We start from the raw sequence: 144,179 nt of genomic DNA, 5'->3' as shown, positions 1-144,179 counted from the left end.
GTGTCTGCCTCTGATATCAGCGATGCCATTTGTAACCTGTGCCAAAAGAAACTGAGTCGTGGGAAGTCCAACACCCACCTAGGTACAACTGCTTTGCGAAGGCACATGATCTCACATCACAAACGCCTATGGGATCAACACATGAGTAAAAGCAGCACACAAACTGAAAGCCACCATCCTCCTCCTGGTCCAGCATCTTCAGCCACGTCAACCACTGCTGTCCTCCATGCCCCCTATCAACAACCCGCCCCTCCGCCTCTCACCTTCAGCAGTTCCTGCTCGTCACCTGCCCACAGTCAGGTGTCTGTGAAGGAAATGTTTGAGCGTAAAAAGCCAATCTCGCAGAGTCACCCCCTTGCCCGGCGTCTGACAGCTGGCTTGTCGGAACTCTTAGCCCGCCAGCTTTTACCATACAAGCTGGTGGAGTCTGAGGCCTTCAAAAAATTTGTCGCTATTGGGACACCGCAGTGGAAGGTACCCGGCCGAAATTATTTTTCACAAAAGGCAATCCCCAACCTGTACTCTATTGTGGAAAAGGAAATCATGTCACGTCTGGCACACAGTGTTGGGGCAAGGGTCCATCTGACCACTGATAGCTGGTCTGCAAAGCACGGTCAGGGCAGGTATATAACGTACACTGCGCATTGGGTAAACCTGCTGGCGGCTGCCAAGCATGGAATGCGTGGCTCTGCTGCAGAGGAGTTGGTGACACCACCACGACTTGCAGGCAGGCCTGCTGCCACCTCCTCTACTCCTCCTACTCCATCCTCTTTGCTAACCTCCTCGGCTGAGTCCTCTTCTGCTGTTGCGTCTTGCTCCACACCAACTGCACCCCCCCAGCTCCCCAGGGGCTATTCCACATGCCGGATACGACAGTGTCACGCTGTCTTGGGGTTGACTTGCCTGAAAGCAGAGAGTCACACCGGACCAGCACTACTGTCCGCCCTGAATGCACAGGTGGATCAGTGGCTGACCCCGCACCAACTGGAGATCGGCAAAGTGGTGTGTGACAACGGGAGCAATTTGTTGGCGGCATTGAATTTGGGCAAGTTGACACATGTGCCGTGCATGGCACATGTGTTGAATCTGATTGTGCAACGTTTTGTGCAGAAGTACCCAGGCTTACAGGACGTCCTCAAGCAGGCCAGGAAGGTGTGTGGCCATTTCAGGCGTTCCTACACGGCCATGGCGCACTTTGCAGATATTCAGCGGCGAAACAACATGCCAGTGAGGCGCTTGATTTGCGACAGCCCGACACGTTGGAATTCAACACTGCTAATGTTCGACCGCCTGCTCCAACAAGAAAAAGCGGTCAACGAGTATTTGTATGACCGGGGTGCTAGGACAGCCTCTGCGGAGCTGGGTATTTTTTTGCCACGCTACTGGACGCTCATGCGCAATGCCTGTAGGCTCATGCGTCCTTTTGAGGAGGTGACAAACCTAGTGAGTCGCACTGAAGGCACCATCAGCGACATCATCCCATATGTTTTTTTCCTGGAGCGTGCCCTGTGAAGAGTGCTGGATCAGGCCGTAGATGAGCGTGAAGAGGAAGAGGAAGAGTTGTGGTCACCATCACCACCACCAGAAACAGCCTTACCATCGATTGCTGGACCTGCGGCAACACTGGAAGAGGAGTGTGAGGAAGAGGAGTCAGAGGAGGAATGTGGCTTTGAGGAGGAGGAACACCAACCACAGCAGGCATCCCAGGGTGCTCGTTGTCACCTATCTGGTACCCGTGGTGTTGTACGTGGCTGGGGGGAAGAACACACCTTCAATGACATCAGTGAGGACGAGGAATTGGACATGAGTAGCTCGGCATCCAACCTTGTGCAAATGGGGTCTTTCATGCTGTCATGCCTGTTGAGAGGGTGGCCACGCTACTAGACCCCCGGTATAAGCAGAAAGTCTGTGATATGGTACCCAATTACCGGCAGTCGCAAAGGATGCAGCAGCTACAAAATAAGTTAAAGTGGAGTTCCACCCTATTTTTATACTTACCTCCATCTTCTCGCTCCGGGTCACCTGAAAAAGAAATGGATAATCGCATATTTTTTTTTTTTTTACTTACCTCGTAGCGAAGAAAATATACTTACCTTACTTCCTTCTTCCTCCTTCCTCGGCCGCGGCCCGTCGTCACTTCCTGGCTCTGCAATGATTCCTGGGAGCTGGACGTCATAGCTCCCAGGAATCATTGCGCCTGCACCGGCCCCGACGTCAGTTCCGGGTCGCGCGCGTCATCCCCTTCTAAACAGCTTCTGGGCATGCCCAGAAGCTGTGGAGGGGTGACGCGCGCGACCCGGAAGTGACGTCGGGGCCGGCGCAGAGCATCGTGGGACCACAGAAGGCGGAAGAAGACGCCGAAGAGGACGCGCTGGCTTCAAGCTGCCCACATCTGAGATGGCAGCGCTGGACAAGACGTTTGCAAGGTAAGTATTTCGTCTTGCAGGTAAGTGCAACCCGGGACAGATCAGAGGCTAGCCATTGTGGAATGCACTAGCCCTGACTGTCCCGGGGGTATTAAAAAAAAAAAAAACAAATCCTGGGTGGAACTCCGCTTTAAAAACTATGCTTTACACAGCGTATAAGGGTGATGTCACAGCACAACGGGAATCCAACAGGGGAAGAGGTGAAAGTAATCCTCCTCCTACCACCACAACCACGCCGGCAAGGACAGGACGCTTTACAGACGTCTTGTTGATGGAGGACATGCGGAGCTTTTTTAGTCCTATCCATCGCCACAGCCCTTCGGGGTCCACCCTCAGAGAACGACTCGACCGACAGGTAGCAGACTACCTTGCCTTAACTGCAGATATCGACACTCTGAGGAGCGATGAACCCCTTGACTACTGGGTGTGCAGGCTTGACCTGTGGCCTGAGCTATCCCAGTTTGCCATTGAACTTCTGGCCTGCCCCGCTTCAAGTGTGCTGTCAGAAAGGACCTTCAGCGCAGCAGGAGGTATTGTCACTGAGAAGAGAAGTCGCCTAGGTCAAAAAAGTCTTGATTACCTCACGTTTATTAAGATGAATGAGGCATGGATCCCGAAGGGACTGACAGTGGGGGATGCATTTGACTAAAAAAGGCCTGGTGATGACTGAGATGCCTTGGCCTAAAAATGGTCCACACGCTGCTGTATATAATCATTCTCTGCATGCCGGATGACTTACGTGACGTCTCCGCCACCAACTACGGTTCAAGCCGCAATGTTTTAGTGCACTTTCTGCCTTAAAACCTCAATTTTTCAGGCCGCTGCTACAGCAGCGGCTGCAACAATACCTACTTTTTCATGCATGTGTACATGCCTAATTTTTCTGGCCTCTGGTGCTACACTGTGGCTGCAAAAAAACAAAAAACAAAAAAAAAGGCACATACATGTGTCAATTCCCCTTCGTGATCGTTACCTTGTCGTGGTGAAGGGGCTTGCGTATCACAATGAAGCGATCACCTCTAGGATTGTGTTGGCACACCCCAGATGATAAGGTCGTTGCTTCATTTTGTACAGACCAAAAGCGATCCGCAGGATAATTTTTCATAAAAAAAAACATTCATTTTCTTTCATTCTTTCTGCGGAGCTGGGTATTTTTTGGCCGCGTTACTGAATGCTCATGAACAATGGCTGTAGGCTCATGCGTCCTTTTGCGGAGATGACAACCCTGGTGGTCAGTCGAACCCAAGGCAACATCATCGACCTCATCCCATATGCGTTTTTTCTGGAGCGTGCCCTGCGAAGAGTACTGGATCAGGCTGTAGATGAGCATGAAGAGGAAGAGTTGTGGTCCTCATCACCACCAGAAGCAGCCTTGTCGTTGTCAATTGCTGGACCTGTGGCAACGCAGAGAGAGGAGTCTGAAGAAGAGAAGTCAGAGGAGGAAGGTGGCTTTGAGGAGGTGGAATACCAGCCACAGCAGGCGTCCCAGGGGGCTTGTTCTCACCTTTCGGGGACCCTTGGTGTTGTATGTGGCTGGGTGGAGGAAGAGACCTTCAATGATGTCAGTGAGGACAAGGAACGGGACATGGCTAGCTTGGTATCCAACCTTGTGCAAATTGGGAGTTTGCGGTTGTGCAAATGGACTGACTGACTGTTAAACGGGGAGTTTGGTCTGTCAGAGTTTGGTCTGTCACTGTGAAGCGGGCGACGGGCGTAACCCTTACACTACTTGACCGATAAAACATCATACCTGATCGTATTCACACACTGGATGTTTTAGTGCTGGTTTACACTGCCGCTACCACTAAAGTAGCGTCGCTTCCAGTGCGACTTTGGCGCGACTTAGCGCGACTTTGGCGCGACCTCATCGCGAGGTGACTTTTTATTTGGCCAATCACAATATCATGTTTTGTGACCGTCACCTAATTTCCTTTTCCTGTTTTTTGTTTTACATATTTCCCCATGTGTGCAGTGTTGTCTGTGTCATAGCTCAACTGATAGGCATGTTTGCCTTGGCATATCATATTTCAGCTTGCCAGAAAGAAAAAAAGACAGCTGGAAAGACACTGCATTAGTTTTCTACTAAAAATCATAAGAAAAATGCTGTTTTTTTTGGGTTGTGGACATACTACAGAGCTGAAACTTGACAGGTACACTTTTTAGACCCCCCAGACACTAAATACAAAAAATGACATGCCTGCCTAAAAAAATGCCCGATAAATGCCTGCAAGAGAAAAAGCCAGCCGCAGAGAAGCCGTATTCCTGAAAATATAAGAAAAATGCTGTTTTTTAGGGGTTCTGGACATGCTACAGAGCTGAAACTTGACAGGTACACTTTTTAGACCCCCCAGACACTAAATACAAAAAATGACATGCCTGCCTAAAAAAATGCCCGATAAATGCCTGCAAGAGAAAAAGCCAGCCGCAGAGAAGCCGTATTACTGAAAATATAAGAAAAATGCTGTTTTTTAGGGGTTCTGGACATGCTACAGAGCTGAAACTTGACAGGTACACTTTTTAGACCCCCCAGACACTAACTACAAAAAATGACATGCCTGCCTAAAAAAATGCCCGATAAATGCCTGCAAGAGAAAAAGACAGCCGCAGAGAAGCCGTATTACTGAAAATATAAGAAAAATGCTGTTTTTTAGGGGTTCTGGACATGCTACAGAGCTGAAACTTGACAGGTACACTTTTTAGACCCCCCAGACACTAAATACAAAAAATGACATGCCTGCCTAAAAAAATGCCCGATAAATGCCTGCAAGAGAAAAAGACAGCCGCAGAGAAGCCGTATTACTGAAAATATAAGAAAAATGCTGTTTTTTAGGGGTTCTGGACATGCTACAGAGCTGAAACTTGACAGGTACACTTTTTAGACCCCCCAGACACTAAATACAAAAAATGACATGCCTGCCTAAAAAAATGCCCGCTAAATGCCTGCAAGAGAAAAAGCCAGCCGCAGAGAAGCCGTATTCCTGAAAATATAAGAAAAATGCTGTTTTTTAGGGGTTCTGGACATGCTACAGAGCTGAAAATTGACAGGTACACTTTTTAGACCCCCCAGACACTAAATACAAAAAATGACATGCCTGCCTAAAAAAATGCCCGATAAATGCCTGCAAGAGAAAAAGCCAGCCGCAGAGAAGCCGTATTACTGAAAATATAATAAAAATGCTGTTTTTTAGGGGTTCTGGACATGCTACAGAGCTGAAACTTGACAGGTACACTTTTTAGACCCCCCAGACACTAAATACAAAAAATGACATGCCTGCCTAAAAAAATGCCCGCTAAATGCCTGCAAGAGAAAAAGCCAGCCGCAGAGAAGCCGTATTCCTGAAAATATAAGAAAAATGCTGTTTTTTAGGGGTTCTGGACATGCTACAGAGCTGAAAATTGACAGGTACACTTTTTAGACCCCCCAGACACTAAATACAAAAAATGACATGCCTGCCTAAAAAAATGCCCGCTAAATGCCTGCAAGAGAAAAAGCCAGCCGCAGAGAAGCCATATTCCTGAAAATATAAGACAAATGCTGTTTTTTAGGGGTTCTGGACATGCTACAGAGCTGAAACTTGACAGGTACACTTTTTAGACCCCCCAGACACTAAATACAAAAAATGACATGCCTGCCTAAAAAAATGCCCGCTAAATGCCTGCAAGAGAAAAAGCCAGCCGCAGAGAAGCCGTATTACTGAAAATATAAGAAAAATGCTGTTTTTTAGGGGTTCTGGACATGCTACAGAGCTGAAACTTGACAGGTACACTTTTTAGACCCCCCAGACACTAAATACAAAAAATGACATGCCTGCCTAAAAAAATGCCCGATAAATGCCTGCAAGAGAAAAAGCCAGCCGCAGAGAAGCCATATTCCTGAAAATATAAGACAAATGCTGTTTTTTAGGGGTTCTGGACATGCTACAGAGCTGAAACTTCACAGGTACACTTTTTAGACCCCCCAGATGCTAAATCCAAAGAAATTTTTTATTTTTATTTTTTTTTTAATTTTTCCAATAATTGGCTCTCTATCAAAAAATTATAATTTTTAAGAACTTTTTTTTGCGTGATGCCACAGTCCAGGTGTTAGTCCCCTTGAAACAACTTTTCCATCACTATTGTGGCCAGAAAGAGTCCCTGTGTGTTTTAAAATTCGCCTGCCTATTGAAGTCTATGGCGGTTCGCCCGGTTCGCCGGTTCGCGAACATTTGCAGATGTTCGCGTTCGCCGTTCGCGAACGGCGAATTTTAGGTTTGCGACATCACTACATGGGAGATGCACGCCAGCCTATGAGCGGCAAATGCCGCCTTAGTGTTTGACGTTCTTTCCTCCCTCCTTAGTCATGCCCACGTGACGATGGGTGGGACCCGTTGACCACGCCGCACATATTTAATCCCCTCACTTGGTGTGCTTCAGTTTTGATGGCAGCACTTTCTCTGTATTCTACATATTTGGACCTTCTATTTGTCCACATAGCTATACCAAGTAAGCAAGTCTGTCTGGACACCTTTGGACTGTCTCTCACTGCACACTTAGGGCCTGATTCATAGTACGGAGAATTGGCGTTTCGGCGGAATTTTGCGAACCGGTGAATTTTTAAGTCTGAAATTGGTATTCAAAGAACGGCGGGCGGAAAATAACGCCAACTGTGAGATTCATTAAGATCAACTAATGTCAGGACTGGACTTAAAAACAGTCCAGCTAAAAGGTGGACTAATTTTTTCAAAATCACAAAATATGGCAGGAAAAAAATAAAAAATGTGTGGGAAAGATGTGTTATATGATTTTGAGCTAAACTGCTTTTAAACTGTGTGAAAATGTTAAGTAGAAAAAAAGATATTAATAAAAGTGTAAAATGCAAATATAGCTCCAGAGTCAATTTCTGGCAGATAGCCCATGTGAGCATGCTCCAAACCAAAAACAAGGCTAAAAATAACGTTTTTGAAAACGTTAGTGGGAGTTTTATTGAATTTGCGGCAAATACCGCCGCAAATTCGCGGTAAAACGGCGCTATTCCGGCGCTAATACATTTTTTTATTTTTTTTTTTTTTTTTTTTTTTGCACATATCTATGTATGTCTATATATATATATATATATATATATATGAATCACAAAAAAATATATATCTATACATAAATATATATATATATATATATATATATATATATGTGTGTGTGTGTGTGTATATATATATATATATATATATAAACACACACACATATATATGTATATATGTATGTATATATATATATATATATATATATATATATATATGTTTTATTTATTGATTTGCCTATGTGTATATATATATATATATATATATATATATATATATATATATATATATATATATGCAAAAAACTATATATTATTGTTACTTCCTATATCTAACCAACCCCAAAAATATATTAATTTCACACATATACAATGTTTCATTTTTGGGGAGAAGCTGTATTAGTGTTGCTTGTCATATATAACAACATACAGTTGTAGGTAGTTCAGGGATTTGAACACCCAAATACACTGTTGCAAGGCAGCGGTGCTAACCACTTAACTACCTAAAGCTAATGACATTTTTTTCAAAATATAAATATATATATTTAGACCCAATTCAAGCTCAAATAATTTTTATTTATTAAAATTTTTTGATGGACTAATTGAATCAAACTATATTAATTTTTAGAGCCCATTCACATTAGTGCGACTTGTCAGGCGACTTGTCAGCCTGACATGTCGCGGTATGTCGCGGTCCATTGAGTAGTACAGGACCCGTTCTAATAGGAGCGACACAAGTCACTCCGACTTAGAAAAAGGGTCCTGTACCACTTTGGGGCGACCTCGGAGCGACTTGCATAGACTTCCAGTATGTGAAGTCTCTGCAAGTCGCGGTGCACAGTGGTGCACGCGACTTCACAGGTCGCCCCCCGAAGTCGTGTCGCCTCAATGTGAATGGGCTCTTAAAGCGGAGTTCCACCCTGGATTTTTTTTTTTTTTTTTAATACCCCCGGGACAGTCAGGGCTAGTGCATTCCACAATGGCTAGCCTCTGATCTGTCCCGGGTTGCACTTACCTGTTAGGACAAATACTTACCTTGCAAACTTCTTGTCCAGCGCTGCCATCTCAGATGTGGGCAGCTTGAAGCCAGCGAGATCCCCTTCGGCGTCTTCTTCCGCCTTCTTTGGTCCCATGATGCTCTGCGCCGGCCCCGACATCACTTCTGGGTCGCGCGCGTCATCCCTCTACAGCTTCTGGGCATGCCCAGAAGCTGTTTAGAAGGGGATGACGCGCGCGACCCGGAACTGACGTCGGGTCGGTGCAGGCGCAATGATTCCTGGGAGCTATGACGTTCAGCTCCCAGGAATCATTGCAGAGCCAGGAAGTGACGACGGGCCGCGGCCGAGGAAGGAGGAAGAAGGAAGTAAGGTAAGTATTTTTTCTTCGCTACGAGGTAAGTAAAAAAAAAAAAATATGCGATTATCCATTTCTTTTTCAGGTGACCCGGAGCGAGAAGATGGAGGTAAGTATAAAAATAGGGTGGAACTCCACTTTAAGGTGCCAGTGCATGTATGCTTGGTATAAAGATAACAAGAAACAACAAAAAAAAACCTCAGAGACCACAATTCCCAAATAACTAACCTAGTTTAGTGAAACTGTATAAAATCAACAAATTTTTAAAAATAATCCTGCATGCTGGAAATTATATATAGGTGTTTAAAACATTTATTTCTGTGAAAAATTTGTATTTTAAATATAAATTGATAGGCTAAGAAACTATCAGTGACATATATTATGAAATAAATGTAACAAAGTGATTATGTTTGTGTAAATTGTGTTTTGCAAAAATGTTGCAAATATGTATTGAGCTTGAGCTTGATTAAATAAACTGACCAAAATATCCAAGTGGTTAGCACAGCTGCCTTGCAACAATGTATTTGGGTGTTCAAATCCCTGAACTACCTACAACTGTCTGTTGTTATATATGACAAGCAACACCCCAAAAATAAAACATTGTATATGTGTGAAATTATTATATTTGTTGAGTGGGGAGCCATATTAGTTTTGCTTCCTATATAGAGCCACATTACACTCTGAAAAATAGCAGTGTTTGAGCTTGCGAATCTGAGAATTTGCAAATTGATTGAACATATGCAGTGCAACCCCAGAACTCAGAATTCAACAACCCAAAAAAAAAAAAAAAAAAGATATATATATATATATAAAACATTACTACATCAAGTCAACACACATAGGAAATGCTTTCAATAATCTCAGAATGAGCACAAAGTGGCTTTTTCATTTAGACTAATGGGCCATACACACTAAGACACACTAGCCGACATCGCATTTTCGGCCGAACAGAATCTGTCGTGCAGGCATTAAAATTTTTGTTGGCCAACACCAGAACGGCCGATTGTTCGCCAGTCAGTACAGAATTCGGCCGACAATCAGCAGATTTGCAAGACTGAGCATGCTCAGAAAAGAAAAAACACACGGAAAGTTAACCATCACATGACATCACTTCTGCAGTCGTCTGTTGTTGGCCGACAAAATTCGTGTGCAGTCTTTTGCAGTTTTCAACAGACAGGACAGCCCTGGACAAAAGACGGCCGATCGGTCGGCCGACGATCGGTACGTGTGTACGAGGCATTATGCCCCATACACACGTGCAGATTATCTGCAGACTTTTGTCTGCAGACTTACCAAAACCATATAATATGAGGTCAAACCTAAACACTTTCAATTTGTATGGAATCCGGCAGGCCCTTGCACTACATAGAAAAGGTAAATCTGAAGACAAAAGTCTTCAGATAATCTGCACGTGTGTACGGGGCATAAGTCTAAGGCTCCTTTCACACGGCCGCTCCGTGTGAAAGGTCCGCTGCGGGACTTTTTTTTTTTTTTACCACGGAGCGGATGACATTTCTGTCATCCGCTCCGTGTGCCCGCATATCATCCCATCCGTTTGCGGATGATATGCGGACATAATGTAAGTATATGGCACTGCGGATGTCAGCGGATGACACCGCTGACATCCGATTTTCCTTCCTTTCCGTGTTTTACACGGAAGAAAAAATGGGTTCTGTTCCATTTGTAAAAACGGAACAGAACTGAATGGAGGAAAATCGGGTGTCAGTGGATGGTATTCCGCTGACACCCGCAGTGCCATTCACTTACATTATGTCCGCAAATCATCCGCAAACGGATTGGATGATTTGCGGACACACGGAGCGGCCGTGTGAAAGGACCCTTGATGAAAAAGCCACTTTGTGCTCATGCTGAGATTATTGAAAGCATTTCTTATGTGTGTTGACTTGTAAGAAACTTGGATCATGGATGGCCAGCCAAACACTCATTTATTAGTGAACTGGTGATTTTGGTTTAGGAACCAACAGACCCAATTAATTACTTTGCTGGGCGTTTCCTATACTGGGTGGGTGTAGTTTAACCAAGGTTATATAAAGGGATGTATGAGATCATATCATTTGGCCTGTGGAAGGGCCACATGTCTTTATGGCTTGCTTCTGTTAGGAATTACGCTGCCTGAAAGGAGTGGAGTTGATACCAGGAGAAGATGGAGCGAGAAGGAATACAGAACACCCTTCGTTTTCAGGTTCTGCCTGGTTATATTCGTAAAGTGAGCTTGGAATTTCTGGTGCAGGACTTACTGCAGAAGTCGGTTGGAGTGGAGTTGCGACATATTTTTTGTATTCAGGATCATGCAGCACCCAGGTATTATGATGTTTCCTTTGTGCACAGTTCCCTTTGCATGGATGTTTTTGAAAAGTGCAGGGAATTGGAAAAAGCAAATAATGAATCAATAAGACCTTTTATTGTGGAACCCCTGTATGCCATGGAGGAGAAGCCACTGGTTGTTCATCTTTTCAATCCTTTCACGGATATTGCTTTAGTTGTTGCTTTTTTGAGAAGGTACTGCTCTTCAGTGAAGGGGGGCTTCAGGCTGACTAACCGTTTAGGGATCTTTAATAGCAAATTAAAGTTCTTTGTTAAACTGAAGGTGGAACCAGGAGGGATTGGTGGGGTGTGTCACCCACCGGCCAACTTTTCAATAGCGGGTAACAGAGGCTTTCTCTTTTATCCTGGTCAGCCTGCATATTGCAGGAAGTGTTTTTCATTTGGGCACACCAGGGAAGACTGTAATGTAGAAAAGCGTTGCCGGAACTGCGGTGAAGAGGGGCATGAAGCCGGGGCTTGTCTGGTAAAGCGTGCTTGTGATGTTTGTGGTCAGCGTGACCACACAGTGAAAAATTGCTCAAAGGTCAGGAGGGCCTTTGTCTCATATGCTGAGGCTGTTAAGCGCACCTCTGAGAGTGGACGACCAGTGTCCACACAGGTGCTGTCTGACTCCCCGGAAAGACAGGAAGAGGAAGTGGAGATTGAAGATAAGGAAAGTGGGCACCTGGAAGTGGAAGAGAGGGCAGAAGAGCCAACTACTAGCGCTGAGCCAGTACTTGTGGAGGATGGGGTGGAGGTGGAGAGGGAGGTGGAAGGGCCCATGGAAAACCTAACCGCAGCTTTGCAGTGGGAACCGGAGGTAAAGGATGCACAAGAGGTGGAGGAGATGGAAACAATGGGGGCTAAGACAAAGGTGGACTCTTTGGACAGCCCCAAGCAGAAGAAGGCAAAAAAATTTAAGGTAGAGACACCTGGGTTTGAAATAAGTAACCCTTTTGAGGTCCTGGCAGTGTTGGGTGCTGAAGTAGAGAAGGAGTCATCACCCTTGAGTCCTGGGTCACTTGATTCTTTCCAGCCAGCCATGTTGTCACCTAGCCTGGATTTTTTGGATGATGAAAGTGTTGTCGCTTTGAACAATGTATGTCATTTTTCTGGCACAGGTGATGAGACTGGGGGTAAATAACGCACATTATGTGAATGAGCATTAAGTTTGTGTCCCTCAATGTGAGGGGTTTTGGGTCTCCTGCTAGGCAAGCAGTTATTCTTGAAGATCTGAAAGTTAATGGAGGAGACATTTATTGCCTGCAGGAATGTTTCTTTAATCGGCCGCCCAAACTTCCGGACTGGGTAGTGGATTATATCTGGTCGCCAGTTGGGGACAATAGGAATGCTGGGGTGGGTATTATCATCGCAAATAGGAACATTCACATCATATCACACGTTGTGTTAGTGCCTGGAAGACTACTTATGGCAGATTTAGTTTTGTTTAATCAGAAATTTTGATTATTTCATTTATATGCTCCCGCGAATAGACGGGACCATCCTGAAGTATTTGAGGTGTTGAAATTGCATGCAGTGGGGAGGAGGCCTTGTGTGATTATGGGCGACTTTAATACAATCCGATTTTTGAAAGATCGAGTGGGAACAGTGGATGCTAAGCTGAATGCTAATAGCGCGATTTTGAATAGCATAATTCAGGATTTACATCTTAATGATGCACATATCGTTCTGGATTTGGTGGACCCCTACTTCACTTTTTTTTCTGAGAGTGGGCGAGCCAAGTCCAGAATTGATTTATGTTTGTTTTCAGAGGCTTTAAAATGCTCTGATGTCAGGCATAGACCGGTAGTTTTTTCTGACCATGTTGCAGTATATGTTGATTTGTGTGTGAGGGGTGACATTAACTTAGGGTCGGGAATATGGAAATTAAATAGCTTACTGTTGCAGGATGAGCATGTTAAAGCCCAATTTAATAAATTGTATAATAGATGGGTCCATAGGAAAAAGGACTTTAATGATATTTTGGGGTGGTGGGATTGGATTAAAAAGAAAATTAAGGTTTTTTTTCAAAAAAAAAGTAGGGATAAAAATATCAGTGAAAAGAGGAGATATATTAGTTTGCAAGCCAGGTTGGCTACATTATATTCATTTAGGAATATGGGTTTTGACATGGCAGAGGAAATTGAGCATGTTAGGGGAAGAATTAAGGAAGTACTAACCAGAAGGGGAAAACAAATTATTTTTCAAGCAAAAGTTAAATATTTGGAGCAGGATGAAAAATGCTCTAGGTTTTTCTTTAAGAAGGCTTGTGGTGAGAAAGGGGTGTTTGAGGCAGTGTATGATGAGGAAGGGAATGAATGTAAAGGGGATGATGTGTTGGATTGTGTGACTGATTTTTATGAAAGGCTTTATAAAGGAGTGTGTGTAGATGAGTCTGATTCAAGAGTGTTTGATATGTTGGAAGATAATCTAGATGAGGATGAAGTTTGGGAAGCAGTTGCAAGTATGGCGGCAAATAAAACCCCAGGGGGTGATGGCTTACCCAGTGAGTTCTTTAAAATGTATTGGGATATTGTTAAGGGGGAAGTAGTAGAGGTGTTTAGGTGTATAATGGGCAAAGGTACCTTGTCTGAATCTATGAAAATGGGGGTGGTGGTCTTAATTTACAAAAAGGGAGATAGAAAAGATGTTCGGAATTGGAGGCCTATTTCTTTATTAAATTCTGACTATAAAGTTTTTGCAAAAATGATTGCCAGACGATTGTCTAGAGTAATTAGTAAGATGGTAAGTGTGACGCAGACTTGTGCTGTGCCAGGTCGAAGAAGCTCAGAAAATCTAATCTTAATTAGGGATATCATTAATTTTTGTAAAGACAGGAATAGCTCGATTATCCTGACGTCTTTTGATTTAGAAAAGGCTTTCGATAAAGCCAATCATGGCTTTTTGTGGGAGGTTTTAAAACGGATGGGTGTGCCACAGCATCTGGTTAAAGTATTGAAGGGTCTGTATTGGGGAATTAGTAGTCGGGTTTTAGTTAATGGAAGGTTGGGGCGGGCTTTTTTTATTAAATCAGGGGTGAGACAAAGGTGTCCCTTGTCCCCTATTCTTTTCATTTGTTTTATTGACCCACTGTTGAGGATGATCCAGAGAGATAAGGTTGTGAGGGGCTTTTTGGTGCCTGGTAGTGGAGGGGGGACGGTGAAATGTTTGGGTTATATGGATGATGTGGTGGTAGTATGTCAGTCGGTAGTTGGTGTAAAGAGGGTGAAGCTACTTTTGTCTATTTTTTGTATATGCGCAGGAATGAGTGTGAATTGGAGTAAGTGTAGCATGGGTGTGTATGGGAGACATGTGGAAAGTGTGGATGATCAGATTGGGAGAGCGGAGGATGGAGTAAGGATTCTTGGTATTGTTTTTGATCAAAGAATGAAGGGGGAAGTGTGTTGGAATGAAGTAGGAGAAAAGGTGGCTAAGAAGTTGAGGTTTTGGTGTCTGCGAAAGCTATCAGTTTATGGGAAAGTATTAGTTATTAAGGCTGTAATCTTACCTTTGATTTTATATACAAGTAATATTTTTCCTCCTGGGGAGATAAGAGTAAGGAAAATTAATAAATTATTGTTTACCTTTCTGTGGGGGTCCAAAATAGAAAGAGTGAAGAGGGAGTATGTGTGTAGGCGGGAATGTAATGGTGGTTTAAGTTTTCCGAATGTGAGAGTATTTTTGTTATTGCAGTATTGGTTTTGTGTGGTGAGGATTTTGGAGAATGGTGGGTTGTGTGCTGGGATGGTTGCATTTATGGGGGGTTGGTTGTTTAGGAGGTGGGGGTGGTTGGAAAGGGACTCAAGGTTGCCGGTTGCCTTTGTAGTGGCACGTGACTACTGGATATTAGAAAGGTTTAGGGTGGAATTTAGGTTGGCTGAATTAGGAGAAAAGGAAAGAGATAAAGTGAGGGTGAAAAAATGGTTGTTTGAGAGGGAGAATGTATGTAACCTTAAAGAAGTGAATGCATCAGTGGCTGGTGAAGTATGGAAGAAAATGAATGTGTATGGTGTGACTAATGTGCAGAGAGAGATAGTTTGGATGAGTCTGCATGAATGCTTAGCTACAAGGTGGTTTATGAGGGGAAGGGATTTGTGTGTGTCTGATATATGTCCAAGAGAGAATTGTGGGGGTGTAGAAGATTGTGAACATGTGTTTTGGGGGTGTGAATTTGCGAAAGAGGTGATTAATAGGAGTCAGGACCTGGTGAAGGAAATAATAGGGGTGAGGGTGAGTGGATGGAAAATGATGATGTATGGGTTGGGGACTCTAGGAAAAGGTAAACAGAAGCTACTGTGGCTACTGTTATGTGCCCTAAAGGAGGTATTGTGGGAGGCACGTAATTTGTATGCGTATAAATATGTTTCACTAAGTAGCAAACAATGTATAGGTTTATGGCTAAGTAAGCTGTATTTCTTTTATATGCTGGATAAAAAGAGGAGATGGATGCCGAGGGCATCTGGAAGTTTAAGAAATGGAGAGTACTAATTAAAAGCTAAGTCTATACCACGATGATGTATGACATTGTTGGAGATATTTAATGAGCACCAAGCTGAATAGTCTCTGGATGGAAATTACTGAAGTGGTATAAAAAAAAAGAAAAAAAAAAAAAAAAAATTTGCTTTTGGGGGTGGGGGTTTGCTGCCATGCCTAAAGATCCATATTGCAGTAAGTGTATTCTGTTGGATGAATACTTTTCATGCTCTAACTGTTTGGTATAGTTTTTGCAAAGTGTGTCTTTATGTACTCTATACATGTTTTTTTTTTTTATTTTCATGCCTCTGTGTAGCCGTATGTTCTACTGATTTGATGGTATTTAAATGAAAAGGCATGCTCATGCAAACAATTAACATAAAAGTATGTTGGGTATGTTCTATGCTTAATACTAAGGTGTCTACAACTTATTTTGCTTGACTTTTGGATATTGTAAGCTCTATCTATCCATCATATGTTGTATCTTTGCACTGTAATTTGAATAAAAATTGCTTGTTTTGGGGGGGGGGGGGGGCATTTCACATGCTTGCTTGAGTGATTACTGATGTTTTATACATGTTCAATAAAACTTATTCATTTGTACACGGCTCCTGGTTTTTTGTTTTCTTTTCTTCATATTTGTCTAGATGTAATTCAGATATCTTGTGTCTATTGAATGTAATCCATTTCTTGTATTTTTTGTGTGCGCAATGGCAGTACAGTATGAACATGGGTAGGGTTTCTTCCTTTACTCCAGCGAAGTGTGTATGGGTGTGCGTGTGGGGGGGGGGGGGGAGGTGTGTGTGTGTGTGTGGGGGGGGGGGGGGAGGTGTGTGTGGGGGGAGGTGTGTGTGGGGGGAGGTGTGTGTGTGTGGGGGGAGGTGTGTGTGTGTGGGGGGAGGTGTGTGTGTGTGGGGGGAGGTGTGTGTGTGTGGGGGGAGGTGTGTGTGTGTGGGGGGTGGTGTGTGTGTGTGGGGGGTGGTGTGTGTGTGTGGGGGGTGGTGTGTGTGTGTGTGGGGGGGGGTGTGTGTGTGGGGGGTGTGCGTGTGTGTGGGCTAAATTGTAAGAAAATATGCAAGTGTTTATGTATATATTTAGCTAAAAATATATAAATTAAGGAATAATACAAAATACAAAATTTCCATTCAGCCACTGTGGATGAATGTAACCAAAACATTTAATAAAAAAAATCACTAAAAATTATTACTAAATAAAAGATTGCTACAGCGCTCACTCACCTTTTTAGTTGGCTTAGGTCAGTGATGCAAGTGGTCACAATCAACTGGCTAATCATGGTGAGGGCCACTTTCAGCTGTGAAGAAATGGCATTCATATGCAAAGTAAGTGTGTGTGTGTGGGGGGCGGGGGGGGGGGGGTCTGTTCTTGTAATCAGAGCATTGATTACCAGTGCAGACCCTTGGGGGATGCCACTAGAGCCACCAGGGATGCCCACCCATGCCACCATTGATGCCAATCAGTGCTCAGGGAACCTGTTAGTGCCCTCCTCATCAGTGCTGCCCATCATTACCATCTTTCAGTGCTGCCCACCAGTGCCAATCATTGCCCATCAGTGCCACCTATCAATGCTGCATATCAGTGCCACCTATCTGTCTATCAGTTCTGCATATTAGTGTCTCATCAGTGCCTGCCAGCGCAGCCTCATCAATGCTCGTCAGTGCAACAAAAAACATATTGATTTACCAAATTTTATTACATAAACAAAAACACATTTTTTTAGGGGTCAAACATTTAGGTCTTCTTTTTGCCAATAGAAAAAAACCTTGCAGTGATCAAATACCACCAAAAGAAAGCACTATTTTTTTATGAAAATACTGTCATACATTTGTGTTAGGTACAGGGTTGTTTGACCGCGCAATTGTCATTCAAAATGCAACAGTATAAAAAGCTAAAAATAGGCCTGGGCAGGAAGTGGTGTAACTGCCCTGTAAGGAAGTGGTTAACTATTGAAACATGGGAATAAATATTCCAGTGGTAATCATGCTCAGCTCAATGGTTTAGTGGCCAGTGTTCCTGGCTATAAACACTGAGAGCATGAGTTCAAATCCCAAGTGTGCCATCACCTTCTTAAATTTTAGACAGCTATAAATAAATACTGAAACTTGGCAAATGCATAATTGCACCCTGCAGATATGCATGTTTGTTTCTTGAATATACATGGCCATTGACATGCAATTTTAGGTGATGTAGCCAATGTATTACTATGTGGCCAAAAAAAATTATGGCACACAGGGTGTTATCATGGTCTGGCCTTGAACTCATGACCTAGCAATCATTGGCTGTGAGCTTAGCCCACTACACCAAAGTGCTGAATACAATCAGAGATGCCTGAAAGTTTCAGATGAATAAAGAATGAAGACTGCTAATTAGACAGCTGTGTAGTCTGCTATTAGAAAATCTAAAGGTTAAAACACATAAGATGCATAACTATACCTTAAAATTAAAATAAACCATATTAGATGACATTGCTGTGTAATAGTGATTCAGAATAGACAAATTTCCTTTTATGAAAAACACAAAGGGAATTTGGTTAACTCCAAACTCAAATTCAGCCTAATTTAACTCCAAACCCGAATTCAGTCTAAGTTAACTCCAACTCTGAATTCATTAAAGCATCTAGTTGATGGTTTAACTCCAGCCACTTACCTAATTAGGATGCAATGAGTTTAGGCTGGAGTTATTTCTGGAGAAGTGAGCAGCTCTACTCCAAACTTATACTGAATTAGGCCCTTATGCTCTATTCCTATCTCTATTCAATGAACATACACTGTCACTGGGTTATCTTTGGACCATTTCTTCCTGCATACCTATACCTTATCCCTCCCCTTATGCAGGTATCTGCACTGGTAATGGGATTTCACCTTGTCCACCACCATTATTATTATTATTATCATTATCATTTACCTAGTCGCATTGTTTACTTTCAGCAAGGAAATCCATTGAACCTTCTCACTTCATCCCTTTTCTCTTGGGGATTCACTATGTGTGTTTCTGGCTTTGACCGGTCCCCATACCACAGTTCCCGGCAAGGCGTCTAAATGGATAGCAGCATGCGGTCCCCAAGTCTCTTTAGGGTTTGGGTTTTCTTCCCTCTCCCTTTTTCTTTCCCCCTCTGGCCTACTTACCCCTTCTGATATATTATTTATATTATCGGTAGAATAATTATTTACTGTACATATTTATGCATTGTTTTATAGATTTGGATGCATCTGCCCCTGAGGAAGAGTTTTTTTAACCACGAAACGCGTTGGACATATTTGGAGGCACCAGTACAGTTCTATACAATCCAATTACTCTTGTTTTTACTTTTTACCCTTAATTTTTATGATGATTTCTTTTCAACATGAATCATTGTTTTACCATCATCGGAAGTAATGCGCTATGCTGGTGTGCAGCCTGCTGGCATCTGTGTGCTAACATGTTATATATATTTATATTATTTTTGATTCCTATATGGACCAGTGTGAATTTGTTATTTATTGACTTTATATGATGGATGGACACACTGTTCAAATGCAATTTTCATATTAGCTATTTATCAATATCAATTTGTTTGTACTGATTTGACTATTTTCTATGTCAATAAACGGTTCTAATGTCCTTTTTCTCCTGACTCATTACTTGGCCATGCTGAGCATACCTTATCTAAAGTCCCAAACCCCCCCCCCCCCTCCTTTTTGCAACTGTACAGGGATGGAGACATATACAATTATAGGTTTCATTTAAAGTCCCACCTTTCTTTTTCTCCTTAGCTCAAATGTAACCACAATAGCTGACCTTGCTCTGTAATATTGATTCAGAATAGAGGAATTTCCGTTTATGAAAAACGCAACCGCAAATTGGTATACTCTAATTGGAATTCACTGTTGCATCTAGTTGTAATTTTACATTTGCAGGGTCACCTAGTTGAGGTGTTAATTACTCTAGCTGGGAGTAATTTAATGGGAAGTGAGCAGTTCTACTCCTTTCTTTTAGTGAATTAGGCTCCCCGTGTCTCCAGTAAGCAGCCACCCACTTTTCTTTGCTCACATTGGGGTTGCATGCAGCACTTGGAAGAAGCATCTTTGGCGAAACGTTTTATTTCATTTTCATCCAAGAGATAGTTTGTTGGACATTCTTTTTCGTTCAGCCATAATGTTATGTTTATGGGAATTTAATAAGTGAATTTTTTTCTATTTTTTATTTCATTTTTTTCACCATTGGTATCTTCACGTTTGTGCATGTTGTGTATGTCACTTCACATTATTTTCATATGGAACATAGTAATGCACTTGTGTAGATTTTTCACATTTTTTTTGTATGTTTTTTTCACAGTGTTTATATTCATCATTTTTATTGTCATATCATTGGTTCAGATAGTGCACTGTTTTTTTTTCACATCTAGTGGGAATAGAAGGTTTCTGTGACCCAGGTGGAGATTAAACTTCTGTCAGCTGTATTTACCAGACTGCAGTGTGTAGGGTGGTAAACCAAACACCTGTGAGACACCCAGGTAACAGATAATAGAAACAATTAGGGCTAATGCAGGGCCGAAACGGGGGGGGGGGGCATCTGCCCCGGGCACCACATTGAGAGGGGTGCTGCTGACAGGAGCAGTGACAGCGGTATCACTGTCAGCCCAGCTCTGAGAGTGAGGAGGAGAGAGCTAGAAGCGGTGAGGACCGTGTTCTCTCTCCCTCCACTAATCCCCGCCGGATGCCACCCGTGAAGCAGTTTTGGGTCTGCTCTAAACTTGTAGCCAGAGGCAGACTTGGAGCACTGCCTGGCGGGAGGGTTAGGGGAGCACAGGATAGGGGCGGAGAAGGCCATCAGGGGGGGTAGGGGGTTTGGACAGCGGGGGGAATCAGTGGGGCAGGGAGGCGCAAATGCAGAAGGATGCCCTGTACTGGTCTCACTCTCTCCCAAAGGGTCGGTTCCGGTTCCATGATTGCCCTATGTACCTGAGTGTCCACATCTTGGTTCGGTATTCGGTCTGTCAAATGCATGCAATTTTAATGCCCTGTATGTGTATTTGTGTTTTTCACAATATTGTGTTTTCATGATTTGTCCCTTTGTATTAATAAAATTATTTTTTATATAGTATACAGTGTCCAGCGGCATTTATAGTCCCATACCATTAAGGGGAATTCTTTTTGTACGTTCAATGACATAGCTGCACCGGAAGTGACGAGTGTATGGAATTTTCACGGGTATGGTTTTTTCACGGAACACCAGATCTAGAGGTGTGTTAAGATTTCAGTTGTGCCCCCCCATTCAGCTGTTCCTTGGATGCTATGCCCGAGTGGCCGCTGATCTCTCCCCACCTGCACTCAGAGCAGGGACAAGGGAGTGGCATCCTGGGTCAGTGAGAGAAGTGTCAGAGTGGATAGAGCGCTGTGTCGTGCTCTCCAGGCTTTCCCTCCTGTCAAAACAGACCTCGTCCCAGCATGAGACAGGATCCTTCTTAGATGACATTGCATAGGATTGAAGTGCACACACACAGCTTGATTACCACCCCCTATCTCCTCCAAGGAGGGCTGTAATCAAATGGTGTGTTGTGGATGTACAGTCCAATGCAAGAGCGATCCTGTCTCATGTGCTGGAGGAGCGCTGTTCTGACAATAGATGGTGGGGGGGGGGGGGGTGTTTTGAGCATATAGTGACATTCCTTGTGTACAGTGCAGGGTGGATAATGTGTTTGAATGTTTGTGGAAGGGAGGGGGATGAGCAGTTATCTGTGCAATGAGGATTTTTTTTTTTTTGGGGGGGGGGGGGGGGTGGTATTTACTGGAAGGAGGGTTAGCAGGATTGGAGCCAGGAGGGGGGGGGGGAGGTGTTTGTGCCAGGAGGAGAATTTGTGCAAAGAGTGGAGCACTGGGGGAACTTGTGCTGGGTAAAGAGATTGGGGATAGTGGAGAGATTTGTGCTAGAATGATAAGGGGGGACATATTAGGGCCCACACACATGGGACAGTGGATGCCGAGGTCTAGTTAATTTAATTAAAGATTGTTACCCCTATTATGAGGGACATAGCTTTTTACATAGATTTTGAATACTTTAATTAATGGGTTGTGGCCCCTTTAAGAGCTCCGCTACCTGCTCAGGTGTATAGTAGTGGGAAAAGCAGGTGTTACACGTGACTTTCTGGTAGCTTCTAACCCCCTCTATATAAGGGGGGGGGGTCTTAGTCAAGGGTCCCCTCGGTCTGAGTGGAACTGTTAGCGAGCTCCCCTCCCGCCACAGGCACTCTGTGGTTTGTCACACTTGGATTAAGGGGGGGGGGGGATTTGATGGTGATTATTATTTGAATTATTTATTTTGCTTGAGTCCTTTGACTAAGAAATTTCAGATCAATATAATTCAGTTGATGTTATTTGGATTATTAAAGTTTGGCAATTTCAAGTTTAAACCAATAAAGTGCCGAGGCCATTTCTATGCAAATTTAAGATTGTGTCCATGTTCTCTTTATTCGGTAAGTATGTATAACTTTGAAAATGCATCCTTCTGTCCCATGAAAAATTGAAGTAGAAAGGAGGATGAGTCTCCTCAGCAGGAGGGAACAGAAAGCCTGGGAGGGCAGAATCCCCGGAACATGCAAAAGCCCTCCTACTCCAGACTGCCCCACACCTGCCACTGACTCATAGGTGCCGGCTAGGGCTGTGTTTAGTGACTGTGCACTGCTTAGTCACTTACAGGATGGCAGGTGATGACGATTCCTCAGGCTGCAGTGTCCTCTCCTCCACTTTTTCTCTTTTAGCTGTGGGATCAGCCTGAGGGAAGGAGTCTGTAGGTGGAGTGCAGGAGGCAGCCACATCCCAATCCTACCCACCAACTCCAGCTGCCATGGGAGGTAGTGAACATCCAACGGACTGCCAAAATTGATTAGCTGATGGGGGGATTGTTAGACAGCCTCCCACACTGCTTGGCTCTCTGCTGACCCAAATCAACTTTACAAGGCTGCAAAAACAGGAAAGAACAGGGGCCCCACAAGCACCTGGGCCCCTGAGCAGTGCCCTTTTCAAGATAGCCCTGCTTGAAACCCCCCTCCCCAATGTGTGGCACCTAGGGCAGACCGCTCCCCATTGGTACACCACTGAAGCAATTGCAGATGGCTAAAACTAAAATGGCATTTTAATCAAAAAAGACTGACTGATTTAAAACTAAATTGAAATTTTCTGCCAAGACTAAGGGCTCTTTCACACGGCCGCTCCGTGTGAGAGCTCCGCTGCAGTCTTTTTTTTTTCCACGGAGCGGACGACATTTGTGTCATCCGCGCCGTATGCCCGCATATCATCCCATCCGTTTGCGGATGATATGCGGACATAATGTAAGTCTATGGGGTTAGCGGATGACACCACTGACATCCGATTTTCCTTCCTTTCCGTTTTTTGGACAGAACAAAAATAGGGTTTTGTTCAGTTCCAAAAAACGGAACAGAACTGACAGGAAGAAAATCGGATGTCAGCGGATGGTATTCCGCTGACATCCGCAGTGCCATAGACTTACATTATGTCCGCAAAAAAAAAAAAAAAAATATAGGATGATTTGCGGACATACGGAGTGCCCGTGTGAAAGAGCCCTAACACTGGTGGCTGTGTGGACAGAGCCCTACACAGCTGTGCTGTGAAAGCAGGGGCATGGAATGCATTCCCCACCTGCTATCACACACAATGCCTACGGGCAATTGGATGGAAAACAGACCACCCGTCCCAATTCCATCTGATCAATTGTTGGAGAAAGAGGGCCACCATCCCTCTGCCTTTTGGCAGACAGGATCAGATGGACTGGTGTCAGACATCCCGCTTCATAGAAAAGACTGGAGGGTCCAATCAGGTCTGCCTGAAAAACCCAATTGGATTGCCCCTGTGAAAGGGGCCATAGGCAGGCAGGAATTAGATACCCAACATGTCATGCTTCAAAAATCCGCATGCTTGCGGAATGGCGACAAACTTGGTACATGAAGTCCCCATAGGCTACTAGCTTAGAGTTACAGGAGGTCTAGGGCTCAAATTATTGCGGTGATAATTCACATGTTTTGTTTGAACACTGTTTACATATGTGGGTGGGATTTGCATATGTGCTCGCTTCTGCGCGAGCCAACGGGGGCAGGGAGCTTTATTTTTTCCTATTTATTATTTTTACAAGAAAAAAAAAGGCCCTTTAAGCCCGTCTGACGTCACTCCAGGCCTCCAAGAGGATAGTCGAGTGAGACCCATCTTGCCCTCACTCGACTTCCTGTCTCAGAGGGGAAAAACAGCCGGGGGGGGGGTGACCTCTTCCGCTGCACCCTGATCTCACAGTGAATCCGCTGCTGGGACCACCCTTACCTGAAAGCCGATCGCCCGCTGTTTTTAAAAACACCAGGGTTATGGCTTCTAGCTGCTTCCGTAACCCCAGTATTTAGCGTCAAAGGACTGACGTAAAACTGCGACGGGTGGTCAGTAAGTGGTTAACTGTGCTAAATTTCACACCAGTTTGTTTTCTCAGTTTGTGCTAATAAAGGTCAACCCCCTCTTCACTAGAACCACATTAAAAGACACTTTACAGTTTAAATGCAGCGGTGTTGTGGAATTCTTTAAATTAAAAGTAGGACACATGAAATGCATTTTAAAGCATATTTATTAATCAAAATTAGGGTACAGATGTCACCACTCTCATACTGCCAATGTTTTCATTTTAAAGTGAACCATGGCATTGCTCATACCAGGCAAAGTAACAGGATTTCTTAAGACAGGACTTGGAAGTAGATTGCACTTGCTACCCCTGATCTCCTACTAGGGGTACCAGTACATGTAGCTGGGAAGTTCTGGTTAGTTAGGATTGTACAAAAACAATCCTCTTCATATGGCTGCAGAGCATTGATCACAGGGAAAGGAAGTACAGCCTGCCCAGAGTCTTCTGTGAGAGCCTTACATTGCCCAGTATGAGAGATAGTACAGGTTCACTTTAAGGTTACTGTGCTAATAGAAGTGAATGAAGCCTCAACATCTGAAATCCAGAACCAATTTCATGCATGTGGCAGGGGGTTATCAGTAGGTGGAGTAGGGTTGTCAAGGATTCTCATATCCCGGCAATGTAGCACAGGCTCTTTTCCCAAGCCCATCTGGTAGACATAGATGTAGACTTTTTGTTGGGGCTTCACAGTGAGTGTTATTGTCTCTTCAACTTCAGTGACCTCATTCCAATTCTCCCTCTCTGTGTTTGTACTGGATCCACCATATTCAGTTGAAAGTGAAAACTGGGCCTTTGCAATCAAAGCACCCAATCCTCCTGTCTCAGTCGAGACAGTTGCTGACACTTTCCAGTTGTGCTCTATACTGGACATCTTCTCCTTCTCATATCCAACCTTCTTGGTGACCTGATTCTTCCATTCAATGGGGGTGTGGGAGTCATTGTCAATGGTCTTGATGCACACCCACTCACCAAAAGAGGGGCCCTTGGCAATAGCCAGACCTCCGGGCAGAAAGCTATAGATGCTGGGATGGAACGAGAAGGTTTCAACGCCCTCATTTTTGTTTAGGTTGGTACATTTTGTGTACTTAATCCCTCCAAACTGGTCCTCTGGATTCACAAAATAGTAGTAATCTTTCACACCAAAATAGTAAAGCCCATTTCTGCATTCCGGGTGTAGCGTGAATTCTTCAGCCTCTTCATCTTTGTTCATGTTCTTTGTCCGGCGATAGACTCCTCGGTCCTGAAAAATGATATAGAAGTACCCAAAAGCTGAACAATAGTGACTGCCCCCTTGACAGTTGGGGTGTAGGGAATAAACAACTGCACTTTCATCTTTGTTCAGGTTTGTAACCCGACGGTAATGGTCCGACTTGATGATGTAGAAGTGGTCATCCTCGTAGGCCAAGTAGTGATCTCCATTCCTGCAGGATGGGTGCAAGCTGAAGATCTCCAGATCTTCTCCATGATTAAAGTTTGTTGATCTCATGTAACAATTCAGGTCTGGCCTGATGATATAGTAATACTTGTCCACGCCACAAAAATCTGCTTTGCTTTTGCTCTTAGGGACAATCATAGCTGAAGAGTCTGGAAGGAAGAACACATGAAATTATGAAACAAGAGATGCACTCATTAACCTATATAGCATTAACAGAGGCTCCATCTTAACAGAAATTAAGAGAAAAAGTTCTGACTACAACTCTAGTTACAGGGGAGGACTGGAGTGGAAGGGTGGTTTGACATATAGTCCCCAGGCCATTACTGTAGGTTGGTGGCCCAAGTAGTAATACCCCACCCCACCACCCCCCCCCCCATTTCCTCAGAGTGATTCCCCATTCCCTAATGCCCCATACACGCGTGCAGACTTACCAAAACCATATAATCTGAGGTCAAACCTAAACACTTTCAATTTGTATGCAATCCGGCAGGCCCTTGCACTACATAGAAAAGGTAAATCTGAAGACAAAAGTCTTCAGATAATCTGCACGTGTGTATGGGGCATCAGAGTGAGACCCCAGGCAGTGACACCTGCTGAGCATTATATAGCTATAGGTTCCTTGCTCAGACCCATCACAGCACTGGGCAGAGGAAGTCTTCCAGCACTAACTTCATTTGCAGTTTTAAAGGGTCATGGACTTGAATGAGAGCCACAGAAGTAAATGAAAACCTGAATTCTCCCCCCTTCACAATTTTTTTTTTTTTTTATGATGCTACAAAATGGTTTAGGAGCCCAGCCCCCCCACCCCATATCTGTAGTACTCTTTCAGCTCCTAGCACTGCAGTTACATTGTATTCCTTAAATCCCTTTAGCATGACAATTAAAGGTGTGTTACAGTAAACCATTTGTGCAATAATTAATGGAACACACAACATGAGCAATGGCAAAGGCGTGTCCTTGACATACAACATTTTGCCAAGAGGTGGCCCTGAAAGAAATAGATATTCACGCCACAATCCCCATAGCCAGTGTGTTTTTTGCATGCAAGTGCACATGTTTTACGCTGGGCTTGAAGTGTGCATGGTGCTGTGTTTAGATGCATTCAAGGCAAAAACACCTAAAATCATGGTGTGGTTAGATCGCAGACACTACCATTAGGCTCCGTTTCCACTATTGTGACTTGTTGTGCGACTTGACACATGTCAAGTCGCACAGCAAGTCAAAAGCCATTCATTTCAATTTGGCCCATTCTAACTGCTGCGGCTTGAAAAATAGTTTTTGCACTACTTTTGGGCCGACTTCAGTGCAACTTCCTTCTATAATGAGGGACAAGTCGCACTGAAGTCCCCAGAAGTAGCCGCAAACAAGTCACACTACAAAGTCGCACGACTTTGTAGCCGCAATAGTGGAAACGGAGCCTTAAGAATTAAATGGGCAGTGCATCCCATCACTAGGCAGGGAGAAATAAATAAAAAAAACCTGAAAAGCAGCTGTTCTGAGAAAGCTACTGGTCCCACCAATTACTGGCTTTTTCAATGCAGGTTGCTAGGCTGTCATACTGATTTAATCCCTTCTGTTCTCTACGTACCTCATCGAGAGCAAGCATAAAGTATACAAATCATGGGGAGATCTGACGTATTGACTTTACTTATCTGCTGGCTGTTCTCAGTCAGTGGCACAGAGTACAGACACCAGAAAGTGCCAGGCAGCAAGCATTAGAAGAAAGTCAGCACTGGCAGCCTAAACATTATACCCATGGCAGGCTCTTTGTTCTTGCTTACAGATGCAATGTGAAGTCACTTTGCTAAAGTCAGACCAGTGCAAGATAAAATTCTGATTGGCTGCTACATGCAATTGGCAATAAGTGGAGGACTGTGGGAATGCCTTGGTCCCAAACTCTACATAAGGCTTATACTAGATTCCTGAAAAGCGAAAATGATTAATGGGACCACAAAGCTTTGTACCCCTTAACCTCCCTGGCAGTATTATTATGTCAGGAATTATGTACCAAAAGCTGTACAATTTTTTGCATGGAAATTTGGAGTTATGTATTATAGGCCTACAATTCTTAGTAATTACTGACTTAAACCTGACCAACACAAGACTCTAGTAGACATGTGATAAATTTGAAACAAACGCATGAATTATAATCGAATCAATAATATATATATATATATATATATATAATAAAATTAGATTATAATTCATGCATTACACACAAATAATAATAATAAGGTTGTGTTTTGTGCAACGTTTGAATTTCCCTCCCAGTTCCACTCCCATGCAGCATTGCTGCTGCAGGGAACGGAACCAGGAAGTCATCAGACCGACGGACGAGCAGCAGGGATCTCGGCTGGCGATCATCGCTGGATCACCAGGAGAAGGTAAGGGACAGCACTGCAAGCTCTGCACATCCACCCTGAGCGTGACTTGGGGATACCAATCCTAGCCTAAAAAAAATCCACCCAGAGTCACGCTCGGGGATACCGCTAAGGTGGTTAAATATCATGGGTGGCCTCATGGTGCGTGTAGGACCAGAGCAGACGAAGGATGAATATCCTAGTGAAAATAGCTATGTGTAGGTTAGGTTGTCGCAGGTTCTCTGTAAAGAAACAGAAGCCACTGGTTTCCTGCAGTAATATAGCAATAGTGGTTCCTACTCTTGGGCCGGAGTATGCAAGGCCTGTTTCACAAAGGCTTCAGCTTGAACAGTAAGCATTGACAAAGCATTTGCAGAGCTTTTCTCAAGGTTTGTTGAAGCTTTAACATTTTAACATTCAGTACAGTGTGTAAATGTTGAACACAGATCCTTATAGGAATGCTGATTGCCACTTTAAACACACTGCTAGCAGGCTTTCAACAAGTGCTGAGTGCTTTGGCAAAGCTTGCCGTTCACACTGCTCTTATACAAGCTGAAACCCATGTGAAACAAGAAGTCAGCCATACAGACAGTAGCCAGGATTCACTTATCCAATCAAGGACAAACCAATAAAAAGAGGGAAGGAGACCCAAAATTAGAAAAAAAAAAAAAAAAAAATCTGTACTTCTACTATACGAGGGTGAACATTAACATCACATAAAACACCAAAAACTAAATAGATGTTAATGTCCAACCAACTTACATTCTTCAGTTTAAAAAATGACACTATAAAAGGTTAGAGAAGGATTCTTCCATATCCTTACAATGTAAAGCCTCAGTGCAGAGCTGAATAAAGATCGGTGGTGATCAGTACATGTGAGCCCAACAATCTGAGCTCCTTCTTATATATGGAGATCACCCAACACACTGATCTCTGATTGGGAGGGTTCACCTTCATTATAATCACCTGATACAATCTCAGGGTAACTTTATCAAGAAAATTAGCCACACAATTGCCATTCTCACTGCTTCTCATTTAGCAAAGTATGGGCTCTTTCACACGGGCGTTCCTTTTTTTTTGCCCGATCAGGTCCTTTTTTTTTTTTTTTGTAAGGGCTCTTTCACACGGGTGGTCCGATCAGATCCGCCTGTCAGTTTTTTAGGCGGATCTGATCGGATCCTCCATGCAGCTCTATGGGGCAGCGGGTGTCAGCGGAGACACCTCTGCTGACACCCGCTGCCATCCGCATCCGATCCTGTGCTTGAAATCTGGACGGATGGAAACCCTATTTTTCCATCCGTTCAGTAATCGGAGCGGATCGGATCTGATGAGAGCGGACAAGCGGTCCGCTCTCATCCGATCCCCCATAGAGGGCAGCGGGGGCTGAGACACCTCCCTCTCCGCTCTGCAAGCGTAGACGGAGCTGTCCTCCGCCCGGCTTAGCGGGGATCGCGGATCGATCCCCGCTGAGCAACACGGATCCGCCTACGGAGCGGACCGTGTGAAAGAGCCCTAACGGACACGGATGACACTTGTGTCATCCGGTCCGTATGTCCGTTTTTCATCCCATCCGTTTGCGGATGAAAAACTGACATAATGCATGTCTATGTAAATACGGATGTCTGCGGATGACACCACTGACATCCGTTTTTGCTTCAGTTCCGTTTTTTGAAAGGATGAAAAAATAGGGTTCTCCTCCGTTCAAAAAAACTGAACTGAACTGACAAAAAACGGATGTCAGAGGATGATCATCCGATGACATCCGTATTTACATAGAGATACATTATGTCCGTTTTTCATCCGCAAACGGATGGGATGAAAAACGGACATACGGAACGCCCGTGTGAAAGAGCCCTTAATGTGAGAATTTTGCCTCCTCTGCTGCCTCTTCCAGCAAGTAGTAGAAGGAGAGTAGAGAGGAGACGTTGCTGGAAGAGGCAGCAGAGGAGGCACCAGAGGGGACATACCCAGATCTAGGTACCAAGGAAGGGAGACCATCCATCCTCGGGAGAGTGTGTGATTAGCCCCAATCCAAGAGTTGTCTGGTAAGAGGCACATCCTCTCCTTTGAGTGTGGCTTTATAGCTGGGATCCATTGTGGTTATCTTTCATCTGGATCTGTGTTATCTATACGCCCTTACACTTCCATTTCTTCGGTAAGGAGCCAATCCAGATATGGTGGTGGCATCACCTGCACCCTAATTGCTGTGGATTTGTCACTGAGGAGTCACTTAATTCACAACACACATGAACTTTTGTTTGGATTGGACTTTATTTACTTTGCTCTTATTATTATTATTATCAGTGTGTTTTGATTCACAACACGTCTGTTCAGTTTTTGTACTGTGGCACGTTAAGTTTGGTTGTAATTAACATTTATGTTATATGCAATATCACTTGGTTTATTAAGATTTAAATCACGAATTGGTTTATTCCCATTCCAGGGATAACCCTGTATAAGTTTAGCGCACCTGTTTTCCCCCACTGTCACAATATATATATTTTTTAGGTTTGCAGCTTTACTATACTGTATCCAGCGCACTTTTCATATAACACTGAATGTACAGCACAGTGTACAGAGTGAAGTGACTTCAGACACTGGACATACAGCACAGGATACAGAGTACAGTGACTCAAGGCACTGGATGTACAGCACAGCGTACAGAGCTCGGTTACATTAGGCACTGGACATACAACACAGTGTACAGAGCTCAGTAACTCGAGGCAATGGATGGACAGCACCAGAGGCGGCACTACCTATAGGCAAGGTAGGTCCTGGCCTAGAGCGCACATCAGTCAGGGTGCCGTGCAGGAGCTCTTTTCCCCTGTCGGTTCTCAGGCAGCGGACACAGGGGAAAGGCGAGCTGCGGGCTGTCAGAGTGTTTCCCCCATTCGCTCCCTCCCTTTTTCCTGTCAGCAGTGCAGGAGAAGAGAGAGCGGCTCGCACCAGCTTCCCTCCCGCTCTTTATCCCTCCCTATTGGCCACAGCAGAGGGCCAATCAGGAAAGACTAGGGGAGCCACATGATCAGGGTGCGGGGTATCTAAAAGTCCCTGGGTTAGGGGGCACAAATTACTTGCCTTGCCCCAGGCACTGAAAACCCACGCTACGCCACTGACAGAGAGAGAGCCACTCTACCCAGCACCACCAGAGAGAGAGCCAGGCTGGCCAACGCCACCAGAGAGAGAGCTACGCTGGCCAGCACAACCAGAGAAAGAGCCACGCTGGCCAGCACCGTCAGAGAGAGAGAGCCACGCTGGTCAGCACCACCAGAGAGAGAGCCATGCTGGCCAGCACCACCAGGGAGAGCCACACTGGCCAGCACCACCAGAGGGAAAGCCACGCTGGCCAGCACCACCAGGGAGAGAGCCACATTGTCCAGCACCACCAGAGAGAGCCACGCTGGCCAGCACCACCAGAGAGAGAACCATGCTGGCCAGCACCACCAGGGAAAGATCCACACTGGCCAGCACTACCAGAGAGAGAGCCACGCTGGCCAGCACCACCAGGGAGAGAGCCACACTGGCCAACACCACCAGAGAGAGAGCCACACTGGCCAGAACAACCGGAGATAGAGCCACGCTGGCCAGCACCACCAGAGAGAGAAAGCCACACTGGCCAGAACCACAGGAAAGAAAGAGACATGCTGGCCAGCACCCCCAGAGAGAGAAAGCCATGCTGGCCAGCCCCACCAGAGAGAGAGAGCAAAGCTGGCCAGAACCACATTAGAGAGAGAGAGCAACGCAGACAAGCACCACTAGAGAGAGAGATCCACGCTCGCCAGTACCACCATAGAAAGAGCCACGCTGGCCAGCACCACCAGAGAGGCCAATCAGGAAAGACTAGGGGAGCCACATGATCAGGGTGCGGGGTATCTAAAAGTCCCTGGGTTAGGGGACACAACTTTCTTGACTTGCCCTGGGCACTGAAAACCCACGCTACGCCACTGACAGAGAGAGAGCCACTCTACCCAGCACCACCAGAGAGAGAGCCACGCTGGCCAGCACCACCAGAGAGACTGTCACGCTAACCAACATCACCAGAGAGAGAGCCACGCTGGCCAGCACCACCAGAGAAAGAGCCATGCTGGCCAGCACCATCAGAGAGAGAGAGCCACGCTGGCCAGCACCACCAGAGAGAGCCATGCTGGCCAGCACCACCAAGGAGAGAGCCACGCTGGCCAGCACCACCAGAGAGAGAGCCATGCTGGCCAGCTCTACCAGAGAGAAAGCCACACTGGCCAGCACCACCAGAGAGAGCCACGCTGGCCAGCACCACCAGAGAGAGAGCCACACTTGCCAGAACCACCTGAGAAAGAGCCACACTGGCCGGCACCACCAGAGAGAGAGCCACACTGGCCAGCACCACCAGAGAGAGAGCCACACTGGCCAGCACCACCAGGGAGAGAGCCACACTGGCCAACACCACCATAGAGAGCCATGCTGGCCAGCACCACCATAGAGAGCCATGCTGGCCAGCACCACCAGAGAGAGAGACATGCTGGCCAGCAGAGAGAGAGCCATGCTGGCCAGCACCACCAGAGAGAGAAAGCCACACTGGCCTTTACCACAAGAAAGAGAGAGAGGCACGCTGGCCAGCACCCCCAGAGAGAGAGCCAAGCTGGCCAGCACCACAATAGAGAAAGAGCAACGCAGACAAGCACCACTAGAGAGAGAGAGAGATCCATGCTTGCCAGCACCACCATAGAAAGAGCCACACTGGCCAGCACCACCAGAGAGAGAGAGCCTCGCTGGCCGGTGACTAACTCCACCCCTAAAATGGTAGCAGTCTTTAAAAAGGTGGGGTATACATGGGCAGGGCAAAAGGGGTGGAGTAAGGGGCGCAACCAAGGGGTGGCAAAATTAGTTTTCGCCTAGGGGGTCAAAAATCCTTGCACCAGCCTTGAACAGCACAGTGTACAGACCTCAGTGACTTGAGGCAATGGATGTACAGCACAGTGTACAATAGCAGTGACTTGAGACATTGGACAGACAGCACAGTGTACAGAGCTCAGTGACTTGAGGCAATAGATCTACAGCACAGTGTACAGAGTTCAGTGATTTGAGGCAATAGATGTGCAGCACAGAGTACAGAGCCCAGTGACTTAAGGTAATAGATATACAGCACAGTGTACAGAGCTCAGTGAATTAAAGCAATAGATGTACAGCACAGTGTACAATAGCAGTGGCTTGAGGCGCTGGTTGTACAGCACAGTGTACAGAGCTCCAAGTCTTGAGGCACTGGACCAAGGAAGGGCTGGAAACCTTTAGCCTGAGAAGCAAGAACAAGAAATGTGCACTTAATTTGGGTCCGAATACAAATTCAGATACATTTTTGGTTATGCAGAGATTCGGATGTATTGGAATCTTCGAATGAAATAGTAATGCTAGTGATCAATTTCTTTGAAATTTGTTAAAATGTGTTTAGTTTATTTATTTTCGAATGAATTCCAAATTTTTTGAACGATTACAATTCGGATTGGTCGAAAAATGTTTGACCGATTCAAATTGTGTGTGAAGAATAGCTGGTTGTTAAGCAGCGGGAACCTGGCTGTTGTGTCTTTAACAACCGGGCTTCCCCGCTGACAGCTGAAATGTAAACAAAATTACAAAATGTTAAAAAAATGGTCTCGGTTCCCCCCTAATCCATACCAGGACGGCAGATCAGGAAAGGGCCAACCAGGCCAAATGCCCTCAACAGGGGGGGTGCTTTGGTACGGGGGGCTGTGATGGGGACAAGGGTCTCTTAACCACAACCATGGGCTGTGGTTTTAGGGGTCTGCGGGCGGGGGGGCTTATCGTAATCTGAAAGCCCCCTTTAACAAGGGCACCCTGAGATTACAGCCCCCCATGTGAATGAGTAGGGGCACCCCCTACTTATTTACCAAAAAAGTGTCAAAAATAAATAAAACAGTACAGAGGTTTGTGACAATTCCTTTATTAAAAAAAAAACAAAAAAATGCCCCCTGCCCGCGGTTTGACAGTTCCTAAATAAGTAAGGGGCGTGCCCACCGGGTGACCTCACCTGGTGGCCCCGCCCTCCTTGTGACATCACTGACTGCTGCATGCTGAGTCGGTCATGTCACAAAGGGGGGTAAAAACCAGGTGATATCGCTAGGCGGCTCCACCCCTTACCTATATAAGAACTGTCCAGTGGCAGAGCCTGCAGTAGGCAGTCAGCCTTCTTCCCGGGCAGAGCATTTTTTTTTTTTCAGGTCTGGCAGCAGCGGTGTGATTGACGATAAATCAGGAGACATTGTTTTCTTTTATTTTTTTAATAAAGGACTTCATCAACATGTGCACAAGGGGGTTTGGGATGGGGGGTGCAGAGCCCTCCCTGCCCCAAAGCACCCATCCCCCCCATGTTGGTTCAGAAAGGGGGAGCACTTCCTCATTACACCCCTTCCTGGCCTGCGTGCTTGGATAAGGGTCTGGTAGGGATTCTGGGAGACCCTGCGTCGTTTTTAAAAAACATGTTGGCGTTTTTTTTTCTTTTTTAATAGCCCAAACTGGCAATTGCAACTGTGACTGCGCCACTTTACAGGCAGACTAAGAGGACCCCCAGGCACTATATTTAAAGGAATTTTTCATTTTCATTGTTTCACTTAAAATGGGAACCCCACTGGATGGCCGAGAACACAGCCGGGAGACTAGGAAAGGGGGGACGAATGAGCATGTGGCCTGGTATGGTTAAGGAGGGGGGGCTTTCTGGCCACCCCCCCCCTTTTCCTGACCTGCTGGGCTGCATGCATGGATAAGGGTCTGGTATGAATTTTGAGGGAAGGACCTCACCCCATTTTTTTTTTTAATTTTGGCACAGGGTTCCTCTTAAAATCTATACCAGACCCGAAGGGCCTGGTATGGATTTGGTGGGAGGCCTGTGCCATTTTTTTAAACATTTTTGCATTGCCGGTGTTCCGTGAAAATTACCTACCCGTGAGAAAAACCTACCCTCGTCACTTCCGGTTCACCCTCAGTGTGTATAACGCGGCCGTTACATTAAACCAGCTGCCCTACAATATGAATCATCTCCGCTCCTTCAACCGACACTTCACTGATGTCGGCTAGTAAATATAAAAGCGGCGGCGGGTGTATGAGAAGATACATAACGGAGCCGCCAGCCGCTTTTATATTTACTAGCCGACATCAGTGAAGTGTCAGGGGAAGGAGCGGAGATGATTCATATTGTAGTACAGCTGTTTTCATGTCACCGCCGCGTGGGTAGGTTTTTTTCACGGACACCCTAATACTTTCCTACTACTGCGCATGCCCTTTAGTCAGCTCCTTATCTTTTTCATTAGGTCTCCGGGGCTCTGAGCATGCGCACTGCTGCGCTGCTCAGCTGTTCATGCCCGGAAGTGACGAGGGTAGGTTTTTCTCACGGGGTAGGTAATTCTCACGTTACACTGGCGTTGGTTTTGTTTACATTTCAGATGTCAATGGGGAGGCCCGCTGACAGCTGATGAGTCATCGGTGGTTACGGACATGGCACACAGGTTCATGGCCCGCTGCTTAACAACCAGCAATTCTTTATACAGAATTTGAATCGGTCAATCATTTTTTCGACCAATCTGAATTGTAATCCTTCTGAAAATTTGGAATTCATTAGAAAATGAATAAACAAAACAACATTTAATGAAAATGAAATGAAATTTAATGAAAACTAATCTAAACTAAACAAATTCCAAAACAAAAAGAAACAAATTCTGAAATGAAATTGGTGACATAACGAATCTATCCGAAACGAAACACATTTTTTTGTTCAGTACATGTCTAGAAAGGACAACCAACTAGTCCCTTATATGGTAGGGACATATTTCTCTGAGCTAAAGAAAGTGTACCACACAAAGTCTTGGCAAATTAAAGGGTGGGTGTTCCTAAAAGACATGGTTTATTGTGACACATTGTTTCATATCTTCCAGCATCAGCTTCCTTTTTGGCTCTCATTATTTGGTCTCATCACATCTCAGTTCCAAAGAAAGCTGGAGCTGGAGGACTTCTGGAGGTCCTCTGGCAGAAGCTGTGATTGCAGGTCTGAAGATGAAGCAGATATCTATACAACTGTGCCATGTGTCCATGATTGAGGGACCCACTCTGATCAATGTCAATGAAGCACCCTCCTAGATAGGTGCAAGGGTTAGGTACATTTAGTTATGGCTGATTGTATCCAGTGGAGCTGCTGTTTTTTTGTTAGTCAAATTTAGTGTTGCTCACTGTAATCAGTGAGACTGAGTTGATTATTCTGTTCAGTGTTTCACCTTCTGCAGGTTTGATTGCTCTCTCTGCTTTCTAGAGAACTGTGGATGCCTCTGGAACATAGGTGTGGAGCAAAGCAAATAGGTGGCATGGATTCTTTTTACAGCCCTGGCCATTCCCTGGAAGGGTGGCCCAGATGGCTGCTTGAAGTCTATATAAAAATTCCAAGACACAGAGCTTCCAGGTCTTTTCCTGTACAAGAGGAACGCATTCTAAGGGTTGGTTGCTTCCTACCTTACGCTATCCTGCTATATGCTTATGAGATGCTGAGACCTCAGGTGGGCGACCTGAGGATGTGCTTTGCTGAAGTTACGGAGAGCTGACTGAGGAGTTGTCATCTAAAGATCTAGTCTGGTATTACAGGAAAAGGTTGTCTCATTGATGTTGGAAGGAGGCAACCAACTTTTCAAAGACATTTTGTCAGTACAGACTGGTGTGGGAGATCTAAGAGACTGTGGGCTGCTGCCATCCCTCTGGTGATAGAGAATCAGCTGTGTGTGTGTGTGTGTGTGTAAAGGGGACATGGACGGGTGTGCTGAAGAGCTCAGTCTATCTAATTCTCTGTGAAGGGACTTTAATTGCTCAAAGAATGAGGCTTTTGTGCGTTTAGCTACTACTTCAAAGCCAAATCCACAGGCTGCTTTTACAAGGACTTTGCTTACAGTTCTACACTTACTTACAGTTCTACAGAAGGACGTTTACTGTCATCACTTTGTATATAGTTCTTTTTGGAGTATCCTACTCAAATACCCAACCCTATCCAAGTTACCCCAAAAATAAAAACACCAAAAAGAACATGTTATTAGTGGAGGTGGTAAAATATGGCCTTACTAAATGTTTGTTTGTATATAGCTATCATATCTCCTCCCAAGCGTTTTTTCTCCACGGAGAATAAATTTACCGCTTGTAGTCATTACTCGTATTCAAGGTCCTCCAGTCCCCTTCTTCATTTTGTTGCCCTTCTCTGAACTCTCTCCAGTTCCAGCACATCTTTTCTGAGGATTGGTGACCAGAACTGGATAGAATACTCCAGATGTGGCCAAACCAGAGTTTTATAAAGTGTATAAATGTTGTTTTCTCCAGAGTAAATTCTCTTTTTTAATACATACTTGCTTTTAAATTTTTAACCCCCAAGTCCATTACTTTACATTTTTCAATGTTAAACTTCATTTGCCATCTAGTTGCCCACTCCATTAACCGCTTACCGACCGCCGCACGACTATTTACTGCGGCGGTTAGCCCCTCACAGGCAAAGCGACGTAGGGCTACGTCGCTAGCCTGTGAGGCTCTAGGGAGCGAGCGCGCGGCGCCGGAGGCGTGCTCCCGCTCGGTCACGGACCCCCCCCCGCGCGTGTGCCCGGCGGACCCGATCGTCCGTTACACCGGAAGAAAGGCAGGCGGCTAATGTAAACAAAGCCGCCTGTCATTCTTCCCTGTGTAAGAATGGAGATCATACGGTTCTGCTATGTAGGACCGTTGATCTCTGTTCTTACACAAGTAGCCACATCCAATCACAGTTAGAATCCCACCCCTAGGGACACACTTAACCCCTCCCTCTCAAAAAAAAGGTTAACCCCTTCACTGTCAGTGTCATTTTTATAGTAACAGTGCATATGTATAGCACTGATTACTGTAGTAATGTCACTGGTAACCCCAAACGTGTCAAAAATGTCAGTCAAGGGTCCGATCTGTCCGCCGCAATCCCGCAAAAAAAAAATCGCACATCGCCGCCATTACTCGTTAAAAAAAAAAAAAAAAATGACAAAAATCTTTCCCTTAGTTAGTAAACGCAATAACTTTTGCGCAAACCTATCAAAATACGCTTTTTGAGATTTTTGTTTACCAAACATATGTAGAATAAAACAAATTGGCCTAAAATGTTAAAAAATTTTGATTTTTAAATTTTTTTGGGGGAATTTCATATAAAAAATGTGAAAAATATTGTTATTTTTGCAAAATTGACGCTATTTTTTTGTTTATAGCGCATGATCAAAAAATCGCACAGGTGATCAAATACCACCAAAAGAAAGCTCTGTTTGTGGGAAAAAAATGACGTCAAATTCATTTAGGTACAGCGTCGCACAATCGCGCAATTGTCCGTTAAAGTCACACAGTACCGAATCGCAAAATAGGCCCTGGTCAGGAAGGGGGTAAAATCTTCCGGGGCTTAAGTGGTTAATGTATTTAGGTCCTCTTGTAAGGTTTCTATATTCTGCTGTGATGTTATTGCCCAACTCATTTTCCTGCCATCAGCATCACTGAGATTAAGCTGAAACCATACAAAAACACACAGAGGGCGCACCGACATAGTGCATTATCCTGAAACAAATAATTTATTTAATAAAAACGTTGTAATTATTATACTCAGAAAGTTGCTATTTTTAAAAGCGCATCACAAATCCCAGCATAGTTCCATCCAAATTTCATTAACATGTACAACAGAAATGGAAGACCCCCATGGGCTGACGTGTTTCGAGGATTCCATCTTCTTCAGAGCCACATCTGGGAATCCTTGACTTTGGCTAGCAGAGCCAGAACCCAAACAGGCTAAAAGACTCTTTCACTGTTGCTATGTGTGGCTTTAGTCTCCCTGGCAAGGGAGCTCTTTTTTATAGCAGGTTATGTTCATATGTAGAAATCTAGATAGGTTAGACTAGCTAGGATGTCTAATTTGCTTTGTTTTCTAGGGCTCTGGTGGACTCTACGTGGCAAAATTCAGCCTAACCATATATATGTTGCTCTTTGAAGTAGTATTGAAATGAGTACTCTTTTGGCCCATTAGTGGCCTGGCAGTGTATTTCGGCCACTAGATAACATGGTTTCGTTAAGAGTATAATAGTCTTTTAAGGAAAGTTTTTTTGAGCTTAGGTTGCACTAATGCACACCTGCATTAGTGTTACACTTAGATATAACAGTTATGGTGGAGAAATGTTATATTTAATATTGTGAACTTTTAGAGAGTTAGTGCTTCAACCCTCATATTGTTAAGTAGGTTGTACATATTAGACTGGTAAGATGTGTCCTGGGACCAATCCTGTTTAATTTATTCATAAACGATCTAGAGGAGGGGATATCTAGCACAATCTCGGTATTTGCGGATGATACTAAACTAAGCAGGGCGATAACTTCTATACAGGATGTGGAAACCTTACAAGCAGACCTGAACAAAATAATGGGGTGGGCAACTACATGGCAGATGAGGCTTAATGTTGAAAAATGTAAGGTAATGCACTTGGGCGTCAGAAATACGAATGCAAGGTACTCACTAGGGGGGGAACATCTGGGTAAATCTAAGATGGAAAAGGACCAGGGGGTCCTAGTGGACAACAGGCTTTGCAGTGGCTGCAAGCAAAGCCAACAGAATACTGGCATGTATAAGTTAAAATATCCCCATGGCTAACAGAAGATAGACTTAGAACTAAACTAGAGAAACTTAACATAAATAAATCACCGGGACCAGATGGTTTGCACCCAAGGGTTCTTAAGGATCTCCGTCAGGTGATAGCCAGACTGTTATTCTTGATCTTTAAGGATAGTCTACAGACAGGTATGGTGCCAGCTGATTGGAAAAAAGCCAACGTGGTACCAATAATTAAAAAAGGGCCGAGATATATCCCGGGTAACTATAGGCCGGTCAGCCTGACACCAGTAGTCTGCAAGATTTTGGAGGGGATGTTAAGAGACTATATACAAGACTTCAGTAATGAAAACGGCATTATTAGTAGTAATCAGCATGGTTTCATGAACAATCGTTCTTACCAGACCAATCTATTAACCTTCTACGATGAAGTGAGTTGCCATCTAGATAAAGGAAGGCCTGTGGATGTGGTGTTTCTGGACTTTGCAAAGGCATTTGACACAGTTCCCCACAAACGCTTACTGTACAAACTAAGGAATGTAGGTATGGACCATAGGGTGAGTACCTGGATAGAGAACTGGCTCCAGGGGAGAGTCCAGAGGGTAGTGATAAATGGGGAGTACTCGGATTGGGCGGGTGTGGAAAGCGGGGTCCCCCAGGGTTCTGTCCTGGGACCAATCCTGTTTAATTTATTCATAAACGACCTAGAGGAGGGGATATCTAGCACAATCTCGGTATTTGCGGATGATACTAAAATAAGCATGCCAATATCTTCTATGCAGGATTTGGAAACCTTACAAGCGGACCTGCACAAAATAATGGGGTGGGCAACTACATGGCAGATGAGGTTTAATGTTGAAAAATGTAAAGTAATGCGATTGGTGCCTCAGAAACACGAAAGAAAGCTACTCACTAGGGGGGGAACCTCTGGGTGAATCTAAGATGGAAAAGGACCTGGGGGTACTAGTGGACAACAGGCTTGGCATTGGCATGCAATGCCAAGCCACTGCAAGCAAAGCCAACAAAATACTGGGCTGTATAAAAAAGGGGATTCACTCCAGAAATAAAGAGATTATTCTCCCACTCTACAAGACCCTGGTCCGGCCACACCTGGAGTATGCTGTCCAGTTCTGGGCACCGGTCCTCAGGAAGGATGTGCTAGAACTGGAGAGAGTCCAGAGAAGGGCAACAAAAATAATTAGGGGAAAGGAGGACCTCAGCTATGAGGAAAGACTACAAGCATTGAACTTTTTCTCTCTGGAGAAGAGACGCTTGAGAGGGGATATGATATCAATGTACAAATATTGTACTGGTGACCCGAGCATAAGGAACAAACTTTTTTAGAGAAAGGGAATACAATAAGACACGTGGCCACTCACTAAAACTAGAGAAAAAACGGTTTAACCTTAAAACACGTTGGGGGTTCTTTGGCATGTGGAATTCTCTTCTACAAGCAAAGGTATCAGCAGGGAGCATCGATAGTTTGAAAAAACTATTAGACGGCACCTTAAAGACCACAACATGCAGTACAGTGGTATACAATGTACGGTTAACAGCAAACACACACACACACACACACATCTTAGGTTGAACTGGATGGACTGATGTCTTTTTTTGACCTCACTAACTATGTAACCAGGGCCGGCGCTACTTATAGGCAAGTGCGCACATTAGTTGGGGGTGCCGCATCGGCGTGCCGCCCCTATCGCCGCCAGTGTTTTGCCCTGTCTTCTCCCCCGTAACTCCTTCTCTTCCCCTCCCTCGGCCTTTGCAGTGATGTCTACTGTCCAGGTAGTTTCAGCCTCAGCTGTGCGGGTTCAGAGCGCCCCCACCGGGACAACACTGCGAACATCCTCCCGGCTGGAAAGCTACTTCATCCCCAGCCCAGCCTGCCTTTAGTATCTGTGGCTTCAGGAAAACTGTGCAGCCCCAGCAGTAGTGAGAACAGGAGGGGAAGAGAGCTAGGACAAAAATCCTCCTCCCTTCTCTTTCCCCCGGGCAATCTGAGATGTCTGCTGTGTCTCTTGAGCTCCGTTCTCCTCCCGGTGAGGCCGCCTGCACCTGTAGTGGAGCCTGTAGAACAGGCAGCATGTCCCGCCTGGTGCTGCAGCCCAGTCAGAAGAAGGTAGCCGACAGACATGTCACCAGAAGGCAAACCATGTGTACAGGGTCTGAGCTGGGAACAATGACACCAGTGCATTGCACATACAGAGAGGGGGGACATTCGGGACTATGCCGAGCCGAGTGATAGAGGGGTGACACAGGGGTGCAGGGAGGAGGAGGGGGAAATCCTGATGGCCTGTGTAGTGGGATTAGGCAGTGGACCTCGGCTTTGTGAAGAATGTCCTATCACTGCTTCAGAGCCCCGGCGGGCATGCGGATCCACATGGGTTGGGAGAGACACAACCAGAGTGATGGCAACATTGCTCCTAGCATCATCTAATACTGACTGAACTACACTCTACACGTGTCAAATGTAGCATTTTATACTAGTCCTTATTTACAGAAAATGTACACCAAGCTCCTGAAGAGTGGATGATAATCCCACGAAACGCGTAGAGCCATTAAATATGAAATATGAAGATTTACCAGGATATGGATTATGTATACCTACGAAAGAGCCCATGAGCCACTGGATTTATCCCTGCTATGTATTTGATGATATATATATATAAGCCGTTGTATGATATTTTTATCTGCTATTATATATCTACTTATTATGGTTATATGCCTAGCAAAACATTTCCTTTATTATCTTTTGTATGTCCATACCTGGATTGTCTGTATTTGTACTGTGAATATGCTAGATTTTATTTATTTTATTTACGGACTATTGCTGCAGGATTTATTTTTACGGTGCAGCAAATAATAAATTAATATATTGAAACTACTTTATTTCCATTTGGAGATTTGTAACAGCAACCTACCTCATTTAAAGTCCCGTTATCCCCATGCCTCCTTTTTGTATACAATATTAGGGATGGAGATGGTTGCTGTGATGCTTCAGATCATTTTCCCATTTATTCTTCACACATGTCAAATGTAGTATTACTGTCCCGCAATGGTGGACAGACCTATGTTGCTTGCTTCCTCCCGTTTTAATATTAGAAGATATGTGTATGCTTTACACTGCTTGCAACTTTGCATTGTCCGCTTTTCTGCCAAACACAGACTAAGATCATGGATCCACTGCATCCACTGAAAATTCCTTCCGGAAGGTATAAATACAATTGGACATCTCAGTTATTGTAGAGTTAGGTGGGGAGTCTCTATGGATAGGACACCCCAGCCTACATACAATAAGTGTGCTGCACTGACATTTTTTAGAGGCTCATTGTGTGTGTAGACGACATTTTCTTGAGTGGTGGTGGTGTATAATATTTGATATTTAATATTTATTCTTGACAGTCATTGTGGCACATTGTTTTTTTTTTAGATAGATTTCGATGAGTCCCCATTCACACTGGGGCGACCTGTCAGGCGACCTGGTCGCCTGACAGGTCGCCGTAGGTCGCCTTCCATAGAGAAGCTGCGGACCTGTTCTAATAGGAGCGACACAAGTCACTCCGACTTAGAAAAAGGGTCCGGAGCTTCTTTGGGGTGACCCGGAGCGACCTGCATAGACTTCAATGTTATGAAGTCCGTGCCGGCCGCTCCGGGGTCGCGGCTGCTCGCACCGCGACCTATGAGGTCGCCCCGGCAAGTAGCGTCGCCCCAGTCTGAACGGGGCCTAAATGTATTATATTTTTATATTGTGCCCCCATTAATGCTACATCTCACCAGGTAACTCATTTTATTAGTAGCAGCAATTTTTTATTTCTCCTACGTTTTTTATATTTTGGAGGGGGAAATCCTCCATAAGTTGTACAAATCACTGTTCAGCCATCTCAGATCTACTATCTGGACCGCTGGCCAGGCCTGGGGTACACAGATGAGTTGTACAGAGATCTTTCCTGTCCATTCTGCCTGGTGATTGCTGGCATAGACAGACCTGGCCCTCACACACCAGACTCTTGGCCCCGGTTCACACTAGAACTCGGTACCAAAAACCCACCATCTATGTGCATTTCCCGTACCACATTCAAGTTGCATTGCCCTTGCAATCTGTGTCAGTGCAATGTTAATGAGACCCCAAATGCAGGTCACAAACACAGTGCATTTGCCTGCGCTGGGTCACATGGTATAAATCTGGTTGCAGTGCAGTTCCAAAAAAGGTGCTGCACAACTTTTGTGCAATATGGCACAATTTAAGCCCATTCAAAACGAATGGGCTCAAATCACACCACACTGAATCTCATGTGAATTGTATGCAATTTATAGTGTGAATCAAGGCTAAGTGCACCTGTCACATCTGTGTAGTGATGGCTGTCATAGATCTGGATGTGTCAGTGATGACAGGAGACTGGACTGCATAATAGGAATTCTAAACTCTGGGGCGGAGTCAAGTGTGTGGGTGGGGCAAAATGAGTTTTCACCTAGGGTGTCAAAAATCCTTTCCCCAGCCCTGTACATGGGCAGGGCAAAGGAGGTGGTGCCAAGGGGGCGGAGCCAAGGGGGGCAGCAAAGTGAGGTTTCGCCTAGGGCGTCAAAAATCCTTGCACCAGCCCTGTATGTAACTATGTAACTATATGTTCTGCTTTATTCTAGGTAAAGACTGTTAAACTTTGGCTGCAGTACTAACCTGTGAGTGTAAATACTTAGGATAGGATAGGATAGGATAGGAGGTAAATAATAATGTAAGATTTCTGGATAAGAAATGTATATAATTGCTTGACATTTATTGATATGTCACCCCCAGGGCCGCTGATAGGGGGGGGACCACCAGCCCTCTTGTAGGGGGCCCGAGCACACAGGGGGGTCCAAACAGAGAGGGGGATTAGTGATGGACAACAAATACAGAAATCTTCCTCCAGCACATGAATCTGATCTGTCCCTCTCCCTGCTATCAGCTTTTATCTGTTGAGAAAGAGACAGTTGTCCCTCACTAATCCCCCTCCCTTGTGTGCCCCCCCCCCCCTCCCAGCACTTATCTCTGCTCAGGAGTTTATTTGTAAATTGTAACTTTGTTTCTCTCTCTCTGTCTCTCTGATCACTGAGCTCCAACTGCCCAGCCTGTATATTTTTCTCATCTCATCTGCTTTTTTATATAACATAGTTTTTTTTTTTTTTTTAGATTTAGCAGGAATTATGCAAGTTATGTTATATTTGTCTCTGCTAATAGTGATTTTGTTGGAATTTTAGCTAAATATATCTTTAATATTTTCTTGGGGGGGCCCTGCCAGGTAGTCTGTATGGAGCCCCCTGCGATTTCTAACAGCAGCCCTGGTCACCCCACCCCTTCATTTATTTTTGGTGGGTGTGCACTTTGCTAATAAGCTGTAGGCTGATAAGTTTGTAGCACCCTCTTAGGTAGGTGCTAGGAGAAAAGCATATATGTGGCCCTATCTTCTATCAGGGGGCCTGATTATTTAGTTAGGCTGTTACATGTTTCCAGGTGTGACCTGTTGGGTCTGGGGAGTCTCCCCACTGTTTTCAATGAAGGCTCTTATTGGACAGTGGAGGAAACCTGGCCAATAGCAAACCAGGGCTTATAGCTGTCTCAGTGGGCGGAGTTTGCTGCAATGCACCCTGGGATGAGTTATAATTCTGAGAGGAGCATGTGACAGGGTGTAAATCACTAGCAGGTTCCCTTTCTCCTGGGCTGTGTCCAATTATCCTTTATTGTGCACCAAAAATATTCCCTGGAATGAACACGGCTTCACAGCACCTGAAGAAAGAGCGCGCAGGGCCGTACGTGACCCAGCGCATGCTCAGAAACGCGTCGTGCATACCGTGCATATTCCACACACCATACATTCCCTGGTGACGAGGCCGCGTTCCAGCTTCCACCGCACATCGCAGCCGATGCCTTAGACGCTGACCGCCGACTGCTGGAGGAGGTAGCCGGCTTCCTTTTCTCCTCTGATCAGCGATCAAGCTTCTGAACTGCTGCACACGAGTGGATGGCACCTCCCAGAGGAATTCCTGATGTCCATGACTTGACACAGCTCCATGACTTTGGTTTCTAGTGAGTTTATATTACCTATGCCTTGTTATTAATAAAGACTGCCTGCACTTAGAGCGCTCTCTCTCTTTTTCTTTTGTTTAGTTCAGAACTCCTCTTGTCTGTGGAGAGCAGCTCGGTGCCTTGGACATTTTCCATCAGGACTCTGTCATTCATCAATTTATGGTATTTTTTTCATCTCCGTTTTTTCATCTGCGTTTTTTCTTTTTTGCAGTTTCTATTCCCCATGTTCTCTTCCCTTCCCCTCCCCCACCCGTTCTAACCCATTTACTCTTCATGTGCTGGAGGTTTTGTTAGCGCTCCTACATTGTTGTTGTTTTTGACAGGGTGTCTTTGGCGGGAAGCAGAGTCCCAGGAGGAGTCTGACGGCTGTCTCTCCTCCTGTCAGAGCAAGGAAGGTTGTCCTGGGCAGTCGGCCTAGAGGGCCGGAGGTTGAGCTGGGCTGCAGAGAAGGGATCCAGAGTGCTGTGGACCGAGTGGAGCTGCTGGGCAGAAGTTTCCTGGAAAAACAGTGTTGTGACTACTTGCAACTGCCCAGGGGTCTGCCTGAGAGAGGGGGGCCACTCCAGAAGGTCAAAGGGATCCAGGAGCCAGCTAACCAGTAGTTGTGCCTGAGAAAGGGGGTGCCAGTGTTTAAGCCCTGAAGATTAGGGAGAGAAAGAGGGCGCCGGAGCGGGCCCTGAAGTGTTCAGCAGTGGCATCAGTGTCTTCAAATAGCTACCTCAGCAGGAGTGCTTAGGGGAGCTTAAAAGTAGACTTCTTTGGAGAGAAAGCAGTCTCGAGTTAAGCCAGCATTAACAGGCATCCAGCCAGCGTTAACCAGCATCAAGTCAGCGTTAACAGTGTCGTTCGAGTGTCTCCACTTAACGAGTCTAGTTTAGTTCAAGGAGTATCCCACTCATCCCTTCTCCTATCCAAGTTACCAAATAAATACAAAAACCCAAATATACTGGACTGGTCATTGTCTCAGTGCTCACACTTGGAGAAACATCCTTAAATGTGCTGTTGTTGTTAGCGGTAACCCAGGGGGACCCACATGCAGCAAAACGCCTGGGAATTGTGCTACAAGTTTATTTGATAGTACTTCGTATATTGGTAGGGCTCTACCAGATAGGCTGCAAATACACTATATTACCAAAAGTATTGGGACGCCTGCCTTGGCACGCACATGAACATTATTGGCATCCCAGTCTTAGTCCATAGGGTTCAATATTGAGTTGGCTCACCCTTTGAAGTTATAACAGCTTCAACTCTTTTGGGAAAGCTGTCCACAAGGTTTAGGAGTGTGTCTTTGGGAATGTTTGACCATTCTTCCAGAAATACATTTGTGAGGTCAGGCACTGATGTGGATGAGAAGGCCTGGCTCGTAGTCTCCACTTTAATTTATCCCAAGGGTCTATCGGGTTGAGGTCAGGACTCTGTGCAGACCAGTCAAGTTAACCCCCCCCCCCCCAAACTCTCTCATCCATGTCTTTATGGACCTTGCTTTTTGCACTGGTCCAAATCATTTAGTGGAGGGGGGATTATGGTGTGCGGTTGTTTTTCAGGGGTTGGGCTTTGCCACTTAGCTCCAGCGAAGGGAACTCTTAAGGCGTCAGCATACCAGGACATTTTGGACATTTTCATGCTCCCAACTTTGTGAGAACAGTTTGGGGATGGCTCCTTCCTGTTCCAACACGACTGCACACCAATGAACAAATAAGGTCCATAAAGACATGGATAAATTGAAGCTGTTATAGCTTCAAAGGGTGGGCCAACTCAATATTGAAGCCTACGGACTAAGACTGGGATGCTATTTAAGTTCATGAACGTGTAAAGGCAGGCGTCCCAATACTTTTGGTAATATAGTGTGTATTGTGTACTTAGAGAATTTTTGTATTGCTAATTAATTCTGTAAACACACTCTTTATTGCCAATCCGTGGAAAGCTACAGTACATGACCTTTGTCAATTGTCAACCTCTCTTTACCCCTTCAATCTAGTGGGATACTTTGCCTTATTTTTGTTAGCACTTTGTGGTAGGGGCTGCTGTTTTGTTGTTAGAAAATGTAGTGTTGCTCACTGTAATCAGTGAGGCTGAGTTGATAATTCTAGTCTTTCATTGTTTTACCTGCTGCAGGTTTGATTGCTCTCTCTGCTTTCTGTAGAACTGTGGCTCTCTCTGGAATACGGGTGTTGAGCAAGGCAAATGGGCAGCATGAAATTGTATACAGCTCTGGCCAATCCCGGGGAGGGTGGCCCAGGTGGCTGCTGGGTGTTTGTATAAATATTCTGAGCACAGAGCTTCCAGGTTTTTTCCTGTTAGAGAGGAACACGGCCTAAGGGGTGCTTGCTCGCCACCTTAAGCTATTCTGCTGTGTCTTCATTTCAGGCTGCAAAAGCAACAAAATGTGATTTGTATGTTTAAAAAGGAGGGGGTGATTTTCTATACCCACTGTATATCTTACATGGGTACACCGTACACCAGCAGTCTGAAACAATGGCAGACCAGACTTATCATAGCTCATGCACAGGTGTGTGAATGTGGTGGCTGAGTGAACAGAGCCTTATACACCTGTGCTATTCTCATTGTGACAGTGGGAGCATCAATTGTATACCCCTGTATGCTGTGGTCTTTAAAGTGCCCATCTAGTAGTTTTTTTTAAACTATCGATGCTCCCTGCTGATACGACTGCTTGTGGAAGAGAATTCCACATCCTTACTGCTCTGACAGCGAAGAACCCCGTACGTACTTAAAGGTTAAACAGCCTTTCCTCTAGTTTTATCTTATTGTATTCCCTTTCTCTGAATAGTTTGTTCCTTATGCTAGGGTCGCCAGTATAGTATTTGTACATTGATATCATATCCCCCCCTTAATCATCTCTTCTCCAGAGCAGAGAGAATAAGGTAAGTGTTTGTAGTCTTTCCTCATAGCTGATGTCCTCCATTCCCCTAATTATTTTTGTTGCCCTTCTCTGGACTCTCTCCAGTTCCAGCACATCCTTCCTGAGGACCGGTGCCCAGAACTGGACAGCATACTCCAGATGTGGCCGGACCAGAGTCTTGTAGAGAGGGAGAATAATCTCTTTATTTCTGGAGTGAATCCCCTTTTTTATACATCCCAGTATTCTGTTGGCTTTGCTTGCAGCAGCTTGGCATTGCATGCCACTGCCAAGCCTGTTGTCTACCAGTACCCCCAGGTCCTTTTCCATCTTAGATTCACCCAGAGGTTCCCCCTAGTGAGTAGCTTGCTTTCTGGTTTCTGGTACCAATTTGCATTCAGGAGTGCATTAAACATTGCACACTTAGCTTAAAATCTTGATTAGCAGCTCACAGGAGCAGAGAGAACAATGGCGACAACAATGAGTGCAGCAGAGTAACATCTATCCAACACAGCCAGGGATTAGTGGGCAAGCTGGGGGCAGACACAATGAGAATGATTGGAGCTGTTAAATTGAAGCACTGATGGCGGGGCTCCCGCCCTTTGTTCCGTGCAAACAGCCGGCATCAGCGGTGTGTATACATTGCTGGCTGGGGAACAAGGTGGCAGGGACAGGACCAATTGTAACTACTGTATGTGTACCCACAATAGTGTATTATACACCACTGTGGCTGCACATACAGTAGTTAAAACTGGTCCTGCCACAGCAGCTGTTTGTCTATGAACGGGACTAACAGGTGGAGTCCCACATATCTGCCCCGCCCACCGTCAGTGCTTCATTTTGACAGCGCCACTCTCTCATTGCAACTGCCCTTGACTTGCCCACCAATCACTGGATGCAGAATAAATGTTATATTGCTGATATGTAGCCCCGAGTTCCCAGCCAACCCCAGGCCTTGGGACTCGGGGCTAATAATTTAAAAAAGCAAAATGAGACCTGGGGCTTTTTGGGGGCCCACTTGGGGCTATAGCCCGAGTCAGCCCCTCCCGACACCACTGCATATAGGACGTCCCAGATCGTGGGTAGAATTGCCACGATTCTGCACCATAGCAAGTCGCGGGACACCCGTGCAATTCCCATGAACTGCAATGGCACCCCAAACATGGCGCAATTTTGCCACCTGACGAATCACGGTAAAATAGCACAAACAGAATCGCGGGACATCTGTCGCCTAGAGAAAGTACAAGAACTTCTTTTGGGCCAGAAGCATCCCGAAATTTACCACGATTCGTCAGGCGACAATATCCAGCTGCGTTTGGGGTGCCTTTGCAAGTCGCTGGAATCCCACGAGCGTCCTGCAACTTGCAATGGTTCAGAATTGCGACAATTCTGCCCACAATCCGAGATGCCTATATGTGAATGGAGCCTAACACTTTAAAGCGTAACTCCACTCTTGTTGAGAAAAATAATTATTGCCCTCTAATTCAATTACAATATGATTTGTGTCACAGTTGTATATGCTATATATATATATTGTTTTTTTTTTTCTTGATTTGCTGTTTCCCCCCCCCCCCCCTCTCCTCGAAAGTGGAGTTACCCTTTAACCAGTTCCCGACCGGCCGCTGCCTTTTTACCGCGGCAATGCTGAGCAAATCAACGTAGGTCTACATCGGTCGCGAGCAGGCAGCTAGGGGGCGAGCCGCCGGCTGCACGCTCCCACCCCCACTGGTCAGCGGGGAAGCTGATGCACAGGTCAGGCAGCTCCGATTGCCACCTGACACCCGCAATCTTCCCAGCTTAGAGAGAAGAACAGTCACCTGTTGTAAACACAGCTGACCATTCTCTCTGGAATGAGAATAGAGCCCATGTGATCCTTCTATATAGGTGGCCAGTCAGCGGTCACATGACCATGACATCAATCGGCGGGAAGGCTGAATGGGGATGGTGAGTGCACTGGGGCTGTCAGAGGAGCCTGTACCGCCGCTCAGCATGACCTTTTTTTTCCAGCACGATTATCATTAACTGCTTAACACCATTTGTCACTCCATTGCTCTTGAATTAACTGTCTAATTTTAGTAGTAGTCTCTCCACTCCCAGGCCCAAAGGACAGGCTGATCTGGGGACCCTCCGCTCTGTCAAAACCCCATATCCCTGTCAACCCTTCCCCTCTCTCTCTCCCCCGTGTCAAACCTCCCTCTCCCCATGTCAAACCCCCCCCCCCCCCCTCTCTCTCTCTCTCTCTCTCTCTCTCGTGTCAAACCCCTCTCTCTCTGTGTGTCAACCCCCCCCTCTCTCAAGCCCCCTTCTCTCTCTCTGTGTCAACCCCCCCTCTCTTGCTGTTCACACCTGGCAAAATGTTTGCCCATTGGAGAACTTTATACTGGGCCAACAAGGGGCACCTGAGAAACCTTCCATTCTCTTGTATACATTTTTTTTTTTTTAATGGGACAGGGAGGATTAGGAAACAATATTAGGCTACATAGGTATCTTTAGTTTCCCTTCACATGGTAGAGAACTAATATAGGAACATCACCTTTTAACAATGCAGAAAATGATTAAAATCGATCTGAACAAGAAAAAAATTAAATGGGGGGGGGGTGGTAGTGCATGTCGATACAGCTCCTCGCCAAGGGCGCTGGAGACCCTAGGTACGCCTCTTCACCATTTAGCAATAACAGGAGTTAGTATCTCAGTGTTCCTAATTAAAAGTTAATTAGAAACTGATCACTAAAGCAGGTTCAGTTAGCTACTCAGGTGGCATCTTGAAGTCATCAGTTGCTCCTAGTTCCAAGTTTTGCAAAATTAGTTGCCACCTGGCATAAATGGCTACCTATGCAGTAAGCTACACATGTAAATGCACAAAAATGTTCCATGTGTCAGATCACTAAAAGAGGCTAATGCAATTTGCTTAGCTTACCTCAGTGAGCCATTTTCTTTAATGGTGCCATATTCAATGTGCCCACGTTACAAATTGCAGAAAAGAATTAGACAGCTAAGATCTTGCTGATTGGTACAATTAGATTTTTTTCCAACCAATGAGTAACTGCACAAAAAAAAAAAAAAAAAATTACATCTAAAACTAGTTTAAATGCAGCTGTGTTTTGTGGAATTAAACTTAAATAATTAGTACACATGAAATGCAATTTCAAAGTATATTTATTAAACAGAATTAAGGTACAAATGTCACCACTCTAAGACTGCCAAGGTTTTCATTTTAAAGTGGTCCATGGCATTATTCATACTGGGCAAAGTAACAGGATTTCTTCAGACAGGACTTGGAATAGATTGCACTTGCTACCCCTGATCTGCTACTAGGGGTACCAGTACATGCAGCTTTGGGAAGTTAGAACAATTCCCCCCCCCCCCCCATATCTCCCCACACTAAGTGCTTGATGCCCAGGTGGTCAAACACCAAACACAGGAATGTTCCACGGCCCTAAAAAGGTTTCACTGGTTAGAAAGTCAGATGTACACAGGAATCAACAGGTATGGCAGCAGAGCATTGATCACAGGGAGAGCAAGGACAAGCTGCCCAAAGTCTTTTCTGTGAAAGCCTTACATTGCTCAGTGTGAAATCGTACAGGTTCACTTTAATGGTACAGTGCTAATAGGAGTGACCGAAGCCACATCAACATTGGAAATCCAGAACCAATTTCATGCATGTGGCAGGGGGTTATCAGTAGGTGGAGTAGGGTTGTCAAGAATTCTCACATCCCGGCAATATAGCACAGGCTCTTTTCCCAAGCCCATCTGGTAGACATAGATGTAGACTTTTTGTTGGGGCTTCACAGTGAGGGTTATTGTCTCTTCAACTTCAGTGACCTCATTCCAATTCTCCTTCTCTGCGTTTGTACTAGATCCACCATATTCAGCTGAAAGGGAAAACTGGACCTTTGCAATTAAAGCACTCAATCCTCCTGTCTCAGCCGAGACAGTTGCCGACACTTTCCAGTTGTGCTCTATAATGGACATCTTCTCCTTCTCATATCCAACCTTCTTGGCAACCCGATTCTTCCATTCAAGGGGGGTCTGGGAGTTATTGTCAATGGTCTTGATGCACACCCACTCACCAAAAGAGGAGCCCTTGGCAATAGCCAGACCTCCAGGCAGAAAGCTATAGATGCTAGGATGGAACGAGTAGGTTGCAACAACCTCATTTTTGTTGAAGTTAGTACATTTTGTGTACTTAATTCCTCCCCACTGGTCCTCTGGGTTCACAAAATAGTAGTAATCTTTCAAACCAAAATAGTAAAGCCCATTTCTGCATTCCGGGTGTAGCGTGAATTCTGCAGCATCTTCATCTTTGTTCATGTTCGTTGTTCGGCGATAGACCCCTCGGTCCTGAAAAATGATATAGAAGTACCCAAAAGCTGAACAATAGTGACTGCCCCCTTGACAGTTGGGGTGTAGGGAATAAACAACTGCACTCTCATCTTTGTTCAGGTTTGTAACGCGACGGTAATGGTCCGACTTGATGATGTAGAAGTGGTCATCCTCATAGGCCAAGTAATGATCTCCATTCCTGCAGGATGGGTGCAAGCTGAAGATCTCCAGATCTTCTCCATGATTAAAGTTTGTTGATCTCATGTAACAATTCAGGTCTGGCCTGATGATATAGTAATACTCGTCCACGCCACAAAAATCTGCTTTGCTTTTGCTCTTAGGGACAATCATAGCTGAGAGTCTGGAAGGAAGAACACATGAAATTATGAGAAAAAGATGCACCCATTAACCAGTTAAGCTATATCAAAATATATATATACTCCCAAACAGCCAATGGCTTTGAGTGATCTGGGGGGAACTAGTGGGGTGTACCAGGCTTAAAGTAATGCCTGGGGAATATGCTCAGTCATTCACTTCAACCAGAGTTGACTACAACTCTGGTTGAAGTGAATGACTGAGCATATTCCCCAGGCATTACTTTAAGCCTGGTACACCCCACTAGTTCCTCCCAGATCACTCAAAGCCATTGGCTGTTTGGGAATCGGTCAGCTGCTGGTTTTCCAGCATGCTTGTCTGACAGATGGCGACGAAAAGCCAGCTTCTCTCAGACCTGCTGCCATACACAAAGGCTGAATGTTGGCCAGTGTGTACTAGGCTTTAAGTTGGTGGTCCGAGTAGTGAAATTACCCATTTCCTCAGAGGGAGCCCCCAGTCAGTGACAGCTGCTGAGCATTACATAGATCTGAATGAGGAACGTATGGCTATCACAGCACCAACTTAATTTGCAGTTATAAAGGGTCATGGAGCTAAATGACGAAAGGTGCAAAGGAAGTGAATGCAAACTTGAATATTCCCCCTCAAAACATGGGTGATCATATGATGGTCTTGTGTAGGAGGCCAAATTTTTCCCAGATCTGTAATCTTTTAGCACTGCACAGTTACATTTCATGCCTTAAATCCTTTTAAGCATATGTCCAAAGAAAGGTGTGTTATAGTAAACCATCTGTGCATTAATGTATGGAACACACAGCTTAGGCAATGGCAAAGAAATAGATCTTTATTCACACCACAATCCCCATATCCTCCATTTTTCCAGGTTTTGTGTTTGACTTGGAAGTGTGCATGCTCTCGTACACCTGAAAACATGGTGTGAGTGGATCTCAGACAAATACAATAAATCAGTGGTTCATCCCATCCCTAGGCAGGTAGTAAACATTGGAAAAAAAAAAAAACCACCACACACACCCGTCCTACCATTACTGGCTTTTTTGAAATACATGTTGCCTGGCTGTCATACTGATTCAATCCCTTCTATACTCAGTGCCTCATCTGGAACAAGCCTACAGATCAGATCTGACTTCCCTGATCTGCAGGCTGTTCTGAGTCAGTGGCACAGACACCAGAAAGTGCCAGGCAACTAGAATTTTCAGAAGCTCGGCAATGGCAGCCTACACAATTTACCCAGTGCAGGTTTCCTTTGTTCTTGCTTACATTTACAATCAGAAGCCACTTTGCTAAAGCCAGACAAGTAGAAGATAGAATTTCTGATTATTTGCTTTAGATGTGGGAATGCCCTTGGCTTCATCTCTCTGAGCTTATCCAATCCTACCCCAATGCTTTGTGTCCCATTATTATGCTGGGTGGCCTCAAAAGTCAATTATAGTGCATGTTTGGCCAGAGCAGATAAGGCCCAAGCATGAAGATACTAGTAAAACTAACCATCTTCAGGTAAAGTTGCCCAAGGATCTCTAGAAAGCAATAGAAGAGTTTTGCAGACAACACTGATTACCTACAACAATATAGTAATGGTAGGTCTCACCCCTAGGCCTGACCTTGAGGATTCTTCAAGAGACAGGAGACACTTGACTAAAAGCAGGCAGATAGGGAGGGGGAAAAAAAAAAAAAACTAAAAACCTCCCTACTTCTACCATATAAGTGAGCACATGAACACATCCATGTAAAATAAAATAAATAAATGATTCATTATACAACCATTACCTGTTATTTACAATTTTCAGTATAAGAAAATTGGATTTTTGACTTACCGTAAAATCCTTTTCTCTTAAGCTCATTGACAGACGCAGTCCTCTTTGATTAATATCAGTAGGGTTATACTGCCCCCTACAGGAGTAGGACACTAGGCAGGAAAAACGTTCTGGCCACACCTTAGGGGCAGTCCCAGAGGGTATATACTCTCTCTCCCTGCTACAGGATGTCAGTTATGTAACAAAGCAGTGTCAGAGAATTTAACCCAACCCAACTCAAAATAGAGGGGCGGGTACTGCGTCTGTCAATGAGCTTAAGAGAAAAGGATTTTACGGTAAGTCAAAAATCCAATTTTCTCTGTCGCTCATTGACAGACGCAGTCCTCTTTGATTAATATCAGTAGGGACGTCCCAAAGCAGTGCCACAAATGAGGGGGTCGGATAACGGAAATCAAAATCCAATCCAGAAGGCCCAACCGGTGCCCACCAGAAGTCTTAAAGGCTCATCGGACAAAAGGATGAGACTCAACTGAAAACCCAACAGAAGAAGTCTTAAAGGCTCACCGGACAAAAGGATGAGACTCAACTGAAAACCCAACAGAAAAAAACCCTTGAGGTAGACCACCGGTCTCCTCAAACAGCGGCTTGCAGAACCTTGCGGCCAAAAGAGGCATCCGCCGATGCCAGCACATCAACTTTATAAAATTTTGTAAAGGTATGAACCGACGACCAGGTAGCCGCCTTGCAAACCTGAACCACTGACGCCTGATGGCGAAAGGCCCAGGAAGCACTAAGCGCCCGAGTGGAGTGTGCCTTAACAGGGAACGGAGGAACCCGACCCTTAATAGAATAAGCCTGTACCACCGTCTGTCTGATCCATCTAGAGATAGTCGTGGCAGACGCAGGCAACCCCTTTCTAGGGCCATCCGTGATCACAAACAGTGAATCCGTCTTACGGAAAGATTCCGTAGTAGTCAAGTACACCCTGATCGCCCGAACCACATCCAAGGAGTGTAACGCAAACTCCCGAGGATGACTGGGCTTAGGACACAGGGAAGGTAGCACAATATCCTCATTTAGATGAAACTCCGAAACCACCTTAGGAAGAAAGGATGGATTCGGACGAAGAAGCACCTTATCCCTATGAACCACCAGATATGGGGAACGACAGTTCTGACACCCTGCGTGCAGAAGTGATAGCCACCAAAAAGGCCACCTTCTGGGATAAGGTAAGCAAGGGAATCTCCCTAATATTTTCAAAGGGAGGTTTCTGAAGAACCGACAACACCAGATTAAGATCCCAGGGCGGCAAGGGCGCGCGCACTGGCAGAGCCAGGTGCCGCACCCCCTGGATGAAATCCCGCACCAAGGACTGAGTAGCCAGAGGCTTCTGAAAGAAGATTGCTAACGCTGAAACCTGACCCTTGATAGTGCTCAAGGCCAGTTTCTGCTCAACCCCTTGTTGCAGAAAAGCCAATATCCGGGCCACCGAGTAAGAACGTGATGGGAACCCAAGGGATTCACACCACGCGATATAAGACTTCCATGTGCAATGATAGACCTTCCTGGAAGTCGCTTTCCTTGCTTTAATTAGAGTAGGGATAACTGAAGCTGACAACCCTTTGTCCTTCAGCACCTGGGTCTCAACAGCCAGGCCGTTAAAGCCAGCGATCGTAAAGCAGGATGGAAGATCGGTCCCTGAGTCAGCAGATCCTCCCTGAGAGGAAGTCGCCAAGGAGCGTCTGCGACCAGCCTGACCAGGTCCTGCGAAGGAGTTTCGGCAGCAACTTGAGAGGAGGGAAGGCATACAGTAGCTGATACTGCCCCCACGGGGCGACCAGCGCGTCTGCGGCGTCCGCTAGAGGATCGCGGGAGCGGGCTACAAACCTCTGCACCTTCCTGTTGAGTCGAGATGCCAACAGATCCACATCTGGGGTGCCCCAACGAAGGCACAATTGGTGAAATATCTCTGGATGAAGAGACCATTCCCCTTGATCCAGAATCTGACGGCTGAGAGAATCTGCCTGCCAATTTTCCACCCCCGGAATGAATACCGCGGAGAGAGCTGGAACAAATCGTTCCGCCCAACGAAGGATGCCGGCCACTTCTACGGCCGCCAGGACACTCTTGGTACCCCTCTGGGGATTGACGTAAGCCACTGCCGTGGCATTGTCCGACTGGATCCGCACCGGGCTGCCCCGGAACTGTTCGGTCCAGTGAATCAGACAAAGTCTGATCGCTCTCAGTTCCAATACATTTATCGGTAACCTGGATTCTTCCAGGGACCAGAGCCCCTGAGCAGATCATCTGCCGAGAACCCCACCCCACCCGGATAGACTGGCATCCGTGGTGACAATCGTCCAATAGATTGGAAGAAATGACTTCCCCTGACTGAGCATTGGTGACCGAAGCCACCAAACCAGAGATTCCTTGGTCCGTTCGCTCAGCCGGATCCGATTGTCCAGGGAATCGGGATTCCGGTTCCATTTGAGAAGAATCTCCTTTTGAAGAATCCAGGTATGAGACTGGGCAAACGGTACTGCTTCGAAGGAGGCCACCATCAGTCCCAGAACCCTCATGCAAGTCCGCAGGGAAGGCCAGTTGACGGTCAATAATAACTGAGTCGTCGACTGAATCTTCCGGAGTTTCTCCGCCGGGAGAAACACCTTTGCCAAGGATGTATCCAAAGTTAGGCCCAGATAGTTCAGTCTCCTGGTGGGGAGCAGAGATGATTTCTGCCGGTTCACCAGCCACCCGAACTCTTCCAAAGAGATCATAGTGATCTCCAAGTTTAGCAACAGAGGCTGCGGAGACTCCGCACGGAGTAGAAGGTCGTCTAGGTAGCCTAGAACCGAAATGCCCCGCTGTCGCAACAGTGCCAAAACTGGGGCCAAGACCTTTGTGAAGACCCGGGGAGCAGAGGCGAGACCAAAGGGTAACGCCGCAAACTGATAATGGTTCTCTCCCACGGAAAAGTGAAGAAAACGCTGATGTCCTGCGTAAATGGGAATGTGAAGATAGGCATCCTTGATGTCTATGGACGCCAGAAAATCCCTCTGATGCAGGGAGGCCACTACTGTGCGAATGGATTCCATCTTGAATTTTTGCACCCGGACAAAATGATTGAGTGCTCTCAAGTCCAGAATTGGACACACCTTGCCCTCTTTTCTGGGTATTGTGAATAGGTTCGAATAGAACCCCTGAAAACGTTCTGTCCAAGGAACGTGGACCACCACTCCTTGTTGCATCAAATCCGTCACTGCCCCCCGCAAAGCTTCTAAGCGGTCCGGGGATAGTCGGATATTGGAAGGGAAGAACCGCACCGGTGGAAGTGATCGAAACTCGATCTTGTATCCCGACCGTATGACCTCTTGAACCCATTTGTCTGGAATCCTGGAGAGCCATGGGTCCGGAAACCGGTGAAGACGTCCCCCCACCCCAAATATGGGTGGGGGCGCACCTTCAGGCTGTATTGGTCTTAACTTCAGGTCTGGTAGAGCCGGACCTTTGTTTACTCGACCAGCGCACTTTGAAACCCCCTGGGGGGCTTTGGAGGACTTCGCCTTATCGCCCGCCCCAGAGGAGCGAAAAAACTTTTTATGAGCGGAAAAGGAAGGTCCCCGTCTGCGACGAGGTCCTTTCCCCTTAGTAGTCTGTGGTAAAAAGGTGCTCTTGCCACCAGTGATACCCTTGATGATCTCATCCAAGGTGGCACCAAACAGGCGATCCCCTTGGAAGGGGAGATTAACCAAGGCTTTTTTGGAAGCTTGATCCGCCGACCAACATTTTAACCACAGCATACTCCGGAGGACCACCGCCGAGATCGATACTCGCCCCATTAATGGAGCGGCGTCCAGGGGGGCGTCACAGACAAACTGTAACGCTTGTACCATCTGCTCCAGCAAGTCCGATACTGCCGGGGGGAGACTCCTCCCCTCCAGATCTCGGCGTAACAACTTGGTCCACTCTGTCAATGTTTGTGCAACCAGAGCAATGGTGAACACTGGCCTAAAGGCTGACCCTATCAGGGAAAATATAGAGCGGGATATAGATTCCGCTTTACGGTCCACCGGATCCCGAAAAGACGGAGCGTCCTCCAACGGGATAACAGTAGCTTTATTTAGTCTGGAAATCGGCGAATCTACCGACGGTGGTACCGTCCATTTATTAGGGAGGGATTCTTCAAACAAATAGCGTCTAGCAATTCGTTTGGAAATACCAGGGGTTCGTTTTGGACGGACCCATTCTTCCTTAATTATATCTTGAAAACATTTGGGCAAAGGAAACACCTTTGCCATCTTGGTAGGCTTGCGAGTACCAAAAGCAATTTCAGTATCAACTGCTTCCGTAGGTATAAGCTCAAGTCTTAAAGTTTCCCGCACAGACACAATCAGTGCGTCTACCAGCGCTTCATCTTGCGCTATAGCGGAGGCAGAAATGTCTTCCTCGCTATCCGAGTAGATGGGATACGAGGCACTAGCCCCAGAAGAGGGACCTGCAGCCGCCGCGACAGGCTCAGAATCTGTATCTGAAGTGTCAGATGAAATAGGGGTAGGCGGGGTTCGCTTTTTCGCCCGCCATCCCTGACAGGCTACCTCCACCCGGGATACAAAAGACTCCAAAACCGCTGACAATGCATCAATAGTAAGTGGAGAACTGGAGGGTCCTGCGGCCACCTCGAGGGGATCAGGTGGGGATACACGTGTGGCAGGGTCCATGACAAATCCAGGGACACCTGCCAGCAAACAAGGATTGCAAAAGAAAAAAACTTTTTTTTTGTATGTAATCCCCCAGCGCAACAGCGCCCCTCAGTGCCACCTGCTTCGGACCCCCACAGAGAGAGAGAGAGACCCCAAGGGCTCACCACCTGATGCACAGAAGCTTCTACCGACCTGCTCTCAGCGCTGTCCTTACAGAACAGGAAGTCTTATGGATCGATTTACCCGGGTAAAGGAGGCGGCTCCGCCCCTTTACTCGTCTTCCGGCACTCCCACCGCTGCTCCTCGAGGCAGCTGGGTGTATGCAAGATGGCCGCCGCCATACAGGAGACATTGGGCTACGCCAAAATGGTGGCCCCGCGCGGCCCACGGAAGGATGGCGGCCCCGTGCGGCCCACGGAAGGATGGCGGCTCCGTGCGGCCCACGGAAGGATGGCGGCTCGTGCGGCTGCATCTCTAATAGAGGACTCCCTGTGCGATAGGTAGGTGCCTGATAGTATCACCCCTCTGCACAACTGTTTCAACAGAAATGCCAGCGGCGCCCTGTCTCCATCCTTGACCGACATCAGTCATGGATTCCTTAGTCCTTTTACAATGCAGGCTTTCCTTGCAGCGACAGATTCATATAGATTGTCAGCTCCCAAACCAAGCCTCCTGGAGTGGTATACCTTACTCACCAACTCACACTAGCAAGGGGGAGATATGTGAAGTGTGTCACTGGATAGAGGGGAACCCGGGATCATGAGGGTCCAACCATCCACAGAGGGGCCCGCATCCATTCCCAAAACCCGACAGGGGGAGAGGGGGAACATTCTACTCACCATACCAGAACAGGCGGGCACCCACTCCTAACAGAACCCCTCTCCACCGAGGTGGGGGGCTGTCGACCAATACGGACGCCGCGACTCAGTTTCTGACTGGTCGTAGGCGACCTGGCGAGACGTTTAACTCGCGGGGCCAGTCCCCGTCCAGTGGGACTATGTCGCGGCCGACCCAGCGCGGAGCTAGGGCCTGCATGCGCTCGTAGGCCGGCTGGGGTGACCACTGGATCTCAACATCCAGCCCGTCGCCCAGCTCCAGCATAATTGCTTGAAGATCTCACAGGAACAAAAACTGGAGAGAAAAAGCTAACTAAAAAAGATTTATCTAAAAAAGCTTGCCAGGACCAGAGATCCCAGCAAGGAACTTAGGTCCTTACTCCTGACTAGGCAGAAAAAAACTGACATCCTGTAGCAGGGAGAGAGAGGATATACCCTCTGGGACTGCCCCTAAGGTGTGGCCAGAACGTTTTTCCTGCCTAGTGTCCTACTCCTGTAGGGGGCAGTATAACCCTACTGATATTAATCAAAGAGGACTGCGTCTGTCAATGAGCGACAGAGAAATGACACTATAAAAGGTTAGAGAAGGATTCTTCCATATACTTACAATGTAAAGCCTCAGTGCAGCACTGAATAAAGATCCGTGGTGATCAGTACATGTGAGCCCAACAATCTGAGCTCCTTCTTATATATGGAGATCACCCAACACTCTGAACTCTGATTGGGAGGGTTCACCTTCATTATAATCACCTGATACAATCTCAAGGAGACTTTTATCAAGAAAATGAGTCACACAATTGCAATTCGGATTGCTTTTCATCTAGAAAAGTATATGTGTGTATATGGGTTTTTTTTGTGCATATTTTTATCCCCTGGAATCATAGGCAGCCACCTTTAAAGCAGAACAAAGCACAAACATTGTTTTAAAAATGATTTTAGATGGCGTAAGGGAGGGTTAGTACCCTTGTCAGTTTTTTGTTTTTTTTTGCCCTCTATTGGGGAGATTTCCCTTCACTTCCTGTCCCAAAGCCAAAACAGGAAGTAAGAGGAAATCCCTCCAAAGTAAGGGAGTCCCTGGTTGTCACCAGAAATAGTGTCCCCATTGGAAGATCTATTCATGTTCTGGGGACATCCCAAAATTTGTAATTTTTTCATTATTTTTACAGTCATGATAAGCATGTGAAATAAAGAGGGAATCACAGAGACACGGACAGCAATATAAATCTGACAAATGTTCTAGTCCATCTTCACTCTATCAAAACTAAAAAAAAAGTTTTTTTTTTTAGGTTTACTTTAACTCCTCATTTGCAAAAACATACTTAATGCACCCTAAATATGGGGGTAGCATGTAACATGGTCTAAGGGCTCATTGACACAAGCTTTGCTTTGGTGTCTGAAGAGCTATTCGCATTGCATTGCTTCCTCACCACCTGCTTTATGTTCAATTCAAGTTTATTAAGGCCCCTTTCACACTTGCAGCTCCGTCGGCGGACTCCGTTTTTCTCAGCGGGTTATCGATCCGCCAATCCCCCGCTGAGCAGGTGGATGGCAGCTCTGTCTCCGCGCTGTGTGAAGAGACGGAGCTGTCAGGTCTCTGCTCTTCTCTATGGGGGAATCGGATGAGAATGGACTGCCTGTCCGATCTCATCCAATCCGATCCGCCAGATGGATGGAAAATAGGGTTTCCATCTGTCCATATTTGAGGGACAGGATCGGATCAGATGTCAGTGGACATGTCTCCGCTGACATTCGATGCCCCATAGAGATGCATGGGGTGACCGTTCAGATCTGCCTGAAAAACTGACAGGCGGATCTGAACGGTCCGCATGTGTGAAGGGGGGCATTAAAAACGTTTTTTACATACAACATTTTCTACATAGTTGGTACTATCATACCACCAACCACAATACAAAGCAAAAATATGTCAACAACACTTATGAGAGTCACTAAGCATAGAGGGGTGCATTGTATATAATACAAATGCCCCCTCAAAAAAAAAAAAAAAATATGACTTGTTAAATAGACCTACAGTATGTTAGTAAACAGATGGACCAATACACTTACCTATCTACAGGACATGTGCATTATGAAAAAATTGTTTTGTGTAGTTTTGATTCGGTATTTAACCACTTCCATACCGGGCCATTATAAAATGACACCGGCAGGAAGTCTTTGCCGATCCGGGTGGGCGTCATATGACGTCCGCCCGCTCTCTCCGCTACTGTGCGCCACCGGGGCGCGCAGCGCGGCGATCTGGGGTGAAGCTCGTCCCTCGGACTGAGCCCAACCCCGATCAAGGTAAACAGCCAATGAAATTGGCTGTTTACCACGTGATCGGCTGTGTCAATCACAGCCGATCACATGAGTGGCTCCAGCGCGAGCCGCTCGTTCTCTCTTCAATGGACGCCCCCGGGTGCGCGCAGCACGGCGATCGTGGACAAGGCTCGTCCCTCAGACAGAGCCCATCCCCGATCTAGGTAAAGAGCCAATGAAATTTGTTTTTTACCACGTGACTGGCTGTCAATCACAGCCGGTCACAGAATGTCAACAGAGAACACGGTAAATAGCTGTCACCATGTTCTCCTCCTCCCACACTGATCCTGTGTGAGGAGGAGATTGCGGTAACAGCTAGTTACCAATTACAGTGCACCCCAAAACACACTGATTGCCCCCCCCCCAATAAAGAGCACCTGTCACTAGCCCATCAAAGTACCCGTCACTAGCCCATCAAAGTAACTGTCACTAGCCCATCAAAGTACCTGTCACTAGGGGGGCGTGGCCTGGAGCGTGATGGGATAAGTCACATGTGGTGAGAGCTCCGTCTACCCGGTCTCCGTTATAACTATTCTGCCACGATAATCTGGACTATACTTACCTTATTTCACTCCCTGGACTCTCCTGACCCTCCGGGCACTATGTCGCCGCCTGAACGATCCACAGCTACCGGATCGCAGCTTGATAAGTTTCGCCGGCAGGATCCAGCCTTGGAGGCTGAAGATGGCGCAGGCTCCTCCTCCACCTCGGAGCAGACTACGGCGGACACTAACAAGGTACTGGAAGCTATTTCTCTGTGCCAAAGTACTCTTACCTCAAAGATCGAAGAGGTCAAGATAGACATCTCCCTGATTCGGCAGGATATGTCCAAGCTGCGGGAGCGGGTCAATGAGGCTGAGACCCGGATGAGCGCGGCAAAAGATATCCTGCATCCCCTGCAGCACTCCGCTGAGGACTTCACACGGCAGATTCAGCAACTTCACTCTAAGCAAGACGATATGGAGAATCGTCTGCGGCGCTGTAATCTTCATTTCATCGGCCTGCCTGAACGTGCTGAAGGTACAGATCCGGCTGGGTTCCTGGAGGACCTTCTTATCCAAGCCTACGGTCGTGAGTCCTTCTCGGTGATGTTTGCAGTGGAGAGGGCTCATCGGGTTCCAGCGCGACCCCCTCCTCCTGGTGCACCGGCCCGCACGTTTATCGCCAAATTCCTCAATTTCCGGGATAGGGATAAGATTCTTCGCCTCTCCAGGGACAAGGGGAACCACCCTTTACAACAAGGCCATGTTGCAGTGTTTCCAGATTTCTCCAGTGAGGTCCAGCGTCAGCGTGCCGTTTCCTGGAAGTTAAGCGCCGCATGCGAGCCTTGCACCTGAAGTACGCCATGTTGTATCCGGCTCGCCTTCGGGTGGAAGCAGACGATTGCGTCCAGTTTTTTGAGGACCCTGCCCTGGCCATGGACTGGCTAGACCGGCGTAATGTCGCCCCTGCCTGAAGCTTCTCCCTTTACTGAGACTTTGGACCCTTTCCTTCTCTTGGACTTCCTGCTGGGGCGAAGGGGGATTCTTGACTGTTGTGACTAATGCCTAGTTAGTTGATCCTCCCTTCTCCCCCTTTGCACCTGCTTTTTTCAGTGCCTTCTTGGTGTGATGCCCGGAGTTCATTACTGCTGTTAAGTTTTTTCTTACCTGTGGGAATGGATATTTATTTTCTGTTATCACTGACTATGGGTAGCCCTTTTTAACTCTACTGGAGTTGCTGTGCGATCCTGTTCCCTCTAAATGGGATCTGCTCTCTCTCCACGTTACTCAGCGAGACTTTCGCCCCCAAATGCTACTGTTGGGTTATTTTTGTTTTTTCAATTTTTGTTCCTTGATTTTTCTTATATGCTTACGGATTCTCTTCCTCACTATCCTGGTGGCCTAAGTGTAGTGCCCCGGTCGACGCCTGTTCCCTAACTTGGGGCCTGGGCGGGGTACCGGAGACCTGATCTCTGATTTATTTTATTTGTGTGTTCTGTTTGGGTACTATGCTCACACATGTTGGGGTTTGTGTAGAGCCGGGTGGGTTTGGGTTTTATGTTTTTCATTTTTTACATTGCCAAGGGGTCCCCTCATGACTTTTTCTTTTTAATTTCTGCCTAGCACTGCCCATCGGGCCTTTAAATTTTTCCGGTGCATGTCCTGTCTTGGTTGCCCTGCTGACTCTGGGGGTCTTCCCCTGCTACCGTGGATGTTTGTTCTTACAGATTTTTTTGCCCCCGGATGTCGTCTCTAACTTTTTTGACGTGGAACGTCCGAGGTCTTGGGGATCTGGATTCAGCATGGTATTTACTTACTATCCCATGTGCTCCATAATGGTCGCCCTAAACAATTTGATCACCTGAAAAATGAGTTTCATTTACCGAACTCTATGTTTTTTCGATTTCTTCAACTACGCCATGCCATCTCCGCACAGTTTGGTGACGCTTATCCCCAATTGCAGCCCTTGTATGTACTATTGATTGCAAAGGGGATGAGCCGAAACAACTGATTTCTATGTTTTATGATATGCTTCTTACTTGTCGACGCAGCTGGCCTACTCTCTTAAGATCCCTTGGGTAGAGTGTGCTGGGGACATGGACGATGAGGACTGGAGTGAGGTGTTGGAAGTGGGTAAATTGGTGTCTCCTAAGATGTCTGACAGGTTAACTCAAACTTATATTTTACATAGATGCTATCTCATGCCTGTCAGAATGGCGAAGTTTGACCCTTCCTGCACCCCGGATTGCCCTAAATGCCTCCTATCTCCTGGCACCTTTGAGCACCTGATTTGGCAATGACCCAGAGTCAACTGTTTCTGGCAACAAGTTGTTTGGTTTTTGCATGTCTCATTGGATCCCAGGCAATGCCTTTTGGGCCTGTTTCCAGATCTGGAAGTTGATAAAAGTTCCCTAAAATTCATACATGAGACCTTATTCAGTGCCCGTAAGATGTTGGCTCGCAGCTGGATGCAATCCTCGCCCCCTACTCTGGCTGCGTGGATTGCAGAGATTAATGCTACTTTGCCATATAAGAAGCTGATTTATGTCAATAGGGGGTGTCCTGCTAAATATCATAAGATTTGGGATAGGTGGCTTCAGTCGTCACTGACTTGCTCTACTTAGAAGTTTCCTGAACCTGTTGAGCAACTGGTATTTTAATTCACTGTATCGACCGCACTGGCTGGGTGTTGTATTCTGTGTGGTTGGGTTGGGCCCTTCTGGTCCGCATGGGGGACCCATTGGCAGTTTGCTGGATCTCGTTTTGGGGGGGGGGAGGGGGGTTTTTGTTCTTGTTTTCTAATGCTTTGCTATTTAGGTGCTTTTTGTATTTTGTATGACGCACAATGAGCGAAATGCATTGTGGTTAATGCTAAACCCGGAACTAACAGAGGCATTCGAGGCAGTGGCTGGGACGCAAGCCGACCGGCATAAACGGAACAGGGAGAGAGATACATGAGGGAGCTGCAGATCCCCTGAGGATATTTTCCCAACACCCGTGACCCATACTGCTGAATTGCCCAGTGCCAGGAGGGCACAACAAAGAGTAAGAGGCAAATTGTTATCCTTAGTGTGTGTTTTTTTACCAAATAAACAATATTTCACTATTGGAGGCTTTTTCCTATCTTTATATGTACAGACTATATTGTCCGCCTCGAGTAACGTAGGAGCAGGATATACAAAGTATCGAGGAGAGGTCTGATCCACCCAATTTAAAGGGATCACATGCGCTGGAGGTCCTTGTGACCTGTGGAAAGCTGGTAAGAGGCCACGTGTGACACACCCCAGCACTTGGAGCACTTTTTAAAGAAAGAATCAAAGATCACAAAAACGCACTATTTGGTTGCATGAAACATCCAGAATCTTAGAGACTTTCTTCACAAATTTTTGAGCACTATTCATATTTTTTCTCTATTTATTATATGTGAATATAACTTATTGGTGGAGATATTAAGCACTTTTATAATACTTAATAATTTATTGGAAAATCAAGGTCAGCATTTGCACTCTAATTAAGTTTATGCACTATATGCACTATTTAGGTATATGCACTAATAAGCACTTTTTTGTCTGTTGCACCTAAATAATAATATCATATTTATATAATGTATACACTATCAAATATTTGTGACATAAATATTAATAAGCACCTTGATATTTAATAAGCATACTTTTTTTTTTTTTTTTTTTTTTTTAAGCATACTTTTTAATGCACGTGTCTCATATATAATATTGTCTATATATTTTTTTATATATGATTTTTATAAAATACGTGACCAACTAATATTTATATCCAGCCAAAAGATCACCAGCGCCTCTTTACCCATTTTTATATCTATTTATTGTTTTTAACAATTAAAGGGGCAGCAGGTTTTAATATCTTTAGAAAGAGCTAGGCGCCTTCGCCAACGTTTTTACAGAAAAAAACCTATAACCATCTTACGAAATTCAAATAGAATGAATTAGAATTAGAATAGAAAACATTAGAAAAGAATAGAAAAGAATAAAAATAAGAGAATAGAATAGAAAGGAATAGAATAGAAAATCAATAGAATGGAAAAAAATAGAAAGAATATATAACTACCATAATTCAAATTTTGAATAGAATGAATTCAAATTTAAATAGAAAAGACTAGAATAGAATAGAAATAAATAGAAAATAATACAAAAGAATGGAAACTGAGAGAATAGAAAGAAATAGAATAGAAAATCAATAGAATAGAATAAAATAAAATAGAAATTCTTTCTATTTTATGTTATTCTATATTTATTGTTTTTCTATTCTATCTTATTTTCTATTCCATTATTTTCTATTGTTTTGCTTTCCATTGTTTTGGATTCTATTCTAATCTATTCTATTTGAATTGATTCTATTTGAAATTTGAATTTCCGAAGAAGGTCATATTCTATTGTATTCTACTCTACTCTATTGCTTTTCAATTCTATTGTCTTATTTTGATTCTATTATTTTCCATTATTTTCTATTCTTTTCGTTTCTATTCTATTCTAATCTTTGCTATTTAACTTCATTCTATTTGAAATTCAACTTTTTGAAGATGGTTAGGCTATATTCTTTCTATTTTAATATATGCCATTCTATTCTATTTTATTCTATCCTATTCTATTCTTTTTGTATCCATTTCTATTCTCTTATTTTCTATTCTATTATTTTTTATTATTTTGGATTCCATTGTTTTTGAGTCTATTCTGCACTGTGACAGATGTGCATGGAGCACTGTGGTAACCTGTGACAATTGTTGATGGGACAATGGTGCACTGTGACAGATGTTGATGGGGCATGTGTACAATGTGACAGATGTTGATCGGACAATGGTACACTATGATAGATGTTGGTGGGGCACTGGTGCACTGTGATAGATGTTGATGGAGGAACTGGTACAATGTGACAGACGTTGATGGGACAATAGTACACTATGACAGATGTTGATGGGACAATGGTGCACTGTGACAGATGTTGATGGGGCACTGGTGCACTGTGACAGATGTTGATGGGGCACTGGTACAATGTGACAGATGTTGATGGGACAATGGTACACTATGAAAGATGTTGGTGGGGCACTGGTGCATTGTGATAGATGTTGATGGGGGCACTGGCACACTGTGACAGATGTTGATGGAACAATCGTACACTATGACATGTTGATGGGGCACTAGTCCACTGATGTGCACGGAGCACTGTGGTACTCTGTGACAGATGTTGATGGGTCAATGGTGCACTGTGACAGATGTTGATGGGACAATGGTACACTATGAAAGATGTTGGTGGAGCACTGGTGAACTGTGATAGATGTTGATGGGGGTACTGGTACACTGTGACAGATGTTGATGGGGCACTGGTACAATGTGACAGATGTTGATGGGGCACGAGTACAATGTTACAGATGTTGATGGGGCAATGGTACACTATGACATGTTGATGGGGCACTAGTCCACTGTGACAGATATTCATGGAGCACTGTGGTACCCTGTGACAGACGTTGATGAGTCAATGGTGCAATGTGACAGATGTGCATGGGGCACTAGTGGTACACTGTGACAGATGTTGATGGGACAATGGTACACTGTAACATAGTAACATAGTAGTTAAGGTTGAATAAAGACAATCATCCATCCAGCTCAACCTTTGTAGATGTGTGTGTCAGTGACAATAATCATTTCCCATATCCCTGTACATTGTGTTCTTTGAGATGCACGCCCAAGAGTCTTTTAAAAGTATCCATACTCCCCGCTGATACCACCAATTGTGGAAGAGTGTTCCACATTCTTACCACCCTCACAGTGAAAAAACCCCTATGCAGCTTAAGGTTAAACTGCTTCTCCTCCAATCTCATTGTGTGGCCCCCGTGTCCTCTTACACTCCCTGAGACTGAGTAGTTTTTTCCTATGCTGGGATCACCATTGAGATATTTGTAAATTGCTCTCAGGCGTCTCTTCTCCAGGGAGAATTAAATGTAGTGCTTGTAGACGCTCCTCATAATTAAGGTCCTCCAATCCCCTTATTAGTTTTGTTGCCCTTCTTTGGACTCTCTCTAGCTCCAGCACATCCCTTCTGATGATTGGTGACCAGAACTGGACAGAATGCTCCAGATGTGGCCGGACCAGAGTTTTGTAAAGTGACAGGATTATAGTTTTATCTCTGTAGTATATCCTCTTTTTTATGCATGCCAATATTCTGCCCGCTTAGGCAGCTGCCGCTTGACATTGCATGCTATTGCTCAGTCGGTCTTCCACTAGGACCCCCTTTCTCCACCCACAGTGGCTTCCCCCTAGTGAGTAGTTTGCGTTTATGTTTTTAGCCCCCAAGGGCATTATCCTACATTTTTCCACATTAAACCTCATTTGCTATGTAGTTGCCCACTCTATTATTTTATTCAGGTCATTCTGTAAGATTTCTGTATCCTGATATGAAGTTATTGCCCTGTCTATTTTTGGGTCATCTGCAAAAACTTAGATTGAGCTATTTATTCCATTCTTGATATCATTTAAGAATAAATTAAACAGAATAGGTCCCAGGACAGACCCTTCGGGTACTCCACTTACCGCTCCAGACCAGTTTGAGTACACGTTATTTATCATTACCCTTTGGTCGCGTTCTTGTAACCAGTTTTCTATCCAAGAACAAACATTATGGTCGATGCCTACAGACCTTAGCTTGTAGATTAAGCGTTTAAGGGGAACTGTATTGAATGCCTTTGCAAAATCCAGATACACCAAATCCGCAGATCTCCCCCTATCAAGATGGCAGCTCACCTCCTCGTAGAATGTTAACAGATTGGTCTGGCAAAAACGTCCCTTTGTAAACCCATGCTGATTACTACTAATGATACTGTTTTCTTCAGCAAATTCTTGGATATCGTCCCTTATCATCCCCTCCAATAATTTACCTACCATTGATGTTAGGTTGACTGGCCTGTAGTTCTCCAGAATATGTCTCTGCGCTTTTTTGAATATTGGTGCCACATTTGCTTTTCTCCAATCAGCTGGTACAAATCCTGTCAGTATGCTATCTGCAAAGATTAGGAACAATGGTCTAGCTATAACCCGACTGAGTTCTTTGAGAGTGACTGAGTTCTTTGAGGACTCTCGGGTGTAAGCCATCTGGTCCTGGTGATTTGTTTGTGTTAAGTTTATCAAGTCTTTTCTTTATTCCAGCCTCTGTTAGCCACAACGATACAGCCTGTGATGTGTTACTAACAATACTGTCATGGTCAGTATACCCCTCCTTTTCCTGTGTAAAAACTGAGGAGAAGAAAGCATTTAGTACAGTTGCCTTCTCTGTGTCATCTGTAACCATTCTCCCATCGTTTTTTATGTGGGCAATGTGCTCTGACCTCGCTTTTTTACTGTTAATATATCTAAAGAATTCCTTGGGTCTCTCGTAGTCTTTTTTAGCCTCCCTGTTACATTCCTTGTATTGTTAGAAAGCTGACAGCGCCCCTTCCGCTTTACATTTCTTATAGGCCATTTTTTTCTCTCTAATAAGAATTTTCACTTTACAGTTTAGCCACTCAGGTTTGACCTTGGCTCTTCTGAATTTATTTCCCATTGGAATGCACTGTGTGAAACCTTTCTTTAATAAAGAAAGCCTAAAGCATTGCCATATTTCCTCCATGTTTAATGTTTCTAGGGTTAGGTCCCAATTGATGCTCTCTAGTATTGAGCGCAGTTCAGAAAAGTTTGCTCTTCTAAAGTACAGGCTTCTTGTGCTCCCCTCGTGCCCTCTTTTTCTATGCTTGATGGTAAATGTGATCATCATGTGATCGCTAGATCCCAAGTTGTCCCGTATTGCCACATCTGAGATCAGACTCGGATTGTTTGTAATTATTACATTTAGCAATGCATTCTTTCTAGTAGGAGAATCCACCAATTGAGACATTAAGTTGTCCTGTAACACATTCATAAAATGACGGGCCTTTATTGAGTGAGCTGTCCCCTCTGTCTAGTCAATATTGGGATAATTGAAGTCCCCCATTATGATTACATTTCCCTGCTTCGCCACCATTCCCAACTGTGATAGAAGGTCTAGCTCCTCCTCATCCTTCAGGTTGGGGGCCTATAACATACTCCCACTATTACTTTCTCACTTACTCCTTCCCTGTGGAGTTCTACCCACATGGATTCCACCTCCCCCCTCGTCCCATTAACAATGTCGCTCCTCTCTAGCACCCATACATAATTTTTGATATAGAGAAATACCCCTCCCCCTCTTTTACCTTCACTGTCCTTCCTATACAAGGAATATCCTTGTATATTTGCCAGCCAGTCGTGTGAGCTGTCAAACCAAGTTTCTGTTATTCCGACAAAGTCTAAGTCCTCCTCGTCTAATAGCATTTCCAGTTTCTCTATTTTGTTAGCTAGGATCTTGGCATTTTTGTATACTCCTCTCAGTGTTGTATGAGTGGATTTTGGTTTCTCTTTAAGTATTCCCATGCTTTGTTTGTCATTTGACCATTCATTCACCCCAGGATTTGACGTTATGGTTATATTATCACTACTGACTCCCATATTACCCTTTGTCCTTTGCTCACTGCTGAATGTCACTACCTTTGAATCCCCCCCCCCCCCAACACCTAGTTTGAAAGTCCCTCTAACTTTATGGCCATCTTTCTTCCCAATAGGCTGTACTGTCCCCATTAAGGTGCAGCCCGTCCTTACTAAAGAGCCGATAACTGACTGAGAAGTCAGCCCAGTTCTCCAGGAACCCGAACCCCTCCTTCCTACACCAGTTCCTCAGCCACTTGTTTAGTTCCCTAAGCTCCCACTGCCTCTCTGGTGTGGCTCGAGGCACAGGTAGTACCATATTTTCCGGCGTATAAGACGACTGGGCATATAAGACGACCCCCCTAATTTTCAAGTTAAAACATAGGTTTTTGGGCTATACTCGCTGTATAAGACTACCCCCCTTCCGAAGTAAGACAACACCATTAAAAAACATCACATTTTTCATAGATCTCCAAGGTACCCTAGTACTGTAATACATGTAATCTCTCATAATATCTCCAAGGTACCCTAAGTATAAGTATTACCAGTAGATGTAATCTCAAGACGCTGGCTGTGCGGGAATCTTGTACCGGTATACCGTATGTACCGTAGCTTCGGCTACATACAGTATACTGCGCTGAGCCAATTACAGTGAGCGATGTATTCTGTTGTTGAATGCAAAGCCTGCTCGGATTGGCAGAGTCAGAGAGGCGGGCTGATGTTACTCCGCCAATCCGAGCAGGCTTTGCATTTAATAATAGAATACATCACTCTCCCTGATTGGCTCAGCATGGTACACTGTATGTAGCTGAAGCTACGGTACATACGGTATTCCGGTACAGGATTCCCACACATCCAGCGTCTTGAGAGATTACATCTACCGGTAATACTTATACTTAGGTTACCTTGGAGATATTATACTCGGCGTATAAGACGACCCCCATTTTTGGGGGATTTTTTTGAGGTTCAAAAGTAGTCTTATACGCCAGAAAATACAGTATTTCAGAGAAAACTCTCAATTTATTCCCCAATTCCCTGAAATCGTTTTTTAGGACTCTCCGCCTTCCTCTTATTTTGTCATTGGTGCCTATGTGCACCATGACAGACGTTGATGGGAAACTGGTGGTACACTGCGGCAAATGTTGATGGGGCACTGGTGCACTGTTACAGATGTGCATGGGGCACTGGTGGTACCTTGTGACAGATGTTGATAGGACAATGGTTCACTGTGACAGATGTTGATGGGGCATAACTGTTATATTCTTTCTATTTTTTTCTATTGCTTTTCAATTCTATTCTTTTCAATTCTATTCTATTCTAATCTCTTCAAAGTTATTCTATTTGAAAATTCGAATTTCGAATTGAATTAATTTGAATTTGAATGGAAAAGATTAGAATAGAATAGAAAATAAGAGAATAGAAAAGAATAGACTAGAAAAACAACAGAACAGAATAGAATAAAATAGAAAGAATATATAACCATCTTCCGAAATTTGAATTTCGAATAGAATGAATTTGAATTCAAATAGAAAAGATTAGAACATAATAGAAAAGAATAGAATAGAAATTCAATAGAATAAAATAAAATAAACTAGAAAGAATATAATGGTTATATTCTTTATATTTTATTCTATTCTATATTAATTGTTTTTCATTTATTTTCAAATGTATTCTCTTATTTTCTATTCTAATATTTTCTATTCAAATTCATTCTATTCAAAATTCAAATTTCTGAAGATGGTTATATTCTTTATATTTTATTTGATTCTTTTTGTTTTTCTATTCTCCTAATTTCCATTCTATTATTTTATTTTATTTTGTTAGATTATACTCGAATATATTCTTTTCAAATGCGAATTTCGAAGATGGTCATATTCTATTTTACTTTATTCTATTCTATTAAATTCTATTCTATTCTTTACTAATCTTTATTCTTTTTTTTCTATTGCTTTATTATTTTTTATTCTATTTTATTGTATTCTTTTTTAGAAAATCTATTTTACATTTTTTCTTATTGGATTTTGAATTTGAATTTGTTTTCTAATCTAATTTCTTGGTTTGTTATTTATGATTTGTTTAAATTCAGTCCTGTTCTAATTCGGTAATTTGGATACATCCAAATTTCCGAATAACTAAAAAGTCATTCGAACTTCGATTTGGAACGAAACAAACCGCACATGTCTACTATCTACAGCAGAAATCCTCAAACTACAGCCCTCCAGCTGTTGCGGAACTACACATCCCATGAGGCATTGTAAAACTCTGACATTCACAGACATGACTAGGCATGATGGGATTTGTAGTTCCTGTCCCTGAGGGCCATAGTTTGAAGACCCCTGATCTACAGGAAGGGTGCTACACACCATTTATTGGGTATTGGAGTGGAATGGACCACCGCCCTCCAGTATCTGATGGTATTGTTCATGTGTATCCAATTCATACCCCATGAAGGACTCCACCCTTTCATTATAATCCATCTCTGCCATCCACTGAGTCACAGAGGAGGACTGTGCCGCCAACCGCCATAAATGATCTCGCTGCTGTCAATCAGTGTCTGAGAAGACCTTTTTTCATATATTTGAAGGAACCCAGTAAAATAGAAAGCAAGGTGGTTTGTGGCATGTTGGGAGCAATCACCACCTGCTTTAACCCCTTGAACTCTGCACAAGTGCCCCACATTAGCATGCATTGCACAAGGTTGTGGGGTGCTTACAGAGTGGCCCCATTCACTTGAAAGCAGCAGGGGATATAATTCCTGCTGTGGCCCCAGGGAAAAGGGTTCAGTCCCCTCTCCTATACACGTCATCCAAATGACATGTACTGTGCTTGCTGTGCCTCCTGGGATATGCTGAACTCTCAGGTTTTGTCCACACAGGCTTCAGCATGTATTCATTCAAAGCATGGGCTTCATTCAAACATGCGAATGGGGTGGGTTCCCTACGACCTGTGGTGTCAAAGGACGGTATAGCATCGGCTGACAGGCATTCAGGAGGCACTAATGCAGCCTCCTGATCAGTGGCGGCTGGTGCTCAAAATGTTTGGGGGGGGCGCAAACAGAAAAATCTAATAGGCATTGCTTTGCAGCCAAAAACGCTGTAAAAAATTGCGTGACTTTGAGGTCACAAAAGTGTGAAAGGGGCCTTCAGTAATCAAGGTATAGTGCGCCCCCTTCAATGCAGAGAGACCAGCGTGCCCCCTTTCAATGCACAGTGACCAGCGTGCCCCCCTTTCAATGCACAGTGACCAGCGTGCCCCCTTTCAATGCACAGTGACCAGTGTGCCCCCCTTTCAATGCACAGTGACCAGCATGCCCCCTTTCAATGCACAGTGAGCAGTGTTTCAGTTCCCAGTGGAGGGGGGGGGGAGTGGTTTGCATTTAATGTTTACAATAATGATGCTGTGTACCTTGCTATTATTTACCTAATGGATTGTCAGCTCATGGGTCCATCTTAAAGTATTTGTAACTCTTACAGTTTCCAGTTGGGGGTTGTTTAAGATAATGATGGAAACTGTGTTCCATGCTGTCATTTACCCAATGGATTGTCAGCTTTTGGATCCATCTTGGAGTACCTATAACTTTTTCATTATCCAGTGGGGGGGGGGGGCTGCATTTAATGTTTATGATAAAGATGCAGACTGTGTACCTTGCTATCATTTACCCAATGGATTGTCAGCTCTTGGGTCCATCTTAGAGCACCTGTCTCCCAGCCTCCCATGTAGACAGCAGGCACCGTTCCTATAGCATGGCCTCTGCAGGTGTTGCTCATACCACTCGCTATGGATTCGGTGCATTTCCAGCGGAGGAGCTCTCCTTCAGCGCTGCATGGGACCTTCACCGATGCCCAGATGTGCACCAGACTCAGGGAGCGTCACACAATACACCCTGCACGCCGCGCGCGCATCACAGCCGCAGCCTGGGGAAAGGATGGAGTGCGTGTCTCCCGCGGGTGCCGCATATTGAATGCACACTGTCCCTAAGATAGGCTTAGGCTGCGTGCTGACCGTGTCTTGCAAAGGATGCCCCCCCCCCCCCCGAGAGACTTACCTGTAGCGGCGGCTTCATTCCGGTCCCCGCGTCTCCTCGAGTCCTGTCTTCCCGCCTCCTCCTCGGCCAATGGCATGAGGTTTGCCTTTCGGCCAATCAGGAAGCCGGCTTCCTGATTGGCCGAAAGGCAAACTTCATGCCATTGGCCAGGAGGAGGATCCGTGTGGCACTGCTCTGTGCCCCGGATCCACCCCTTGCTGAAGCCTATTAGAGCCTCTGGCTCTAATCAGGTGATGCTAAAAAAAAAAAAGCCCCATTGAACTCCATGCGTCCGGCGCCCCGCATGTAGATTAGGGGGCCGGACGCATGGATGGGGGGGGGGGCGGCGCCCCTGCGCCCCCAAAGCAGCAGCCGCCACTGCTCCTGATGCCTATTTTTATTTTTTATTATTTGTTGAAAGCCAATTTTATATTTTTCTGCCCATATGAAAGAGCCCAAGAGCAGTGTGTACATGGAACTTTTGAAGTATTTCTTAACCACTTAAGGGCCGGAAGCTTTTACTCCCCTTAATGACCAGGCCATTTTTTGCGATATGGCACTGTGTTATTTTAACTGACAATTGCGCTGTCGTGCGACACTGTACCCAAATAAAATAGATGCCCTTTTTTTCCCACAAATAGAGTTTTATTTTGGTGGTATTTGATCTCTCTGGTTTTTATTTGCGCTATAAACAAAAAAAGACCGACAATTATGAAAAAAAAAAAAAAACAGTATTTTTTACTTTCTGCTATCATACATATCCAATTAAAATTTGTGAACAGCAGTTTTCAGTTCTTTCCACAAATTCTCGATTGGATTCAGGTCTGGACTTTTCACTTGGCCATTCTAACACCTGGATATGTTTATTTGTGAACCATTCCATTGTAGATTTTGCTTTATGTTTTGGATCATTGTCTTGTTGGAAGACAAATCTCCGTCCCAGTCTCAGGTCTTTTGCAGACTCCATCAGGTTTTCTTCCAGAATGGTCTTGTATTTGACTCCATCCATCTTCCCAACAATTTTAACCATCTTCCCTGTCCCTGCTGAAGAAAAGCAGGCCCAAACCATGATGCTGCCACCACCATGTTTGACAGTGGGGATGGTGTGTTCAGGGTGATGAGCTGTGCTGCTTTTACGCCAAACATAACGTTTTGCATTGTTGCCAAAAAGTCGGATTTTGGTTTCATCTGACCAGAGCACCTTCTTCCACATGTTTGGTGTGTCTCCCAGGTGGCTTGTGGCAAACTTTAAACGACACTTTTTATGGATATCTTTAAGAAATGGCTTTCTTCTTGCCACTCTTCCATAAAGGCCAGATTTGTGCAGTATACGACTGATTGTTGTCCTACGGACAGAGTCTCCCACCTCAGCTGTAGATCTCTGCAGTTCATCCAGAGTGATCATGGGCCTCTTGGCTGCATCTCTGATCAGTCTTCTCCTTGTATGAGCTGAAAGTTTAGAGGGACGACCAGGTCTTCGTAGATTTGCAGTGATCTGATACGCCTTCCATTTCAATATTATCGCTTGCACAGTGCTCCTTGGGATGTTTAAAGCTTGGGAAATCTTTTTGTATCCAAATCTGGCTTTAAACTTCTCCACGACAGTATCTCGGACCTGCCTGGTGTGTTCCTTGTTCTTCATGATGCTCTCTGCGCTTTAAACGGACCTCTGAGACTATAACAGTGCAGGTGCATTTATACGGAGACTTGAGTACACACAGGTGGATTCTATTTATCATCATTAGTCATTTAGGTCAACATTGGATCATTCAGAGATCCTCACTGAACTTCTGGAGAGAGTTTGCTGCACTGAAAGTAAAGGGGCTGAATAATTTTGCACGCCCAATTTTTCAGTTTTTTATTTGTTAAAAAAGTTTGAAATATCCAATAAATTTCGTTCCACTTCATGATTGTGTCCCACTTCTTGTTGATTCTTCACAAAAAATTACAGTTTTATATCTTTATGTTTGAAGCCTGAAATGTGGCAAAAGGTCGCAAAGTTCAAGGGGCCGAATACTTTTGCAAAGCACTGTATATATGTGTGTGTGTGTGTGTGTGTGTACTGTATGCATACCTGCCAACTGTCCCGTTTTTCCTGGGACAATCCCGGCAAATAGGAGCCTGTCCCGGGTATTTTACATTGTCCCGGTTAATCAGGGACAATGTAAATCATTTATAAAAAAAAAAAAAACACAGTGTCACTCTCACCCCAGCTAGGAGTTGTAGTTCTGGCAGCAGGTTGTCTCTTTCTGTGTGCCCGCTCACTCTTCCCGCCTGTCGCAAATTTAACGTGTCACCGAAGGCAGGTTGTGTTAGGATCTATACTGGTGTGAACTGGGTAATGTGTTAGGATCTATACTTGTATGGACTTGGTAATGTGTTAGGATGATATAGACTGGGTAATGTGTTAGGATCTATACTGGTATGGACTCGGTAATGTGTTAGGATGGTATGGACTGGGTAATGTGTTAGAATCTATACTGGTATGGACTGGGTAATGTGTTAGAATCTATACTGGTATGGACTGGGTAATGTGTTAGGATCTATACTGGTATGGACTGGGTAATATGTTAGGAAGGAAAGGATGCTACATTGTTTTATGTAAATGAAAATTATCACCCTACAGAGGGCTGAATTCAAAGACAGGTGAATAAAGTGTGAAATGTGCTCAGGTGTGACCATACAAAAAATGGAATATGTGTACAATCAGAAGTAATTTTTTTTTTACAGCTTGTTCAAAGTACCAGCAAGAAAATGCTATTCCTCTGAAAAGCGATCCATGCTCATATCACTTTTCAGAGGTATTTGACGGGTGGTGAAAAGGCAATATGTTGCCTCCTCACCGCCTGTTTTAACCCCCTAATGCAGGGGTGGGGCACCTGCGGCCCACACAATTATTTTGTCCAGCCCCCCCCCCTCCCCCCCGTGCTGCTTAGCCTGTGTATGCCAGCGGAGCTGTCAGAAGGAGCCGATGCTACGTCCTGACAGTGTGAGTCACAGAAAAGCTTCAGAAAAGGGTGGACCCAGGACGCAGAGCAGTGCGCCCCGAGCCCACCCATTTGTGTGACAATAGCGAATGAGAATTCGCTATTATCACACGGATCCTACTCCTAGCCAATCAGGAAGCGGGTCCGAGACCCGCTTCCTGATTGGCCGAAAGGCGAACACATGCCATTGGTCGAGGAGGAGGCGGGAGGACTCGAGGAGAAGCCGCCGCTGCAGGTAAGTGCATTGGCTTTCTGCATTGAAAGGAGGCACGCTGTGGTCAGTCTGCATTGAAAGGGGGCACGCTGTGGTCAGTCTGCATTGAAAAGGGGCACACTGTGGTCAGTCTGCATTGAAAGGGGGTACGCTGTGGTCAGACTGCATTGAAAGGGGGCACGCTGTGGTCAGTCTGCATTGAAAGGGGGCACGCTGTGGTCAGCCTGCATTGAAAGGGGGCACGCTGTGGTCAGCCTGCATTGAAAGGAGGCACGCTGTGGTCAGCCTGCATTGAAAGGGGGCACGCTGTGGTCAGTCTGCATTGAAAGGGGGCACACTATACCTTGATTACTGAAGGCCCCTTTCGCACTTTTGTGACCTCAAAGTCAAAATTTTTTACAGCGTTTCTTGCCGCAAAGCAATGCCTATTACATTTATGCATACATTCTGTACGGCCCCTGAATGATGTTACAAAAATCCAAATGGCCCTTGGCAGAAAAAAGGTTCCCCACCCCTGCCCTAATGCATCATCACTATGCTGTAACTGTGTACAATGCACACAATTGTGGGGTGGTTGTAGTGCAGCCCCATTCACCAGGGGGTATACCAGCCACAGCATGTATCCACCCCCAGCTGCTGTCTCTGCAGCTACAGGGTGAACAGCTGGGGTTGGTAAAAACACAGTTAAAGCGTGTGGTTTTACCACCCCTCAACCTCACATGTGAACAGGCCCTTGGTTCACATCTGTGCAGCTGTGTGCTGTGTATAGGGCAGCAAATTCATATCAGTGGGCCGCCCCACAGGAACTTTTTTTATTGTGCTGCAGCAAAAATGCAACATGTTTGCCAATGTGTAGGAGTACCATTAAGAATGAATGACACCCCTGCATGTTTGTCTGCGTGTCAGGAACACGTGCAATTTTGCGCGTATTCTGTGACACGGAGTTATGTGAACCAAGCCTTAGACTGGGGGGCCTCCAGACTGAAAATACTTTCAAGATGCCCTGACTGGAAAAAGATGGAGAAACACAGACATAGAGGAAACCGTCTCTCCATTTTCCTCCTGCAGCCGCTGAATGCCTGGGGGAGGGAGAGGAGGCGAAGCGAGGGGAAATTAAGAGATTGGTTCCTTTATATGCAGCTACCTCCACAGCTCCTCCTATGCAGCTTCTTTCTGCTGCCCCCCCCCCCCCTCGTCCCTACAGCTCTGCAAGGTTCCCTCTTCCCCTCTCCCACTGGCTGCTTCAGGGAATCTGTCAGGATGAAGCCTTTTCTGAACGGAGAGTCAGTGATCTGTCTATTCATAACTGAAACATAGTAAACTGTATTTACAATGCTTCAGTATGTGAATGAATGGGAAGCTCTGTACAGAGCTATTCCTATCCATTTTTTCTGTGCAGCTTCTGTGAGGCTTCAGAGAAGGAGATGGAAAGCTGTGTCTCAAAGGTGGAATATCAGGGGTCTGTTTAGACTCCTGATATTTCACCAAAGCGCCCCAATGGGGCTCCTAAAAAGTTGAAAAAAATATAAAAAAAAAAAACATAATATTGTAAAAAAAAAAAAAAAAAATTAATAAAGCAAATGGTAGAAAAATTTAATAAAAAAAAACAACTACTGACACCAATGGCAGAACTACCACACAAACATTGCACTTGCGACCGCCCTGGCGTTCTGCCACCAGACTGGGAGGGAAGGGCCCCCTTTCGGGGGGCCCTTTATGGTTTCTTGCATTGGGGCCCTGAAGGTTCTAGTTATGCCACTGCACATAAGCATGCATCGTGTTACTAAATACAAATGCTGGAATGCACCATTTAAGCTTCATAATACTTTACAAGCAAGAGAAAGGAGAGATAGTTTTATATTTCCTGAACTATAGAGAGCCAAATGATTCCTCTCAGTCCCCCTTCTCACTACAGTTCTCTTTCAGCACGCCCCTTTCTATTTGGATGCAATCTTTTTTTTTTTTTACAACAGTATAATGCACCACTGGAGCTTCATAGGACTTTGTAGCTCTACACACAATGAAGCAAGGGGGAAAAGAGAGATAGTGTTATATTTTCTGAACTCTGGAGAGCCTAATGACTCCTCTCAGGATCTCCTCTCTACAGTCATACTGTGAACCAGTGAACATGCCCTTTCCTTTAAGCATGCAATTATTTTAATAAATGCAAATGCTATACCATTGGAGCTTTATAGTACTTTGAAACTCTACACAGTGCAAAGCAAGGTAAAAAACAAGAGATAGTTCGATATTTCCTGAACTGTAGAGAGCCAAATGATTCCTCTACCTTCAGTTCTCATCCAGACACGTGAGCATGCCCTTTTCTATTTGTATGCAATTGTTTGTTTGTTTTTTTAAACTAAATACTAATGGTAGAATGCACCATTTGAGCGTCATAGTACTAACAACACTACCAAACAAAAAAAACAGAGATAGTTTTATATCCCCTGAACTACAGAGAGTCTAATTACTCCTCTCAGCACTCCCTTCTCCCTACAGTTCTTCTTCGGACATCTAAACATGCCTTTTTCTATAAGCTTTCAAATATTTTACTAAATACAAATGCTAGAAAGCACCAATTGAACTTCATAGTACTTTGCAACTCTACACATAAGAGAGAAGCTTTTACATTTCCTGAACTACAGAGAATCGAATGATTCCTCCCAGCACTTGCGTCTCCCTTCAGTTCTCTTGCGGATGCATAAACATTTTCTTATAAGCATGCATTGTGTTACTAAATACAAATGCTGGAATGCACCATTTAAGCTTCATAGTACTTTACAAGCAAGAGAAAGGAGAGATAGTTTTAGATTTCCTGAACTATAGAGAGCCAAATGATTCCTCTCAGCCCCCCTTCTCACTGCAGTTCTCTTGCAGGGCGTCTTTTTCTATTTGGATGCAATCTTTTTTTTTTTTTTTTTTTTTTACTAAATACAAACACTATAATGTACCATTGGAGCTTCATACTAGTACTTTGTAACTCGTCACAGTGCCAAGCATGGTAAAAAAAACTAGAGATAGTTTTAAAATTTTAAAATTTCCTGAACTGTAGAGAGCCAAATGATTCCTCTCAGCCCCCCCCCCCCCCTCCCCTCACTACAGTCCTCTTGCAGCATGTCCTTTTCTATTTGGATGCAATCTTTTTTTTTTTTACTGAATTCAAACACTATAATGCACCATTGGAGCTTCATAGCACTTTGAAGCTCTACACACTATGAAGCAAGGGAAAAAGAGAGATAGTGTTATATTTTCTGAACTCTGGAGAGCCTAATGACTCCTCTCAGCATCTCCTCCCTACAGTCATCCTGCGGACCAGTGAACATGCTCTTTCATAAAAGCATGCAATTATTTTAATAAATGCAAATGCTATAATGTACCATTGGAGCTTCATAGTACTTTGAAACTCTACACACTGCCAAGCAAGGTAAAAAATAAGAGATAGTTTAATATTTCCTGAACTGTAGAGAGCCAAATGATTCCTCTACCTTCAGTTCTCATGCAGACACGTGAGCATGCCCTTTTCTATTTGTATGCATTTTACATATGCTATACAAATGCTAGAATGCACCAGCCGAGCTTCATAGTACGTTGAAATAGTATTATGAAACAAGAAGAAAAGAGAGATAGTGTTATACTTTCTGAACTGTAGAGAGCCAAATGACTCCTCTCAGCAATTCCGTTTCTCTAGAGACCACTTGCAGAATTTAGTCACCAGTTTACAGAGATGGCCAGAAGAGGGAAATAAGGAATAAAATAATGCCACTTTATAAATTCTTATTGTTTCCGCTGCCCTAGGTGTGGCCCCCCCTGGGGGCCATCATGGCACTGCTGAGGAGCGCAGATTGTTTTCCACCATATCTCCAAAAACAGTTGACCATTAATATTGAATTTAGGAGTTTAGGAGTGAATTTAGGAGAATTTGAATTTGAATATTTGAATTTGAGTATTTGAATTTAGGAGTAACACTTTTAGGAGTTGTCACCAGCGCCGGGATACAGGATTCTGTGCTGCCAGCCAAGGCTGACATTATGAAGCACACCTCTTACCTGAGTCTACAAGGGGCTGGATGCAATGGGGCTGCGGCTCGGATGCCCCCTGCACCCCTATATATGCCCACCCACAAACCGCAGAGTGCCAAATCCGCAGAAAGGAGCTGCACACTCAGCACAGTTGGGGGCACACAGAGTGGGGGATGGACAGACCTTGCTGTAGGCCAGACTTTGCTGTGCGTTCCAGTTGGCTTTATTGTAACAAAGGATCAGGAGGGACAATGGAAAGAGCTGCTGCGTGTTTGTACAGGATCAGACACAATGTGGCGGATGACTGATGCCATCAATGTCCATTCTCTTTGCTTTATTGTCAGTCCTGCTGCCCTGGCACCTTCAGTGTGCAGTGCTGAAACGCGGCAAGCGTGGCAAAGGGCGGGGGAGGGGAGCAGGGTCAAGGCAGTTTAAATGGAAATTGCTGTAAAAAAATGCTGGATGTCCAATCCAATCCTCCTTCCATACACCCAATTCCATCTTTCCTTTACAGAGTGCAGACAAGTTTCATATTTTAAAATCATTCCCCTTTCAGGAAATATCTTGTTACTTTGTGATCGCAGGACAGTTTAGGTGGAAATGATTTAAAATTAATTTAAAGTATATTGAGTGATACATTTATTGGACCATTTGATTTCTCTGATTCAGAGATGGTCAGAGACTGTTATTATAACACAAGAGATGGTTAGAGATTGTGGACATGATACAAGAGATGGTCAGAGACAGATAACAGTTAACAAGAGATCGTCAGAGACTGTGGACAGGATTTAAGAGATGGACAGAGACTGTAGATATCATGGAAGAGATGGTCAAAGACTGCAGACATGTTACAAGAGATGGTCAGTGACTGTAGACATCATACAAGAGATGGTCAGAAACTGCAGACATAATACAAGAGATGGTTAGAGACTAAGGATATGATGTTACAGATGGTCAGAGACTGAGGCCATGATATAAGTGATATAGACTGTGAATATAATACAAGAAATGGTCAGATACTGGGGGTATAATACAAGAGATGGTCAGAGACTGCAGACAGGATGGAGATGGAGACAGACTGTAGATTTCATGGAAGAGATGGTCAAAGACTGCAGACATGTTACAAGAGATGGTCAGTGACTGTGGACATGATAGAAGAAATGGCCAGAGACTGCACACATAATACAAGAGATGTTCAGTGACTGTAGACATGATAGAAGAGATGGTAGGAGACTGCGTACATGATAGAAGAGATGGCCAGAGAGTCCAGACATAATAGAAGAGATGGTCATAGACTGCAGACATAATAAAAGAGATGGCCAGAGACTGCAGACATAATACAAGAGATGGTCAGACTGTATACTAGGGATGATCGAACGGTTCGGGTCGACCATCAGTTCGACCCGAACATTGGGTGTTCGAAATTCGGCCGAATTCCGAACTTTTTGCTGAAAAAGTTTGGAATTCGGCAACCAGAACCGACCAAAATGCAATGGGACAGGAACTGGGCTTTAAAAGCCCGTGATTGGACCAGAACCATCAGTAAAAGCCAATTGAGGGGGCAGGAGAATGCTAATAATGTGATTGGAGTGACTAGGGGGTCCAGAGGCCAATCATTAGTGAATATGCCCCCCAGTATATAACAAAGCCCCGCCAAATTCCTAGCATTGTAATACAGGGACGTGGAAGCAGTTCTGTTACTTCTGCTTCAAAGTGTCATTTAGCAATTATTAGTGTGAGGAAAGGGATATCTAGTGTAGTTAGGGTGCTATTTTCCACTTTAGTTAGATTCAAAAATCTAGTTTCTGTAGGGAAAGTGTTAAGTGCCAGGGTGACCGTAGTGTAGTGTAGGGTTAACTGACTCTGACTGCTATGGCAGGGTGACCAAACCCTTCCATTTCAGGGTGACAGCTATAGAGAAAAGATCGTTTCTCTTCGGTCACATATAGAACAGCGATATGGCTTCTCGCCTGTCAGCCTGCTTTTTGCTGCAGGCGTTCATAGGGCTTTTTTGAGGACATGTTGGGAGTCAGGCATGACATCTGAACTTCTGTATAGGGGTATATATACACACATGTATGTATATATATATATATATATATATATATATATATATATATATACCCATACACATATATAGGTGTGAAAATAGCAGAACACTATGCTTGCGCTAATAAAATAATTACCAGGCATATGGCTCCGCTCCTATCACACCTATATATGTGTATGTGTATAAATACATATAAGTGTGTGTGTATATATACCCCTATACAGAAGTTCAGGTGTTTTGCCTGCCTCCAAAGACCCCAAAAAAATGCCCAAACAAAATGCCTGCGCCAATTGGGCATTTTTTGGGGTCTTTGGAGGTAGGCAAAACATCTGAACTTCTGTATAGGGGTATATATACACACACACGTATATGTATTTATACACATACACATATATAGGTGTGATAGGAGCGGAGCCATATGCCTGTTAATTATTTAATTAGCGCAAGCATGGTGTTCTGCTATTTTCACACCTATATATGTGTATGTGTATGTGTATAAATACATATACGTGTGTGTTTATATATACCCCTATATAGAAGTTCAGATGTTTTGCCTGCCTCCAAAGACCTCCAAAGACCCCCCAAAAAAAAGCACCCCAAAAAAAACCTGCAATAACACACCTGGGCTTTTTTTTTGGCGCAGGTGTTTTTTTGGGCATTTTTTGGGGGTCTTTGGAGGCAGGCAAAACATCTGAACTTCTGTATAGGGGTATATATATATATATATACACACACACTTATATGTATTTACACATACACATATATAGGTGTGAAAATAGCAGAACACTATGCTTGCGCTAATGAAGTAATTAACAGGCATATGGCTCCACTCCTATCACACCTATATATGTGTATAAATACATATAAGTGTGTGTGTGTATATATACTCCCTATACAGAAGTTCAGATGTTTTGCCTGCCTCCAAAGACCCCAAAAAAATGCCCAAAAAAACGCCTGCGCCAAAAAAACGCCCAGGTGTGTTATTGCAGGCTTTTTTTTTGGGCATTTTTTGTGGATCTTTGGAGGCAGGCAAAACATCTGAACTTGTGTATAGGGGTATATATACACACACACTTATATGTATTTATACACATACACACATATAGGTGTGATAGGAGAGAAGCCATATGGGTGTTAATTATTTCATTAGCGCAAGTATAGTGTTCTGCTACTTTCACACCTATATATGTGTACGTGTATATATACATATAAGTGTGTGTGTATATATACCCCTACACAGAAGTTCTGATGTTATGCCTGCCTCCAATAACCCCCAAAAAATGGCCAAAAAAACGCTTGCTACAAAACTGGCAAGGTGTGAAAATAGCGGAGCCATATCCCTGTTCTATAAGTGTTCTAATACAAACAAACTTTTTTTTCTGGTTCTGGACATGCTACAGAGCTGAAACTTCACAGGTACACTTTTAGACCCCCCCCCCCCCCCCCCCAGACACTAAATCCAAAGAAATCTCTTTTTTTTTTTTTCAATAATTATTTCAATAATTGGCTCTCTATCAAAAATGACAATTTTTAAGAACTTTTTTTGTGTGAAAAATAGTCCCTGGGGCATGACCCAGGACCCTAGGCACTTTTTAGGGGCATTTATTGGGTATTAGGGCTTCAAAATTGTTTTTTTTGATTACCGAAGTTTGGGTCCCATTGATTTCAATGGGGTTCTGAAATCCGGGCCGAACTTTCGGGTAGTTCGGGTGTTCTGGTCGAACCAAACTTTTCAAAAGTTTGATCATCCCTACTGTAGACATGATACAAGAGGTGGTCAGAGACTGAAGACATGATACAAGGTATGGTCAGAGACTGAGGACATGAAATAAGAGATAGAGACTGTGAATAAAATACAAGAGATGATCAGAGACTGGGGGGTATAATACAAGAGATGGTCAGAGACTGTGGATTAAATACAAGAGATGGTCAGAGACTGGGGGTATAATACAAGATATGGTCGGAGACTGGGGGTATATAACAAGAGATGATCAGAGACTGGGGGTATAATTCAAGAGATGGTCAGAGACTGGGGGTATAATACAAGAGATGGTCAGAGGCTGGGGGTATAATACAAGAGATGATCAGAGACTGGGGGTATAATACAAGAGATGATCAGAGACTGGGGGTATAATACAAGAGATGGTCAGACTGTGGGTATAATACAAGAGATGGTCAGAGACTGTGGGTATAATACAAGATATGGCCAGAGACTGTGGGTATAATACAAGATATGGCCAGAGACTGTGGGTATAATACAAGATATGGCCAGAGACTGTGGGTATAATACAAGAGATGATCAGAGACTGGGGGTATAATACAAGAGATGATCAGAGACTGGGGGTATAATACAAGAGCTGATCAGAGACTGGGGGTATAATACAAGAGATGGTCAGAGACTGGGGGTATAATACAAGATATGGTCGGAGACTGCAGACATGATACAAGAAATGGTCAAAGAATGCAGATTGATACTAGAGATGTCAGAGACTGTGAATATATTACAAGTGATTGTCAGAGACTGCGAACATAATACATGAAATGGTCAGACTCCAGAAGCTGATGGAGACTGTCAGAGACTGTGAACAGCCTCGAGGAGTTGTTGTAGGCTGGAGACATGCTTCAGGAGACAATTACATGTGACTGCTAGAAATCATTGCTATAAAAGGGAAACACAGATCTGCATCTGTAGGGGCCCGAGGGCTGCAAAAAATGTGCCAAAGGGCCACAGGTTATCCAGCAGGGCTCTAATTGCTAACTGCTTCCATTGCATAATGCTCTGTATTGTACTGTGAATGTAGCAATGGTAATGGGAAAATACGGCCTCTGATCTTTTACTCCTTTATTCTGCAATAAAAATTATTGAACAACAAAATACATTTAAAGTGAAAATTTTATTTTGCCCAAATTCATGTAGTTTGCTACCTATTAGCCTGGGTTCACACATATACGATGCGGGAACCAGCGCGATTCTAGTGCGGGTTCCCGCATTGCATCTCCCTGCGCAGGCAGTTTACGCTGCCCTCTGCCATACAATTGTATGGCTGAGTTTGCATTTGTACAGACATTGCATCTGATCTGCACAGCAATGCGGTGCGAATCACATGCGATGTCTGACATCACATATGTGTGGACCCAGGCTTACAGCCCAAGTTTATCATGTTGGTGAAGGTTTGTTGTGATAAGTGGTCCTTTTTTGTATACATTTCTAATTAATAAACAACCTGAATTAATACCCGAGTGTCCATATATGACCATCTTGTGGGGGAATTCTTTTCCCCTTCTTCCCCCCCCCCCCTCTCTTTTTTTGTTACTAAGCTGCACAGAAAAATGATAAACCCGTTAAACAACTTTCCTGACGCCAACATGGCAGCATACACATGATATAGCTCCGCCCCTATATCCACCCACAGGACCTGTTTAAATCTATAAAAGTGTGACTGAGAGCAACCTCCCCATTCTCCTTTTTGTCCTCAAAGATCAACACCTACAGACCATCATATTCAAGACAAAAGCTCTTACCTACCGACTATGTCGCAGTTCCGTCTGGGTTCAGCCTCTCCGAGGTCGAAGTCCTGCATCTTAGGCATGCCAATGGCGCCAACAAGGTGAGGAACCCCTTCTGGTGGTCTTCTGGGGTGAGGAGTTCTCTTGGTAGAGATAGTGTCCCTCTCGTGGCTTCCATGTTGTGGGATCTGTTTATGGCAGCAGGGGCAGCATATCTCATGGTTCTTTCCTTCCTTTCCTTGATGTTTCTCTGTTAGGGGGGCAGGGGTTTGCATCAAAATTATTCCCCTATATGTATATCGATATGTAGACTGTTATATAACATTCCCTGGTGATCTAGTAGCTGGTGTGTGCAAAAACTCAGTTTTGTATTCTTACTGCTAGTTGTATAGTTGAAAAAAGTCATTGTATGTTGAAAAGGTAATTTCCCTCATCCAAATTAACTTTATTATAAAAAGCTGGGAGGGGGGGAGGGTCATGGCTATTTCAACAGCCTATTTAAACCCCCTCCAGCCAACAAGGAAAAACATGTCCATAGGAACAGGATGTCAAGAAAGCAGCACGCCACGGACAGTCTACTGAAACAGGTAAGTGTCTTATTTGGGGATGTTAGGGGGGGGGGGGGGATAGGAAATAGAGAGAAGGCAGTTTTTTGTATTTTATGACTATTAAAAAAAAAAAAAAAAAAAAGTTTTTTTTGTATGTGTGTATGTATATATATATATATATATATATATATATATATATATATATATATATATATATATATATATATATATATATATATATATGTGTGTGTGTGTGTGTATATATGTAGATTTGTATGTATGTATAGATATATATATATATATATATATATATGTGTATGTATATATATATAATATACTGTATATATATATATATATATAAAAAAATAAAAACATTTTTCCTTTTCTAGGGGTTTTTACGAAGGGGCGGCGGGAGGGGATAGTGATAAAAAATATAAAAAGGTTCAGTGTGTTGGCATAGATTTAAATAAACATAGGTGTTCATTTCATCTCACAAGGTATCTTTGCATGTATATAGATAAGAAAATTATTAGAAATCTTTCCTCTTCCTTTCCTTTCCTCTCTATGACTATGCAGCCCCCCCTGCACCTTTCGGTATCACATTTCAACATGAGCTTACCGCCACACACACAAGACCACCACCATATCAGGTAAAGAGCATACATCGGGTAAGTAAGAAGAAGCGGGAAAAAAGAGTGCCCTATGCCCTGACAAGCGTGCCTTTTTATTTATTTAAGCCCCAGCCGCTTGCATTCCCGCCACACGAGGTTCAGAGCCTCTCTGGATCACCAAAGTGTCTCCAAAAAAAAAAAAGGGCAGAAAGTGACTCCTCGAGTCCTGGCAGGCCTCAAGCACGAGGATGCAAATGCTCTCAAAAAAGAAAAAACACAGCAACGCCACAGCGGGCGCAGCACCCAAGAGGCAAATGCTGGTCGTGCGGAGACGACCCAATGGAGGGCAAATTAATGTGCAGTCCCTGCTTCAGAGAGCTAGCCAGAGACCAGGAGCTTGAAAGCCAGCAAGTCTCAACCCTGCTGAAAAGGGTAGTTCAAGACTCACTGGCGGAATTTTCGGGGCGCCTGACGCAACCAATGGCAGGTGGGCAAGTCACGGCCCCCATAATGGCTCATGAGCCTACCATCCAGGCCTCCTCGGAAGAGGACTCCGGATTCAAATTTTTCATGGTTTCCCCATTTATAAAAGCCATAAAGGCGGCACTGGAATGGGAGGACCCGAAACCCCCCCAAAAGATGGGGAAGACTTACTACCCCAGATTGCAAAAGCAGGTTGATACCTTCCCTCTTAAGGCAGCAATAAGAGGTCTGTTTCAGGAAGAATGGAAGAAGGGAGAAAGAAGATCCGCTTCTTCCAGTAGACTCCAGAAGCTATACCCCCTCACAAAAGAAGATGGGGCGTCATTATCCAATCCGCCTGTGGTGGACGCGGCAGTCACCAGACTGGCCAAAAATGTAACCCTCCCAATGGAGGATTCCTCCTCCTTCAGGTATGTTCCAGACAGGCGTATCGACACTGACTTAAAAGGAGCCTACCTTGCAGCAGGTAGCGCCTGTAAACCAGCATTAACATCTGGGGCAAGCACCATAAGAGTATGGACGCAGAATTTGGAATGCGCCATCAATAGCCAACTGCCGAAAGACCAGATCATTAAAGCTCTGGATGAAATTAAACTTGCCGCAGACTTCAAGGGGGAAGCGGCGATAGACATTATTAGGTTGTTCCGCCAGAGCAATGCTCAGCTCGGTGACAGCCAGGAGGGCCCTATGGCTAAAACCCTGGGCGGCAGACCCTTAGTTGAAGCAAAATTGCTGCAAGCTTCCTTTCGACAGGAAAGCCTTATTTGGCCAAAATTGGAGACGGCCATCTCCAGAGTCACGGGCGGAAGGTCGGGTCTTCTGCCCCAAGACAGAAAAACCTGGAGACAGAGTGATACCGAATAATTTCCGGGAATACGGGAACTCTCGGTACAACAGAGACTCCGGAAGGAACTGGAGAGGCACTCACTCCACCTTCTTGAGAAATCAAAGAAACAAGGCCCCTACAAATCCCCCTGCCTCCCAGAAACCCTTTTGATGCCAAACCAGGGGGAAACGGTCGGGGCGCGATTGCGCAGATTTGCCCAAATCTGGCAGGATCATTGTCAGGACCGGCGGGTGCAGTCCACAGTTCGGCAGGGCCACTATTGGCCATTCAAGCAGCACACCCCGAGTATTCCTTTACCCGCACCAAGACATCAGTCTCCCTCAAAAATGTCAGCACTTCAGGAGTATATCAATATCCTGCTGGATCAGGAGGCGATCGTAGCAGTCCCTGCCTATCAGAGGTTTACAGGGTTCTACTCGCCTCTGTTTCTGGTCCAGACAAAAAAAAAAAAAACAGGAGGTTTCAGGCCAGAAATAGACCTCAAGAGGTTGAACCAGTTCATCAGGTTGGAGAGGTTCAAAATGGAGTCCCTCAACACGATAATTTTAAATAATCCAGCCAAGGGACTGGATGATCTCAGTGGGTCTACAGGACGCATATCTGCACGTCCCAATACACAAAGCATATCAAAAGTCCCTCAGGTTCGCGTTAGGGGAAGACCACTTTCAATTTGTCTGCCTCCCCTTCGGGCTGTCAACGTCCCCTTTACTCCCCCTTTACCAAGGTACTAATTGCAGTCTTGGCCCCCCCTCAGAGAGAAGGGGCTCAGGGTCCACCATTTTTTGGACAATATTATTCTTATAGCCCAAAATTTAGACCTCTTACTACAGCAAAGAGACTTACTTTGGCCATCCTAAGGACATCCGGCTGGATAGTAAACCTACAGAAAAGCCAGCTGGAACCTACGCGGAATATTGTCTACCTGGGAGCCAAATTACCTTTACAAAAATTCCCCAAGATAAGGGAAAAAGATACAGCAGACCCTAACAATATCGGTGATGTCAGCAGCCCGATGTATGAGCCTGTTGGGGACCAGGGCGTCCTGTATTCCGATGCTTCCATGGGCACATCAGAGACTCAGAATCTTCCAGCTGGGCTTCCTAGCGCAGTGGAGAAAACTGCGACTAGCTCAACCCATCAGGGTCAGCTTCCAAATGAGCCAAAGTCTTTGGTGGTGGACACGCCAAGACACTTTTTTCGGGACACCGGCCGTTGGATCCACAAGATTGGATCACGGTCACGACGGACGCAAGCGCAGCAGGGTGGGGAGCTACCTGCAAAACACACAAGACTCAGAGCAGATGGGAATTCCCGACACAGGGCCTAGTTTCCAACGTCCTGGAGCTCCGGCAGCCTTTATGGCTCTAACCACCCTACTACCCTACATACGTGGACGTCCAGTCCTAATACGCATGGACAATACAGCAGCAGTGGCATATGTACAAAAGCAAGGAGGAACACAGTCGTTCTCTCCTAGCAGAGGTAGAACCAATAATGACATTGGCACAACAACACCTGGCAGATCTAAGGGCAAGATATCTGCCAGGCAAGCAAAACATGGAAGCGAACATTCTCTCATGGCAGTGCAGGGAACCCCAATGAATGGGCTCTTCATCCAGAAGTGTTCGGGCAGATCGTCCTCCAGTGAGGGCTCCCGCAAGTGGATCTCTTTGCTTCCTCAATCAACTACAAGGTAACCCACTTCCTCTCGCGCTACCCTCACCCAATGGCGGAGGGGACTGATGCCTTGACACGTGTGGAGGGCACAACTGGCCTACGCCTTTCCTCCAGTCTCACTAATACTGAAGTCATTGCGATACTTCCATACTGGCCAAGCAGACCATGGTTTTACCTGGCAAGGGATCTGAGCATGTATCCTCCGGTCATGCTGCCAGAAACCCCGCTTCTCCTGGTGCAAGGAGACATCCTACACCCGAATCCATCTCGGCTGACCCTAGCGGTCTGGAGGTTGAAAGGCAAGGGTTACAAGACCTAGGATGTTCACACGTACACTGCAAAGCTCCAGGAAGAGCCCCACGAATACCATATTCACCAGAATATGGGAGAAGTTCGCAAGCTTTGCGACCAACCGGCAGTTCGAACCAAGTAACCCCAATCTTTGGCAGATCCTTTCTTTTCTGCAAACGGGGCTAGATCTAGGGTTAAGCCTAAGCTCTCTGAAGGTTCAAATTTCGGCCATCTCGGCCTTTACGCAGAAAAAATGGTCAGCAAATCTGCTAGTGGAACGGTTCATGAGAGCAGTTCTTAGGCTTCGTCCTCCAAAGAAGAATAGGTTTCCCCAATGGGACCTGGTGGTAGTCCTAAATTTCCTGACACAACCCCCGTTTGCTCCAACGTAGGACTGTTCATTAGGGAATATCACCCTGAAAACTGCCTTCCTAATTGCCATAACTTCGGGTGGGAGAGTGTCAGAGCTCCAGACCCTGGGTGCTACTGTCCCGTATACAACTTTCTTTCTGGATAGAGTGGTACTAAGACCACTGGATCACTTTGTGCCTTAAGTGGCTTTGATATTTCATCATAGTGAATGGGTACTCCCGGGATTTCCAGAGGGGTCAGAGGCTAATCCTTCAGGAACTGGACATTCCCAGGATCCTAAAGGCCTATCTACAGGCAACGGCTGCCTTCAGACAATCTGAGAGGCTTTTCATCATTCCTTCCGGGAAAAGGAAGGGGAAGGATGCCTCAGCCATAACAATATCAGCATGGATAGTCAAAACCATTCAAAATGCATATAGAGCGATTGGGAAGGATTCCCTGGAGGTGGTAAGGGCTCACTCGACCAGAGCAGTGTCCTCATCCTGGGCAGCACGTGCAGGGGGGGCTCTGGAGAAAGTGTGCAGAACAGCCAGCTGGTCTTCCCGCCATACGTTTCTGAAAACATTACAGAGTGGATTTAGCACCTCTCACTACGGTGGAGTTCGGGGGAAGAACTATTCAGGCATCTTTGTCTACATGTTAAAATAAAGACTAAGTTTGCAACATTAAAACCCTCCCTCTCAGAAGCTCATTAGTTATCATGTGTATGCTGCCATGTTGGCGTCAGGAAAATGGAAAATTGTATCAAATACTTACCGTAATTTTCCTTTCCTGACGCCAATACATGGCAGCATACGGACCCTCCCTCTTGATCTTTATGCTTTTTACGAAGAATGGGGAGGTTGCTCTCAGTCACACTTTTATAGATTTAAACAGGTCCTGTGGATGGATATAGGGGCGGAGCTATATCATGTGTATGCTGCCATGTATTGGCATCAGGAAAGGAAAATTACGGTAAGTATTTGATACAATTTTCCATTTTCAGCACCTATCTTGTCAGCCTGTGATTGCTGAGAATTAAAGCTGTACTTCAGGTAAAGCAAAATTTGTCTAAAGGAAAAATAGGGGGTGATATGTGCGCTGTCACTTAGGTATCCAAACAGGAGGAACTCCTATAATGTGCTGCAGCTGATGAAGATTGTGAGATTAGGATCAAATCCTATCCCACATGCAGCCAACTCTAGTATATTCACTAAATACCAATTTAAATATAAATTTGCAAAGATGATTTGTCTAAACCCATTCATCAAGTGTATTCTTCTTGAATCTCGGTGTGCTTTGTGTATTTCTTCCAGATCTCTGCAGTAATCCAGTGTGAGACTATGGGGTTCATCCACTAAAGGCAAATAGACGTTGCACTTTGCAGTTGCACTCTACAAGATCAGTTGCTCCAGTGCTTAGTAAATGAGCAGACTCTCTGCTGACCTCCATAATCCAATCATGTGCAAGCAAAAATGCAGGTTTTTTTTTTTTTTTTTTTTACTTTCCTTGCACATGATTGGGTATTCTCTGCAAAGTGAAGCTTTACCTCATTTACTAAGTTTTGGACCAGCTGCGCTTGCAAAGTGCAGTCTATTTGCCTTTAGTAAACTAACCCCTTTCCCTCTGTGCAGGAACTCCCTCTAATAAAGGCCGCTCACTGCTGCTCTCTCTCCTTGTGCAGGGTGACTGGTCTTGTCTCCGCCCCCTCCTGTCGTTTTCTGCAGGCAGCCTGTTGTGGGTGGGGCCTACTGGGTGCACATGCTATGTACAGCACAGAGATGATTTCATTACAACTTTTACAAGGTAATGTCTGGTTTTAAAAAGGCATCTGGTGCACACAAAGTGGATTTATATCCTGTGTGACTTTTAACCTCCCTGGCGGTCTGATTATGTCAGTATTTTTGAATGACAAAGCAGTACATTGTTTTGCATGGAAATCTGTCGTTTTATATTGTAGGCCTGTAATTCTTAGGAATAACTCACTTAAATCTGTCCAAACAAGAGTCTAGTAGACATCCCGGGTATGATAAAGTTTGAAACACGAAATCATAAATTATAATATAATAATGTAATAATAATACATTTTATGCAATAATGTAATTAAACCAAAAACACTGAAACATATCCAAACAAGGGTGCAATATTACTTATCACTGTAATACTAGACACTGCATATTGGTTTATTAAACATCCCGGGTATGAAAAAATGTGAAACATGGGACTGCGCAAAGTCCGACGTCACAATTGGGACAAAGTAACTTGGTTTCATTTCTTATTTTCCTTCTACTGTCATCTCGCTTCAAGCAACAAACTACACTCATCCTTGTAGGTGCTGACTTTTTCTCGGTTGGTGGGATGTAGTCCATGAAGTGACGACCAGTCAGGCGTTCCGGGTTGACCACGCCAACAGCACGATGTCCAGATTTATTCCCAGCCATTGATGGTGTTTGATGCTTTACAAAGATACGTTCGGCAACTTCCCAAATGAAGTCAGAATGAATCACAGGCTTTTCACTTTTTTTTTTGAGCAGAATGTAGGCATTCCACAAGCATTGCTCAAGAAGATGTCTGAATATCTTCTTATAGTACTTCTTTTGCTGTTTCCTCATTGCTGGGTAGAATGTCATTGCTTGGTCGGCTCTGTCGACACCTCCCATGGTGTTATTGTAGTCCAGGGTTTCTCAACTAGGGTTCCTCCTGAGGTTGCTAGGGGTTCCTTGAGCAATGAGCAATTTCTGCCTCTCAGATAAGTTTCCAATGACACCATTGATCCTTTTAGCTATCTGTAAGGGGGTAATTCTTCCCAATGATGACAAGAGTAAGGAGCATACCTCCCACTGACTGTCACACTAATGTGTCATGAGTTGTAGATTTTTAATTCTTAGCAGGGGTTCCCCGACACCTGAGATTTATTTCAAGGGTTCCTCTGTGTTGAAAAGGTTGAGAAAGGCTGTTGTAGTCTATCACTACTTGTGGCTTCATGATTTCTTTCCCACCTTTCATGCGTACCATAACAGTGGAGTTATTATGCACTGCCATCGCAGTGCCATCATTTTGCCTTTCTGCCAGGCAACCATTTCTCCAACCTCCAGCTTCTTATTGCCAAACGTTGGCGGCATGTTGCGCCGGTTAGCCCTAACGGTTCCATAGGCACCTGTTTTGTTTTGCAGAAGAAACTCATAAAGTTCAGGAGACGTATAAAAGTTGTCGGTTGTTACGCAATAGCCCTGATTTACAGTGCCATCTTAAGAGCCTTATAGGCCCCTGGGCAATGCAGTGCACCGGGGCCCCCTGCCTACACAATCACGCACGAGAATATACTACAAGAGAGTACAACTACCTGGAGTATATACCTTACTATATACATATTACAGGGAACACTATATACTACAAGAGAGTACAACTACCTGGAGTATATACCTTACTATATACATATTACAGGGAACACTATATACTACAAGAGAGTACAACTACCTGGAGTATATACCTTACTATATACATATTACAAGGAATCCTATATACTACAAGAGACTCTTGTAGTATATAGTGTTCCCTGTAATATGTATATAGTAAGGTATATACTCCAGGTAGTTGTACTCTCTTGTAGTATATAGTGTTCCCTGTAATATGTATATAGTCTATATACATATTACAGGGAACACTATATACTACAAGAGAGTACAACTACTACCTGGCGTATATACCTTACTATATACATATTACAGGGACCAATATATACTACAAGACAAGAGACAACTACCTGGAGTATATACCTTACTATATACATATTACAGGGAATCCTATATACTACAAGAGACTCTTGTAGTATATAGTGTTCCATGTAATATGTATATAGTTAGTAAGGTATATAATATACTCCAGGTAGTTATCTCTTGTCTTGTACTATATATTGGTCCCTGTAATATGTATATAGTAAGGTATATACTCCAGGTAGTAGTTGTACTCTCTTGTAGTATATAGTGTTCCCTGTAATATGTATATAGACTATATACACATTACAGGGAACACTATACTACAAGAGAATACAACTACTTACCTGGAGGATAATATATACCTTACTATATACATATAGGCCAGGGACCAATATATAGTAGGTAGTATATCCTCCTCCAGCCAGGACAGGTAGTAGTAGTTGTCTGACTGTCTCTTGTGACTTCACATCATGATCATGCCATTGAGAAGGAGATAAAAAAAATTGGCAGGCAGACTTACCCTTACACGGCTGCACATGGCATGGGAGGAGGTGGGAGGAGGCGGAGGCGGAGCCAGTCTTCTCCTAGGGTCGGTCGACTCGACGGACGGAGAGGAGAGTGAGGACTGGAGGAGAGCTGACGAGGAGGAGGATCCTCCTCCAAGTCCTCCGCTGCGTGCGGCGGCGGCACTGTGCATCCTGGGTCTGCTCTGCTGCTCACGTCACTGGTTGCTAGATGCCAAGCGGGCTGGCCTTAGCAACCAGTGTGTGCAGGGCAGACTCGAGGCACCCACGGCCGCCGCCGGACTCCGGACCGGAGGCACCAAGGGGGGGGCCCGGCGGACAACGGAACGGGGGGGGGGCCCTAGACCACCAGGGAGTGTGGGACATGATCATCACATGCCACCAATCCATCGATCGATGTGGGGCCCCTTGGCAAGTGGGGCCCCCGGGCAACCGCCGGGTATGCCCAATGGAAAAGACGGCCCTGCTGATTTAGCAATGGCTCAATGAGTAAAAGAACGGAAGATGTTGCCATTCCATAGGTGCTGTGTTTTGGATTGAATTGTGTTCCTTTTCCAGTGTATATGACTGAATTCCAAATGTATCCAGTTGATGATTCGCATAGCATGTAGAATTTTATGCCAAATTGTGCCCTCTTTGATGCAATGTATTGTACCCAGCTGAGCCTTCCCTTGTAGGCCACTTGACTTTCATCTATGCTGATGTCTTTCTTGCACATAGCTCTGTTGGAAGGTCTGTAGAATCATTTGAGATACTTCTTCTTCATTGTTTTTTGAAGTGTTAATATTTCATGATCATGGAAAATCTGCACTCTGACATGACCGTGCCAAAGAATGGAGTGGCAAGTAATGTATTGGTTGTCCAATACCACTTCTGCAGGGGTTTCCCCATCACTCCCCAAAGAATTATTAGGCCCAGAAATTTCCAAATGTCATCTTTGGTCACTGGTTCTCACTTTCTGCATCTTGAAAACTTGCGATCCAGAGTAGCTAATTGTTGCCTTTTTGTACCGGTTTGTCTCAGTAACTATTTTTTCAATAACCTCATCGGTCAGAAATAATTGGAAGTATGCCAAGAGGTGGTCATGGTCAACGTCAACTTTCATACCAGGTGCTCCAGTAAATGGGAATCTTGAGGGCGCTGCCTGATCCGTACCGCAGTCAATAGAGCACCAAGTTCTCACTTCGCTGAGCTCAGTCGCAGAATCATCGCTGTCATCACTGATGATGAATTTCCCCACTAATCACTATTGCTCAGTTCTTCAAGTAATTCTAATTCACTGTCATTGTTTTCTAGCTGGTCTAAGACCACTTTTGACCTAAAGGAATGCTTTTTTTGGACGCCATGGACATGGTCTCAAGTTTCCAAACAGAAAGAACAGTAAAAGTGCAGGCAGGGCACTGGACAAAGCACTAGGGACACATCTGATATGAAATGGTTTCACCAGTGCCGTGACAAGGTCATCTAGAGCCCAAGGCGAACATGCCATATTGCATCCCCCGTCCTCAAGATGTATAAGCATTATGTGTCCGCAAAAATCCCCCCCCCCCGCAAAAAAAATCCTCTCATAACACATATGCCCCAAGCTAAATTCCGCCCCCCCCCCCCCCCCACCAAAAAAAAAATCCCCTTTCCTAGCTCAAATCACCTACCCCTCAAATATCAAATTTCCCCTCCCCACACAAATCCCCCTCCCAGCACAAACTCCCCACCCTTAGTCCCCCATCCTAGCACAATCCCCCCCAAATATCCCCTCCTAGCACAAATGCTCCCCAACCATCCCTACTAGCACAAATACTTTTCCAAAAAAAATGTTTCATTCCTAGCGCAAATTTCCCCCCACCATATTAGCTTATGTAGCACAAGCCCCCCAAATCCCCCAATCCTAGAACAAATCCTCTTCCCCCATCTCCCTTCCCCCACCGGAAAAATCACCACTCCTAGCACACCTCCCCAAATTTCCCCTCCTAAAACAATTCTTACTCCCTGCCCCCCCCCCATTCCCCCTCCCAACAAAAATCCCCCCCATCTCCTTGTGGTGCCCCCAAATCTCACATAATACCACAGTGCCCAGGGCAGCCATCCCTCCTGCCCACCCCTTGTCCCGGCCCTGGGTTTCACACAGTAATCTACTCCTGACAGATTACAATGTATTACAATGCGTATGTCATGTTTTGTTTATTTTTTTGAATTTCCTTCCTGATTCCGCAGGGAAGGGAACCCGGAAGACAGATGGCGGCAAAGGCTGGAGGACACAGCGGGAGGACATCGGGGGATCACAGGGACAAGGTATGTTTTACTACAGGGTAATTCCGAGTGTGGCTCAGGGTTACCGCTTTTGGTACCACACTCGGAATTACCACCAAGGAGGTTAAAGCAAAGTAAACAGCAAAAAAAAAACCTTTTCCCTGCAAGTTAATGTCATAATATGCTAGTTTGCATCACATACTAGCACATTATAAAATACTTACCTGAAAATGGAGCCCTCCAGCAGCACGCTGTCACTGCCGACAGGGTTTCATCTTCACCCGGTCTTCCCTACGGGTTCGCGGCCTGCGGCCATCTGATTGGCCGAGACGCGATGTTGTCACTCATTCACATGCATGCGGGAGTCACAGCTGCAGCACAGCTCTCTTAATGGACGGCTCGCTGTCTGTTGAAAGTGAAGTGCGCATGCGCTGGTGACATCACATGTTTACTGTATCTACAGGTAAGCCTTATATACAGTAGGCTTACCTGTAGGTATAAATCAACAAAAACACCTTTACTACCATTTTAAGAAATATATTTCAATAAAGGTGTTTTTGTGCCTGGAGTTCAGTCTTATGGCTGGAATACACGATAAGAAAATCGGCCGAAAATTTCCATTCAGCGAGCGATCGGCCGATATTCTACTCGTTAATGTCCAGCCATCAATGAGCTATATCAATATTGTGAACGAAAAATACAGTTTGAAAAACCCGAAAAATTATGTCGTCTCATTTGCGAAAGAACGATATTCTATACGTTGGTGTTGAGGTCGTTCAGTTTAAATCTTTATAACCTCATCACGCATGCCCGAAAATATTTTCCAGGAAATGTTTGTTGACCCGGAAGCATTGTACAATGTCAAGAAGTTTTGTAAACACGAATGAAAAAAGCTAAAGAAGTCCTCTCAGCCAAAATATATCATGGAATGTCAAATAGACATATGCCATGTATGTTTTTAACAAATCTATTGTTAATGTATTCCCTATTTAAATAGTAAAGGACTTTTTCAAAATAAAGCATTATTCAACACTGTATGAAGGTAAGTATCCCTTTTCTAAAAATGTTATACTCCCCGCGCCTAGGAGTTATTGAATATAAATTACCTTTAAATATGTGTATAAAATAATATAAAATGTGATAATAGTACATTTAAATATGTGTAAGAAATAGCAGAAGCAGTAGTAAAAAATGGAGATTGGAAAAAATAGTCCTAAAAATAGGGCTATCTACAGCGCTTGCTAAAAATATTTTATGTGGATATAAATATATATAAAAGGTGCTAGTGTGCAAAATAAATCAATTGCTCAATGTGCAAATAGTGCCAATGTGCTGATAGATATACAAATCAATTAATCAATATTCCAAGTCCATACATAGATAAAAATTATAAAAAAAACTTTTTCTTATTTTTCTAGTGTACAATGTGAGTTGTAGAATTACAAAAAATATTCAAAGTGCGAATGCTTGTGCAAGTCAATAACTTAATATTATAAGTTCATGCATAAATCAATACATTTTCCTTTTGTGCAATAACTATATAAAAAAATGTCCAAGGTATAAATAAAATTAAATATATAATCCGTGAGAGATCCTTTTCTTAGAAAGTGTGCCAGTGCTCTTTCAAGACAAAATTTAGTGACTGGTAAAAGGTGCAAAAGTGCTTGAAGCTTTCTTCCCGTGCAATATAATGTAAGGTGGGTAATTTACCAAATGGAGTGGGTCTCACATATCGTATAATATTGAGACCAACCAGGCTTTATGGTAAGTTCCCTTTAAGAATACTCCTCTGCCGCTGATGGTTTTCCTTCTCTATACACACTGCAAGCTCTGCAAGGTTTGTCTGAGGGTGACTCTAAGACTCAGAAAAAAAAAAAAATATATATATGTATTTTGGTTTTAAAGCGGAGTTCCGGGCACAGATCTAATTTTTTAATGAACATACCCCCGGGACAGTCAGGGCTAGCACATTCCACAATGGCTAGCCTCTGATCTGTCCCGGTTCGCACTTACCTTTTAGAAGAAATACTTACTTTGAAAATTTCTTCCACAGCGTTTCCACCTCTCTTGTGGGCAGCTGAAGCCGGCGCGGTCCTCTTCGGTGTTTTCTTCCGCGTCTTCTTCTCCCAGAATGCGCCGCACCGGCCCCTCTCGTCACTTCTGGTGTGGCGCCGCATTCCTAAACAGCTTCTGGGCATGCCCAGAAGCTGTTTAGCAGGGGAATGCGGCGTCGCCCGGAAGTGACGTGCGGGGCCGGTGCCGTCGCATTGATTCCTGGGAGCGATGACGTTCAGCTCCCAGGAATCATCGCGAGGCAGGAAGTGACGGGGTGAGCCTCTGCGCTGGAGGAGGAAGTACCCTGAGGTGAGTATTTACGATCTTCGATTACAAGGTGAGTATACAAAAAAAAAAAAAAAAAACTATCCAATTCCTTTTCAGGTTATGTGTAGGGGCACAAAAAAAAAATACAGATTTTGTGCCCGGAACTCCGCTTTCAGGCTCAAACAACAATACAATAAAACCAATCATATACACCCATGACAATCTCATATATTAATGGTCTAATGCATTGCATGTGATACATAAACCATGCCTTCTTCATATGTCTCTTACGTTTTCTGATTATCTTGTGTATTCTTGAAAGTTGCTCCTGCTCCCTGTGTTTTAGATCTGACCACCTTTTGCGCAGCTGATCTTTTGAACGTTCAATGCCATGCTTCTGCAAAATAGCATTAATGACCTTATCCGGGATCTTGTCTTTCCTCAAGTTGGACCTAGTATAGTTGCTGAACTTTCCATCATAGTAATTTTTTTCCAAAATACGCACTAGCTCTACCATTTCACCTCTGCTCATTGGCGTTGCCTTAATTCTCCTCTTATGATCACTTCTGTGTTCCTTCCTGGTCCCCTCTATATCCCTCCTGCTGTGTAACGAGCGCTGCATCGTGGAAATTGTTGTGGCGCACTTTGTAGCAAGGAACACCCACATCCACACCGAACGGTACTGCTGAAAAACGGGGTGGAGCGACGCAACCACGCATGCTCTGTAGCAAAACAACGAACGAACAGTGCGGCCAGCTGAAGAGCGTACGGGTTTGTGCCAGATAAAAATCGTAAGAAAGAAGCTTGGCTGCAGTGAACAAAACAGACCGTGAGAGGAAAAATCGTTGGTCATATTATTCGCGCAAGGATTTGTCGAGAACAGCTGGTAAGCTATTGTGTATTTTGTTGTGCATTTTGTGCTTGCATCATGTCCTATTCTAGAACACTTCAACTAAACTTTTAGGCTCCTTTCACACACTCCGTCCGTTGGACGGAGTCCGTTTTTCTCAGCAGGGGATCGAGCCGCCGATCCCCCGCTGAGCAGCAGGAGGATAGCTGTGTCTCCGTGCTGTGTGCGGAGACACAGCTGTCAGTTCCCCATGCATCTCCATGGGTGAAATCGGATGGGAACGGACCGTCTGTCCGTTCTCATCCGATCCCATCCGCTGGACGGATGGAAAATAGGATTTCCATCCGTCCAGATTTGACGCATCAGATCGGGTCGGATGTCAGCGGACATGTCTCCGCTGCCATCCGATGCTCAATAGGAATGCATGGGGGGACCGTTCAGATCCGCCAAAAAAACAAACAGGCGGATCTGAACGGTCCGCCTGTGTGAAAGGGGCCTTATACATGACTTTTCTGTCTTTCAGAGGTGATGACTGATAAATTTACTTCACCTGAATTCCTTCCACTGTTTATAGACATGTATAAGGAAATGCCAGGTCTATGGAAAAGCAAATCTAAGGAGTATTCCGACCGCCAAAAGAAACATGAGGCCTATGTCAAGCTGGCAGAGCTATGCATTACTGTAAATGCACATGCAGATGTTAAATATGTTAAATCCACAATTGCCAATTTGAGAACAGTATTTAAAAAAGAGCTGAACAAAATCAAGGATTCACAAAGGTCAGGTGTGGGTGTGGATGATGTGTATGTGCCCCGACTTTGGTATTTCGACAGTTTACGTTTTCTAACTGATCAGACCGAGATGAGAAGTTCTATCAATACGATGACTTCAACTTCATCAGAGCCCATGTCAGCAGGAGAGGAAGATTTGGATGACCCCAATGCTTCATCCATGATCCCGGTAAGCATGTTTTTTTCTTACCTTACATCTCTTTAGCCGTTGATCTTCTGACACAATTGAAAGAACAAAGTTTCCACTCAATGTCAACGTTGGAGGAATAGGATAGTTTTAAAAAATGTATTTTATATTTTTTAAATATTTATTTTTATAGGAAAGCCCTAATGATGAATCCTTTACTCCATCCCGACAATAATTTCACCAAGGATACCTCGTAAAAAAGGAAGAATATTGAGGCGGAAACTAATAGATTTTTGAACCAGGCCACAGCCGCTCTACAACGTAAAACTGATGATTGTGATGCCTACGGAATTTTGACAGCTAATAAATTAAGGAAGATGTCAGAGGAGCAACGGCAGTTTTTTGAGCCGTTGTTGGTGCAGTTATGCAATAAAGGCATAAAGGGGGAACTAAACGAACATACATTTATTGGTGATAATCAAAGAGCGCATATGATGCATACTCCTCATCATCATGCTACCCCACCGGCATCATACCCTCAAAACCATCAGGGTACTCCACCAATCCATCAACAACAAAATGCTCCATGGTCTTATCCGACATCAGAAAGATCTTCATGGGGGTTCAGATTACAATTACACTAACCTGTAAGTTGTCTGTCTAATGTGTTCATTACCTGCTGGTCTGTTGACATCATGCCTTTTCCCCATATACTTTATGAAGGTTTGTTTATTTCAAATATACTTTATATAAAAGGATTGTTTGTTCAGTTAATTTTGTTATGTTAATAAAAAAACTTTACAGTTGATGTGTGGTGTTTGTGCTGAATATTTTACAGTTTAACCCATTTTGAGTCTTGCTACATTCATTAAGATGATATGAACCTATTGTGGTATGTACAGAACATGTCATTAACATTAATGAAATAACCAGATGCAGAATAATGAACACCAATAGGTAACTTTTAATTTGGAATGGAATAACTGACATAACAAACAGAACAGTGTAGCATAGTCAGCTTAAGATGATTTGACATCAAAAAATGTATCACAATGCAGAAACCGTTTAAACCATTCATAAAATACTATATGTCATCCTGCCACTCCACAGCACCACTTCCAACAAAGTAGTTCATATAATTCACTCGGTTTTGCCTTGCTGCATGTGTTGCTAACCTGGGGTGTGAATTTCCAATAGATGTAAGGGTGTCTGCAGTATCACGTAAATCTGTTTGCGCAGATGAACTTGGCATTGATTCAAATCTTTCGTGATCTGCTCCTGTATGTGCTCCAGATGATATATATTTTCCGGCATTACGTCTAAGGAAATTGTGGAGGATGCAACAGCAAAGCACAACTTGATCAATTTTTTCTACTGACAAATTGATTGTTGTCAAGAATATGCGGAATCTGTCTCGCCATTATTCCAAAAGCATTCTCAACTACTTGACGTGCCCTTGAGAGTCGATAGTTGAAAATTCTTTGCTCTTTAGTGAGACTCTGAAAAGGGAACAGCTTCAAAAGATGCTCTCCCAGGGCAAAAGCGTCATCAGCAAGAAATACGAAGTTTAGTTTTTCAACCGTTTCCTGCGTTGACGGCAAATTTAGAGTTCAATTTTTCAGACGGCGGTAGAACTCAGTTTCTTCTATAACCCCTCCATCGGAGTTCCTACCATTCTTACCAACATCTACAAATATAAATTCATAATTGGCATTCACAACAGCAACAAGGATAATTCTGAAAAACCCTTTGTAGTTATAATAGAACAATCCAGACTGTGCAGGGGGTGCAATCCTGATATGTTTTCCGTCTATTGCTCCACCACAATTTGGGAAATTCCACTTTTTGGAAAACTCGGTTGAAATTTCCATCCAATCCTCTGATGTTCCTGGAATCTAGGTATAAATTAACATAAATAGATGTATTATATTGCTAGACAATTAATGGATTTTTAAATCAACTAAACATTCATGATTATCACCTACATATGAAATTAACTAAATAAAAAGTAGCAAACAGGTAAAGCTTGGAGAATAGATGAGAAAATAATACATGAGATATGTAGAGGGTTTGAAAGTAGGTTAATAACATAAATGTGTATTACCTTTATGTAATCCTTCTGCAGGACCTTGATGATTGCACTGCAGGTTTCAGGAATAATCCTTCCTAGCGATTGGGAGGATATACCGGTACTGAATTTGAGGTCCTGTAGGCTTCTTCCAGTGGCTAGGAACCTCAGAGTGGCAATAAGTCTCTGCTCAGCAGTGATGGAGTCCCTCATAACTGTGTCTTGTTTTCTGATATGGGGACCAATCACAGATAATAATTGTTGGAAACAAGCATCAGACATCCTGAGGTAGTTCCTGTAGTTATCGGGATTGTTCTTCTTTAGCTCTCTAATCAATTCTATATGAGAATATTGATCACGGTTCTGCAGCCATTTTTTTGGTCCAAATTCTTTGCTTTCTTGTGCTCTTTTTTTGGTGCTTATGGATGGCTAAAACACCAAGTGCAGTGATGCAAATTTTGGCATTCTGGGCCTCCCTCCATATTCAATATCGGTCGCCCGTTCGTGAACATTAACACTACCCGACGAACGCACGTTGGTGATATAGAGATATGTATATATACACACACGGCTGTATTAAATTATGTGGTTTAACGTCGGTCCCACGCTCGTTCATGCTAGGCGGTCGTTGGCGCTAGGAGGAAGGGCTTGGCTTTAAGGTCACACGCACATTACATCACTTCCGCTTAAACGTGAAACGTGAGGACTAAGTATCTAATCGATTGGTCTGTAACGTTTTTTTTGGATCGTTGATGTTGGCAAAGTTTTTGACCGACGAACACTGTTTCGATGGTCGGCGGGCAACGGCCGAGCGATATTCGGGCCGTGTATGTTGGCAACGTTTTCGACCGACAAATACTTTTTCAAAAGTCGGTGGTCGAATGATCGGGCAATATTCTAATCGTGGATTCACACCATTAGACTGCCAAGGTTTTCATTTTAAAGTGGTCCATGGCATTATTCATACTGGGCAAAGTAACAGGATTTCTTCAGACAGGACTTGCTAATAGATTGCACTTGCCACCCCTTATCTGCTACTAGGGGTACCAGTACATGCAGCTTTGGGTAGTACATTTGCCCCCCCATGTCTCCCCACAGTAAAAGTGCTTGATGCCCAGGTGGGCAAACACCAAAGCCAGGAACGTTCCACAGCCCTAAAAATGTTTCACTGGTTAGAAAGTCAGATGTACTCAGGAATCAACGGGTATGGCAGCAGAGCATTGATAACAGGAAAAGCAAGGACAACTGCCGAAAGTCTTTTCTGTGAAAGCCTTAAATTGCTCAAAATTTAATAGTGCATGTTTTCTTTAATGGTACAGCGCCAATAGGAGTGACTGAAGCCACATCAACATTGGAAATCCAGAACCAATTTCATGCATGTGGCAGGGTGTTATCAGTAGGTGGAGTAGGGTTGTCAAGAATTCTCATATCCCGGCAATGTAGCACAGGCTCTTTTCCCAAGCCCAACTGGTAGACAAAGATGTAGACTTTTGTTGTGGCTGCACAGTGAGTGTTATGGTCTCTTCAACTTCAGTGACCTCATTCCAATTCTCCCTCTCTGTGTTTGTACTGGATCCACCATATTCAGTTGAAAGGGAAAACTGGACCTTTGCAATTAAAGCACTCAATCCTCATGTCTCAGTTGAGACAGTTGCTGACACTTTCCAGTTGTGCTCTATACTGGACATCTTCTCCTTCTCATATCCAACCTTCTTGGCAACCCGATTCTTCCATTCAAGGGGGGTCTGGGAGTTATTGTCAATGGTCTTGATGCACACCCACTCACCAAAAGAGGAGCCCTTGGCAATAGCCAGACCTCCGGGCAGAAAGCTATAGATGCTGGGATGGAATGAGAAGGTGTCAACACCCTCATTTTTGTTGAAGTTAGTACATCTTGTGTACTTAATTCCTCCCCACTAGTCCTCTGGGTTCACAAAATAGTAGTAATCCTTCACACCAAAAAAGTAAAGCCCATTTCTGCATTTCGGGTGTAGCGTGAATTCTGCAGCCTCTTCATCTTTTTTCATGTTCTTATTCCGGCGATAGACCCCTCGGTCCTGAAAAATGATATAGAAGTACCCAAAAGCCGAACAATAGTGACTGCCCCTTGACAGTTGTGGTGTAGGGAATAAACAATTGCACTTTCATCTTTGTTCAGGTTTGTAACGCGATGGTAATGGTCCAACTTGATGATGTAGAAGTGGTCATCCTCATAGGCCAAGTAGTGATCTCCATTACTGCAGGATGGGTGAAAGCTGAAGATCTCTAGATCTTCTCCATGATTAAAGTTTGTTGATCTCATGTAACAATTAAGGTCTGGCCTGACGAAATAGTCCACACCACAAAAATCGGCTTTGCTCTTAGGGACAATCATAGCTGAAGAGTCTGGAAGGAAGAACACATAAAATTAGGAGACAAAAGATGCACCATTAACCAGTTAAGCTATATAGAAATATAAAAAAAAAACAAAACACCCCACAGTTGACTACAACTCTGGTTGAAGGGAAGGACTGAGCATATTCCCCAGGCATTACTTTACGCTAAGCTTGGCACACCCCACTAGTTCCCCCCAGATCACTCAAAGCCATTGGCTGTTGGGAGTGGGTCAGCTGCTGGTTTTCCAGCATGCTTGTCTGACAGAAGGCAACAAAAAAACAGCTTCTCTCAGACCTGCTGCCATACACACAGGCTGAATGTTGGCCAGTGTGTACTAGGCTTTAAGTTGGTGGTCCAAGTAGTGAAATTACCCATTTCCTCAGAGGGAGCCCCCAGTCAGTGACAGCTGCTGAGCATTACATAGCCATGCGTTCCTCATTCAGATCTATCACAGCACCAACCTAATTTGCAGTTATAAAGGGTCATGGAGCTGAATGACGAAAGGTGCAAAGGAAGTGAATGCAAACCTGAATATTCCCCCTCAAAACATTTTGTGATCATATGATGGTCTTGTTTAGGAGGCCAAATTTTTCCCAGATCTGTAATCTTTTAGGACTGCACAGTGACATTTCTTGCCTTAAATCCTTTTAAGCATATGTCCAAAGAAAGGTGTGTTATAGTAAACCATCTGTGCATTAATTTGTGGAACACACAGCTTAGGCAATGGCAAAGGAGTTTCCTTGCCTTACAAAATTTTTGAAAGAAATAGATCTTTATTCACACCACAATCCCCATATCCTCTATTTTTCCAGGTTTTGTGTTTGACTTGGAAGTGTGCGTGCTCTCGTACACCTGAACACATGGTGTGAGTGGATCTCAGACAAATACAATCAAATATAATAAATCAGTGGTTCATCCCATCCCTAGGCAGGTAGTAAACATTGAAAGAAAAAAAAAAAAAAAAAAAACACACACAGGTCCTACCATTACTGGCTTTTTTGAAATGCATGTTGCCTGGCTGTCATACTGATTCAATCCCTTTTATACTCAGTGCCTCATCTGTAACAAGCCTACAGATCAGAAGATCTGACTTCTCATTGACTTTCCTGATCTGCAGGCTGTTCTGAGTCAGTGGCACAGACACAAGAAAGTGCCAGACAACTAGAATTTTCAGAAGCTCAGCAATGGCAGCCTACAAATTTTACCAAGTGCAGGTTTCCTTTGTTCTTGCTTACAGTTACAATCAGAAGCCACTTTGCTAAAGCCAGACAAGTAGAAGATATAACTCTGATTATTTGCTACAAGTTATTGGCCTTAGAATGGGGGGATGCCATTGGCTTTATATCTCCAATGAGCTTATCCAAGCCTACCCCAATGCTTTGTGTCCCATTATTATGCTGGGTGGCCTCAAAAGTCAATTATAGTGCATGTTTGGCCAGAGCAGATAAGGCCCAAGCATGAAGATACTAGTAAAAACTAGCCATCTGTAGGTAAGGTTGCCCAAGGATCTCTAGAAAGCAATAGAAGAGTTTTGCAGACAACACTGATTACCTACAACAATATAGTAATGGTAGGTCTCACCCCTAGGCCTGACCTTGAGGATTCTTCAAGAGACAGAAGCCAGGAGACACTTGACTAAAAGCAGGCAGATAGGGAGGGGGGGGGGGGGGGAATAAATAAAAACCTCCCTACTTCTACCATATAAGAGAGCACATGAACACATCCATGTAAAATAAATGATTCATTATACAACCATTACCTGTTATTTACAATTTTCAGTATAAGAAATGACACTATAAAAAGGTTAGAGACGGATTCTTCCATATACTTACAATGTAAAGCCTCAGTGCAGAGCTGAATAAAGATCGGTGGTGATCAGTACATGTGAGCCCAACAATCTGAGCTCCTTATATATGGAGATCACCCAACACACTGATCTCTGATTGGGAGGGTTCACCTTCATTATAATCACCTGATCCAATCTCAGGGGGACTTTATCAAGAAAATTAGCCACACGTTTGCAATTCGGACGCTTCTCATTTAGCAAAGTATATGTGAGAGGATATTTTGTGTACTTTTAACCCCTTATTATCCAAGGAGCAAAAGTAGAACTAAAACTTTTTTTTATTTTTGTAAGAAAGTAGGGAAGGTTATAACCCCTGTCAGGTTTTTCTGCCATCTGAGCCCCATTGGGGAGATTTCCCCTCACTTTCTGTCCCACAGTCAAAACAGGAAGTGAGAGGAAATCCATTCAAAATGAAAGAATCCCCAGAACTATTGTCTCCGTTGGAAGATTTCCCCTCTATTCCTTTTCTGGGGACAACACAAATTAGTAATTTTTCACTTTGGTGAGAACGGTAAACATGTAAAATAAAGAGAGTGAATATGTAACATGTTCTAAGGGCTCATTCACATTTGCTTTGGTCTCTAAGGAGCGATTTGCATTAGTTTCACTATTCAGAGAACATTTGGGAGATGGTGAGGAGGCAATGTATCGGCGCCTCACCATCTGCTTTAACTACTTGAACCTCGCACTGCATGCAATTGTGGGGAGCTTACAGAGTGGCCTATAGTGATGGGCGGAACACCCCCCTGTTCGGGTCACACCACAACATCTCGAACAGGGAAAAAGTTCTAGCGAACATGCAAACTCAATTAAAAGTCTATGGGACACGAACATGAAGAAGGAGAGGGCCCCTGGGTGGCTGGGGGAGAGGGCCCCTGGGTGGCTGGGGGAGAGGGCCCCTGGGTGGCTGGGGGAGAGGGCCCCTGGGTGGCTGGGGGAGAGGGCCCCTGGGTGGCTGGGGGAGAGGGCCCCTGGGTGGCTGGGGGAGAGGGCCCCTGGGTGGCTGGGGGAGAGGGCCCCTGGGTGGCTGGGGGAGAGGGCCCCTGGGTGGCTGGGGGAGAGGGCCCCTGGGTGGCTGGGGGAGAGGGCCCCTGGGTGGCTGGGGGAGAGGGCCCCTGGGTGGCTGGGGGAGAGGGCCCCTGGGTGGCTGGGGGAGAGGGCCCCTGGGTGGCTGGGGGAGGAGAGACCCCCCCATGATGCCAGAGTCAGATGCCAGGGAAGAGAGTGGAGCTGAGCCAGTCCTGTATATATCTGACATCAAAGCCAAACATGGTGAAGCTGGAGCCCTTTGCCCTACACACGAGATGGAAGGTGAGGGTTAGCGGGGTTGTGACATTATATAGCAAATGGACTCTGTTGTCCCCCCCCCCCCCAGCTATGAGGGACTGAGGAATGACAGCCCACTATGCTGGGACTTACAGTGCCCTAGAATGTGGAGGACTGAGGAATCCTCAGTCCCTCACAGAGGGCACTACAAGTTCCAGAATAGCAGGCTGCCATGCCTTAGTCCCCACAGAGGGCACTACAAGTCTTAGCATAGCAGGCAGTAGTTCCTCAGTCCCATACAGAGAGCAGTACAAGTCCAAGCATAGCAGGCTTCCATTCCTCAGGGAGGAATGGCAGTGCACTATACTGGAATTTACAGTGCCCTCTGTGGGGACTCAGATATGGCAGCCTTCTGCAGTGGGACTTGTTGTGCCGTAGACTGTGGCGGACTGAGGAAGGGAAGTGTAAGAGGGGGGGGGGGGGGTCTCTGGAAACTCTGCTGCAAGGGGGAGCTTTGGTGACCACAGAGTTCCCTTTTATGCCAGAGTCCCCAGCTTTCCCCCTCAAATCAGGGTTCCCGGGACTCTCCTTACATCAGAGTCTCCAGCATTCCCCCTCAAATCTGGGTTTCAAGAACTCCCCTTACTTCAGAGTCTCCAACATTCCTCCTAAATCAGGGCTCCCAGAACTCCTCTTACATCAGAGTCTTCAGAGTTCCCTCTTACAGTGTAAGGGTGAAACTCGGGAGACTCTGATGCAAAGGGGGCTCTATGACATTTGATTTAAGAGGGGAACTCTAATGTAAAGAGGAATTCTGTGGACTCTGATGCAAGGAGGAGATGCTGGGGGGGAATCTGATTTAAAGGAGAACACTGAACTCTTATGCAAGGAGGGACTCAGGGAATCATGACCTATAGGGAAATGCTGGGGACCGTGATTAAGAGCAGACACATTATATATATATATATAAACATATATACCCGATGTTTAAAGAAGAATTGGTTAGAGAAAATTCTAGAAACTGAATTCATAGTACAAAGGTTAAGGCTCTTGCCTTAGGCCTCACAAAGCCTAGAGCCGCCTCTGCCTGCACCAATCTTCATTCTGCAATATTGGCTATACATTATAAAAATTTCCCTTTAGATTTACCAAAAACCATAAGATGTGTGAGGTCAAACCTAAACATTAAAATCCTATCAGGCAGCATTTGTTTAAGCTTTAGCAAAAAAAAAAAAAAAATCCGAGTGTATCACCATTTAGCAAGAAGAGGAGATTTTTTAGTAGCTCGCTCAGTCGTGCTCCTAACTAGAAACTACTGATCACTAAACAGGTTGACTTAGCTACTCTAGTGGCTCAATTGCACATAGTGCAAGTATTGCAAGATGGCCACCTACGCAGTAATCCACACCTGTAGGATCAATTAAATCTTAAGCACAACATGTTCCATCACTAAAAAGATGCCAATACTATTTGTGTAGCTTACCTCATAGGGAGCCATTTGCTTTATCTGTGCTAAATTGCTCTCAGCAGTTAACTGATCAGTTTTAATAGCACTAAACAGAGAAAAGCAAAGGCCAAGCCCTCTTCATTATGATGAAAATTGCAGAAGAATATTGACAGCCAGCCAACAAATCTTGCTGAACCGGGGTACAGACGACACTAGCGGGGGTAGGGTGGGATTTTTCTAAACAATGAGAAACTGCAATAACGTTACAACATTAAGCTTTGTAGTTTGATGCCGCTGTGTTTTGTGGAATTCTTTAAATTAAAAACAAAGGACACATAAAAATGCAATTTCAAAGCATATTTATTAAACATTATGGTACAAATGCAATGGTCACCACTCAGACTGCCAAGGTCTTCCTTTGAAGTGAACCATGGCATTGGTCATACTGGGCAAAGTAACAGGATTTCGTCAGACAGGATTTGGAAGTAGATTGCACTTGCTACCCCTGATCTCCTGTTACAATGGGTACCAGTACACTGCTGTGGGAAGACAGAACATTTGCCCCCATGCCTCCCCAGAAAAAGTGCTTGATGCCCAGGTGGGCAAACACCAAAAACAGGAATGTTCCACGGCCCTGAGCAAGTTTTCACTGGTTAGAAAGTCAGATGTACACAGGAATCTCAACTGGTATGGCAGCAGAGCATTGATCACAGGGAAAGCACAAGAAAAGTACAACCTGCCCAAAGTCTTTTCTGTGAAAGCCTTACATTGCTCAGTGTGAAATTGTACAGGTTCACTTTGATGGTACAGTGCTAATAGGAGTGATTGAAGCCACATCAACATTGAAATCCAGAACCAATTTCATGCATGTGGCAGGGGGTTATCAGTAGGTGGAGTAGGGTTGTCAAGAATTCTCATATCCCGGCAATGAAGCACAGGCTCTTTTCCCAAACCCAACTGGTAGACATAGATGTAGACTTTTTGTTGGGGCTGCACAGTGAGTGTTATTGTCTCTTCAACTTCAGTGGCCTGATTCCAATTCTCCCTCTCTGTGTTTGTACTGCATCCACCATATTCAGTTGAAAGGGAAAACTGGGCCTTTGCAATTAAAGCACTCAATCCTCCTGTCTCAGCTGAGACAGTTGCTGACACTTTCCAGTTGTGCTCTATACTGGACATCTTCTCCTTCTCATATCCAACCTTCTTGGTAACCCGATTCTTCCATTCAAGGGGGGTCTGGGAGTTATTGTCGATGGTCTTGATGCACACCCACTCACCAAAAGAGGAGCCCTTGGCAATAGCCAGACCTCCAGGCAGAAAGCTATAGATACTGGGATGGAACGAGAAGGTTTCAACACCCTCGTTTTTGTTGAAGTTAGTACATCTTGTGTACTTAATTCCTCCCCACTGGTCCTCTGGATTTACAAAATAGTAGTAATCTTTCACACCAAAATAGTAAAGCCCATTTCTGCATTCTGGGTGTAGTGTGAATTCTTCAGCATCTTCATCTTTGTTCATGTTCTTTGTTCGGCGATAGACCCCTCGGTCCTGAAAAATGATATAGAAGTACCCAAAAGCTGAACAATAGTGACTGCCCCCTTGACAATTGGGGTGGAGGGAATAAACAATTGCACTTTCATCTTTGTTCAGGTTTGTAACCCGACGGTAATGGTCCGACTTGATGATGTAGAAGTGGTCATCCTCATAGGCCAAGTAGTGATCTCCATTCCTGCAGGATGGGTGCAAGCTGAAGATCTCCAGATCTTCTCCATGATTAAAGTTTGTTGATCTCATGTAACAATTCAGGTCTGGCCTGACGATATAGTAATACTTGTCCACGCCACAAAAATCTGCTTTGCTTTTGCTCTTGGGGACAATCATAGCTGAGAGTCTGGAAGGAAGAACACATGAAATTATGAGACAAAAGATGCACCCATTAACCTATATAGAATTTACAGAGGCTCTACCTTAAGGCCCCGTTCACATAGGGGCGACACTACTTCGCACCGCGACCTCCCAGGTCTTATCATTAATCTCCAGTACAGGTTCTTTTAAAAATGCCCAAACCCGCTAAGACCTTCCTATTTCACTCTCTCTGAGGGCTAGTTTTTTTATGATGACTGGCCTCGTCACCTGACATTTAATTTGATGTTTTATTGTTTCTTTCTGCATTCCCTTTGGAGAGATTCTCCACACTTTCTATTGCAGAAGTTTTAGGCCCCGTTCACATAGGGGCAACACTACTTCGCACCGCGACCTCGGAGCGGCCGCCACGGACTTCATAACATTGAAGTCTATGGCGGTCGCCTCCTGGTCGCCCCAAAGAAGCTCCGGACCCTTTTTCTAAGTCGGAGCGACTTGTGTCGCTCCTATTAGAACGGGTCCGCAGCTTCCCTATGGGAGGCGACCTACGGCGACCTGTGAGGCGACCAGGTTGCCTTAGTGTGAACGGGGACAAAAGAAAAAAAATATTATTAATAAATAAACTCTACAAGAAAACAAAAAGGAGGAAAAAAAAAAAAAGAAGAAAGGAGAAAGAAGAAGGTTTTAAATACAGCTTGTTAGGAGGAAGATTGGAAAGGAAGGAGAGGGGCATATACATCCACCCTGGCCATTACAGTATGTTAGGCTGGTGGTCCAAGTAGTGATATTATACATTTCCTCAGGAGGGAGCCCCCAGTCAGTGACAGCTGCTGGGCAGTTTATAGCCTTACATTTCTTGTTCTGACCCATCATAGTACTGCCCAGAAGAAATCTCCCAGCACCAACTTGATTTATAGTTCTAAAAGTGTCAGGCAAGAGCTGCAGAGGAAGTGAATATAAACCTAATTTCTATTTAACTCATTCTGGGTGTCTCTCCCCAGACCTGCAAGGTGAAGGCATAATGTGCTAGTATATATTGCATACTAGCACATGCTGTGAAACTTACCTGAAAAAGGCAGTGTCCATCTTCCCCTGTCTTCTTTCCAGGTCCATGGACTCTGGCTCTGACATTATCCCCTACACATGCGTGAGGGAACCGTCATTCACGCCACAGGGTTCTGAAGGAAAGGCACGGGTGGCCATTCCTTTAGAGCACATGCACCGAGGACTTCAACGGCTGCATATATAGCAAATATCTCCTAAACAGTGCACATAGGAGATGTACATATATGTACACACTATGCATGGGACGTTACTTCCTCTTTAAAGTGTGCGTGTTCCTGAGTTTATATAGCTTTTCCCGGGCAAAAACACCCACCTTAACCACTTGGCGACCATCCACCGCCCTTCTACAGCGGCAGGTCGGCTCTGTCCCCTGAAATGACATACCTGTACGTCGTGTCGCTGGACAACTAGTGGGGGGGCTCACGCTGATTTGGCACCAATCAGTTGGTTTGGGCGGCCGCAATGTCCGCAACTGCTCCCCATGGACACAGAACGGCGGTCTGCCAACGTAAAACGCGGCAGACCGCTGTTCTGTCAATAATGACCACAGGGATGCAGTGTTCCTCCTATTTAGGAGCACAGGTCTCTGTTCATCCAGCAAGCCCATCCCCCACACAGTTAAAAAGCACCCCCTAAGGACACATTTAACCCTTTGACCGCCCCTGGTGTTAACCCCTTCCCTGCCAGTGTCATTAGTACAGGAACAGTGCATATTTTTAGCACTGAATACTGTAGTAATGTCACTGGTTCCCCCAAAAGTGACAAAGATGTCAGGTGTCCAAACTGTCTACCGCAATGAGAAAAAAAAAAAAAAAAAATTAAATAAACCTATAGATCCCACCATTACTGACTTTTATATAATGCATGTTGCCTGGCTTTCATACAGATTCAATCCCTTCTGTACTCTGAGTGCCTCATCTGGAAAAAGCATACAAAAAACACAGAAGAAGATCGGACTTCTCATCAACTTTCCTGATCTGCAGGCTGTGCTCAGCCAGTGGTACAGAGAGTACATACACCAGAAATTGCCAGGAAACTAGCATTTTCAGAAGCTTAGCACTGGCAGGCTACACATTTTATCCAAGGCAGGTCTGCTTTGTTCTCGCTTACATATGCAACCAGAAGTCACTTTACTAAAGCCAGTCCAGTACAAGATAGAATTCTGATTTGTTGCTACAAGTTATTGGCATTAGGTGGGGGACTGGGTCAATCCCCTGAGCTCCAACAGAGGATCCTAGCCTACTACAATGCTTTCTACCCCATCAATATGCTGGGGGACCTCAAAAAAGTCAACCATGATGCATCCATGGCCAGAGCAGATAGGGCCCAAGTCCAGAACACACTTGACCAATAGAGAGCAAGCAGATGAAAGGGAGGGGGTTGGGGTTGGAGTCCCTACTCCTACTAAACAAGATTGTACATGTAACAGAAACTAAATAAAATAATCTTTCATTAACAGTCAACTATAAATTATATCTTTCAGTATAAGAATTGACACTATAAAAGGTTAGAGAAGGATTCTTCCATATACTTACAATGTAAGTCCTCAGTGCAGAGCTGAATAAAGATCGGTGGTGATCAGTACATGTGAGCCCAACAATCTGAGCTCCTTCTTATATATGGAGATCACCCAACACACTGATCTCTGATTGGGAGGGATCACCTTCATTATAATCACCTGATACAATCTCAGGGGGACTTTTATCAAGAAAATTAGCCACACATTTGCAATTCGGACGCTTCTCCTTTAGCAAAGTATATGTGAGAGGATATTTTGTGTACTTTTAACCCCTTGGTATCCGGGCAGCCAAAGTAGAACTACAACTTTTTGTTTTTAATTTTTGTTAGAAAGTAGGGAAGGTTATAACCCCTGTCAGGTTTTGTTTTTTTTTTGCCATCTGAGCCCCATTGTGGAGATTTCCCTTCACTTTCTGTCCCACAGTCAAAACAGGAAGTGAGAGGAAATCTATTCCAAAATGAAAGAATCCCCAGTTGTCACCAGAACTATTGTCTCTATTGGAAGATTCCTCCTCTATTCCTTTTCCAACACAAATCAGTGATTTTTCACTATTGGTGATACAGTAAACCCCCCTTCCATTGCGGGGGTTACGTTCCGGACCCAGCCGCGAAAAGTGAAAATCCGCGAAATAGAAAAACCCTATTAAAATACATTGTAGGCATGTTTTTTTTTTACTGTCACTGTACTTTTAAAAGCATTTTAAGGTCTTTAAACACACTTTTAAAACAATATAAACTAATTTAAACACATAAAGAGACATAGCAAGAGCTATGGAAAACACAAAAATATTTAATTTTTAATGATTTATATAGTAAAATAACATTACAGAAAAATACCGCAATATACCGGGACCTCAATAACTGAACCGCGATGGAGCGGGGGTTTACTGTAATGGTTAACATGTAAAAAAAGGGGAGTAAATATGTAACACGTTCTAAGGGCTCATTCACACTTGCTTTGCTTTAGTCTCTAAAGAGCGATTTGCATTTGGATCACTCTTCAGAGAACATTTGAGAGATGGTGAGGAGGCAATGTATCGGCACCTCACCATCTGCTTTAACTACTTGAACCCCGCACTGCATGTAATTGTGGGGAGCTTACAGAGTGGCCTTTAGTGATGGGTGGAACACCCCCCTGTTCAGTTAACACCACAACATCTCGAACAGGGAAAAAGTTCTAGTAAACATGCAAACTCAATTAAAGTCTATGGGACATGAACATGAAAAATCAAAAGTCCTAATTTTAAAGGCTTATACTGTATGCAAGTTATTACCATCATTTTTTATTTATTTTTTTTAACTATAGTTTTTACAGGAGCAGTGATTTTAAGGATGGTTAAATTGAAAATAAAAATGAATAATTCCTTTAAATATCGTACCTGGGGGGGTCCCCTTAGTCTGCCTGTAAATTGGCGCACCTGTACGATGTATGGAGCCCAAAAAAAAAAGGAATCCATATCAAACCCATATACAACCAGAGAACACAGTGTTTGATAAGTTCTTTATTAACCACTTCTGGACCGGAAGGATTTGCCCCCTTAAGGACCAGGCCATTTTCCGCAATTCGGCAGTGCGTTATTTTAACTGAAAATTGCGCAACCGTGCGACACTGTACCAAAATAAAATTGATTTCCTTTTTTTTCCCCACAAACAATCCTTTCTTTTGGTGGTATTTGATCACCAGTGTGATTTTTATTTTTTGCGCTATAAACAAAAAAAGAGCGACAATTCTGAAAAAAATAATATTTTTCACATTCTGCTATATAACATTCCCAAAAAAAAAAAAATATTTAAAAATCAAAATTTTTCATCCTTGTAGGCCAATTAGTATTCTGCTACATATTTTTGGTATAAAAATCGCAATAATCTTATTTTGATTGTTTTGCGCAAAAGTTATCGCTTTTACAGACTAGGGGAAATATTTATGTCATTTTTATTTATTTAAATTTTTTTTAACTAGTAATGGCGGCGATCTGCGATTTTTAGCGGGACTGCGACATTTCGGCAAACAATTCAGACCCCATTATTGACATTTTTGACACTTTTGGGGGGATCAGTGACATTATTACAGTAATCAGTGCTAAAACTATGCACTGTTACTGTAAAAATGACACTGGCAGGGAAGGGGTTAACACCAGGGTGGGGATCAAAGAGTTAAATGTGTCCCTAGGGAGTGCTTTCTAACTGTGTGGGAGATGGGCTTGTGAAATGATCATAGAGACTAGTGATGAGATTCGTGTTTGTGCTTTGTGTTCGAGACAAACCTAAGTTCGACTCAAACACTGCGCGTTCGCCCGTTCACAAATGGGATTCTTCGCGGGAACTTCGAGTTCCCGCATCCATAATTAATAGGTGGACTATTAATTACCCACTGGCCAAGGGATTCAAACCCACAACCTCTCAATTGCAAGCCCAGTATTCTACCACCTACACCACCATCAAACCTGCAGATTATACTATCACTCTCCCTGCCTAACTAACTTCTATCTCGCCCTACACACAATTCCACATTCTTTCAGGGAGAGTGTGTAGTGAGTTACACAGTTTATCAGATAGTGTAGTGTAGTGTAGTATAGTTAATACATTGCTTAGCAGGGAGAGAGATTTGTGCTTTTTACAGTTTGTTGTCAGTTTGTCAGTTCCATGTATAGCACCAGGGCAGTATACACCATAAATGTATATATGGTGTGGGGTCCCCCCGGGTCTGTATGGATTTTAAGGGGAACCCCACGCCAAAATAAAATAAAAAAACAGTGTGGAGTTCCCCCTAAAATCCATACCAGTTCGGCTGGACAGGATGGGGGTGGGGAGGGATGAGCGAGCCCCCCTCCTGAACCATACCAGGCCACATGCCCTCAATATGGGGGGGGGTGCTTTGGGGCAGGGGGGCTCTGTCCCCCCCCACCCCAAAGCACCTTGCCCCATGTTGATAGGGACAGGGGTCTCTTCCCGACAACCGTGGGCTTTGGTTGTGGGGGTCTGCTGGGGGAGGCTTATTGGAATCTGGAAGCCCTCTTTAACATAGGGGGCCCCCAGATCCCACCCCCCCTATGTGAATGGATATTGGGTACATAATACCCCTACCCATTCACCAAAAAAGTGTACAAAAAAAAAATAAAGACAAAATCCAGTTTCTGACAAGTCCTTTATTAAAAAAAAAAAAATAGTGTCCCTCGTCAATCACGTCGCCACCGCCACCCGAAAAATAGAAAACAAAAAAACGCTGTTGCCTCTTCGGACGCATCCAAACCCGGTGGCACCGCCCCTTCTGAACGTGATGTCAGTAATTTATTCACTGTACCTGAGCAGTGCATTATAGGGCAGCTTGTGACGTCAGATCCATATAAAAGAGCTGTCAAACTCAAACAACTCATTAGCGCGGGATTCTTGAGAAGCAGGAGCTTCTGTTTTTTTTTTTCTATTTTTCGGTTGCGGGCGGGGACTGATCATCAGGGGACACGATTTTTTTATTTTTTAATAAAGGACTTGTCCAAAACTGGCTTTTGTCTTTATTTTTTTGTACACTTTTTTGGTGAATGGGTAGGGGTATGATGAACCCGATAGCCATTCGCAGAAGGGGGGGGGGCTGGGATCAGGGGGCCCCCATGTAAAGGGGGCTTCCAGATTCCGATAAGCCTCCCCCCGCAGACCTCCACAACCACAGCCCACGGTTGTCGGAAAGAGACCCCTGGGGGCAAGGTGTTTTGGGTTGGGGGAGAGAGCCCCCCCCCCCCGCCCCAAAGCACCCACCGCTCACTAGCCCCCAGCCCCATCCTGGCCAGCCAGGCTGTGTGCTCGAAGAAGGGTTTGGTATGGATGTTAGGGGGAACCCTTAAAATCCATACCAGACCCGAGGAGCCTGGTATGGACTGGGGGGGAGACCCCACGCTGTTTTTTTCATTTTTTTATCTGTGTTGCAGGGAGCCGACAATACATTACAGCCGCAAGTTTAAATTACATTTTTTCCTTTAGAAATGTCAGTATTGCTGCAACGGGTTACAAACATCGTACAAATGCGCCACTTTACAAGCACATTAAGGGGGCCCCCCAGGCACGATATTTAAAGGAATTTTTCATTTTTATTGTTTTACTTTAAGCATTATTAAAATCACTGCTTCTGTAAAAAGGATTTTTTAAAAAACAAATGTTTGCTTTGATTCATGTACCCCAGGGCAGTACCCAGGTCCCCATACACTTTTTTGGGCCAATAACTTGCATTTAAGCCTTTAACATAATGACTTGTGATTTTTTCATGTTCGTGTACAATAGACTTTAATGGAGTTCGCATGTTCGCTAAAACATTTCCTCTGTTCGAGATGTTCTGGTGCGAACCGAACAGGGGGGTTTTCGGCTCATCACTAATAGAGACCTGCAGGGCTGGGAGAAGGGGTGGGCAGGAGGGGAGGCTGCCCTGGGCACTGTGGTATCATGTGATGTGCAGGGGTGCCATAAGATTTGGGGGAGAGGATTTGTGTTGGGTGGGGGAATTTGGGGGGCAGCAGGGGGTAATAATTGTTCTAGAAGAAAAAAAGAAAAAAGAGGTGAGAATGGGTGGACAGCAGAGTAGCCCTCCTACCGACCCCCACCAAAAAGCAATCAACACAAAGTACCAATAAACCAATGATAAGAATGTACTACTAAAAATGATAAATTTATTGGGCACTTATGCCTGGAAAAATTAGTTTGCACATGTAATCACCAAAGACACCACAATGTATAAAAACAATTAAAAACAACAGAGGAACATACACACATCTGGGGCCTGAAATGAATGATAATTCAGACTGATACAACTGGGCACATAATGCTAAGCAACATGCAGGTAAACCAGCTGTGTAGAGGAAACCGACGCAAAGTCGGTGAAACGCGTCAACAGCAGCACCGATCGAACAGCGCACTCTGGATTAGCCTCCTCTGTGAGCTTGACTCAGGCACGGCCGGCCCCTCACGGCTCCCCCAGCTCTAGACTCGCCGCACCGGAGATGACGTCAGGCCGCCACTGACGGACCTACACGCCGCCACCTGGAAGAGGGCTTGAGCGAGCACGGGAGGGAACGCCGCATGAGGAATGCAGATGCCGGCTGAGTCATAGCTTAACACACAGAGGTATGGACGTATGATTATACTGGCTGTACTTTGTGGCACCGCTATCCATTACAACTTTGTGGAGGAGTCTGCTTTGTTCATTTCATGCATATAACTTTGCACAGCCAATTGGCATCTGTCCACGGGCAGCATTTTATCTCCAGCATTGGAGTGTCTATATCCCGGATCTCACTTTACTGGTTCTTGGGACTGTATGCATCACGTCAGCACTCCTTTCATGTATATGGAATCATTCCTGATTTGATCTTCATTTCCATTCAGGAGCAACAGCTTGATCTTCTTGAGCACAGAATCAGTACATCCTAAGGGCTGAGGAATTAATTTTCATTCATTTTTTGGGTAATGTTTCACCCAACCAATTTCTTGTCATCTACCTCATGGGCCCAGTGGTAGTGTGCCGCATATGCTTCCCAGCATAATCATCACCAGGGTACTCACAGATCCCTTTCAGCCATCTACACAGCTGGTTTACCTGCATGTTGCTTAGCATTATGTGCCCAATTGTATCAGTCTGAATTATCATTCATTTCAGGCCCCAGATGTGTGTATGTTCCTCTGTTGTTTTTAATTGTTTTTTATACATTGTGGTGTCTTTGGTGATTACATGTGCAAACTAATTTTTCCAGGCATAAGTGCCCAATAAATTTATCATTTTGGTAGTACATTCTTATCATTGGTTTATTGGTACTGTCAGGGCCAGATTAACGTAGGGGCTATTGGAGCTGCAGCTCCAGGCCCCTACCTTTATATAGGCCCCGGGTTGGCCATATTCACTGTTACCGCTCTTCTGTTACTTGTAAACACAGAAGTCTGGCTTCTATGCTCGCTTCCCCAGGCAGCTCCCTCAGAACCTCCCCACACAGCACGAAGGCCGGACAAGGAGGGACAGTTGCCGATGCATGGATGTGTTTATGGGCTTCAGAGACAGCATCCCATGTTGAATTAGGCATGCATGGCTGCACCCTTCCTCCTCTGGGTGCATGCCAAGGCACGGCCCTTAAGGCCCTTCAAAATCCTCAGCACCAAGCCCATGATGCTCTTAATCCGGCCCTGGGTACTGTGTGTTGATTGCTTTTTGGTGGGGGTCGGTAGGAGGGCTACTCTGCTGTCCACCCACTCTCACCTCTTTTTTCTTTTTGCTCATATACGCCCTGTTTATTATCCTCCATAGGTTTCTTGACTAAGGTTAGAGGCCAATATGGTAACATCTCTATTTTATTTTTGTCAATAATTGTTCTAGGACTGCAGATTTGGGGAGCTGTGCTAGAAGTGATAATTTGGGGAGGGGGGGTTGTGTTGGGAGGGGGGATGTTGGAAAAGGATTTGTACTATGAGGGGGGATTTGGGAGTTTTGTGCTATAAAAGTAATATGGTGGAGGGAATATATTTTTTCTTGGGGGGGGGGGGGGTATTTCAGCAGGGGGGGGGGATATGTACTTGGAGGGGAAATTTGAGGAGTAGAGGAACCGTGCTAGGAGGAGTGATTTTCTTTTTCTTTTTTGGGGGGGAATGTGTGTTGGGGGGGGGGGGGATTTCAGCAGGGGGGGAGCAGATTTGTCCTGGGAGGAGGGGAAATTTATGCTAAGGGGGTCAGCATACAGATTAGTGCTCAATTTTTTTTGGGGGGAGGGGAGGGTTTTCTAACAGATAATGCTCATACATCTTGGGAGGGGGAGGGGAAGGCGGAGTTTGGCATGCTTTCCCTGGGCTCTGGATGGTCTTTTCCCGGCACTGGAGACCTGTGATCCTATATAGAAGTGTAGCACCATCCTAGGTAGGTGCTAGTGAGAAAATATAGTTTTGAGCTCTGTCTGCTTACCAAAGGAGCTGCAGGTAAATCTACATTGTTCTCTGTCTATGGGGGAGCAGGATCTGTTTGTGAGGTCTGCTCATTGTACTCAATATGCGATCCATTCAGTCTGAAGAGGGTTTCACACTGCTAATGCTCCAATAGGGAGGCAACTTGGACAGTGGGAAGAAACCTGACGAATAGGTGCATAGGCTTTTGATATAGTCCTGGTGATTGGCAGAGGGCAGGTCGCCTCGGAGGATTCTGGGATATTGTATAAATGCCAGGAGCACATGTGCTGTGGGGTCTTTGGCTGGAAAACGGAGTCCCAGAGGGAGGGGGGCGGCTGCCTCCGCTGTAGAGGTGCCATGCGGTCGCAGGAAGTTGTCCTGAGGGCCGGATGAGTGGTGGAGAGGAGCTGAACCCAGAGGTCACGGAGAACTGACTAAGAGGGGAGACACTGTTGACCCTGGGACTACAATATAGTGAGTACAGGGACTCGTGTCAATTGGCCTGACCTGAGGGGTCCACCCCTGTTAGTAATACAGTCAGTGGACAGGTGTCAGCCGAAGAAGAGAGAGGATACTAGGGAGAGTGTCCTGAAGATAACTAGTTGTTTACCAAGTCATCTTAAGGATAAGAGGCTTGATCCAAATTCATCTGAAGTGGCAGAATGAATCAACAGCCTGGCTGTTCCAAATCTATAGTAAAGCAGAGAAGATAGGAGTCTTCAATCACTGTGAATATTTAAAGTTGGAGTATCCCACTATTTCCTTCTCCTATCCCCCATTTTACAATAAACCACAAAAACTACCAAATACCCCTGGATTGATTATTGGAGTGTGAGCCAAGGAGAATCAAGGACTGGTCCTTACATTATGGCGGGGTTCTGGTAACCAGGGGGGACTTTTAGTGTAAATATCAAGCAGTCCTTATGGGGGCAATGCTACATTTGGGGGCGTTCCCCGGCATGTACTCCTGAGTTACAGCAACGGTTGCTAACGGCAACGGCCGAGCAGCCGCACCAAGTAATGCCATGTCTTTCCAAGTAATGTGCTCAAGTGTCAGTGAAGGAAGTAATGTCTGCTTTACAGTGATCAGCGAAAGTGTGTTGATAAGTCATGATTGCAGCAGTGGTTGCTCTGGGCAACAAACTTGGTGCCCATTAGAAGACTGGCATTGTGCAGCGGAGGGGACAAAGGAGCATCTCGGGCTGGTATGTAGCTGATGCTTGAACGGTGTCTATGCAGCTGTGGGCATAGAGTCATTGTGGGCATTGCAGTGATATGCTAATGCAGGCGGCGCAGAGTGATTGTCGGCCCAGAAGATTGAGTGTGAGCTGGGAGGCAGGAGTCACTCGAGAGTTGCTGGCGCTACGATGGGGATCCCTGTGGGCAGAGGAAGAGGAGTGTTGAGAGCACTGCTGGAGCCGGGACCAGCAGTGCAGACTTACACCACCGTATGTCAGGCCAGGGAGACCCGCATCTCAGAGGTTAGATGTACCCAGGTTCTGCAGGCCAAGTTGTGGCCACAAGAAGGGCCAGCAATCCCTGCAAAGGCAGAATCCGTTGCTCTAAACGTGGCAGAGGGGGATCAATGGGCTCCTGAGAAGAAGGCCTCTAGTGTGTCCAGTGAGGAAGAGGCTGGAGCCATAGGGTAGCCATGTTTCCAGAGTCGATCTGGGTCCCTGGTATCGATATATGGAAATCCGAAGAGGAAACTGAATGGGACTGGCGAACAGAGAAGAGGAGCAGCTCTGCAAGTCCCAGTTTGTTTGATGATGAGAGGGACGGTGGTGCGGATGCAACATGCCAGGAACTTGGCGTTCTGCGAGGCCTATGCCACGAAGGTCCCAGACCTATCCCCACCTCGCACCTACACCCGGGATCAGAACGAGGCCTACACTAGTCTCATCAAGAGGGAGGAGACCCTATACACCCCACCTGGAAGAGGAGACAGACAAAATCTTACCGGGTTCTCTAGATGTCAACGCCTAATACAGAAGAAAGTGGCCCTGGAATATGGGTATGACTATTACTAGGCTCCTTGGGAGATTATGGAGGAGATCAAGGCAAGAAGAGAGGGATGGTGCGATCAGGCAGTTTGGGATTTTCTGTATGTCCCCAAGCCGTATCAAAAATCGGAAGAGGCCTGAGTTGTGGGACACTTTCCTATCTGTGAAGGCTAATTTTAATTTAGGACGTTCCATTCATATTGAACGGTGGAAGTCCATCATCCAAACAGAACAGGCCAGGCTTGGGCTGTTCAGGTTCAGGAGGACTCTGCGGGGGAAGACCGTTCAGATACCCCATCCTGATTACCACTGTTAAGGATGCAGAGTTCCCACCTGCTGGAGAATCATTACATTACAGGGTTGGTTGACCTGGATGTCCATTAAAAAGGGGCTAGAGAGCCCGATGAAAGTTCACCAGAAAAAAAAAAATTGTTGTTAGGGTTGGAAGCCCTATTCCAAACCCCCTTTCCCTTCTATCCTTGCAAGAGGAATTGGGAATCAACAGAACAACTCACTCCGTGCAGTTTCTCATATGGAGAAGGGCCGACCCTCTGAGTCTAACCCATAAAGACTTCCTGTTCAGAGAACTTTGGTAGGCACTTAGCTTTGTGCCTCAGTTGCTACAAGAAGCCATATCCACTGGATTTTCAGTAAAAAAAAAATCACCAGTTGCTTACAGGACACTTTGTAAAGAGTTTGGGCCAATGGGCCAGGATGATTGAAGTACAAAAGAAGGACACTTTACAAAGATACTTTGCTCAAAGGACACTTTGTGAACATCCTGTTGGGCCAGATGGCCTGGTTGGAAGAACTTTGTTTGAGTTGCTACCTTGGGAGAAGAAGGTAGAGGCTCACGGTCTCTCCAGAGAAGGGGATGCTAGAGTTAAAGGCCCCTTGAAGAGATTTGCAAAACCTACAAATATTGCAAAGTTTGCTCAGGCTCCAGCAAAATAGGCCAATTTTCAGCTTTCAGTGCTGTCACACTTTGAATGACAATTGCAGTCATGCAACACTGTACCCAAAATTAAACTTCTCATTTTTTTTTTTTTTTTTTTTTACACAAATAGAGAGCTTTCTTTTGGTGGTATTTAATCACCACTGAGTTTTTTTCATTTACTAACAAAAAAAATAAAACAAGAAAAGTTTTTTTTAGTTTCCGTTAGTAAATAAATAATTTTTCTTCTTCACTGATGAGGAGGTACTAATATGCGGCACTGATGGGCACTACTGATATGCAGCACTGATGAGCAGGCACTGACTGGCATCACTAATGAGCATTGGTTGGTGTCACTGATGGACACTGCTGGGGCTTTTCTGTAACCAGGGCACTGATGATCATGTTCTAGGAACACAGCGGGTACGTGAGAGTGGCCGTTCTGGGCCGCCGTCATCCCAGAACGAGAGTCGCACAGCTCCACCATCATTTGGCGGTGGGCAGACGGCAAGTAGTTAATCTCTGTAGAAGGACCTTTAGTTTTTCAGGGGGCCAGAGGGATGCCAAAACCCTCCAAAGTATGCAATAGTACCAAGCATTTTTGGGGGACCAATACAGAGAAAATCGTCAAGGTAATGAGGAACAGATCTAACCTGAGTTTCCTCACGCACCACCCATTCTACAAAAAGTTATTAAACGTCTCAAAATAGGACCATTAAAAGGGAACAGCCCATTGGGAGACAAAGATAGATAAGATACTGCCCACCCCAGACACAACCCAGCAAATGTTGGCTGTCCAGATGGCAACAGATGAAAAGCGGATTCAATATCTGTCTCGGCTCTTCGCCATCAATGACCCCTGACCATAAGGTTGAACCCAACTGACCGCCGCATGGAGGTATAAGACACCGAAGGTAAATCAGGCTCAATTGCAGGATTCACCTGTAGGACAAAATAATGGATCAGCTAAAAATTGTTAGGTTCCTTTTTGGGGACCACCCCAAAAGGTGACACATGCAAAAAAGGAACAGGTAGGTAATCGAAAGGGCCAGCTGTCCTGCCCAGCTCCACCAGCTTAGACGGTGATAAACGACCGGATAAAGCACAAGGAGTGCGAAAACCAGAAGTAAGGAAAGCAGCCGCCTTCCTCTGAGGATATTTACTTAGATACGGCAGCATTGCGGAAAGGTTTACTGGCATCCTCCCTTTTTGAAGTGGACTCCCTGCTTTGCGACTTCTCTTTCTTAAAGTATCTGGCATAACTGCGTGAGCACCCCCAACCAGTGCACTCATGGCAGAAACAACAAGTGGCGCCAAAACAATACGTTCCCTCGTATGCTGATGGAACTGCTCGTCATAGCGAATCCAAGCTGTACCACTGCAGACCCCATGAGCCTCTCCAATGGCCTCCAAATAGCCAACAAAAAAAAAAGGGAACAATTCTCCGGCACCTTCTCACCACTGCCGCTTGCTAAGATAGAAAGGAGTCAACTAGAAAAAAAAATGCGAGGAATACGATTCTACTCCTTCGTGTTATCATCCGCCTTTCCTTTCTCCAAGGCAAACGCAACTAAACATGAATTACCAACAATAGAAAAGGCTGCTAAAAGTGCCTTTTTACATCTGCTTTCTTTCTGGTGTTGGTAGTGGCTCTGCAGCTCATTTTTTCCTAACGCCCTGTGTGCATGTGGCCTAATAGTTAGACTTGATTATGAAGTGATCATCTTCATAGGTCAAGTAATCATCCCCATTTCTGCAGGACAGGGGTGCAAGCTGAAGCTCCACATTTTCTTTTATAGCTAAAATCTGTTGACCTCATGTAACAAAATCTAAGTTTTTAAAGTTCCCCTCTGCACAAAGCCATCATGCAGTACTTTACTGGATCTGGAAACTTTTTTTGATCTTCCCCTTTCTTCTATAAGCTCTAGAAACGCCCTCTATAGGTTACTAAGAATTAAAGGATGTCCATATGATTGGGTCTCATAGGAAATATAACTTCCTGCAGAAGCAAGTCTTCAGACAAGGTCTAACTTCCTGGTATGCTACTTTTTGCATTCAGATAGTGGTAACTGTAGGATGGATCAGGTGTCCCCTGCCACGCTTAGTGGTTTCTATTGCGGACTAGTGAGGGGGGGGTCCTAACAGCAAAGAAATTTGGATGCCAAACCCCATTAAATCAGTCAAGTTAAAATGACCAAATTTCTAGCGGAATAGGTAAAAATAGGGTGTAAAAACATTTACCAATGTGAGAAGTTTTTTTTTTTGGGGGGGGGGGGTTTTTTTACAAAGCACTGACATTTACAAATGAAAGGAGTTTTAAATTGCTGGCATCTCCCTACTGTCCTTTGGGTTTTTTTGGACCCCACAAAATACATAGACCAAGGGTCTGTTATGTTTTGTGAGGGGCCTTTGGTGTGTGTCTCTGTAAAGAGCCAACAAGCTGTCTGTTGTGCTGGAGCACCTCCTGCAAAAAAAGTTAATTACATACAGCCTCCTAAAATCCATCTTTTGGAGGAGATTTAAAAAAAACAAAAAAAAAAAAAAAAAAACAAAAAAAGAAATTCATACCAGACCCTGATCTGAGAATGCCTTCTGGTCAGGAGAGGGAAGATGGGAATAAGACAAGAGCACAGACTCCCTTCTAAAAACCATACTACATGCCACCACCCGAGTGGTCATCAGAAAAAAGGGACGGTGGTGACTCATTGCCTAAAATGTGACCAAGCAATGTTGTAATGCGCCATTCTCTTCCCCCTTTGTTTAGGTGGCCAGGAATTCCCAGCCATGCAAGAGAATGGACCCAGGTGACAGTGGTTGTGAGGGACACAGCTGGTGCAAGCAGGCATTGACAGCCAGAAGCTGCTGTATTCCATCTACACCAAATGCCCTGAATGGTCAGTCAAACATCTGAACAGCCACTGTTGTCCACAATGCTGAGCTCATTCCTACTGCTGCCCCCCCCCCCCCAATACTTTAAGTCAAAGTGTCATCTATGGATGAATTTACAAAGTGCAGTTTTACTTTCTAGGCAACTATGCTCCCCAAAAGGCCAGAGACCCACCAAAGAATTCCTGTTAAAATTGCTAGTCAAAAGATTAACAGTATGGGCTAAGGAGTAGGACACTCGGGTGAACATTTTTGCCCAAAGAAGTTTTGTGCAATTTTCAAATAGTGTGCAGAACTTTCGTACGAAAATTCTCGAAGAGGCAAACTCCACGAACGATTTTTGTTTAACGTGTACAGTTTTCGTACGAGAAAAATCAGAAAAGAAAAAGAAATGATCAGAAACAATTAAAAAAGCCTTTGTCATACGAGAATTTTTTGTACGAATTGTCATCGGTTCCATTTTGCTGTAAAACAATGAGGGAAATCGGACAATTGTTTGCCCAATTTTCTTAGTGTTGTACCCCACTTTAGGCAGTGTTTAACCTGTTTTCAGTCAAGGCATCAAAGAAAAAAAATTGTGTAGCCAGTTGCTTTTCCCTGCACAGGCAGAGCACAAAGTCACTTTGAAAGGCGTAAAAGTAGTCCCTGGTTGGGGCATTGTTGGCCCTGCACCAATCTTCATTCTGTAAAATAACCAATATTGGCTATACATTATAAAATGTTCCTTTAGAGTTACCAAAGCCATAATATGGGAGGTCAAACCTGAACACTAAAAGTCAAATCCTTTATCTGGCAGCATTTATTCTGTTAAAGATTTTGCTAAAAAATGTAAGCCATTTCTTGGGAGGTATCACCATTTAGCAAAAACAGGAGATTTTTTAGTAGCTCAGTCGTGCTTTTAACTAGAAACTACCGATTGCTAAACAGGTTGACTTAGCGACGCAAGTAGATCAATTGCACATAGTGCAAGAAAGGTGGCACCTGGCTACCTACGTAGTAATCAACTCCTGTAGGATCAATTAAATCTGAAGCACACGTTCCATCACTAAAAAGATGCAAATACCATTTGTGTAGCTTACCTCATAGGGAGCGATTTGCTTTATCTGTGCTAAATTGCTCTCACCAGTTAACAGATCAGTTTTAATAGCACAAAACTGAGAAAAGCAAAGGCCAAACCCTCCTTATTATGACAAAAATTACAGAAGAGAATATTCTGACAGACAGCCAACAGATCTTGCTGAACCGGGGTACAGACAACACTAGTGGTGTAGGGTGGGATTTTTCTAAACAATGAGTACCGGTAACTGCATAAACATTACATTAAACTTTGTAGTTTGAATGCAGCTGTGTTGTGGAATTCTCTGAATTAAAAATAAAAGTAGGACACATAAAACTGCAATTTCAAAGCATATTTATTAAACATTATGGTACAAATGCAATGGTCACCACTCAGACTGCCAAGGTCTTCCTTTGAAGTGAACCATGGCATCGGTCATACTGGTCAAAGTAACAGGATTTCTTCAGACAGGATTTGGAAGTCGATTGCATTTGGAAGTAGATTGCACTTGCTACCCCTGATCTCCTGTTACTAGGGGTACCAGTACACTGCTGTGGGAAGACAGAACATTTGCCTCCATATCCCCTCGAAAAAGTGCCTGATGCTCAGGTGACCAAACACCAAAAACAGAAAGTTCCACAGCCCGGAGCAAGTTCTTCACTGGTTAGAAAGTCAGATGTACACAGGAATCTCAACTGGTATGGCAGCAGAGCATTGATCACAGGGAAAGCAAGTACAACCTGCCCAAAGTCTCTTCTGTGAATGCCTTACATTGCTCAGTGTGAAATCGTACAGGATCACTTTAATGGTACAGTGCTAAATGTGACTGAAGCCACGTCAACATTAGAAATCCAGAACCAATTTCATGCATGTGGCAGGGGGTTATCAGTAGGTGGGGTAGGGTTGTCAAGGATTCTCATATCCCGGCAATGTAGCACAGGCTCTTTTCCCAAACCCATCTGGTAGACATAGATGTAGACTTTTTGTTGTGGCTGCACAGTGAGTGTTATTGTCTCTTCAACTTCAGTGGCCTCATTCCAATTCTCCCTTTCTGTGTTTGTACTGGATCCACCATATTCAGTTGAAAGTGAAAATTGGGCCTTTGAAATCAAAGCACTCAATCCTCCTGTCTCAGCCGAGACAGTTGCTGACACTTTCCAGTTGTGCTCTATACTGGACATCTTCTCCTTCTCATATCCAACCTTCTTGGCAACCCGATTCTTCCATTCAAGGGGGGTCTGGGAGTTATTGTCAATGGTCTTGATGCACACCCACTCACCAAAAGAGGGGCCCTTGGCAATAGCCAGACCTCCAGGCAGAAAGCTATAGATGCTGGGATGGAATGAGAAGATTTCAACACCCTCATTTTTGTTGAAGTTGGTACATCTTGTGTACTTAATCCCTCCCCACTGGTCCTCTGGGTTCACAAAATAGTAGTAATCTTTCACACCAAAATAGTAAAGCCCATTTCTGCATTCCGGGTGTAGCGTGAATTCTTCAGCCTCTTCATCTTTGTTCATGTTCTTTGTCCGGCGATAGACCCCTCGGTCCTGAAAAATTATATAGAAGTATCCAAAAGCCGAACAATAGTGACTGCCCCCTTGACAGTTGGGGTGGAGGGAATAAACAACTGCACTTTCATCTTTGTTCATGTTTGTAACCCGACGGTAATGGTCCGACTTGATGATGTAGAAGTGGTCATCCTCATAGGCCAAGTAATGATCTCCATTCCTGCAGGATGGGTGCAAGCTGAAGATCTCCAGATCTTCTCCATGATTAAAGTTTGTTGATCTCATGTAACAATTCAGGTCTGGCCTGACGATATAGTAATACTTGTCCACGCCACAAAAATCTGCTTTGCTTTTGCTCTTGGGGACAATCATAGCCGAGAGTCTGGAAGGAAGAACACAAAATTATGAGACAAAAAGATGCACCCATTAACCAGTTAAGCTATATATAATTTACAGAGGCTCTACCTTAAAATACATTTTGATTACAGCTTGTTAGAGAACTGGAAAGAAAGAAGAGGGGTATATAACGAAGTAGGGATATTACACATTTCCTCAGAGGAGCCCCCAGTCAGTGACAGATGCTGGGCGGTTTATAGCCTTACATTTCTTGTTCTTGTTTAGCACTGTGCAGAGGAAATCTTCCAGCACCAACTTCATTTATAGTTCTAAAAGGGCTGCAGAGGAAGGGAATATAAACCTAATATTTATTTAATTCATTGCAGGTGTTTTTTCCCCCCAGACCTGCAAGGTAAAGGCATAATGTGCTAGTATGCATCACATACTACCACATTATATGAAACTTATCTGAAAAATTAAGTCAGTGTCCCATCTTCCCCGGTCTGCGAACTCTGGCTCTGACATCACCCCTGCACGTGGGCGAGGGAACCATCATTTACAGCACAGGATTCTAGAGGAAGGGCACAGGTGGCCATTCCTTTAGAGCACATGCGCTGACGTCGTCAATTGGCTGCATATAGCAAATGTCCCCCAAACGGTGCATGTTTAGGAGATTTACAGTACCTATTAGGTACAAACTAGGTATGGGACTCTACTTCCTCTTTAACCACTTTAGCCCCGGAAGATTTGCTGCTCAATGACCAGGCCACTTTTCTCAACTTGGCACTGCGCGACTAACGGACAATTGCGCGGTCATACAATGCTGTACCCAAACAAAATTTACGTCCTTTTTTCCCCACAAACAGAGCCTTCTTTTGGTGGCATTTGACCACCTGTCCAATTTTTATTTTTTACAATAAAAAAAAAAAAAAAAAAGTGTGAGAATTTTGCGAAAAATTTACATTTTCTACTTTGACTGTTAAATATTCAATTTGTCATATATTTAGGCCAAAATGTTATTAGCTACATGTCTGACAAAAAATTCTCAATGAGCGTATTTTTATCCACATTAAGAAGATTTAACCCCCTTCCTGACCAGGCCATATTTTGCGATTCGGCACTACGTGACAATTGCAGTCATGCGACGCTGTACCCAAACGAAATTTGAGTCCTTTTTTCCCCACAAATAGAGCTTTCTTTTGGTGGTATTTGATCACCTGTGCGATTTTTAATTTTTGAAAAAAGCAATATTTCACATTCTGATAATTAACATTCCTATAAAAAAAATAATAATTTGAAAATCAAAATTTAACATTTTAGGCCAATTTGTTTTCTGCTACATTTTTTTTTTTTTTTTTTTATTATAGGAAAACAAAAAATTTGCAATAAGGGTATTTTGATTGGTTTGCGCAAAAGTTATCGCGTTTACCAACTACGGGAAAGATGTAATTTTTATTGGTTTTTACTAGTAATGACAGCGAGCTGCGATTTTTTTGCGAGACTGACACTGCGGTCTGACCCCTAACTGACATGACACTTTGGGGGGGGGGGGGGGGGGAGATGAGTGACATTACTACAGTAATCAGTGCTACAAATATGCTGAATCCTGTGATCTCCTGTCTGTCACAGAGAAGATCCGCCTGCATGGTTTACATAAGCAGACGGATCTTCTCACTTTCCAACAATCAGGGAAGGGAGTTTGCCGCCTCTCTGCCTCTCCTCCTCCGGCCCGACTCCAGCTGTGTCTAAACACTGGGGGAGTGAGCCTCCGGCGGTGCGCGCCGCTGAGGCCACTAGGAGTCCAGCGACGTAGGTCTACGTCGCTGGACCCTGGGGAGCCGACCTGCCGCAGTAGTATTACTGTGAGCGATCGGCAAGTGGTTAAAGTGTGTGTTCCTGTGTTACATACCTTTTCCAGGGCAAAAAAAAGCCACCTTAATGACTTGCCAACCAGCCACCGTACTTCTACAGTGACAGGTCGGCTCTGTCCCGTGAAAAGATGTACCTGCATGTCTTTGCACTGGCCAGCTAGTGGGGGCGTGCCCACGCACTGATTGGCCCCAGGGGGAGCCAATCAGTGGGCCCGGCAGCCGCAATGTCCACTGGGCACTCATGATCACTCCCCGTGGACACAGAACAGCGGTCTGCCGATGTAAATGTTGCAAACTGCGGTTCTGTCAATAAAACACAGGGATCTTGTGTTCCTCCTAGTTAGGAACCAAGATCTGTTCATCCAGCAAGCCCATCCCCCCCACACAGTTAAAAAGCACCCCCTAGGGACACATTTAACCCTTTGATTGCCCCTGGTGTAAACCTTCCCTGCCAGTGTCATTACAGTAACCGTGCATATTTTTTTAGCACTGATTACTGTAGTAATGTCACTGGTCCCCCCCAAAAGTGTCAGTTAGGGGTCCGATCTGTCTGCCACAATGTCGCAGTCCCGCTAAAAAGCACTGATCGTCACCAATACTAGTAATAAAAATGTATTTTTCTTTTTTTATTATTGGGATGGTTTTATAGCAGAAAGTAAAAAAAAAAAAAAAATGTTTTCATGAATTGTCACTCTATTCGGTTTATAGCCCCAAAAAAAAATACAGGAGGTAATCAATAAACTACCAAAAGGAAAAAAACGTGTGTGTGTGTGTGTGGTCTCAGTCAGTGGTACAGAGAACAGACACCAGAAACTGCCAGGAAACTAGCATTTTCAGAAGCTTAGCACTGGCAGGCTACTACTTTTATCCAAGGCAGGTCTGCTTTGTTCTTGCTTACATATGAAACCAGAAGTCACTTTACTAAAGCCAGTCCAGTACAAGATAGAATTCTGATCTGTTTCTGGGTGGCCCCAAATGTCAATCATAGTCCATGGTCAGAGCAGATGGGCCCAAGGCCAGGACACACTTGACCAATAGAGAGCAAGCAGATGAAGGGGGGGGGGGTCCCTACTCCTACTATACAAGAGTGTACATGAATATATCCATGTATAATAACAGAAACTAAATAAAAGAGTCATTCAGTAATAGCCAACTATCATCTATAGTTTACATCTTTCAGTATAAGAAATGACACTATAAAAGGTTAGAGAAAGATTCTTCCATATACTTACAATGTAAAGCCTCAGTGCAGAGCTGAATAAAGATCAGTGGTGATCAGTACATGTGAGCCCAACAATCTGAGCTCCTTCTTATATATGGAGATCACCCAACACACTGATCTCTGATTGGGAGGGTTCACCTTCATTATAATCACCTGATACAATCTCAGGAGGACTTTTATCAAGAAAATTAGCCACACATTTGCAATTCAGACTGCTTCTCATTTAACAAAGTATATGTGAGAGGATATTTTGTGTACTCTTAAGCCCTTGGTATCCGGGGAGCCAAAGTAGAACTTAAGCCCCGTACACACGTACCGATCGTCGGCATACAAATGTTCGTCTTTTCTCCCCGGGATGTCGGTGTCTGTTGAAAAGTGCAAAGACAGCACAAGGACAGCACAAGAATTTTGTCTGCAGACTTCAGCTGACTGCAGAAGTGATGTCATGTAATGGTTAACTTTCCCTGTGTTTTTAATTTTCTGAGCATGCCCAGTCTTGCAAATCTGCGGTCTGTCGGCCGAATTCTGTACTGACAGGCGAACAATCGTCCGTTCTGGTGTCCGCAGACAAAAATTTTCATGTTTGCACGAAAGACTTTTGTCTGCGGATTGTGCGCAGACATCTGTCGGAGGCACCATACTAACACGCGTACAATCGGCAGATCTTTCGTCCGCCGACGTTTGTATGCCGACGATCGGTACGTGTGTACGGGCCTTAAAACCTTTTTTTTTTTTTGTTAGAAAGTAGGGAAGGTTATAACCCCTGTCAGGTTTTTCTGCCATCTGAGCCCCATTGGGGAGATTTCCCTTCACTTTCTATCCCACAGTCAAAACAGGAAGTGAGAGGAAATCCATCCAAAATGAAAGAATCCCCAGTTGTCACCAGAACTATTGTCCCCATTGGAAGATTTCCCCTCTATTCCTTTTCCAACAAAAATTTGTAATTTTTCACTTTTGGTGATAACGGTAAACATGTAAAATAAAGAGAGTAAATACGTAACATGTTCTAAAGGCTCATTAACAATTGCTTTGCTTTGGTCTCTAAGGAGCGATTTGCATTTGGATCACTCTTCAGAGAACATTTGAGAGATGGTGAGGAGGCAATGTATCGGCGCCTCACCGTCTGCTTTACCTACATGAACCCCGCACTGCATGCAATTGCGGGGAGCTTACAGAGTGGTCTTTAGTGATGGGCAGAACACCCCCCTGTTCAGGTCGCACCACAACATCTCGAACAGGGAAAAAGTTCTAGCGAACATGCAAACTCAATTAAAGTCTATGGGGCACGAACATGAAAAAATCAAAAGTCCTATTTTTAAAGGCTTATATGCAAGTTATTACCATCATTTTCTTTTTTTTTTTTTTTTTAAACAATAGTTTTTACAGAAGCAGAGATTTTAATGATGCTTAAAGTGAAAAAATAAAAATGAAAAAAATGAAAAAATCCTTTAACCACTTTACCACCGGAGGATTTTGCTGTCTTCCGTCCAGGCCACTTTTTGCGATTCGGCGCTGTGCGACTTCAACTGACAATTGCGCGGTCGTGCGACGCCGTACCCAAACGAAATTTACGTCCTTTTTTTCCCACAAACAGAGCTTTCTTTTGGTGGTATTTGATCACCTGTGCGATTTTTACTTTTTGCGCTATAAACAAAAAAAGAGCGTTTATTTTGAAAAAATAACAATATTTTTAACATTTTTTTATATGAAATTCCCCCCAAAAAAGATGTAAAAACCAATTTTTTAAAAAATTTTTGGCCAATTTGTTTTCTGCTACCTATGTTTGGTAAAAAAAATCACAATAAGCGTATTTTGATTGGTTTGCGCAAAAGTTATTGCGTTTACTAACAAAGGGAAAGATTTCTGTCATTTTTGGTGTTTTTTTTTTTAACGCGTAATGGCGGCGATCTGCGATTTTTTTTGTGGGACTGCGACGTTGCGGCGGACAGATCGGACCCTTGACTGACATTTTTGACACTTTTGGGGTTACCAGTGACATTACTGCAGTAATCAGTGCTATATATATGCACTGTTACTGTAAAAATGACACTGGCAGGGAAGGGGTTAATTTTATTGGAGAGGGAGGGGTTAATGTATGCCTGGTGCTTACTGACGTGTAGGGGGGGAGGTGACTGAGTGAGTCATGGACAGATCGGATGTCCAGCTATGCTGAACAGTCCGATCTGTCACTCCCTGTCACTATGGAGATCTGCCCGCTGTGTTTACACACAGCGGGCGGATCTCCACACTAGATCCCCGGCGATCGGGGCAGAGCAGCGGCGATCGCCGCTGCTCCTCCCCTGGCCCGACTCCCGCTGTGAATGAAAACAGCGGGAGTGAGCCTCCGGTGGCGCGCAAGCGCCGCCCAGAGGGGGGAGTGTCTGACGACGTTAATACTACGTCGTCAGACGATAACTAACCACTTTGCCGCAGTACTATTACCGTACTCGGTCGGCAAGTGGTTAAATATCATGCCTGTGGGTCCCCTTATTCTGCCTGTAAATTGGCGCATCTGTACAATGTATGGAGCCAAAAATAAAAATACATATCAAACCCTTATCCGAGCATGCAGCCTGGCAGGTCACGAAAGGGGGGGTATGAGTGAGCGCCCCCCTCCTGAACCATACCAGGCCACATGCCCTGAACATGGGGGGGTGGGTGCCTTTGGGCACACCCCACCCCAAAGCACCTTGTCCCCATGTTGATGGGGACAAGGGCCTCTTCCTGACAACCCTGGGCCGTGGTTGTTGGGGGTCTGCAGGTGGGGGGCATATCGGAATCTGTAAGCTCCATTTAACAAGGGAGCCCCCAGACCCCAAACCCCCCCCCCAACCCCCCCCCCCCCCCAAGTGAATGGGTATCGGGTAGGGATTGACCAATATCGGTTTTTCATTGCCGATACTGATGCAGATATTTTGGCCATCGCATATCGGTATCGGCCGATATGCGCCGATATTTTGTACATTTAAAGTTTTTCAAAATAAACACAAATTTCGATAATCTGTTACTGAACATGTTAATGTTTATTTATTAACTTTTTTAACATTAAGGGCTCGTTCTTCACACCTTAACTGCATGAAAACTGAAAGGAAAACTGCACTTCCAGGGACATCAGTTTCACATCATCTGATTGTGAATGATGCATAAACTGCTGCAGTAGTGCACTCACTAATTTTAAATCACTACTGCAGCAGTGCAGTCAGTGCTAGAAACAAGCTAGACAACAGATAGACAGTGGATTGGAGTCGGTGGACTAAAGCTGCAGTAGTGCACTCACTGCAATGATTTTAAATCACTATTGTAGTCAATGCAAAACTGCTAGAAAAAAAGCTAGACAACAGCTTGACAGTGGATTGGAGGAGTCAGGGGACTACTGCTGCAGCAGTGCACTCACTGCAATGATTTTAATCACTACTAAAGTCAGTGAAAAACTGCTAGAAAAAAAGGTAGACAAAAGCTAGACAGTGGATTGGAGTGGACACTAGTACTACTACACTTTTCAATACACCCGGTTAAGTAGAACAATATTATACTGCAGAAAGCGGAACATTTCAGCATGTTCATGTTCACCTTTTAAAATGCTTCTTTTTTTTTCATATAATGCTGCCACTTCGTTAACACGCTCACTTGGTACAGGAGGACAGAGGAGCAGAGAGAGAGGTATCTTCTAGCATGGTAAGCAAGTCTTTTGTAGTGTGCCTCATTTTCTTTCCACCACTGAAGAGGATCACCACTTCTGTCAATTACTGGTTCCTTCAAATATAGATGAAGTTCATCATCCAGGCTCATTATTGCAGATTCAGAAGAATCCTTCGCATGAGGCCCCAATAAAACACTGAAAATGTCATCATCAATTCGACCATGATGAAGAAGATTCTCTTCTGTTCGTTGTCGTCTTTTTGGACATTTTTCTGTTTTTGCAGCATGCTGCTCTTTCAGATTATAAAAATGCTGTTCTGGACTTGTCTTTTCGGCAGGAACCTCCTGCACCTCCTGTTGAATATCTTCTGTCAGCCATTGTTTTGCCTTGGCCAATACATCATCAGAAGAGAAAGCATGGTTCTTGTTTCGAGTATTCAAAAGACTTGTCAGCACAACATTTTTAATATCTTAATGCTTCTCAAAACATATATCAATCAAAGCACTCTGGCTTGACAGACCATCATTTGAAAGTCGGAGGGGGTTGTGTGCCATGACACTGAGGTCTGACATATCACCAATCCTCATTCCTTTCCCCATGTTTGCTCCGCTGTCTCTAAGGAGCACAAGCATCACTCGGTCTTTGATGATTCCCCATTCTTCAAGCAGTGTGGGATCCTTGCATCACTTTTGTATTTAAGACCAATTGCCTTTTTGTCCATCCTATGTGTGTCCATCCTAGAAGTGGCATGTAAGATTCATTAGTGACTCTGTTTGTCCTCCTCCTGATCAGCAGTCAGTCGTTAATGAGAGTGAGTTGCCAGCATTCTCTGGTTGCAGCATAGCCTTTACTTTCTCAATGACCTTTTGGTGAAGCTTTCCCAGCATTTCGTTTCGATAATACTTCTCACTCTTCAGTGTGTACCTTGGCTCAAGTATGGACATCAACCACTTAGATCCTGAGTCAGACACCATTGTAAATGGCTGGTTATCAGTGACCATCATCTCTGGGATTACTCTGTCCAGCAGTTGGGATCTTCCATCTGAATCTAGACAGTGACACCTGTTTATTTTCTGAAACATATCTGTTATTGTTGCCTGGGATAGTGGAGGAGGTATTTCAAAATCACATTGATATTCATTTTGTTTTTTCTGTGCTGCATGATACAATTCAATATGATGAACTCTTAGATGGGCCCAAAGATTTGATATATTTTTGTTTTTTGCAGTTACTGATCCCATGCTGATATTGTTTGTGCATAAACACATGGAGGGCTACACCCTGCTAAGGGTTGCCCCCAAAAGAGGACAGGGGAATAGGATGTTTGAGGTGCCTCAAATGAAAATCATATGACAACCTATGTTAGTATAGGTATACTAGTAGTGAAGCAAGAGATATAGTAAAAATTCTTTATTAAATAAATGCACATAGAACAGTGCAAAAAATATACAGACATATTAAAACCTGAAAAAGTTAACATGAGTAATAAACAAGGATATACAAAATGTTTTCTTGGAAGACCAAGAACAGATAGGGTACATAATCGTATACATGCATATACGAAAAGGGAACCAGACAAAGGACCCCAAAAGTCCCTACTCGTTTCGACTTGAAACAGTCTTCTTCAGGGGGAACAATGGTCCAAGGTTCCATTAGCCTATATCTGTGTACACAGTATGGAAAAGACAGAGATTGTTTTTACATAACATATTACATATATAAGAAAAAAAAAAACATAGTATCAAAAAAAGGAAAATATGATATACACACTTACATTTGTTACCAATCGTTGTTCATATTCATACATATGGATAATGTCAACCCAGCTGTTTTGGAGCAACCCATGAGTCGCCGGTCCTAACCCGGAAGCCACAAAGGGCTGGGGTATTGATGAGCGGGAAGCATAGCCTGGCGGCGATATGAGGAGGGGGGGGGAAACAAGAGGGGAAAAAAGGGGGGGGAAAGAGGGCACATAGAGAAGCAGAAAAAGAAAGGAAATAATAAAAAATATGAAGTGAAAAAGAAAAAAGGGGAAAAAAAGGAAAAACATTGTTTGTGCTGCTTTTCCTGGAGAAGGTTGAGACGAGAAATAGTCCCAGAGCACACTTTTACTTTTTCTGTCTTCATCCATCTTCATTGCAATTTGAAAGAGAAGATATAGTAGTGCGCTTACTATATGGCATAAAGTGTATACAAACAACACAATATTATCATGAATCATATAGTGAACCACACAACAGTGATTAAAAACAACATAAGGTGCAAAAAAGTCCATTTAAGAAAGCAATTCCCCAAAGGAATGCATAAAAACATGATGAAAAACAAAAAATTCTTTATAAAGAAGTGAAGTGTCTTCCGATTAAACTGGTGTGAAATAGTAGATCTGTGGCACAGAAGTGAGTAAGATGGCCCCTTACCAACTGGTAACAAGAGTATAACAAAATGTAACCTCCACTCGTGCAGAAAACATGTCTGGTGTCACCCAAGTGGCATTTGTGGCTTCTTACCAGAAATCTAAAGAGGGTAGGCTTGGAACCTCTGTGGGTATATGGATAATGTGGACAGTATCCAGGGTCAGCTCCCGACCATAAGGTATAAGGTGTCGTTCCCTTCCCAGGGGTGTATCACTTTTCCTTTATAAACCGAGGCTGGATAGGGCTGTCTCAAATTAAGCTCCCACAAAGTGTAAAAGAAAATTGCCAATAGTGTGTTAGTGTTACCCTTAATAAAACACTTTATTAAATACGATGAAACACTTACATGGCATCAGATGGATACAGACAATAGGTTACTGTAGCAAAACGTGGCCGCCTGCAGTGCGGTCCACGTGGCGTGATGGCGTGGCGGCTCCCCCCAACGTGTTTCTTCTAACTAGGTGTCAGCAGGGACTGGAGCAGAAGCGCGTGCCATCAGGGCCGGCGCTACCACTAGGCAAGTTAGGCAGCCGCCTAGAGCGCACTGCCGCCTAGGGCGCCCGGCCGCTGGTTTGAATTCCCCTTCTCAGTCTCTCCCTCCCTCTCCCTGTGCTGTGCAGCAGCGAGAGCCGCTGTGGTCTCTGTACTATAATCTATCAATCACTGTCTGACAGACTCACTCACTGTGATCGGCAACTCGGCATGTGTGTTCTGTGAGCAGTCGGGTCCGCTGCTGACTTTTTTCAGTCTAATGTCTACAGTCTCTGTTACGGGCTCTCTCACGGAGTCTCACCCCCCTCCTCCCTCCAGATGTAAATATTGATCGGTCAGCCTCGGCTCCTGTAGGTCCGTCCTCTTCTCCTGTCCTGTGCTAAGCTGTGGAGTGATATCATCATTCACTTCACATATCAGAGGGACTGGGCGTGTCAGCGTGGGGGTCTGGAGGGAAAAGGCAGAGAGGAAGCGTGGAGTGTGGACTCTATGCTGTGGAGGGAGGTGTGAGTGCAGCAAGCCAGCAACTGAACCGAGGAGGAGAAACCAAAGCAAGAATACAAGAAAGGATTGGAAGGTGCGTGCTGGAGCCTGGCTGGAGGACTCAACTCATATAGAAACAGTACTTAAAGATTTTTTTTGTTCAGCCTGCAGACTAAGTGGCGGTTCACACTTGTGCAGTTTGCGAGATCGCATGTAATTCGGAGCGCACTGCTCCTTCATTACATGCGATCTCATGTGCGGATGAATTCACAGCGCATCCGCAGCAAACTCGCACAGGAGGCTTTTTTTGAGCCGTATCAGAATCAGATCGCAGAGTGGTTCACACTAGTGCGATCCAATTCTGTGCGAACTTTCAGATCGCACTGCGATATGTGATCTGACCTCGGGGTGTCGTTAACTTTGAATTGACACCCCCTGCGTATCGCATATGGCAGTGTGAACTGCCTGTGCTGTGAATGCGATGCAGGAACAGGCTGCATATTCGCAGTGTTCCCGCATCGCACAAGTGTGACCCGGCACTTAGTGCTGGTTTCACACTATTGCGATGCGGGAACGCTGCGAATCTACTGCGTGTTCCCGCATCGCATTCACAGCACAGGCAGTTCACACTGCCATATGCGATACGCAGGGGGTGTCAATTAAAAGTTAACGACATCCCCAGTTTGATTGCATATCGCAGTGCGATCAGCAAGTATGCATAAAATCGGATCGCACTAGTGTGAACCACCATGCAATCCGATTCTACTGCGGCTAAAAAAATGCCTCCTGTGCGTCTTTGGTGCGGATGCAGTGCAATTCAACCATACAAAGTGTATGGCTGAAATTCGCACCGCACATGACATTGCATGTAATGAAGGAGCAGTGCGCTCCGAATTACATGCGATCTCCGCAGCCGCACATATGTGAACCGGCACTAATTAGTAAACATTTCCAAAACCAAGGGAAACACACTTGTGACAATCACAAGCAATCTCCACCCTGCGCCAGATCACAGAAATCTCAAGTCTCCTGCAAGTTGTAGGAGTCTCCCACATTTCGCAGGGCTGAGGACAGCAGTGTCAGAGGCGAGCTCAGCTGTCAGGACTGAGAACGGAGCC

The 144,179-nt window shown here is 44.5% G+C and overlaps 4 protein-coding genes and 2 pseudogenes across 6 annotated transcripts; all 6 read right to left on the bottom strand.

Moving 5' to 3' along the window:
- Positions 1–24,632: 24,632 nt before the first annotated feature.
- Positions 24,633–25,654, bottom strand: LOC309557732 (uncharacterized protein; the record flags this gene model as incomplete). Its single annotated transcript, XM_082260503.1, has 1 exon — positions 24,633–25,654. One exon carries the CDS (start codon positions 25,652–25,654, stop codon positions 24,635–24,637), a length of 1,020 nt encoding a protein of 339 aa, XP_082116629.1. The 3' UTR covers positions 24,633–24,634.
- A 26,319-nt stretch (positions 25,655–51,973) lies between these two features.
- On the bottom strand, positions 51,974–110,168 carry LOC309559134 (uncharacterized protein). Its single transcript, XM_082262281.1, has 2 exons — positions 110,134–110,168; positions 51,974–53,095 (listed from the first exon to the last, which is right to left on the bottom strand). Exon 2 carries the CDS (start codon positions 53,083–53,085, stop codon positions 52,066–52,068), a length of 1,020 nt encoding a protein of 339 aa, XP_082118407.1. The 5' UTR covers positions 53,086–53,095; positions 110,134–110,168; the 3' UTR covers positions 51,974–52,065.
- Positions 104,942–106,207, bottom strand: LOC309557731 (putative nuclease HARBI1; annotated as a pseudogene). Its single transcript has 2 exons — positions 105,962–106,207; positions 104,942–105,752 (listed from the first exon to the last, which is right to left on the bottom strand). The product of its transcript is annotated as a putative nuclease HARBI1 (transcript).
- On the bottom strand, positions 107,297–108,299 carry LOC309557730 (annotated as a pseudogene). The gene has a single exon. The product of its transcript is annotated as an uncharacterized misc_RNA (transcript).
- A 3,553-nt stretch (positions 110,169–113,721) lies between the features above and the next one.
- Positions 113,722–115,854, bottom strand: LOC309557729 (uncharacterized protein; the record flags this gene model as incomplete). The annotated part of the gene is made up of 2 exons (XM_082260502.1): positions 113,722–114,751; positions 115,790–115,854. The coding sequence occupies 2 exons, from the start codon at positions 115,852–115,854 to the stop codon at positions 113,722–113,724; spliced, it is 1,095 nt and encodes a 364-aa protein (XP_082116628.1).
- A 16,101-nt stretch (positions 115,855–131,955) lies between these two features.
- LOC309558304 (uncharacterized protein) lies at positions 131,956–132,930 on the bottom strand (the record flags this gene model as incomplete). The annotated part of the gene is made up of 1 exon (XM_082261362.1): positions 131,956–132,930. The coding sequence occupies exon 1, from the start codon at positions 132,886–132,888 to the stop codon at positions 131,956–131,958; it is 933 nt and encodes a 310-aa protein (XP_082117488.1). The 5' UTR covers positions 132,889–132,930.
- Positions 132,931–144,179: the final 11,249 nt, after the last annotated feature.

This window comes from Pelophylax lessonae (assembly GCF_965119305.1).
Source record: "Pelophylax lessonae genome assembly, chromosome: 6".
Classification (NCBI taxonomy): domain Eukaryota; kingdom Metazoa; phylum Chordata; class Amphibia; order Anura; family Ranidae; genus Pelophylax; species Pelophylax lessonae.
This window is presented reverse-complemented; position numbering and strand designations above follow the sequence as displayed.

Excerpts from the sequence above, each read along its gene's own strand:
- LOC309559134 (XM_082262281.1), bottom strand. The coding sequence starts at position 53,085 with ATGATTGTCCCTAAGAGCAAAAGCAAAGCAGATTTTTGTGGCGTGGAC.